Raw genomic sequence first — 144,179 nt, forward strand, 5'->3', positions numbered from 1 at the left:
GAATACGCAGCAGCTTGATCCGATGACCCTACAAGCTCCGCCCCTATCAGCCAGGATGACGTCAAGGACAAGACGATTTTGAAGCACAACAATCCGCATAGCAGACTGCTCTTCTGTTAAATTGCCTAAGGCGGAAATAGTTTCATTCACTACCGCTTCAAGGGTTCTAGTTAATCTACGTATCAGCTTACTATTAGTAACAGTACCTATATAGGGAAAGATGCCTTTATTGAAATCTGTGTATTTTTCCCATGCTGTTTCAGTGTAATCGACAATTGGGAGATCTCTCCGCTCTCTGTTGTGTACTAAATGAATATTTCTATAATAATCAGGAGGAGCTAGGAAAACAGGTGGCAAAAGGAATGCAATGTAGCAGGTACCATCCCAATCTAGAGGTAGACGCATATATGCAGTCTGACCACATATAAAGTAGGAGTGGCGATAAGCTCTAAATGAAGATTTGCCTTGATCACTGAATTCTACTATAGTAGTGCATTTACTATGGCCCATATGTATGGAACCAACCTTTCTTACACATAATTCACCCTTTACTGGGAATACTGACATGGTGGGCAAAATTAGTTCAACTTCGGATTCGACATTCAGAATCATGAGATTAGGTGTAAAATTACCCAATCCATATACTTCATTTTCTAGATCAGTTCCTGTTCTTTTGGGGCGACCCTCCTTGTCAGGGTAGCAGACCTTGAGTAAAACTAGGTTCAGATTTCCCCACACCCACTGGTCTTGGTAAACGGCTGTATCTGAGTCTATGGAATTGATTAAACTAAACCATGCTCCACAGGAGCCATTATGTGTAAACGGATGTGGAAAGAAAGGCAGGACTCCTTCATAATTCTGATAGGGAGGGAGTCGGCCACACACCCAACAATTAGTTGCATTACTAGTCTGATGGGAATGATGTAACATACTAATGAAAGTGTTATTGCGCAGCGCAAGTCTATAAGACAATTCATGTGGCGGTAGGTCACTAAAAGAATGTTCAGCAGTAATATTGTAAACATTTCTGGCAATAGGGTAATATATGTGCAACAATATACTTGCAGTAATTATTAAAAGACTTAAGAAAAACAAGATTAATAATGTCACTATGCAATGGCTACGCAGTGATTTACAATACGCCTGTCGTTTCAACATTTTCCGGGTGCTTTCTCTACTCAGGTCCAAGGGATACATGTCAGAGACAATTCAACCGCTTCACCTTGGAGAGGACTTAAACAATCAAATTGCTCGACTGGTTGGGCCTAAGCTTTAGTTTATAGTGTTCAGAGTTGCTCTGTTCAACAAAAGGAAGTTTTGAGTCAATGGGTGAAGACACACGAGGTGGGCTGTTTACATCTGCAGGAAGTCCATGAAATTTCTTGATATGACTTGAATGAATCCAGCCTTTCCTGCCTTCAATCTTCACGGCTGTTCTTGTGGTCAGCAGGACCAACTTGGGTGACTTCCACCTGGGCTCCAGCTGAGTCTTTCGGTCGAAATTCCTCACAAGTACGAGGTCCCCCGGAACTACGTCATGGGGTTTCACCTCAGTGTTGTCGGGAAAGGCTGCAGCTACCTGTGAACGACAAGATTGTAGTGCAGACATCAAGGAAGCCAGGTAATCTGTCAGCATATTACAGTCAATATCAGTTATTTTGCGTGGTATGGGCGTCCCCCACATATTTGGTGGTCTGCCGAAGATCACCTCATACGGGGATAGCCCTGTTCGAGAGTGTGCTACCATTCTTGTGAAAAAGAGTGCAACTGGTAGTGCTACTACCCAGTCGACACCTTTCTCCCTGCATATTTTGGACAATCTAATTTTCAGGGTCTGATTATGTCTTTCTACGAGACCTGCTGCCTCAGGGTGTCGGACACAGTGGAATTTCCACTGATAACCTAACAAAAGTGAAACATGTTTCATTAATTCGGATGAGAACGGCTGGCCGTTATCTGAGTGAACAACACGTGGTAAACCGTATCGTGGGAAGAATTCTCGAACTAACTGTTTGGCAGTAGTCGGGGCAGTGTAATCTGAAACTGGGTATGCCTCCGTCCAGCGGGACAGAGCGCAGACAACTACGAGAACATATTTGAATCCTCGACATCGTTCCATCTGGATATAATCCATCTGGAGGACTTCAAAAGGGTGATTAGGAGGATGAAATCCACCTTGTTCTACGGGAACACTTTTTCCTGGGTTGAACTGGCAACAGATCATACAGGTACGGACCTTTTGTTTGGCTGCTGCTCGTAAATGTTTATTGAACCAAATGTGTTGAATGCTATCTAGCATAGCTTTTTCTCCTAGATGTGCTGGACTATGTATAGTGTTAATTATAACTTGGACCATTGAATCAGGAAGGAACCATACAGACTTTTCCTTCATCATCCATCCTTGGTCCGTTTGGATCCCTCCTAATTCAGTCCATTTCTTTATTTCGTCTGGTGTAGCATGTGTCTGGATGTCAATTACGTCAAGGGTAGGATCTTTAACTGTCATACAATGTGTCGGCATCGGGACTATTGTCTTTGTCATGTCGGATGTTTGGGTTTGAGCAGTCTGTTTAGCTGTTCTGTCGGCTAGATCATTGCCTTGAGAAATGATATCAGTAACCTTCGTATGAGCCTTACATTTCATAATTGATATTGCAGTAGGTAGATGTATTGCATCTAATAAGGCATGAATGAGGGGTCCGTGCTGAATGTGGGCACCGTGGGAAGTTAAATAACCTCTCTCTCGCCACAGCACGCCGAAGTCATGTACAACTCCGAATGCATAACGTGAATCAGTGTATATGTTGACTTTTTTATTTGTGGCTTGAATACAGGCTTGTGTCAGAGCAATAAGCTCTGCGGCTTGAGCTGACAAAGTATTTATACGATTAGTTTCAATGACTTCAGTATCTGTTGTGACTGCGTAAGCAGCCACCAACTCTCCTGTATTTGTTCTCATACATGAACCATCTACATACAATGTCAGGTCTGGGTCTGACAATGGGACATCGGTTAAGTCTTGTCTGGGTTTCGTCGTTATTGTAATAACTTCAATACAGTCATGGGCTAGTGGGTCTGTTCCGGTTGCTGGCAAAAGTGTGGCAGGATTCAATGTGTTACAGCGTCTGATTTCTATGTGTGGCTGAAACAATGTAAGTTCGTACCCTGTAAGTCGCGCTATAGTCAGGTGTTGTGTTTGCGTTCTATTTACAAGAACCTCTACTGCGTGTGGTACTTGAACTGTCAATGGATGTCCTAACACTATGGCATCGCTTTGTCTGATTGCTAAAGCTGTCGCTGCCACTGATTTTAGGCATGCAGGCAAAGCCTGAGCTACAGGATCTAATGTACTAGAAAAATAAGCACATGGTTTGTGTGCTCCTGCTTGTTCCTGTGTGAGTACTGACAAGGCAGTACCTTCGCGTTCTGTAACAAAAAGTGTAAACTGTTTTCTGTAACATGGCGTTGCTAAAACAGGTGCTTGACATAAAGCTTTCTTTAGGCTTTCAAAAGCTTGTGTATGTTCCTGAGTCCAAGGGAGAACAGTCGATGTGGCTGCCTCCTGTGTTATCAACTGAATGAGTGGTTTTGCTAGAAATGCATACTGAGGGATCCACTGCCTACAATATGAAGTGAGGCCTATGAAAGCCCGCACCTCCTTTTGCGTCTTGGGTATTGGCATGTTAGCTATTAACTGAATGCGGTCGGGTGTAAGCTGCCTTCCCTCCTTGGACAGCGAGTGTCCAAGATAAATAACTCGCTGGACACAGAATTGCAGCTTAGAAGGGGACACCTTGTGCCCCTTTTCGGCTAGAAATTGTAAAACTGTCAGTGATGCTTTTTCACATTCCGGTTCGCTTCTCGCGGTGATCAGCAGATCATCGACATATTGAAGCAGAGCAGTGTTAACTGGCATGTGGATACTGTCTAGTTCTCGTTTCAGTGCTTGGCTATAGATGCTGGGGCTTTCTGTAAATCCTTGAGGTGCGCGTGAGAATTTAAAGCTACGTCCATTTAAACTAAATCCGAACAAATATTGGCTTTCCGGATCTATTGGGACGCTGAAAAAGGCATTCTTGAGATCGATTACAGTAAAGAATGTCGCTTCGGAATCAATAGCTGTCAGTAATGACGAGATATCTGGGACCACAGGAAATTGTGGCACAATGCATTTGTTTAATTCGCGCAGATCAATAACCAATCGATATACTGGCGGGGCCTTTGGATCTGTTCGTTTAAGAATCGGAATTATCGGTGAATTACATACATTGGAATCTGTTTCTACAACTACTCCTTGGGCAATGAGCTCGTCAATGATTTGTAGTAAAGCCACTACAGCATCTGGTGGTAACTTGTATTGTCGCATTCGTGGTAGCACCACTCCTGCCTTTAATGTGACTCGATATGGTGTAATATTCATGCATCCAACATCAGTAGGGCCTTGTGCCCATAGATGTGTAGGTAAAGTCTGCAGTCGGGGATCCATGTCTCTAGACACATAATGACCTTTAAAATCACGTAAAAACAACCTTACTCCTTCCGGAGAACAACATATTATAGCTCCTAGAGCTTTCAGTGTTTTTATTCCTAACAGATTTTCTGGACATGATTTAGTAAGCAATAAATCTGTAGTTCGGGTCAGAGGTCCTATCGTAAGTGGAAGTGGCTGTGATACTTCATTAACAATAGGTTTTCCTGAAAAACCAAGGGAAATATTCTGTGAGCCTGAGAGGGGTGCCCCTGGAACTTCACTACGTTTTATGGTCGTTCGACTTGCCCCTGTATCGAGTAAAAATTTTCTGTCTTGGCCTAATAATTCACTATGTACATAAGGTCCTTCTTGATCTACAGGGATCTCGATAAGGGGTAAGTCAACTTCCCTCTCTAGGCTGGTTCATGCGTATCATTGATAATCAGGATAGTCGTACTGTGCGGTCTGGTACAGTTGTCGTGTCGTGGTTTGTGTGGCAGCAACAGGCAGCGCTGGTGCAGCTGGCACAAACTGTATAGACTGTTGTGCGGCTGGCATGGCCTGTGCATGCTGCGGAGCTCCTTGTTCATTCTGATCTTGTCTAAGTGGCCGTGGTCTTTCTTGTGTTTTACCTATGGTGATATTATGTTTCAAAACTGGACAATCGTGTACGTAATGACCTGGCTTTTTACAATAATTGCATGTCCCTTTTACAGGTCCGGCTGAGTCACCGGAATGTGTCATACCCTTTTTATGTCCTTCAGCTGGAACTGTCTGAGAAACTAACATTTTCATTTTTGTGTCTTTCATGCGTCTGTGTTCATGTTCTTGTTCCTCTCTAATTCTATTGTGATGGTACTGTAACATTTGTAACATTTGTGATGGAGTGTTACCTTGCCAGGTACTCTCGAATTTTAATACTCTATTCTTTACTTGGGGCAGAGCATTTTCTACTAATTTTGTTACAAACAGGTGTGGGTATGATTCGCTACTTGCTTTTATGCCACTATTTATACCAAAACATTTTTCAAATCGGGCATAGTAATCACTAGTGTCTTCATCTTGCTTCTGTTTACAGGCTGAAATTGTACCCCAATCTTCCTTTTTCGTAGTTAATAAACGTGGCAGTACCTGTACTAATAAACCTGGTAGTGCTTTAGTTTTATCCCCAAGTCCTGCTCCTGCAGTTCGGGCCTTTTCTTCTGCTTCTAATACTGACCATTCTATCTTTTGGTCTCCTACCTCCCACTCTTTTTCCCTGAGTTTCTCATAAATGCCAGCAGGCATCAATACCTTTAATATTGTCATAATGTCGGGATAGGTATACTCTCCCATGAGTAACATGTCTTTAATTTCTCGGTGAAAACCCGCTGGATCTTTGTCATGACTGGGTACCACTTTCTTCATTTCTAACAATTCTATTTTTGATATGGGCGTATATACAAATACGCGCTTAAACTCATTGTCCTCGCCTTTTATTGGGTGCACTTCTCGTAAAGGATTCTGTCTATCCATGTAATACGTGGTTCTTTCCTTGATGGGCAATGAGACACGGTCTGAACATACAAAAAGAATATACTGCTTTCTTGATTCTAGAATTTCTTTAATTAATTTAGTACCTGAACCTTTCCATCTATTCATAAGCAATTCAGTCAATATATCGGGTAAGGGACCAGGGTCCGAATGCTGACTCTGATATAGTATAATGAGTTGTTGAATCATATAAATCCCAGCTAACCGCTGTTCATCTGGGGTGAGATTCAAGAATGCGCGTGCTACTGTATCATCACTATATTTTCCGGGACTGTCAACCCAATGGACAGCTGCCCTAGCTAAATCTTGTTCATCCATAGAATCGAGGAAATGATAACCCCTTCGTTCTCGGAGTAGTTTGTCGGCGGCTTGGAACGAATGCTCGTTAGACCTGATGTTAATTATAGGTATTTGGAAATTCCTGTTATTATCTGGACATATCGGACGTATCGGGTCAATAGGACATCTATTACTATTACAAGATCTTCCTTTACCTACATAGGCTATGGTGTCTGACTGTCCTGCGGGCAGTCCTGACCTTTCCTCCTCGTTTTGTTCGAACTCGTCTACCGCTAATCTTTCTTCGTGTAGGCGTTCTATTTCTTTACGGATCTTTCGGCACATGGCTATTATACAATTTTGTTTATCATGTCTACCTTCTGATATATTCTGGCTCCATCGGGTAAGAATTTGCATTGCTTCCGGGTCTACCCCCGATCGGTCTTCATTTCTGATCACACAATTTATGAGGAAACGTAACAGTTCCCCCTGTATCTCCACTTTCTGGTATTCCATAGCTCTGTTAATACATTCTGGATCTCGCCCTGTTTGGACAAAATGGTATATTTTATCTAGATGCGCAGTCATTCCTGGTAATTTCCCTAAATACACTGCGGCTCGTCTGATACGTAATGATGCTAGGGTCATTTCGTCCTCTTTGCCGGGCACAGGGTCATATCTACAATCTACAAGAAGTTCCTTAAGCGTACGGGCATTTATGAGTTTGGGGGTACGTGAATGTGCTGACTCTTGAAAAGTAAGTTTATTTATTCTGGGTGGCGTAGAAAAAATGTTGCTAGCACCTCCCGCAGCCCCATCTGGGGTGTCGGGTGTGAAAGGATTCGTTGAACGTGACACAGCAACTATAGGTGTGGACACAGCTATAGAAGCAGCTGTAGGAACAGATGTAGAAACAGATGTGTTTGCCGGAACTTGTGACACGATCGGTTGCTGTAGGGATACGGGTACTGGGTCTTGGCGTTGAACCTCCCTGATAGGCGGTCTATGTGGGGCGGAATTAGCATACTCGGGAGCTGCGTCATCTAAATATGAGGAAAGGAAAACATCTTCTGCGGTTCTAGGATGCCCCTTAGGATGTACCTTTATTGGAAATAATGGGGGCGGCAAGTCTTTCGGTGTTTCTGGAGTAGCTTTAGGTAATCCTTCGGCCAGAAGGGGATACATACCATTCATAAGGGCATTCCTTTGTCTGTCTACTTGTTCTGATTTCACTCGGATACCTTCCTCAATTAATAGATTTTCTCGAACTTTATTGGAATTCTCTTTACTCTTCTCCTCCTGTCTACGTGCTTTTTCTGTACGTCTATGAGATTCTTTACGCCATAACTCAACGGCATCTTTCTGTGACTGTCTGACTTTCCTTTTCCATAACTCTTCCTCGACTTTCATGATGCACTCTGCATCCCAGGTCCCCGCTGCGGGCCACCTCTGACTTTCTGGTAATTCCTTGGTGTAGTCTACCCATAAATCAAGAAATAATATAGCGTCTAAGCCATGTTTATGATACATGAAGTACCCTGGAGTGTCCCTAGGAGGAATAGGAACGGCTTCTTCGAGTACCCCTTTTCTTGTAGTGATCTGTCTTAATTTCGAAAAGAGCGGCATATTGAGAACTGATCTGATACTTAATCTTGAACACACTTAGTACAAAAGCACAATAATGAACAACCATTCATACCACAATATGCAGGACGTTTAACACATTAAACATTAAACATTAAACATTTTTTTAACCTTTAAAATAACCAACAATGATGATCGTCTGTATAACTAATCACCAAGCATAATTCTTTGACAATAACTAGATACTTCGGAATACTTGATATACTGCTAAACAGTACATATACACTGCTAAAACAGTGCAGACCGGATTTGTGTACCCAAACCCGTCTTGACCGGCACAACCTATGTGCACGTCAGAAATGCCTCCCCAGTAATGGTACTCACCGGGTAGCTTCGGAAACGGAAGGCCTCGGAGACTGAACTTGGACCGGACTGGACTCGACTCGACTCGTCGGAAACTGGACTCGACTTCGAACTGGTGGGCCTCTGTATACCTCGGATCTTGCTCTCTCAGCTAGGCTCTGGTCGGGATACTTCGCACTTCTCACCGCCTCGTCTGGGTGTTGATCGCAGCCTCAGTCGCCCCCGCTTGACCGGAGGGAGATACAGGAAATCCTGCTGGTACGCGTTATTGTCCGTCCAGCTGTGGCAGGAGACCGGGCCTGCAACTCACCGCCGGCGCGTGAGATGAGAAAGTGTCCCTGTTCGGGCGCCATTCATGTGGTAAATAAAATTCCTTTACCGGGACTTAATTTGATACGGAAACATAATAAAACAGCTCAGTAAAAATGAGAGGCAGAATCCGTGATATTAGAGGTTCGGAATGGGCTTTATTCCAATGAACGATTATAATCGGTTGCTCCAAGTTCCATCACCACGGAGGTTCAGGAAGTGAAGTACATACTTTATTGACGAGAAATGACTTTTATAGTACATACATTACAATGAAGCGAATGCAGTAGGCGTAACAATTGATAAGGAAAATGACGATTCATATGCGTAACCGAAAATGGGTGTAATAAGGAGTAAAAAGGAACATAATTGGTTATGATGTCATATATAGGTGGATCTATAAGATAATACTTGGCATAGATGCGCGCGCAGCAGCATGACGTGTGATTGACGTGCAACTAGGGGGTGAAGGGGACTTGACATTTAGCTCTACATGTGGAGACGAAAAGTCTGGGGGGTCAAGTCAACCTAATCCCAAATCATATCTAACATCCTATGTTTAAAGAACTATGTTATCCACAAAAGAAGGACTCTCGGACAGAATCTATTCTATACTGACGGTGCGTGCGTGTACAAGCGTCTAAGTGTCTACACTAAATGCGAGGGGGTAGGAATATTCCATGGTAACAGGGCTATGAATTACTTGCATAAAGACAGAGAAGCCGGGCCTTTTGCTCGGTAGCTGGAAGAATGTTTACTTAAACTACTAGACAGGAATGCATCGGCTGAGGGGTGAAGCAGATAACTCGAAGGTGAAATACAGTTCTTGGCAGATGTCAGGCTTCGTGAGCCGCGCAGAGAATGGGACAAAGTTCATGGTCACGGTTGCAGGCTCAGACTGGAGTTTTCAGAGGCAGAAGGCAAGAAGAGTTTGATGACAGAATCAGGGCCTACTTGCCTGGACTGTAAAATGGCATAGGTAAACCATATAAAGCCGGTGGCTTTTCATACTTAGGAATGGAATATCCGGCCTATTCATGGCGGATCTGACAGAGGACATGTTGACGGTGGACACACATGTGTTTGCGTCTTCATAACTGGAACTGGAGGGAACATACATGTACTTGTAACATGCACATAGAACCGTTGGGGTCCAAGATAGGGGACATAACTGACCAGAAAAATCCATATTTCCACACTGTGAATACCGAAAGCCTTAAAATTAGGATTTTTCTCAGTTTAGTAGTAGTATAGTTAGGACTCCTAACTTTAGGACTCCTAAATGCCTTCTGTGAATACCGAAAGCCTTAAAATTAGGATTTTTCTCAGTTTAGTAGTAGTAAAGTTAGGAGTCCTAACTTTAGGACTCCAAAACTGAGAAAAATCCTAATTTTAAGACTTTCGGTATTCACAGAAGGCATTTAGGAGTCCTAAAGTTAGGACTCCTAACTTCTGTGAATACGGAAGTGAGTAAGTGTCTTCTGTGAATACCAAAATGAGTAAGTGCCTTCTGTGAATACGAAAATGGTAGTAAGTTTAGGATTTTGTCTTAAGTTAGTTCTGTGAATCGGGCCCATACTGTCAGAAGAGGTTTCCTACAAAAAAAGGATCTATGGGGTGTGAGTTTGGAATTCACTCATTCCTTCGCTAAAATAGCATTTTTTACTACCTCCCGACACAGTGGATGAATAAAAACCAAAGGGAGCAGAATGGAGCTGCACAGCATTTAAGTCACTAGATAAAATGCTTGTGTCGCACAAATTGCATGCACATATGTATCACTCTTTCAGCTTTATTTTTATTATTCTTTTCAAAATGCTTTATACCAAAAAATCAACAACTTGCACAGCCCACTGAAACCGATTTTAAAATTGATTTCATAAAAAAATGCAATTTGCCCTAAATCCAGTGCGTTGTAGCCATGCTTTGGTCTGACTGTGTTAAGGCTGCTCAGTTTGTTACAGCCCATAGGCTGGACAGCTAAACCTATTCAATATGCAGATTTGTGCACTTAGGGCTTGAAATGCTACCTTGCAGTATTTGGGTTGAGCAGATTGCAGTTTCAAATTCTTCCTGTATTGATATTTTCATTAAATAAAGCTCCTTCCCCGTGGCGCCTCTGACTGGGATCTGAAATAATGAGGTTGTTTTCATGGTTGATAATGACCTTGACGACTTTCTCCTGAGATGAGAAGATGACTGCAGCTCTGTCTGAGGACAGGAAGCTGTTAGAATATTCAGCAATAAGAAGCCGCCTAATGAAGGGTGAGCGGGAGCCATGTTGGAGTCAGTGAGAACTTGTAATTTACTCCCATAACATGGCTCATACATGCAGGGATTGATGCCTTCTAACAAACCTATTCGGCACGTGGCATCTTCGCAGATGAAATTCATGGGTGTGGGAAGGTTTCTCCACTCAGTATACAGGAGTGATATAAATACCTCATAAAAAAAGCATATTATTTATCCAAGTGGTGCTTGTGAAAATCGATGATCAATTGCCCGACTCGCTGGAAATAAAGGGGCATATCAGCAAGGGCTTTATCTCCGCTTTTTTGGCTTTAAAAGCCAGAAAAGCGGAGATAAAACCATCGCCCTATCAGCAAGAGGGTGCTAACATGCGAATATGCATGTTAGCACCCTTTTTCGCTACGCCTACCTTTGCATCTCTAATGAGATGCAAAGTGGGCGTTCCTGACATTCACTACATGTCAGAACATCCATAACGCAGCTTCGCGCTATCAGCAAGGATGCCCTAGCATTTTAGCAGACGTTAGTTTTTGGAGAAAACTGCTGTTTTCTCCAAAAACTAACGTCTGCTAAAATCCTGACTTAGCCACCCCTAACATAGGGGGTGGATTCTGCTGATACGACTACAGGGTCGTATCAGCAAGGTTATCGCCGTTTTGCAGGGAACATCGCTGTAGAACCAGCGATGTTCCCTGCAAAACTGCGATTTCCCCGCTATCGCAGGAATTTTTATCGCCTTGGAGATACGCGTTGCTAATAACGCAATATCTCCGCTATAAAGACCTGCGATAGCGGGCGTTAGGAAAAGGAGCGCTAAGCACGCTTTGCGATAGTTATCGCAAAGCGTTGCTAATATGCCCCAAAGTAAGTTAGATGGGTGCAGCAAGGGACTGCCACAATAACACAAGCATTGGAAACGCTAGTGCAGCTGGCCTTGGTAAGTCTGGGACTTTTTTAGCAAACAAGTGCAATTGGCATTACAAGCGTAAAAGAAATGAAAATGTACCATTTACCCAGCCGCCCACTAAATACCAGAGATCATGTACTATTTAGCTGCCAGCCATGCAAACAGCAAAGAAGCTTCACTATTTACCCAGCTACTGACTAGAAAGCAAAGATCATGTACTACTTTGCTGGCATTAATGCAAATTGCACATAAAATTCACTATTTTCCTAGTTGCTGACTATGTGGCAGAAATAATGTACTCTTTGGCCTGAGGCATGCAAATAACAAAGAAGCTTCATTATTTACCATCACACCAAGCAAAAAAGCAGAGAATAATTACCATTTGGTGTGGGAACCTTACAATTTATGCAGTCACTGATCAAACTGCAGACATTCTGAACTAGTCACCCTGTTGCTAGATAACAACTGTAGATTAGGTGCACTTGGTGACTGCGGTAGTAGTAAGTGGGGGGAGGAGAGATGTAGTGGAAGTGTTAGTGGACTGCCACGGGTAGGGTTCTTAACATGCTGGGGCATGATACACCTAGTTCACAGCCTTGGGTTCATTGTCCATGTTTGAATCTGTGCACTTCCTCTGCAGACCTCTGTCTGTCTCTGCTCAGACCAGCCTCTAGCCATCCCTGTACATCTTTGCAATGTCTCAATCTCTCTCTATGACCGTCTTTTGTTTCTGTTTCACCTACACTCCTTTGCCAATTAGTTACCACCACAAATTGAGGGTTATTAACTCATCAATGGTGTGCAACAGCAATTTCAGTAGTAAAGTATTTAAATAAATTCCTTTCCATATTGAAAAAGGTTGAGTGAGAAACCCTGCCTTTAACCCACCTATTTGTAAATCAGAAACATTCACAAAAGTCCTCCTATAAATCGAAAGAATTTTCCAAATCGTAAAAAGGTATTTTGTATATAATGATAATCACTTTTGTGGTCACAAACTCTGTGATTTTGCAACATGAGCCCTTAGTGCAAAAACTGGCTTAAATGTAAGCACTAATTTAAAGGTAGTCCAGAGTGAAATTGTAATTACTCCGGAGTAATTGCAGTAATTCACCATTACTCTTGTGGTGCCAAATTACTGAAAATTATGCAATTACACTGCTTACAAAATTACAAAAATCCTACATCAGGAGCACAAGAATGACTAACTTAACTAGCATGAGCTAATGCTGGCTGCTTCCATTCCTCTTCTGTTGCATTTAGCTCTATTTTATTAGCACAAAATGCATCCTATAGTCCATTTTAGATGCACAGATGCATTTTGTGCTTAGAAAATAGTGCTAAATGTTGGGTTATTCAGCATGTTTTTTCTGTAATTTCGATTAATTATGCTATAGAAAATTACACAAGCTTCACCCACCTTATTGGTCCAAAGGTCACAAATGTTTGAATGTTTCCATGTTATTTAGACAGGCATGGCATAGTAAATCACTTCATTGCAATATGGCCCAAGATACAATGTTTTGGGAAGCCCCTTATGAAGGTGTCTTGTGCTCCACTCATGCTCCTACTCCTTTAAATTTACCTTCAGAGGTGGCTAATGATAAAGATTATTAGAACCTTTGCAAGACTAGTTGAAGCTCTTTTTTTCTTACACATAAAACCATGGGAATGTACCAGGGCCAAATATAAGATTACAAAAAAGCTCCATTGTATCCTTTTCGGCAGCAAATCAGTGCATTTTGGAATTATTAATTCTGGTTCAGTTCAATTACACAAATCAGACTAAAATACCTGAAAACAATGATTTGGTAAAGCAAAGGCCAGAACAGGTAATGTTGTATCCTAGTGACATAGTGCCACCTGATTTTTAGGGTTATCTTATCAAAACAGAAACAATTGCATAGGGCCCCTTATGAAGTCACAAACACAAGATATTTGGGAGGCTTCATTATAATCTCATGGTGGAATGAAGAAAAATTATGGGCCTGTTTTAGAGCTTAGAGGAACTCCATCAGTTCATCGGGATGGTGCTGATACTTCAGCAAATACTAGTTCTATACATTGGCTAAAAAGGTGTAGGTTTCTGGAGGTTACCATCATAAGACACATGAATAAGAGAACCGTTTATAAAAGGTATATCCAAAGACATGTGGCATAGAACCACATAAGCGTCCTACTCCTCCCAGTCCTATTCCTCTACTTCAAGTCCTTCTGTGCCTTCTGGTGTTGGTCCTCCTCTTGGTTCTGTTCCAAGTCCTCCTTTTCAGGATTGTTTTGGTCCTCCTGATCCTCCTCCTGGCCCTGGTCCATCTAGTTTTGGTCACCCTTGTACTGGTTTCCTGAATCTGTTGCTTCTGGTTCCCATCTTTCCTGATCCTTGTCTTCTTAGCCCTGCTTCTGGCACTTACATGCATTAGACCTTCCTGAGCCTCCTTCTCATGGTACTACTGCTCTTCATGCTGATCTCGTTGGTATGCTGAGACCTTCCCCACCCAACCTTGTTGTCCTGGTTCTCCTAGATCTATCACTCCTAGTCTTCCTGGATTGACTCATCCTGAATCTCCTTGCCCTGGTCTCTCTTCGAGGTCCACCAGGTACTGCGTCCACAGGTCCTAGTCCTCCTTGTTAGGTCCTATTAGGTAGGGTGTGTTCATTTTGGTCCTGGTGTGCTGATCCTGGTCCTCCTGATCCTCACCAGCTTGGTACTGATACTCCAGTCCCTCGTCCTCCTGCTCCATTTTGTACTTCAGGTTCTGGTCCTCCTAGCCCATTTCCTGATCTTGCTTATTTTGATCCACCTAATCCTTTCCAATCTAGTCCCTGCTCTTAATGGCAAAAGTCCACCTGTTCCTTCCCTGACTAGTTCTGCCTGTCCTCTTCCAACATGTCATGATACTCTTGGCCATGGTCTTCCTGCATCTTGTAATCCTGATTCTGAACTAACGAGCCCACTTAGTCCTGATCTCCTTTGTTCAGGTCATTCTGTTCCAGCTCGTTCACCTTGGCCCCTGTCATCCTGGCTCTCCTCGTCGTGGTCCTCCTTTCCCCCTCTGGTTCTGAACCTCCTTGTAATAGCATGCCAGGTTCTGGTGCTCCTGGGTCCTCTGTGACTTGATCTTCATTTTTGCAGTGGCCGTGGTCCTCTAAGCTCTTGTCCTGCTGGCTTTGGTTGCTTGGCCATCTCCTGATTCTGTTCTCCTAGTTTTCATCACTCTCAGTCTGGTTTGCCTAGCACTGGTTTTCCTATTCCTGGTCCTCATAGTCTGTGTTCTCTTCCTGATCTTGTGGCCAATAGACTTGATTCTTTTGTTTCTGACTAACCTTCTTTGTTCTGGTTCTCCTGGCCAACCTGGTCATTCCAGGCTGCCTTCTCCTAGCTCTTCTTCCTTCCTCATCCTCTCGACCCTCATCTGCTTGACCTGGACCTGCTTATCTTTCCCACCCTGCTCATCTTATTCCTGGTACATCAGTTCTTGGTCCTGTTGGTCCCCTCGGTCCATCTGGCCTCTCATATCCTAGTTCTCTTAGGCCTTGCCCTATTAGTTCTTGTCTTCCTGGTTTGGATCATCTGCTCATCCTAGCCCTGTGCCTTGTACTCATGGTTCTACTGGTATTGCATCAAATGGCCTGGGCCCTCTTGGTCCTGGTTCTCTTTGTCTGGGTCCTGTTAAGTGTCATCCTGGTCCTCCTGGACTTCCAGGTCCATTTCTCTATGTTTTCTTAGCTCTTGCTTTTCAGGCCCTCTTGATATTCTGCATCCTGGTCCTGTTACCCCAAGGCCTTGGAATTTCTGCTCCATGGTCCTATGGTCATGGTCTCTCTGGCACTGCTAGGCCTTTTCCTGGTACTCCTAGTGCTGATCTGTATAATCATTCTTGCTCTTGCCCTGCTCCTCCTGGTTTTGGTACCTAGTTGTGGTCCTCTTGATATCCTTGGTGCAGGCCCCCATCAATATGTTTGACTTTACTAGTCTCCAGATCCTACTGTCCATTATCCTCATACTCCAAATCTTCCCAGTCTTACAGGATCTGAACTGATGCTCCTGGTTTTGGTCCTCATGCCTTTGCACTAACTGATCATGGTCCTCCTTGCTCTTGTCATCCTCGGTCTGGCCATAGTTTTCCTCATCTTCCTGGCCATTTGATTCCTAGCCCAGTGACCTGGACCTCTAGGGTGTGGTCATCCTGGTCCTGATGTCTCTGGCCCTGTTCCTCTTTTTGTAGCTGACCTTGGTGCACCTGGTTCTGGTACTCAAGGTCCTGATCCTCTTTGCCCTGTTCTTCCTGGTCCCCCTAGTCCTTACTTTTCTGGTCCTCGTAGAACTTCTCCATCTGGTTCTGGTTGCATATCCCCCTGGTCTCACCTACCTGGCACTCCTGATCAAGGTTGTGCTATTCTTGTTTTTCATAGTCCTTGTCCTTCTCAAGATTATATGCCTACTGGCCCTGATCCTCTTGGTCCTGTATCTTACAGTTAGGTTTCTCCTCAGTCTGTTTTCAAAGACCTGGTTCCCTACCCATCCTAGCCATGGCTCCTTAGTCCTAGTCGCCAGGAGGTCTTTCTTGCCCTTTTGTGCTTGTTATCGGGAACCTTGACTTTTGACCATCCTGACCCTTCTAGGTTCCCCCAGTCTTGGCCCACCTGGCTCTTTTCATTTCAGTTTTTTTTGGCCCTGCTCACCTTGTTCTGATTCCCCACACTCTAAACCTCCTATTCCTGATACTACAGGTCCTGTTGATCTGGCCTCTCATTTACTGGCCCTCTTAGCCTCTGTCCTCCTGATTTGGGTTGTCCTTGTCCTCCAGCCTGTTCCTTTTCATTATAGTCTTACAGGTACTGAAACTATTGATCGTGGCCCACTTCATCCAGGTTCTCTTTGTTTAGGTCCTCCTGAACCGGATCATTTTGGAGCCCTGGTCCCCTTTGTCCTGTTCTTCATAGCCCTCTTAGCTCTGTTTCCATTCCTCCTGGTTATGACCCTTTTAGTTCACCTAGTCCTCCTTGCTCTGGTCTTCTGGGTCCCCTTGCTACTGGTCCCCTTGCTCTTCCTAATCCCTGCCCTGCTTATCCTGGTTTCCTTGTGCTACTGACCATTGCCCACCAGGTTCTGATCTTCAAACTCCTCTTCAATCTGGTCCTGATTCACTGGCCCTAGTCTTCCTGCTTCTTGCCCTCTTGCCTCTGTAATTCCTGACCCACAAGAGATCATCTTAGCCTTTCCTATTTCTGATGTTCCTGGACCTCTGGTTCATTCAAGCGATAAAACTTTCTGGCACTCTACTTCCTGGTCCTTCTGATAGTTATTACAATGTACTTGTGCACCTAGTGCTTTGTATCGTGGATCTCCTGTTTCACAGCTCCTGGTCCTGTACCTCTTCATCCCCGCCCCCTAATTCTCAATGGCCATTCCTTCTGGCCCTGCTCCCCTTTATCTAGCCCCCTGGTATGTCTGTTCCTAATCATTCTACTCCTTGTTCCCCTGGCTCATGTAACCCTGGTCTTACTTCTGGTAACCCTTGGTTTCCTTCACCCACCTAGTTCCCAATTCCTTCTGCCCCATTCTAGTCTTACTAATTCTCCTTTTTTCCTGGTTTGCTTGATCCACCCTGTTTTGGTACCCTCTATCACAGTCCTTCCAGTAATGGCCCTCAAGGAACTGGTCTTGCTTATCCTTCTGTCACGGGTACACCTAGCTCCCATGCTGCAGATCACTATGGCTCATGTAGTCCTTTTCACTCTAGTTTACTATCTTCATGAGTCTGACGCTCATGAACCTCCTGATCCTGGTCCCACTGGGTCTAGACTTTGTGGTCCTTTATTTACCCTTGGTATTTCTAATCAAGGGTCTCCAGGTCCCACTAGCCCCGATCCTTTCTGGTTGTGGTCCTACCGGTCCTGGTCAGTTTAATTCTGGTCCCTTGGTCCTCCTTGATCTGATCTTTATGGTGTTGACTCTCTAGTCTCTGGTTCATCTTTCTATTGGTCTGTTAGTACTGGTCCTCTTTTGTGTGTTTACTTGGGCCTGCTACTCTGGGCCTGGTTGTTCACATCCCTGTTGTACTGGTTTATTGGCTAAAGCCCTCCTCGTTATTATAGTCCAAGGCCTTCTGTTTCTTCTACCCATGGTCCTTCTGTTCTTTCTTGCTCTTGCCCACTGGGGTTAGCTCCACCTGTGCCACATCCTCCTAGCCCTCCTTATCCTTCTCATCCTGGTCCCAGTATCCATAGTCCTGTTTTTCTGTGTCATGTTTCTCATCCTCTATTTGTTCCAGGTCCACTCTGGCGTTGATAACCCTACTCCTCATAAATTAGGTTTCCCTGGGACTGGTGCCTCTTGTCCTCTTGGCTTTCATCATCCAAGCCCTCCTGGTATTCCACCTTCTGGTTCTTATTCTCCTACTCATTATGATTCTCCTCCTACTTATCCTACTCTTTCCTTCCCCAGTCCCTGCCACAATGACTTTAGTCATGTTCAACGGTCAAGCCTGTCAGGCAGATTATTTTTTTTTCTTTGGCTTCTAGATTTGTTTTGCTGAGTGCACTTTCAAGGGCATGACAGAGGGCTCATTAGAGACAGGACCTTGGCACTTCAATGCAAATGCAAATCCAGTATTTGTAAAGCGCGAACAGCTGCCCAAAAGCATCCCGGCGCTGAGGGCCGCCAGGAAGTTTAAGCAAGCTATTACCCAGAGTCACATGGTGCTGGGATGACCTGACGCCGGTGTCGGGGATTGAACCGTGAGCCCCAGATTCCAGAGTCAGTCGCCCTGGCCACGGCGCCACACCTCTTCCCTGCTTAGCAAGTTAAAAGTCAAAACTACCATTCACAAAACGCATGGTACAGATGATTACAATGTTATTGTGTCTGAAGAGGACACTCATGAAATGGGATCTGCGAGCAGCTATGCCTGAAAGCCAGTCTGCTGGGTTAATATTATAAAGAAGTGTGTTTCATCACAGGCAGCAGCGTGAAATCGTCCTGTGAATTACCCAGATGCTTTACTGTGTCTTGCTCAGTCGACCTATTGCAAGTGTTCCAAAGCACTGTGACCCCAAGCACCAATTGCCCACTGTAAGTGTCATACCCTCTGGAGCTTAGATACCACCTATCTGGCTACATTCCCTTTTTGTTGCTGCTTGCCAGCAGCTGCTGTGTTGTTAGGTTTGAAATACTAAGCAAGCACAATCCCCCTTAAAAAGAAGCCTAACGACAGCACAAAAACTTTCATAAGAAGCCCAAAAAGAGCCCAGCTCTCAAAAATCATCAGAAGGAGCACCATAAACATTAAAAAAATACAATGCATTCTCACGAGTGAGTAAAATATTTATGTAACATGCTTTTAAAACCATGCTCATTATTCCTGCAGGCAACCAAATACTCCTCTACTACAGCGCAAAATATCTGTGTGCCATTATTATGAAGCTTCTGTGTGATTCCTAAATTTTTTAATAGAATAATTAAATAACATAAATGTTTTTATTTTAAATTAATTTTACTGTTCTGTAAGCACTTAGCTTAATTCATGTGCTTACCTTCCTACAAACTATTGTATATTTGTATATAAACTCATAGCTGCCACGTTTTCGGTTTGCTTATGGGCGACATAATGTATTGTTGTGCATAGCTGTCAAGTTTTCAGATGGCTTATGGGTGACATTTCCATGGTTTTAGTGTGCATATGAGTGACATTCTAAAGTCAAATGTGTGACACTTGAGGGACACTTTCTTGTGAGTAAATCAAAGCAAAAACCAGTATTTGAATGACTTTGAATTTTCAGATGCTGAATCTAGACATGTTACACAGCAATAAACATATTTCTAAAACTATCCAAACCGATTGGCTTTGCTCATGCTTGTTACGAGTATAGTATCAATGAGTAGGAACAGTAATTACAATTATCACGTTTAACAATAGGTCCATCGGTGACATATTTTCTAATTGTTCTCATTGGTGAATTGTTAAGTTCTGACTGAATGTTTGATATTGCGCTGGTTAACAATGTTTTTACTTCACTGCCCTTACATGATAGCTGTTTCATGTAACTTAGGCTTTGTGTCATGCTGCAAGATTATATAAATAAAAACTCCCTGCAAAAGAAGTGCAACAATATTTTAAAATCAAATAAATGATTAAAATGCCTACACTCGGTGTAACTCCATTAATAAATTGCTTACGTTGTAACAAAAGTGGTTATCACTCTTTTGACATGCTCATTTTATGTTACAAACATAAAAACAGGAATACCAAAGGGGATGATGGACGGAGCAAATCAAACACTCACCCCCAGTCAACTGATTTGGGTTTAATCCATCATCATTCTTTAGCTCACTCCACCACCCCAGTTCAGACATGGCCATATGCAAATCAGTCTGACCCTGTGCATCATGGGAACATTCCAGCCCGAACTGCAAAGCCATGTCTTCCCTGAACCAGAAACAAGCATCCTGGGACCGGTTTAAGTTCATAACCCACATCAGCCAAGCTATCTTGAATCCAGTGGCAAAGTGAGCAAGGGACCCACGTCTGGGCATACCCTGCCAACTTAGGGCGAACAAAGCGATACCAAAGGGGATGATGGACGGAGCGTTTGAGCAAATCAAACACTCACCCCCAATCAAATGATCTGGGTTTAATCCATCATCATTCTTTAGCTCACTCCACCACCCCAGTTCAGACATGGCCATATGCAAATCAGTCTGACCCTGTGCCTCATGGGAACAGTCCAACCGGAACTGCCAAGCAGTTCGGGCTGGACTGTTCCCATGAGGCACAGGGTCTAAACTGATTTGCATATGACTGGGTTCAAACTGGAATGGCGAGCAAAAAAACAATGGATTTAGGCCCAGATCTCTGTACTGGGGTGAATGTATGACAGTGTTCTGCATTCTGTCCATCAACTGTTGTTTTTACATTAGTCACCCCGAGTGGGACGGGTATGCTCACACGTGAGTCCCGTTCTCTCCATGCCACTGGAATCAAGCTATCCTGGCTGAAGAGAGGTGAAACACCGAAACCGGTCCTAGGATGCTTGGTTCCAGTCCAGGGAAGACCTGGCTTGGCGGTTCGGGCTGGACTGTTCCCATGAGGCACTGGGTCAAGACTGATTTGCATATGGCTGGGTTCAAACTGTAAAAGCATGGTGAGCAAAAAAACAATGGATTTAGGCCCAGATCTCTGTACTGGGGTGAATGTATGACATTGTTCTGCATTCTGTCCATCAACTGTTGTTTTTGCTTTCATAACATTAATGCATACAATAATTGAAATTAAAAATATTTTGTATAGCCTGTTATAAATAACAAAATGTGTATTATTTGAAATGATACATTTATTGATTCTTATTTAATTTAGCACATTTTATTTGATGACAATAATGTTTTACATTTTCTGTCAAACTATTTTTTTTAATAGCTAGATTTGTTCATTTAAATTTGTTGTTTAATTGATAGGAAATTAAGTTATTATTAGGTATTTCCATTATTTGTAAATACGTTTATTTATATGCTTTTTATGTTTTATAATCATATATTTTTTATTTTTGCTAAAATACTACGGAATAAACTGTATTTGTTGGTGATCTGTTTACAATTTAAACAATTATACAACTTTTTATTTAATACTTTAATTTACAGAAGTGAATATTGCTGCTTTATTTTCTAATATTGTTAATTGTATTTTGGTAGAATTCAATTAAATTCAGATATTAGATGCTTATTAAAGTCTGATGTGTTTACAAATGTGGTTTACATTGCAGTACCTAAGATTGGAGTGGGAATAGTAAATATAACCCATTTACCTTCCAACGCTTTGCTCAATGTAATTTACATTAGAGTGGGGATAGTAAATCTAACCCCTTTAATATCTACCACTTTCCACAATGTAGTTTAGATTGAGTGAGAATAGGAAATATATCCCCTATTATGCCTCACACCATCCTCAATGTAGTTTAGGTTGGATTGGAAATAGTCAATCTAACCTCTTCAATACCCAATTCCTTCTCCAATGTAGGGTTAATTGGTGTTAGAATAGGAATCTAACCCCTTTAATGTCTAACACCTTCCCCAATGTAGGTTAGATTGGAGTGGAAATTATAAATTTAACCCGTTTAATGTCCAACATCATCCTCCATGTAGGCTAGATTAGAGTTGGAATAGTAAATATAACTATTTCAATGTTGCACACTTTCTCCACTGTGGCTTAGATTGAAGTAGGAATAGTAAATCTATCCTCTTCAATATCCAACACCTTCTCAAATATAGTTGTAGGAATAGTCAATCTAACCTCTTTAACATCCAACACCTTCTCATATATAGGCTACATTGGAGTGAGAACAGTAAACCTAACCTCCTAAATGTCCAACACCTTCTCATATGTAGGCTACATTGGAGTAAGAGAAGTACAGCTGAACCCTTTAAATTAACATCTTACTCAATGTAGATTAGATTGGAGTTTGAATATTTAATGTGCAGCGCTTTCCCACAGTATTGCTTAGACTGGATTGGGATTAGTGAATATGACCCTTTTTGGTGCAACACTTTCCTCAATTTAGCTTGAGTCAGTGTTTGAATAGATATAGGAAGATATAACTCCTTTAATGTACAATGACTTCCCCATTGTAGCTTACATTTGAGTGAAACTAGTAATTATAACCCCTTTAATGTACAATACCTTGTCTTATGTAGCTTAGTTTGGAGTTAGAATAGTAAATCCAAACCCTTTAATGTCCAAAGCTTTTTCCAATGTACCTGAGATTGGAGTGGGGATAATAAATCTAACAATTTTATTCCCCTATATCTTTCTGAATGTAGCTTAGATTGGAGTGGGAAGAGTAGATCTAATCTCTTCAATATTCAACACCTTCTCAAACGTAGGTCATATTGGAGTGAGAATAATAAATCTAACCTCTTTAAGAGTCAACACCTTCTCATATGTAGGCTACATTGGAGGGAGACAAGTAAACTGAAACCCTTTAATTCACCATCTCACTCAATGTAAATTACGTTGGAGTTTGAATATTAAATACATGAACTTTAATGTGCAGGGCTTTCCCACAGAATTTGCATAGATTGAATTGGGAATAGTAAATATAACCCCTTAAATGTTCAACACCTTCCTTAATTTAGTTTGGGTCGGAGTTTGAATAGATATTGATAGATATAACTCCTTTATTATACAATGTCTTCCCCATTGTATCCTACATTGGAGTGCAACTAGTAAATATAACCACTTTACTGTCCAACACCTTCTCTAATGTAGCTTAGTTTGGAGTTAGAGTAGTAAACCTAAACCCTTTAAATGTCCAATGATTTCCCCAATGTAACTGAGATTGGAGTGGGAATAGTAAATCTATCAATTTAGTCCTCAATACCATTCCGAATGTATTTTAGATTGGAGTGGGATTATTACATCTAATCCCTTCAATGTCCAATGCCTTCTCCAATGTAGATTATATTGGAGTGAAAATAGTAAATCTAACCTTTTCAATGTCCAACGCCTTCTCCAATGTCAGTTACAATGGAGTAAGAATAGTGAGTCTAACCCCTTTAATCCAACACCTTCCTCAATCGAGGCTAGATTGGAGTTGGAACACTAAAGATAACCCCTTTAATGTGAAGTGGTTCCCGTAATATATCTTAGATTGGAGAGGGAATGATAAATGTAACCCCTTTAATGTGCAACTGCTCCTGTAATGTCGCTTTTGTTAGAATAGTACATTTAACCCCTTTAATGTCCAATATATTTCCCAGTGTAGCTTATTTTGGAGGGGGAATAGCATATGTAATCCCTTCAAAGTCAAACACCTTTCACAATGTAGCATAAATTAGAATGGGAATAATGAATTTAGGTTAGTTAAGATGATATGTAGAAATCTTTTCATGTTAGCTGGTTGCAAAATATTTCTCACTTCTATTTCTGTTGTGTTTAGTGATTAATTATACTCTCTAACATTATTCACTACATCATTTCTAATAGGAGGCCTTCCCTAATAAGCATCAGCATAGATGATCTGAACTTTGTTGCCCAGCCCTCACTACAACGCACGGAAGCACTTTATCCAGAGCCCCTGGAGGGGCTTGAAAGGCAGCTCGGCGGTCCCACGACGCGGGAGATCGTTTCTGTTAGAATCTGAACTTTGTTGCCCAGCCCTCAAGACAACGCATGGAAGCACTTTATCCAGAGCCCCTGGAGGGGCTTGAAAGGCAGTTCGGCGGTCCCGCGACGCGGGAGACCGTGTCTGTTAGAATCTGAACTTTGTTGCCCAGCCCTCACTACAACGCATGGAAGCACTTTATCCAGAGCCCCTGGAGGGGCTTGAAAGGCAGCTCGGCGGTCCCGCGACGCGGGACGCGCGCAGGCTCGGCACGGGTGAAGACCGGGCCAAGACGGGCCCGTCTTGGCCCGTCATGGACCGACAGAGGCCGAGCCGGGCCACAGCGCTGTCATCATCATTCTTGTAATAAGGTAATGTGACTTGGTGACATTCTTGCTTGTAATACAGCATATTGAAAAGAATATTGTAGTCATCTCCTACTGACTGCGAAGTAAGCAAGATTCATGCTCCGATGTTAATAATTTTTAAGGGAGCTTTCGTGGAACACTAAGTCACTCAAAAACGAACTGGCTACAGCTTTTCCTATCTTTCCTCTTTGCTTTTTGTAAACGTTTTTTTTTTGCTAATATATTCTATCATTGGTATTAGTGATTTGCCTGTGATACATTGAGCATGGGGAAGAGAAAAATAATGAGCACTCAGAATAAGAAGTTAGCTAAATCAGGGGAGCATTCCCGCCAGTCTCTACTTAACTATCTCACTGGGGCTGTAGGTGTCATAGAACGGCAGATTACCACAGTTGAAGAGGCTTTAAAACCCGGAGTGGATGAGAGCACCACAGTGATAGTTAGTTCTAATTTGCATGAGGTTCAGAGAAGCATTCTGGGTACAAATGGCTGTGTGGTGAATATTGCTGACCACTTGTCAGGTAGTGAGCAGGAGTACGATGCATCGCAGCAACCACCAAATAAGCGTGCTAGGAATCTGGATAATTGTCCTAGCCTCATCGAGCTCTCGGGCCCTTCAATTGAAAGGCTTTCTCCCAAGACCCGTAAAAGGGCCCCTAAAAGGGTAAAGTCCACTCCAGCCACTAAAGCTGAAAACTGGGAAAAATCAGTAATTAGCTCAAGTATGCATACTCAGAGTGAGGTAGGGAAGTTAAATGTAAAGATGGATGCTCTAGATACATTGATCAGAGAAAGTTTATGTAATCTGACAACTAGAATAGACACTATGGAGGCAAAATTAGTCAAATGTTTGGATATTCTTTATCCATCAGTACCCGATAGAATGTGTTTGCCTGGCCATGTTGTTAATGACGAGAACCCTAATATTAGCACCAAGTTAAATTATACTGGCTCTGTTATAGCTACACTTAACGCCCCTAATTATGTGCCCCCTGCCATTATTCAACAAACCCCTCTTGCCTAATACTGAGGTACACCTACCCGCTATTACACCAGCTGTGATCAAATCTACACTTATTCAACCTTTAGTAAACACTAATTGTGCGACCATGACTCAGGGGGCACAACATATTACATACCTAGATTTACCGCCAGCTGCTACACTGTATGTAGTGGTGTTAGTTAATGTACCCACATTAGCATATGAGACGGTAGAATCTTGGGAGAATCTAAGGAATAAGTCCTTACAGTGGCTTGGCACCCGGACAGGTCTAACCGAGAAGTTATTTGACGAGTTCAAGATGGCAAGGAGAGTGGGATGGTTGGGAAGAGGGCCAAAAAACTTCAAGGGGACTGTGTTGTGTTGTCATTTAAAACTCCAAAACTAGTGAGACTGATATTGAGTAGAATTGGAGCTAACTTTACGGGAGGCTCTCATATTAGTGTTGTTCCTCTAGGATATTTTTATCAATTGCCATTCAGGAATAATCCTAGGTCTAACTAGGAAAATCTCATCCCGCTCTATAGGAGACAGTTTAATATCCCTACCCAAAACCGTTTTGATAGACTCAACCACCTCGAAGAAGTAGATTGACTGAGTCTAGAGGACCCTATTCAAGGCGTAACAACTAGAGGCTTGGAGGATTGCTGCATTAAGGGCTCTTTAATAACGATTTCCAGTGTCACAAAAGTAGTACAACCAGTCCAGGTGACATTGGTAAATATAGAAGCAGCTGATGCTATTAATATAGAGGAGGTGGATGCCTTGGAATATACCCACAAGCCCCATAACAAATTTACATCATCGTTTGTTGAGGGAACTGGGGGAAAGATTGGTAGTAAAGGGAGGAACGTTCAATGTCAGAATATGTTTTGGAATGGGGCTGGTTTGAAATCAAAAGTGTCCAATAAAGTATGGGTGGATTATGTAAACACTTACGAGATATTTAGTTTGCAGGAAACCTGGGTGGAAGAGCCAAACCATATGTGTGGCTTTAAAACGTTTCATACTCCAGCAATTGGGTCTATTCATGGTAGAGCTAAAGGGGGACTCTGTACTTACATTTCCAACCACCTAAATATAAGGAAAGTTGAATTAGTTGTTAGTAATAGATACTATCAAATTATCAGCATGGATGTAGATCAGGCATCCTGTGTGATAATACTGAATTTTTATAACAACGCCTCCTCGGAAACGCGGGAGGAAACATTTAGATCTTTGAGTAGAGATGTGACTAACCTGCAAACACAGACAACTAGAGATGTTTTAGTTATTTGGGGAGGGGACTTTAACTGTCTCCTATGTCAAAATGGTGATAAGGGCATCTGTGGGATAACATAGGGTAAAGAGACTAGCCTATTGCATTTCTCCCACACAGTACATGGAGACCTCTTGAATGACATCGCATTCTCCTGTGATATGGGGTTTGCTAATAACTTATGTCTACCTGAGGTCCCATGTAGTCCAACTTTTAATGGACGAGGTGTCTTCTCAATAATAGATTATATTATGATATCTAGCAGACATTCCTCATGTGTTAAGAATTTTAGTACCCATGACATCGCTTTAAGCGACCATTTTCTGTTAAGTATTGATATTATGGTGTTTAATAAAGATTTTAATACAAAAGGCAGATCCACGCAGCTCTTGACGAATATTACTTTGAGCAGGCAAAATGGTATTGCACTGAAGTGGATGAAAGTGAACCCAGAGGAATTTATTACCAAGTTATTGAAGAGGTGTAAAAATATGTTTCATGCCTGTCTTGATGAAAACTCCTCTTATGCAGAAATTATAGAGAGTTTTTTGACTATATCAACCCAAATTAAAGAAATTCTCTGGGTAAACGCTAAAAAGAAGGATAACCATCGTGAAGGATGGTTTGACACCATTTGCACTAAGGCCTATACTAAACTTAAATATGCATTAAAGGCCAGAGTGAAGGATCAGGACCTTATCAGGGAAGCTAGAAGGAACTATTAGAGGGCATTAACTGTGAGGAAGAATCAGCTAACAGAGGAAGCTTGGAATGCCTTGCATGAGGCCTCGATTGACCGCGATTCTGCTGCATTTTGGAAGGCGGTTAACGCGCCTTTTTTGGCTAACAAACCCAAAGCCACCATAGAGATTGTGATCCCTGAGACAAAGTGGGTTTCCCATTATTCTAAGCTCTATACCAACCAAATATTGGATGATCAGGGAACTTTGGCGTATGAGGCCGCTCCGGAGTTTTCACCCATTTTCCAAGATTTTGGATTGGATTTTACTTTGAGCGAGGTCAATGTGGCCATAACAGCTAGTTTGGGTGGTAAGGCGCCGGGCCCGGATGGTGTTCCGGTTGACCTGTTTAAAAATAATATGGAATTATGGGGGCCAATCCTAACACAACTTTTCAATGCTTGTTGTTCCAGGGGGTTTCTATCGTCTTGGTATGAATCCATTATCGTTCCTATTTTTAAAAAGGGAGATAGGGCGAATCCAGCTTGCTACCGCCCAATCTCTTTATTGGATTCTACAGTCAAGATAATAGGGCGTGTGGTTTTGGATAGACTACAATTGTGGGCGGAGGATCACTCTATTTTAAGTGTTTTGCAATATGGCTTTCGTAAGGGTCTTGGGACAATTGATCAGGGTCTAAACTTACATATTATTTTAGATAAATATACCAAAGCTAAAAGGGAAAGGTTGTTTTTAACTTTTGTTGATTTAACATCAGCATTCGATTGTGTAGTTCATGAAAAGCTTTGGGCAATTCGGATGGGTTGGGGGTGGACAACTTTATAATTTCCTTCTTAAGCAGCTATATTCGGGGGCAAAGGCGAGGGTCCGCTTTAAACAGGGGGAGATTGCACTAAGCACTTTGGAGTTTCGAGAGGAGTGCGGCAAGGCTGTGTCCTTGCCCCATTTCTATTTTCGTTATACATAAATGATCTTGAAAGTACTTTAGTCAAGGAGTGCAGGGATCTGCCATTGGTAGCTACATGCCCCATCCCTGCACTTCTCTATGCAGATGATGCGGTCCTGATGGCCCGTACGCCCATTGGTCTCCAAAGGGTAGTAACTTCCTTTACAAAATTTATGACAAATTTGGGCCTTACAATTAACTGTTCAAAAACGTTCTCTATGAAATGTGGGACTGGGGCAAATAAAAAGAAAAACACCATTTTCATTAATACCAAGGCATTAGAGAAAACAAATATTTTTTCATACCTAGGGATCTTATTTCGATCAGTCAGGCTCTTGGTGTAGGGCTATCAAAGCGAGAAGGCTGTTATTCAGTAAATCACTGATGGCCTTAACAAATTTTAGCAGGAAATTGGGTAGACGCTCTCCAGGGGAACTGTTACGCATATATAGAGCAACATGTGTAGCGATTGCCACTTATGGAGCAGGTATCTGGGGATACGCTAATGTTAACTCACTCCAAGTGGCAGAAAACACTTTCCTCAGGTATCTTTTGGCAGTACCTGAGAGTACGTCAACATTCATCTGTCATACAGAACTTGGCTTGCCATACATTGGGGATGTGATTAGGATACAGCCTATTCTTCTGTGGCATAGGGTGTGGACTATTGAAGAGTTTGTTTTTAATCGCCATATTCTAAAGGACGTACTGGGAATTGACGGGGCAAAACATATAAGATGGCTAACATATGTCAAAACATTTTTTACTCAAATAGGCCATATTGAATATTATAATGACCCCTCTAATATGTGCAGGGTATCAAGAAAGGACCTTAAAAATATATGCATGTCTTACATGAGCGAATCCAGAATATCGAGTGAAATGGCCAAGACCACAGTGGTAGCACACCATCTTACTTTGATCTCTGTAAATATACAACCATATATTTTGCTAACCTCTAGGGATTATGATAGGTTTTTGTTAACGCGCCTCAGACTGGATATTTTGCATAGATCTTTGAGTTTTCCTGAGGTAAACGACTGGTCAAGAACACTCTGTAACTGCCCATGTGATGATGTGTCAGTCCAGTCATCCATACATATATTATTCTTTTGCACATTTTATTCCAAACCTAGGAAAAGATGGATTATTCCAGTGTTAAAAAGATTGGAACTGAGACAATGTCGCCCTGCATTCCTGGTGCTGCAGAATTTGGACAATGTATTCACTATTGCCTCTGTTACTGCGTTTTAAAAAAATGTTTTTAAATTCCGTAAATCAATTGTGATATGATCATTGAGTTTTTAGTTTTATCTATTGATTCTATTTTAAATTGTGGAACTTTATTGTGATGTATAAATTGTGCTTTTCTGGTTATTCTTTTTTTTAATAACCGAATAAAGTTCTTTGAATTGAATTGTGCTAACAAGCTTTTGCATAGTACTTCGTACATTCCAAGGTATATTTTTCATGCTTCTGCTCTCTTGATTGAAAGTTTTCCTTTTTTGGAGGTGATACAAGTGGCTCACTATGCCATTATACATGTACATTTTCGAGTTATATATTAATTAAATAGTTTTAAAAATATATTTGTATGTAATATATATGTAAACATGCATTATAACATTTTAACATGTTAAACTTGCATATTTGCTGTTCTCTTAGTTTCTACAATTCCTTCTTCATGGTTTCTTTTTTTGTCAAGGTGAGGTATAGGTGACTGATTTTAGCCTTTTAAAAATAAAATGTTTGTTTTAATTTAATTACAGCTTTAAAAACAGTTTTGTTCAGTTCAATATCTTTATTAAGCAAAAGCCATAAAAGAGGATCATAGTACACAATATATAAATACAATGAATATAAAAACCAACAGGAATAAAACTATCTTCAGAGGATAAAATCAGACATGTGCTAAACAGAAAGCAAGTCAGCATCACAAACTTAAATCTTCATGACATTTCCTAATGGACAATGCCACTTTTATATAATTTAAGATTGCACAGCAAATATCCACTGAGCATAGACGCTGTAAATACACAAGGACTTCTTTGTACTGTCTCAGATTTCTTTACGCAAGATGGGGACCAAAATGGAGGACTGAAACTGCATACAAAGGGCAACACAATATAAAGTGACACGTGCTCTGCTTGAAGGTGTTATCACACCATCAAGGAGGTAAATTGTGTTGCAACGAACCCTGAAGGGGAAACACAAACTTAAAATGCAACATGCATAGTCTAAAATGTGTAGGATAAAATTGGTGAGTGGAATTTCTTATCCAATCTAAGTAAGGCTCCAGCCTCCTTGAGGTTGATACCAAAGAGTATATAATGATTGTTTCCTTAAGCTGAGCCTTCTCCAGGTGTGAGTTCATGAAATAGATTAAATAACTCTGTTTAACTATATCTTGTGTTTGGACGTTATCTTTTGTGGATTACTAAACAAATCAGAAAGGCCTAAGGTTTCAAAGTGTTCTTCAAGTGGTCTTAGGCCACCATTTTTAAAGTAGTCTAACCCAAATTTGTTCCTTGCACAATTAGATCTCTTGTAAAAATTGAAGGTAACAATGAGGTGATTGTGGTCACTAGCACAATTAATGATTACCTTAAAATCCAAAAGTAGAGGGGCAGGCTTGGCTGATATTATAATGAGGTCAATTATACTTCGCGTCTGATTTACCGTGAAGGTGTGAATGGGAATATTCTTACTGCAAAACATATCACAGGAAAAATTAAGTAATACTTCAAAATAAGTGAGAATAGTTTTGTTAATATTAGAGCTAAATTTATTTTATTTTTATTTTTCACATTTTTAACATTTACGAGATTCACAGCTTCTTTTGTGCAAGTGACTGGATGGAAATATTGCTGGTTGTGCAGGATTTACCATCTGATAATGAGGTTCTTAGTGCTAGTCATCTTCCATGGGTGTGAGGATCTCTCTTATGTAGACCAAGGTTGTGTTCTACATGGAGGTAGGGATTATTGCAGACTATGGGGCATATTAGCAAGGGCAATATCGACGCTTTAGCGGGACCTTTTCCTGCTAATGCGGCGATAATTCTATCACCCTATCAACAAGCTGTTGCAAACAGCAGTTAGCGACAGCTTTCTGACGAAAGCGACCGGTTTGGGTGTCGCTTTGCATGTCAGCGATATTTATCGCTAATGACATGCAAAGTAGGTGTTCCCGACCAAGAGACCTGGAAAACAGCTGCTAACAGGCCTATCGCCTATTAGCAAGGAGGCCCTGGCCCTGGTTAGCGACGTGAAAAGTTGCACTTACCGGGGTCATCGCCGTTTTTTTAACACCTGCTATTTTCCTGACTTAACCATACCTAACATGGGGGGTGGATTATGCTGATACGACCACAGGGTCGTATCAGCAAGGTTTTGCCCCTTCCCCATGCAAAATCGCTGGTTTTGTCGCGATGTTGGCCCTTCCCTCCCGCTATTGCTGGAATATTTATCGCCAAAGCGCTAATTGTTGCTAATACAGCGTTAGCGTGGCGCTATATTCCAGCGATAGCTGGCGATAAGAAATTTTGCGCTAAGCGCGCTCAGCGATATTTATCGCAGTTTGTTGCTAATATGGCCCTATATCCCTGAGTTCTGTCTTTAGGCTATCAAAAAGCAACAAAAGGCTTGTCAATAAATATTGTGTTCTAATTGTTTCCATGTGGTTGCCATAGGGATTTACTGCAACAAACAACAAAGTGGTGGAAGCAGTTCTTCAATTAATCTCAGCCACTAGCGGTCCCTTGAGCTGTACTCCTATCGATTTTCATCCACCATGCAACTCTGGACAGAAATCACTTTGTAAATAATAATCCAATATGTTAAAGTAGGAAGGAGGTCCATAATAGTTCTGTCGAATTGAAATGATATTTTTTGGATTTATTGTCTTCCACAGGCAACAAGTTTCAAGGATAACGTGCTTTCTCAAGGCTGATAAAAGAGCAAATAAAAACATGCAGTGAATAATTGTCTAAACAAAAATAGATACTTAATGTAAAACCCAGTCTGTCTCTGCACTTCATCATAACACATTAAATGGATATATATTAAGATAAATTGAGGAACATTTGACACTAGGGGGCCGATTATCAGGGGCGGCTTATCTACGTGGGTGGAGGAGCATCGCCCCACTGCTTTCTCGCAGTACAAGAAGCAGAAACATAAAATGGTATTATAAATACCATTTTATGTTTCTGCTTCTCGCACTCCAAAAAGCAGAAGGTTTTGGTTGGGGGTGCGTGGGTGGGCAGGGGCGGAGTGGCTTGCCCACTCTGAGGGCGCTGACTGTTTGGTCAAACCAGTCATATGCACTCTGCCTTTTCTCCATGTAGGCTGCATAAATGGCCTCCCCATAGATGCCTGTGTGGTTGGCACCCCAACCAATCACAACGCTGCTATTGCATTGTGATTGGCTTATTGGAGGGGAGGGAGGCTGCCTGCTTCCTGTGAGGAGCAGAGAAGCAGAGACGACGCAGGAACGGGCCGATGAAGGTAAGTTAACTTAAAAAAAAATAATTAAACCTTACCCTGCACAACACTCTCCATGCGCGACCTCCTGCCCCCCCACCGCCGAGTCATGTCGGCAGCGACTGGCTGCAAGTATGTTGTGGACTTTCTCGGTGACCAGAAGTTTTTAGTCAATAAGACTCGCAGTCAGTCTCTCTCTCTCTCCTTCCTCTCTCATCTCTCTTCTCACTCTTTTTCCTCTCTCCTCTCTCTCACTTTTTCCTTTCTCATATCTCCTCTCTCCCCAATATGCCAGGTACCGAAAACAGCCCTAGACATCCTGCCCCTCCTGAAAATCACCAATCCCCACCCACTCCAGCAACAGAAAGGACATTGTCACCAAAACTCAGTCATTCCAGGGAAAATCTACCAATGCCTCATTGATTTAATCAGATCCTAGAGATGGAAATACATGTTTTGCAGATTTTCTTTCTCAACTAGTTTTTACCTTTTTGAGATTTATGTTTCTAAATCTTTATTTTGTTGAATTATTAATATAATATAGCCTCGGAGAGAACTGTGACCCTATTAAAAAATTTAAAAGCTAATCAAAAGTAGGAGAATATTAATGTATCTGATTTATTTTCTATAGATAATAGATAGATATTTTTTTCTTCTTTTTTCCTGTTGTTAAGTTAGTTTTAGAACTTACTAAAGGAGATTGTTGATTTTTAGGAAATAATTTAAATCGCTTTAGTTATTTTCTGGAAAATTAATCCGAATATTTGATTTAATAAACAATTCAAATTCTTAACATGGTTGAATCCTTTCCTTCCATCTTGTGTCTCGACAAGGAAAAATTCATTTAATGTTAAACATTTAAAATAGCTATGTAGTTTATTGTGATGCACTGTAGTTATGTTTATTTGTTTATTTGTGTGTGATGTGCTCCCTCCTACCCTCTTATTGAGAGAAGTAGGTGGCCTAGCTGAGAAACTGTGATTCAGGAAACAGAAAATAGGTCTTTTATATTATGTTATATTTCAAGTAAAATATGCCAAACTTGACAGTGCGTGGAGCGGCAGGCATAAATGGGTGGGAGCTAGTGCCTGCTTTTATTGGCAATTGCTTATTGCAGTTGTCAGTTTTTTAAGAAATGTTTATGTAGCACAGGGACAGACACCCGCATTGGCTGTGCTCAATTAGTAGACACATTTCAATGTGGTTTTCATTTAGGGATGTGCAGTTTAGGTTGACAGTGCCCATGATTCCTATATATTTATTTTCTTATCATATGTGGAGGGAAAATGGCTGAAGCATTCTATGTAGTAAAGCAGCTTGAGGTGAAAGATATAGGTAGTAAGCACTTGGGGTGTCTATTTACATGGGTGGGTAGGTTTCCTGGACACTTGTGCAGTAAAATGCCCATTTGGATTTTCCAAAATTTTCTTGGGTGGGTAGAATACCCTCCCCCATTTTCAGTTTGAGCTCGTTTGGTGCGCTCGCTTGTGCATCACCCTCAACTAATTTTTTTGACCGACCACTTTGATAATCCACCAGCCGTCACTGCCAATTATAATGTCGTGCAGAAACCATCCAACCAACAGTTGGATTCTCCTAGATCGAATCGGAACCCATCTGCCCGACTTCGTCGGAATTCCGGTTACGATGCTCACGGTCGTAAAGGAAACCTTTCGGTCATTCCAAATCAGTTCTGACCGGCACTCAGAGAATCCGAGTCGGTCGAAGCTGATTCATAAAGCTCTACGGACATCGTTTCCGACCGTGAGATTATGATGTCAGATTCTGACAGCCTTTCAGAGTCAGACTGTCTGACACAAAAAGGCAGTCGGAAACTGATTTTGGGGGCCCCAAGAAGGCTTCCCTCCATCCTGAGACTACTGGTTGGAGGCCGTGGGGGTACCCAAGGGACCCCCCTTTAAAACCATGCACTGTGTGCAAGGTTTTCCGCAGACACCCATTTTCGCCATAGGAGCCTGTGTTGGCGGTCGGAACACAGGCTCCCATAGAAGTTAATGGGAGTCCTTGCGAACGGTGTTCGGAGCCATCATAATCGATCGTGCGGAACCGCCAACCGCGATTAGGTCAGAACCAAATCCGACAAGGAGTTGAGTGGAAGGTTTCTGCACGACATCCTAACAGCCCCTAAATTGCTATCCCTAGCTGACATATTAATCCTCATATTACACATTTATAATATATTGTAAGTCTACATAAAATGTGATAATATATTGCAAACATCAAGCAATCACTATCACACTGAGTCCCCATAACACATTTATTCTTTCTTTTGAAATAATTCTTATTCGGTTTTTAATGTCAGTATATATTATGGAAATATGATACAACTTCCAGAAAAAGTTTACATGTCAGTTGTTACTTATCAGGACTGTGCAATGGTAGTTGAGATGATTGAGGATCTGAATCTCATGACAGTATATAGTGACAACTCAGTCAGAACCACATGTGATACCATGTTGACAGTAATTGCATCTTAATGGAGGTACAGTCTTGATATGTGATATAGAATGATAGTATCAGAACCCTGACTGGAACCTAAAGTAAACATGGAACAGGTACCATGAGGGGGAACTAGTGGGCTGGTGCATGAGGGATACTTTGAATACTAGAGGTGGGTCAAGGCTAGTCAACTGTGCATGGCCACATGGACCTCAAGACCAAAGTAATTGCAGAAGCATAGGTCATATGGGATTAGGGAAGCACCCCACATATTTGGGATCAGAAGGAGAATTGATAATTTGGGAGGACTAGATATCAGACTGTGGATTCAGAATGACGAGAGGGAGCTTAATTCATTCAAGGCGGTAAGGCATCGTCCATAGGGGATGTGTTCATTGGCATCCAGAGATTATCCCATTCCCTGCAATTGGGTGTTTACAAATGCCATGAACCTCTTCTCTCAGATGTGCTACACTCTCAGTTTTTGCCCAACATATGACATCTCGGTCCATTTATCAAGTGATGGAAGAAGCACCAACTTTCACTTGTTAGTGGAGGTGTGTTTGGCAAGAAGGAGTGTGAAATCTGCTAAACACAGTGCAACTTTGTCTTTCTTTCGCCATTTAAACATGCCTAGGCCTGCCAGGAATTGAGTCTCGGATTCCCGTTAATTCAGCTATATGTTGAAGGGCCTTTGACCAAAATGATGCCAACCCATGACAGCTCCACAGGGTGTGGCAGAAATCAGCCAATGCTGCCCTGCAAGGAGCACATTAAGCACTATCTGTGGGAAACAGAGAGTTAATCTTGGGCTTGTATAGATAAGCTCTATAGAAGATAAAGAATTGAATAAATGTAAAACAAGCATTGTAGGACACCTTATGGGGGAACTCAAGGGACCTAGCCCACTCTTTTTCATGCAACTCTTGAAGGAATTTGTGTTTCCATGTCTGCTGGTCAGCTGCATATTGCATGAAACAAATGTTTCATGCTCAGACAGGAAAAAAATGCGCAAAACGTGAATGTGAAATTTAAATGTAGGAATAGCAGACGTTATCTACCCACCTTTCACCCTCTAATTACTGCACTTAAACTTTAAAGAGGTTACAGTATTTCTTCAGCTTTGTTGAAACACCCACATCACAGACAAGCGGCAGATCCTGGATTGCAGTGCATGATGTTAATGTTCTTTAAGTGAATAGGAAGGTTAAGGTGCTTCCGTGCTCCTTTTAAACAATAACACTAGTTTTGAAATAAAAATCTTATCAATGAATTTGCAATACGGTGAAGTGGGTGTCACATTCTTTGTAACAGAAATATCATTTCAATGCTAAAATCTAAATAATCAAATACATGATCCATATAAGTAGTCATTACAAGTCAATATAACAAATATTAGACCGATGACAGTTTATTTCTTTTTAAAGCCTCTTTATTCATTGTTTAAGAGATATTCTTTCCTGCAAAGCCAATATATTTCCTACACAGTGATCTACTCAAAAGACCAGGACAGATTTGCATTCTACCACTAATTCTGCTGACCTGGGGCCAAATGTCTCAACACTTTGCACCATTGTCACCAAATGTCAACCGCCAAGTGTTGATTTGTTATTTACTGTCTTGTGCCAAACATTTTCTCTGGACAGTTGCATAAAAGTAATGTAAAGTAGCCTTGTGCGCTGCTCTGTAATACTTTGCTTCAATGGGGCACCCAGAGGAAAATTGAAGGAAAAGTACTACCCACTGACGCAGAGGACACATGCAGTGGGTGCACCGCTGGCAAGCCTGCCTGCACTCGTCCGTGCATGGACCGGGCTCAGGGCCAGTTCCCCTGGCTCTTTTAGGCGAGACCTACTGACTTACCCCAGAGACATCCTTATGCGGCTGGATCCGGAGGGTGGAAAGGTGAGCTGCCCAAGGTTCCTGCCTAGTATCAACCCGGAAGATCAGGCAGTCTCATTCACAAAATGCCTTCTGTCCCTCCTCCACATTATGGCCCTTTGTACTAATCATTTGCCTAATCAGACAGGTGATATAACCAAGCAAAGCGGCACTGTTCCCATTAAATGCCTACTTCGTAACGCCAGGTCGTTGATTAAGCATAGCATGGAATGTGCACTGACTATTGAGGAGCAAAATATCAAGATGGCTTTCATAACCGAGTCCTGGACTGATAACACCTCAGGACCCGATATTGTTAAAGCTTCTCCCCCAGATTTCCTCTGCCATACACTCGACAGACCACAAAAGAGGAGTGGAGGGCTGGCAGTTATTTATCATAATAGCCTAGAGCCCACATTCATCACAGCCTCCAATTTAGCTTGTGAAGCACTATCATTAAGTGTACGTATTTCCTCCCAGGACACATTTAAAGCTATTCTCATCTATCGTCCCCCCAGGCCGCAGAGGTGCGTTCCTTGATTCCATTGGTACACGCTTGGAGGAGGGGCTGTGAGCCAACTCTTTTACAATAATGCGGAATTTTAACTTTCATCTGGAGGATCCCTCGGACCCCGATAATTTGAGGCTGAAGCAAATTATGAACGGAGGGGACCTTGAGCAGCATGTAGAAGACCCTCCTCATTTAGCAGGGCATACTTTAGATGGAATTTTTTCCAACAATCCTAGCCTTTCCCTCATCGAGGTACTGCCACTCCCCTGGACAGATCATGACACCATCATATTTAAACTATCGCGGACCCCACATCATCAACAGAAACCAGAGCTCAAGGATACGATAGCAATACGGGCGTGGAAAAACATTAACAGCCTTGAGTTAGGGATCTTCTGAAAGCAACAGCCCGAGTCTTCCAGCCAGAGTGGAGGAGGCAACGGCTGCATACTCGCGATGGATTGAGGCCGCATGCAGTAAACTAGCTGTATACCCCCAAGCCAGCCCTTCCTTCAGCCCCCTGGTACTCTGAAAACTTACAAAAGCATAACACTGATTGTAAGCGGCTGGAACGGGCCTGGAGAAAAGGGTACAACACTATCAATAAAGAGGCTTATAAAGCAAGTCTCTCAAACTATAAAAAATTACTCTTCGAAATCAAAAAGGCATATTTTGTGGGAGCAGATCAACAGGGCCAAATCCTCCTCCAAAGAACTTTTCAAAACTATAACTAAACTTATGAACCCTGCCAGACCCAACACACACAGCAGCCCAGAACTCTGTGAATCGCTAGCCTCCTTCTTTCGGCAAAAGGTGGTAGTCATTTTCTCTTCCTTCATCCATCAGCAAAGAGAGGATGCTGAGGTTTTAGTTAGGCCAGCGCCCATTGTCATCAAATCATCACCTATATTAGAGGGTTTTACACCACTCGAGACTCAAGATGTAATTAATTTCATGACCGCGACTGGATCTGGATCTCCCCTGGAGCCTTGTCCAGTATCGGTGAATGACTGCATCCCTGATGTCATTGGTTCTATTCTTACCCCTTTGTTTAATATCATCTTCAAGTTAGGCCAGTTTCCTAAAATCTGGAAATCAGCTTCAATACTTCAGTTGATAAAAAAGCCAAACCTGGATCCTAAGGATCCAAACAACTACAGACCTATCTCATGCCTCCCATTGCCGGCAAAAATGATCGAGAGGGCTATGAACGTTCAACTTAGCACCTTCTTTCAGACCAACTGTTTGCTAGATCCCATGCAATGCAGCTTTTGTGCTGAACACAGCACTGAGCTAGCCCTGATTAAAGCTACGGAGGAGGTTCGAGAGGCTGTGGACCAGGGAGGCGCTGCAATCCTGATTATGCTGGATCTTTCAGCAGCCTTCGAAACGGTCCATCACGAAGTTCTGATGGACCGTTTATCGACTGCAGGTGTTCAGGGTAAGGCCTGTAATCTCCTACAATCTTTTCTGGCCGACAGAACAGTGGATTTGGGTAGGAATAGGTCTAACCCATTTTCCCTTCCTTGTGGGGTGCCACAGGGGTCGTCCCTTAGTCCCACACTTTTTAATATATACGTGTGCCCGCTGGCAGCCCTGATAAGATCATTCAGGCTCCAATTAACATCTTACGCAGTCCCTACAGCGAGGCAAAGAAGCAGAAACTGGATCAAGATGCCACGATTGCATGAAAGCCATTGCAGGCTGGATGTCTTCGAACTGCTTGAAACACAATGCAGGTAAAATGGAGATCATCATATTTGGCAATAGCCCTAACCTCTGGATGCCGGATTGGTGGCCTGAAGAAATGGGAACGCCTCCAGCCCCTACTATGAAAGCCAAGAACCTGGGGGTGATTATAAACAACAAAGTTACCTTTGGCGAGCATGTCAGCGGGGCTGTCTCTACCAGCTTCTTCCTCCTCAGAATGTTGAGGAAAATAAAATTCCTTCTCCCAGAGGACAGCTTTTGGACAGCAGTCACAGCGCTCATTTTGTCTCGGCTGGATTATTGCAACAGTCTGTACCTGAACATCCAAAAGAAACATCAGAACAGACTCCAACTCATGCAAAATGCTGCAGCTAGGCTGCTAACGGGCACACCAAGGCTCGTCTCAGGGACTTCAACATCTTCACTGGCTTCCAGTAAAACAACGTGCACAATTCAAAGTGTTCTGCACGGTCTTTAAGTCCTTGAAGGGCAGTGGCCCTGACTACCTGAGACAACGACTACAATGGTACGCCCCCGGAAGAATTCTGCCTTCATCGGAAGCAGAGCAAGTGACTGTCCCCCGAGTTAAAAAATCTAACTGGGGTGTCGGTAGTTTCATCTTTTGCGCTGCAAAAGCTTGGAACAACCTACCAGTGCATCTTAGAAAATCTACCGAGCTCCTTTCCTTTAGGAGGGGGCTGAAAACCAGTTTTCTTTCTGAATAGCCATCTCCTCTTTGGCAACCATTTAGGCAGTGCTCAGCGCCAGGACACCCTTGGGTAAAAGTGCGCTTTAAAAGCTCCATTAACATAACATAACATAACATAATGACATTGGTGGACAGGGCTTTGCACCAAAATATATGCCTCTTCGAAACATCTGCAAAGTAGCAGAAAATGTTTTTCTTACTGATCTTTTCAAACTTTGCATGTGTGCTGCATTGTACAGCACATTAACAAAGTAGGAAATGTTTAAATGTTTGTTTAGGCATACCTAGAAAGGATTAAAAATACTGAGCTCAAACAGAGCTCAAAGCAACATCCCAGGCTCACCTGCAGATCACCACTGAAACTGACCACCTGTGACAATGAAGACTGCTGGCAAACATTTTGGGTATTTTTCTGATGATAAATCAAGAGTTTCCAGGCAAACCTATTTCCAGGGTTTAAAAACTGGTTACACAAGATATTATTTGAAACACCTTGCAAGAACTCCCAGGAGAAGCGATGAATGTGGAATTAAAACATTGTAATATTGAGAGCTCCATTGAAGAGAACAGAGTTGCTGCATGCTTATGTCTGGTAAAAGCATGATGCTCCAACATTTAGAAGGTTGTCTTCATGTTTCTCCCTTTTAAATTTAGAATGTTCTACCCTTAGTGGGTGGAAAGTTCTAATAGCCTTATAGTCTTCTGCCTCTGGCTATACCCGTTGTTAAAGGCTCTCACCCTCGTTCTAGGCCATAACTTAGGTTCAGGGCCCGTAGCAACCATAATAGCCCTCTGCAGGGGGTTATAATGCTATATTTGGGTGAAAGGCAAAAATGTACTTATTTATATTTGCCTTTATTTCTACTGACTAGAGTCTAGGCACCCATCAGAGGCCACCGTTTTATGCATGCTTCTTTTTGCCAACAGATTTTTTATTGTTTAATATCACACCAAAAATGTCTATAGGTGCATTTGTTACAGTATGATCTGCAGTATCCATCAATTCAAAAAATGTAATAGCAGCTGTGCTTTGTTACTTATCAATGAGGTTGCCACTCATTTATGTTCCCACAGTCCTCGTAATTATTTAAGTACCCAGGGTTGTGAAAGAGAACTCAAAATTTAAGAGTTTTTCATAATTATAATCATGCTGCATAGAATCTAATCCAGTCAAAAAAAAAGTCTGTTCATTTCTCACTCTCTTTTGAGCTACCAGCTGCAGGGATCAGCCCTGCTGAGTCTAGTTTCTGGGGACTGAGAGGAGAATGTAGATTTTCCTAGTTTATGATCAGCGAATCTGGATTTCATTAAAGATACAGAGGCTAGCAGTATGCATACCATTTTATTCCCACTCCAAACTGCAGCACTTTAAAGCATATCACAAACCATACTTAAAATTCCAGAATTATAACTCAACTAAAGTCTAAATAAACAAAGCCCAGCAACCATCTTCCTCTTTTTAGCTGCTCCAATGGATCCTCCTTGAACTTGTGAACAAATTCACAATTATATTATCCTCCTTTCTGAGCTCTTCCTCTCTCCTCCCGCTCTCTACCTTTAAGTGTTTTCTAGAAAAAAACATAACTTAACACCGAATGAGCACTGTAATGTACGTCACTAAGAACCTCAAAAAGGTATATAACGTAAAATACAGAACCCCTAGTATCAAGAAAACCCTACCCCCCCTTTACTTTTTTTTTTCATACCAACCCCGGCAAGGGAGGGTGGGATAATGCTAGCCTCCGTGTCTTTAATGAAATACAGCTTCTCTGATCATAAACTAGGAGAATCTACATTTCATGTCAAGACTAGAGGCTAGCATTATGCATGTTCGAAATTGTGATAACACCACCGTTGACCCGTTCCGTAGGTTTTAAATAGAATCTTGCAAAAACACCAGCACTAGACCAATCTGCCACCCTCAGAATCTATTTAAGTCGACCTCCAGATGTAAACACCTTACTTGCTGTCACCCCCTCACTGAATGTGCACTAAACTTCAACATATCCACTCCTGCCTCAAACATACTCTATCTCACCCAACATGCAATAGTCGCAGCATTCACAGGATTGAAAGGCTTCACATATGAAATTGGTAATTGGTCCACTCCATCCTTCCTGAATTAATTTACCCTACTCTCATATTCCTTTATGCAATGCACAACACATCATTTTTGATGGTCATCAAACCATGGATAAAAATAGAAGATAACATAGTCTTAGTTCTTCTTGTAATGTTAAATATAATCCCATCTGGGCTAAAAAATCTGTTACTTACCTCCAATGCACGTAGTTCAGAAACTCTTCTGAAATAAATTATACATAAAAGAGTTGCAATCTTGCCACTCAACTGTTTTAATGATAAAAAAGAATTTGAAGGCCATCTTTATAACTGCGTTAAAACTAAATTCACATCCCACAAAAAATTATATCTAGATCTAGGAGGCCTCCGTAACTTAATCCCCTTCATCACTCTTCAAATCAAAGCATGTCTTCTTGTGGAAAAACCCTCAACTCGGGCATGACCAACAGCCACTGCTGACCTATAACAATTAATTGTCCTATACAAAAGACCTTTATCAAATAAACTTGACAAAAACATTAACAATTTTACGGAGGATGCTTCCACGGGAACCACATCTCTCTCCATGCACAAACCAACCCATTTCTTTCAAACTCCAACATACCTCTTGTCCCAGGTGCCCATGACTCCTTGAGCAACTCCTGCGCCTGTTCCGAAAGGCCTTCAAACCGCCTTCCTTCCCTGAAATCTTCGAAACAAGAATGTTCAAGTTTCATTCTACAACTAACAGATGAACCTCTCCTCCTGCTCCTAAAAACATTTCCTCCGACAAAGGAATCAAATAAGGTTCTTCTGCTGCCAACTCCAACAACCTTTGAAACCAAGGTTGTGACATCCAAAAAGGACTTATCAGAACAATCTGACATCTCTGTCTCCTCACCATTACCATCATCCTCTGAATCATGGAAAACGAAGGAAATGCATATCCCTGCATATCCTTCCAAACTGTTGAAAAGCATCCACTGCTTCCGTTTGGGGATCCGCTCTCCAACTGAAATACTGAGGCAACTGGAATGTCAAGCTTGAGGCAAACAGATCCACCCTAAGGGCCCCAAAACATCCTGAATTCTCCTGAATAGATGCACAATCAACTTCCAGTCGCTGTAATCCCGGAGATAAATTGGATTCCAATCTGCTGCTGCATTGAACAACCCTGGTAGATACTCTGCCTGCAGATCTATTTTCTGCTCTAGACAGTAACTCCATATCTCTTTTGCGACCTGAGTCAAATTCTTCGATTTGTTGCCACCCAAACGATACATTATCCATCTTTAATAAAACATTGAAATTCCTCAATTTTTTTCAAAACTTTGCAATGCAAAAAGTCTTGCTCTCATCTCCAAACCATTTATATGGCTCTGACTCTCCTTCCAAGGCCATCTGCCACCTGTCTGCTGCTGCCTGAAGAAGCTCCACAACTGAAAAGACTTGCATATGTTTATAGATCATATCCCAAATATTGCTCTGCCATTCCAAGCCTCTAAATTTTCTAACCACCTAACCAAATCCTCCTACGCCTCCGCAGAAATCTGTACCTGATCTCCATACCACAAACCACTCCTTAGTCCTTTTGCCTTCAACTTTAGCAAATCTCCGTAATGTAGTGGTCCCGGAAAAATTGCCTGAACGGAAGACAAAAGCAATCCTATTATCCTTGCTAAAGCCCTCAATGAAACAAACTTCTTTTTCAAAAGCTGTTTTACTTCTGTCTTTATTTTTACAACCTTTCTCTCTGGTAAGCTTAAAATAGTTTATGAAGTATTTACCTGAAACCCCAGAAACTCCAATTCCTGACAGTGTTCCAGAACGGACTTTTTTAAATTGATTAAAAACCCCTGGGATCTGAGTAACTCTTGGACCACGGACAATTGGCTCCTCAATTCCTCTTGATTTTGAGACATTAACAGGAAATCATCGAGATACATAATCATTAGGCCTGTGGGGTGAACTCCTCTCAGTTTGTGGAGTTTGCAGAGTTTTCTGAACTTGGTGCTCCGCAAAGTTCGCAGAGTGCAGAAACTCCGTCCCGTGTACTGCAGCAGAGTTTTTTCCTTGCTTGCTCTAGCCCACGGTAAGTGGGCGAGCACGAGTTGCCACTCAGGTAGAATTTCTACTTAAGCGGCAGGAAGATCAACCTGAACAGCAGTTTGCACTGCGCTCCGTCACTTGCGGAATTCCACTGAGTTTTTTTGTCACTTTGTGAAGTTCCGCATAACGGAACTCCACAAACTCCGCCCAGGCCTAATAGTCATATGAATTCCTCTCTCCCTGAGATACGTGGCCTCGATCTTAACACCTTCATAAAACACCAAGGTGCTGACGCCAGACCAAAAGGGAGGCAGGTAAACTGGTGAACAATTCCTATCTTCCAAATTGCAAATAACTGTGACTCTCTTCTGTTTTTGGAACGGTAAAATATGCATCTTTCAGATTCAATTTTACCAACCAATCTTCTTTCCCCAAAATATCTCTTAAAAGATGGATACCATCTTGAAATGCCTGTAAATTAAGTACCAATTCAAACCTCTCATATTTAAGACTGGGCACCAACCTTTGTCCTTTACCAAAAATAAAGTGCTCACATAGCCTATATGCTCTGCAGTGACCTCCTCTATTGCCCCCCTTTTCAAGCATATTCTGTACCTCCAAACTTACCAATTCTTGCCAATCCTTTTGAAAAACTACCTCTCTCGGTTCTATCTCTTTAACAGGCAATTCCCTAAACTATATTGAGTACCCCCGAACTGCCTTTAGAACCCATTGATCCTTTGTTAAATTTCTCCAGTTTTGAAGAAAAAATCTTAATCGTCCCCCTACCTTTTCGGGGAAAGAACCAGAAACCATCTTCAAACTTACCCTGATTTACTTGAGTGAAATGACCCCTTCCTCTGGTTTGAAGTTTTCTCATACGTCTTTCTCTTTGAGTGTAGAAACCAGTGGCTATCTGGAATCCTCTAACGGAAGTCCATCCAAAATGACTAAAACTGGGACCTCGAGTTAAACCGACCAGAGAAACATCTCCTTGTGCCATCCCTGTCAAAAACACGCCCCCCAAAAGCTTTTCTAAGGGAACTCTGAGCTTTATCCAGTTTGTGAAGGTGGAAACGTACTTCCCTATACCTTTCACTAGCCCTTCAACACATAACTATCACTTAGGATCCTCTTTAGGGTCCTTCTTCACAAACTCACCCAATTTTGGACTTATAAGCATCTCTGCCATTATGGCTGAGTTAGCATTTCTGAGGAAACATACTGATCTATGAGCCCAGGCTCTAAGTAGCTCTGTATCCACAGATACTGACTTCATTCGGGCCTCCTCTGCCATAGCCATGATTCTAGCTAGAGGTCCAATTTCATCTTGCAGATTATCCTGACACAGCTTTAGTGCCCTTTTTAATCCCTTTTTGGGATCACATCCCATCCTAAATAAAATACTAATTAGATCAGTCTCAAGATGTAGGGTCAAACAAGCTTTATTATGAAGTACTGGGCGTGAGCATTCTACCCGCATCACAGACCCAGGCTCCTTCTCTAACAGCTTTTTAATCCATAGGCTTATAAACTCTGCCACATGAGCGAGAGGCCATCGATCTGCACTCCTGGGGTGCCGTATCAAATCTGGGCTGAACATGTCCATTCCTTGTGGGTCCTTAACCGAACCTTTCTTTTTCCTATTTTTTTCCTCTTTATCATAGTCCAAATCCCAAACATCAGAATCACAATGAGCAAAAACAAACTCATCAAAATTCTCAACATCCTGTTTGTATGAATCATCATCATCTGGACCGTTCTGAATCTCATTTTTGCCTCTAAAGGCACCCTCTTTTGTGCCTTGTTGGACACCTGTGTGGTGCCAAGACCACCTTTTTGCCAGGCTACAACCCCTTTTTCCTCTTTTTTAAAATTGTTCTTCTTCATCTTCCTTTTTCCACTAATAGTTCTATCCTGCTCACTTTCTTCCTCTTCAAAAGACCAAAATTCTTCATCAGAAATATCTGTAGTCTTCCTTTTCTTCCTGAGAATGGATCCCAAAACTCCTTAACTGAGGATCTTCCCTCATCTTGTACCATTTTTTTTCATTAGATCACCATAATTCTCCATAACTATTGGCTCACCTTCCTCACACATACCACTGTATACTTAAAATAACCTCTTTAAATTCTACTCCTACAAACCTATATCTAATATTAATTATCATTTCTTTAATATCTCTTTCTTTTTTTAACTTTGTTTTCTCTTTCTACCTATTAGCTCAAATTCCTAAGTATTAAATCTCTTTATCTTTTTTTTTGTCACTGTCATCCGTAATTAATAGGTGCTCTGAAATATCGTTTGTCTCCTCCTTGTAACTGTCTCGTATTTGAAATGTAATTACGTACCGTTCAACTCCCCTCGTTTCACTAACGAAAATGAGGGATTCTTCCTTCCTATTTTTTAATTTTTTTCATAATTAAACCTAAAAACTGTACAGATAAGCGCAAAAACGTCAAATTGAACAAAAACACAAGACCCATTAAAAGAAAATAAATTGGGATCAAAACAAATGAAAGCAATCCTGAACTATAAGATTCTTAAAGAACATCTAGGCAAGAGCAATAAAGCTTTCCCTCTATAAAATAAACATCACATTAAAATCATTATAAATAAGTGCTAACAGATACTTAACTGACGTGGAGCAGGGAATGAAAGAGGAAGATGGCTGCTGGGCTTTGGATAATATACATTGTAGTTGAGTTAAAATTTTGGAATTTTAAGTATGGTTTGTGATATGCTTTAAAGTTCTGCAGTTTGGAGTGGCAGTAAATGGTTATGTAGAATGCTGACGTCCGGTCTTGACACGAAATTGCATTCCATACCCTTACCAAGTCCAGGCTTTCATGCTTCTTTATTAGTTTAGCACCCTCTTCTCGTTGACCTTTCTCCTAGCCTAACATCAGCACGACCTATAAGCAGGCAAAGGCATGAAGCAAATTTACAGGTAACATGATATGGGAGAAGCTTTCAGTCTCCCAAATGATAGAGGCTGGGACAAGATAGACCATTTATGACATACTCAAGGCAACTAGAAGTACAAAGTATATATATTATTAAGTTATTTATGTTTAAGATGTTCCTTTAGTGCTGCACACCACTTTTGGTGCTTCAAAGTGCTTCATGTAGTTGGGAGGGCATTAATCATATCCAAAATACTCTGATATGCTTGACTGAGTGACTAGCCTAACACTGCTTTAAGTAAGATCAAAAATTTAGGAATATGGAAATATTCGTTGTGGGGGACTAACAAGAGCAACAGCATCTAATCTAGGTCCAGATCCATGATAGGTTCCCAAGACAACCTCTGACAAAGTAACAAAATAATTTGTATTTATTTCCATTTTATGCAAATTCATCTTCTGTTGATATTTTGGAGTTAGGGCATTTACCTAGCTCTCCTAGACCTATGCTGTGCACCCCAGCAGAAGAGTCTCTTTAGGAGCCACCAGGTGTTGGCAAGCAGTGCTACCTGTACACTTCTTACTGGCAGGGGTTGGAGACAATTGACAGCTGGGCAGCAAAATGAGGGAAAGGTTCATTAGGGCCACTGGATCTCCTACGTAGGGAGACCAACCGTCCGTAAATTTCACAGACTGCCCGTAATCTAGGTCTTGTGAAGAATTCTTTTACAGACGCCTTTTGTCCATAATTTCAGACTTTAGAGCAAGCTGCCCCCTGCAAGCAGCCCGAGAGTCCTGTAACTCTCACTGCAGGGGCCAGCTCGCACTCCTGCTGTGATCAGTGGCCTGCAGCAGCCCCTCCCCGACCTGGCACAGGCTATCAGCTGATTATCATTCTGTATGTCTGCCTAATTTTCACATACGGAATGATAATGTGCCAGTGACAGCATTTGGTGGTCCTCCTCCTGCCAGAGCCCAGGGCATGGCAAACTGCTTTTGTTTATGGGCTCCTGTCACCTCACCAGGGGCCAAGCTCTGGGGGTGTGTGTGGAGGTTTCATTTTGGCGCATGTTACCCAGGTGCATCCAATATTCAAACGCAGGTATTTAATTTTTACTCAGGCACACAACAGATGTCGTTCAAGGTTCTTTCAACCTAATATAAACTTAAGAAAAACAAAATAGACGTTCCCGAGCAAAAACAAGGCAATTAAGCCACTTAAACAGTAAATCTCAATGTGAGTGACACGAATAATCCAGAGTCCAGTGAATCAAAGATAAGTGTATTCTTCTTTATTTTCCTTAGTCTTCTTTGCTCGTATTAACAGCACCAAGATAAGAACAGTAGCCAACACGTGTTTCGTCTCGGGTAAGTTGCCCGGCGACTTCCTCAGGGCATAACAATAATCACATCCAAAAAATATGTTCATTAATCCACCACATCAATAATGTATTATAAGTAGGTCCATACAATTTTGATTGTCTGTGTACAGTAAATATATATCTCTTAAAATACTTTCTCAATCCCGATCACAAAATTAGATGAAAGGGGTAGGACAATATATCCAAGGACCAACAAGACGGGGAAGGGAGAGTGCTCCGTTCGCCACCAGTATTCAAAGTAAGTCTTACTATTGACAGGATCTTGTATATGCGCGAGGGTGTAACCCTGCCATGGTTCTAAGTTTCATTCTAATATAAACTTATTTTGACTTGTTCTTGTGTTGGTTGTCTGTTTACTTATGTAATATTGTGCAACCTCCTCTGATGTGTCTGTAAATGGTACTTATTTTATTTATTTGTTCTGTGTTTTATATAGCGCGGACATGACCCTATTAGGGTATCAGAGCGCTTCACAATTCCATAACCAAGAACTTTCAATGGCCAGTTTGGCACAAACGTTTAAGCAAGCGTTAACAAACATAAAAAAATCAGATGCAAACATTAACAAACATAAATAATCAGATTGGGCCATTTGTTCTTACTATAACATATACACATGTCCTAACGATTACTAGAGATCTATCTGTGTTAACATAGTCTGTGTTCTAAAAGGTATAATAACAGTGTCTGGTCTTTTGTTATTTATGTACCTTTTGTCCCGAATTTTTATCCTGAATTCTGACCTTCTGGCCTGAATTTATGTCCTGAAATTTGACCCTTTGTCCTCAATTTTTACACTCACTGTCCTGAATTTGCACCCATGCCAGTTGGTCACCCTACTCCTACGTGTTTCACAGGGTGGAATAGGTGTGTTTTTCCCAGATGCTTGTGGGGTCATCAAACACTCCTGATCGGTTTTGTTTGAAGGGGTTGAGGAACATTTCACTGTACTACTAAGGAAATAAAGATATCGACCTGTAGATGATGGGCTCTATCCTCTAGGTGCCCATGACCTAGAGAATAAAATGGCGAATGGCAAGGAGTCTGCATCAGTTCTATTTGCGTTCCCTAGAGAAAGTGCATTAAAGGATGACATGATACGTTCCGCAACTGTATAGTACTTTAACTGGGACTGTAATCATTATTGATATAAAAAAAGAAAAAAAATCCGGAGGGATGTTTTCTGCTTAACCACTGCAGACAAGGGTCTGGAGTGGTCTAATGCCAGAGGTACATCCTAATGGCTGCTAATGGGCCGGATACTGAAAACGCATCCAAGCGTCTTCTTTCCATGACAGTCATCGTGTGGTCTTTTTTTCTTTGAACCGCAATTAGTATTTATGAAAGCAAAACGTGGCCACAAAAGTTAAGAAAAGCCGTTAAGTCGTTGCTTCCTATGACTTGGCTAAAAATATTTCCCAGTTCTAAAAAAAAAAATACAAAAAAAATTCCGGTCTCAGCAAGAAAAATCAGTACTGACATTATGTGTGACTGCACACGTGTCTTTCTCTTATTAATCCAAATGTGTCCAGCGGCTGCTTGGTAATTGTTGCATAATGAACCGGATAATATTTTCATAAGAAAGATCAAAAGGACATATTTTATTAAACAAATCGGGATCTTCGACTTTTTTCTGGACAATTTTCAAGGGAAAATCGTTAAAAATGGTTACATTGATTGCTGTATGGGCCAGGATCAGATGCGGGCAGCCTATATATAATCCACACAGTAAAGCCTCTGGAGCTGTACATTCTGTCTAATTGAGACGTCTGGAAACACACATACAGACACAAAGCATTTTCGCATAAACGAGGGATGGCATCGGAAGATGATTGGACTATAAATTTTGCTAATAGGAGGGCCCCCAAGCACCAAAAATGACAGGTCAATCCAAAATAATGTCACTAGTGACTGCCATAACACTGGCCTGATCAAAGGGCGGGCTAAGGAAGAGGCGGGGGTAATGACATGCAGGCGCCATTGAGAAAACACTTATATAAGAAGCAATTATTCTGTGCAGGGAGCACGAGCGCGGGAACGCAGCTCATGTATTTTAATGCGAGCCTGAAAAAGATGACGATCGTGCTCAGCAGGCAGCTTCCCACAGTCACGGAAAAGCTGAGCTGGGCGCGCGCGAGGGGCACGTGCTGCTGCATGCAACCTGTCGGCCTAATCACGCAAGCAACTGACAGGCGCACACAGTCTCACTAGCGCAGCTGCTGGTGGCGGGAGAGAGAGGTTTATCATTAGGCGGCCTTGGTCTCTGAATGTCAGCCGCAAGCAGGTAGTTATTAGCATGTCAAGTGTCATTGCTGCATCGCATACATCAGGGGCAGCAGAAAGGGATATATATATGTATTCACTGAAAAAAACATTTCCCTAAAAACATAGGTTTTAGGGAAAGTTATAGTTAGTTGGACATTTCACTCCTATAAAACCCATAGAAATTCCCCCGTTATAGTTAGTTCAGCTAACTATAACTCGCGCCCCCGCAATGCACTGCTGATGACGTCACATATTACTTCACTCATGACATGATCAGTGACATCACTGATGACATCTCAAATGACGTCACTGATGACATCACTGATGACATCATCCATGTGATAATTTGATGCATCTTCTCACACCCTAATATAACCTTGGATACACCCACTCTAAATTACAGACTGACAGTCTCAAAACCATAGACACTCCTACAGCAATAACTAAATACACACTCACTGATTCTTAGGTTTACACACACATCCACTCACTCACCCGTACAGTCACTCATACTTATGGTCACTCAGTACAGGACTATCATATGCACTCATACACCTATATAGAAACTCACACACCACCACTCATCCATAGAGGTACTCACACACCTAGTTAGCCATGCAAATAATTAATCACACTGCCATTTACTCACCTATACAGTTATACACACACCAGCTCATTTACTCATACAAATACTAGCACATACTTACGCTCTTATACAATCACTGATACAAGCACAGACTCATCCATACAGCCACTATCACAATCACACACTCTCACTTATAGCCATTTATATACTCCAACACACTTATATACTGCCTTTCACATATGTAGTTACCCACACATATACAACTGGGATATACATTCACTCACTAACACACCCATACACACACTCAGAGTCACACACACCCCACCCACACAAACACTCAGGCACCCATACATATACTCAGACAACCAATCAATAACCCATATAGACACTCATGTAGCTATTCGCAAACCCATGCAGCCACTTACACACCAACAGACAGATGGATACAGACATTCACACAGTTTACTTACTAACCCATGCATTCAGTAAGATAAGTTTAATCACTCACTTATAGAGTCAGTCATGCACCTACTAAATCATCCATTTAGACACTTTTACACCCACTCATTCTTCAATACTCGTTTCCCTATATATTTTAAACATATTTAAACTTTACAGAAACACACAGTCACTGGATGATGTCATCAGTGATGTCATTTGAGATGTCATCAGTGATGTCATCAGTGATGTCACTGACCATGTCATGAGTGATGTAATATGCAGTGCATTGCGGGGGCGTGAGTTATAGTTAGCTGAACTAACTATAACGGGGGAATTTCTATGGTTTTATACAAGTGAAATGTCCAACTAACTATAACTTTCCCTAAAACCTATGGTTTTTTCAGTGAATTTCTAAGGTTTTTTAAATGCTAATTTCTAACTATAATGTGCCTGAAACCTATGGTTTTTTCAGTGAATTTCAAAGGTTTTTTAAATGCTAATTTCTAACTATAACGTGCCTGAAACCTATGAATTTCAAAGGTATTTTAAATGCTAGTTTCTAACTATACCTACAGAGGTAGGAAATGTGAAGAAAGAAGAAAAAACGCACAGAAAGAATCAAAAGAAATGCAGAAAGAAGCAACTGAAGTCCGCGAAGACGAAGAACAGTGCAGGAAGAAGCAGGACTTGTGCAGAAAGAACCAACAGAGGAGCAGAAAGAGGCCTTGTTGCAAAATCATCCTGTGCCCACAACTTTTTCAGACGGGTACTGGTGGTAATGGACTCTGACTAACCAGGCCTAGAGCCAGTGCTATGCTAAAAGTTACTTAGAATACAGTGAAAACACGTATATACACTAGGGAACACTATGCGTTGGGGTACCCCTGTGATTAGCGTGACCTCCTCTGTAAGGCCCTAGTACATAATAGGGCAGGGGGATTAAACGTACCTCTTAAAATGCTCTACGGGGCGCGTTTGCACAGTGGTGAAGGGAGGGGGGCCTGAGGTGACATGTGTGCAAACATGCCCTGTGGCCGTTTTAAGTTGGGAGATTGAGTCCCCTTGAATTCTGATGGTCCCTGGGGTCCAACTAGCTAACCAGGTACCTCCAGTGAGCGCCACAGAGCTGCGTTGCAGAGAGGTATAAAAAGGGGCATACAATTATAATTACTGATGGCGGTCCCCGGGGCTTGGGGGGCCTTAAAGGCCCACCCGGGGTTAGGGTGTTTCTACCCTGCCCCCTTTTCTTGTTTTGCGCGTTTCTTTTTCTCTTTTCTTGTGCCTCGGTTCTTCCGAGGCACAAGATGCCTGCCAACACTTCCTGGTTTGAAGTGTTGACAGCCAATTAGAATGCAGCTCGTGATCGTCAGGGTGTGCGGATCCACTGTGCCTCTATATATCGCTATTTTTATTTTTTGATTTTCCCAGCAACTATTGAACGGATTTACACCATTTAAAAAAAGGTCTCTTTCTGTACCTTTTTGTCAACTTTGGTGTAATTCCGTTCAGCAGTTCCAGCTGTAACCGTATCTAGTTTCCTATGGGAAATTGATTTATTGACCTCTACTTTTTGAATTTCTCAGGAACTACTGAACGGATTTACACCATTGGAAAAAAAGGTCTCTTTCTGATCCAAGGGCTACATTTCTGCCAAATTTGACGTAATTCCGTTCAGCAGTTCGGGCTGTAGTTGTGTCGAAAGTTTCCTATGGGAAATAACATGGAGAAAACACGTTTTGGGACTCCCCTTTTTTCTTGGCCCCCGCTTGCCGAATCACCCCGAAACTTTCAAGATAGCAGCTGACCGGAGCGCCCCACGAGTTTTGAAAGCCAGCCAATTCGACCCAAGCACAGACAAGCTCCTGTTTTATACACCTGCAGTGCTTAAAGTGAATACATTGAGACCAATATTTCTCTGAGTCAGTGCTTTAGTTTAGACAGCACAGCTCAGAAAGAGGCAAATCTTGCTAATTGTTTCTGAGCTGTACTGTCTAAAATTAAAAGCACTAATAGGGGCTGTAATATGGAGACATTTTGTGCACTGCACTAGTGCAGAGGTGGCATCTTCAGGGCAAATGTGAGAGGCTGGCCTGGTATATGATGTCCACTAATGTAAGTGGGCACCTTGCACCAGTCCAGACAATCCTTATGGTGATTTAAGAGGTCTCAGACAACCTTAAAAAGCTATTCAAGTGGTAGCTGTGGAAAGAAGCCTTCAGGCTTAGTCTTGAAAGAGTGTAAAGCAGCTTGTTTTACCAGAATGCAATCTTATAGTATAGATTAAATGAAAAAGAACCACACAAAGTATTTATAAAAATATGTATTTATTATATAACATTATCTAGTACTTTATAGTATCTCCCACACAGAGATAGACACCAAGCACACACTACTTTAGCAAAGAAATCACAGTAAATAGCACTAATACACAACCAAACCATATACTAAGAAAGTGGTATAAGAACCACGTCTCGAGTAAAGAACAATATCGAGAGGACGTAGAATTGGTGGGGATCCACAGAACCACCCAAGGACCCCACAGAGAGTGTGTGCAGTGTGTGAACACGACTGCGTGCTCCGTACAAGTCTATGTGCAAGTCGTGGTTGGATTTTTAAAGATTAGGGACCCTTCCCAGTGGACCCTGAAGAAACCCAGTGGAAGACAGAAAGCTGGAGAGCCACCCCACCTGTGGATACTGCGGTACACAAGTTACCTATCCCAGGGAAGCCAAGTGCATAGGTATGAAGTGGCGTTGGAATCCGCAGTCGAACCCAATGGAGGACTTCAGGAAAGTGCCGCTGCTAAAAGAGGAGAAGATGTCCAGAGGTATCCAAATGTGGATTCTTGAAGAGGAGTACGTGAAAGCAGAGGGGACAGAGTCTATGTCTATGTCAATCGGGGGTGCCCAGGAGACTTGGAAGACGAATGCCCTCTGATGTCGGATGTTTCAGAGATGATGTTGATGACCTTGACTCTGCAGCTGTGGGGACCAGGCAATGCTGAGGACAACCAGGAGCTGGATACAATCTGCCACATGAAGGATGTTGAGTGCTGAGGGGTCAATATGGGGTGGGAGCACCAACAGGCCATGGCAAATGCACCCCACGCAGGAAGTCAAAAAGGTACAAAGTTGGGACCAGCAAGGTCCAGGAGACTCACCCAGAGCAGGGGAGTCATGGCAGGCCCCGAGCAATCAGGGAAGCCCAAAGGAAACAAATGTGACCCTCAAGTGGACCCACAGGTCGGAGGCACTAAGGTCGCGAGAGGACCTTAAACAGCTCACCAAAAGATACAGGCCACAATGCACACGGTGTGGTGGAGCTTAAGATTCTTGTCATCAGAGATGCTTGAGGTTGGGGCTACTTGGAGCCCAAAGATCTTCTTGCAAAGATGACAACAAGCCTTTGAATTTGCAAAGGGGATGCGGCACTCAGGGGTTCAGTTATTGCAACCCCATGAGGACTACTGGCCTCAAACTTGGTGTCTGTGACACCAAGTGAGAGGGTAGAGCAGGCCTCAGGAGCTGTGGAAAATTACCAGTTGTGATGTGGAGCCCATGGAGTGTGGAGGAGCTCAGGATCTGGAGACCGGTCAACTTAGTTGCAGTGCCTGGGAATGCAGGGGAGTGACTCCTTCACTCCAAGGGAGATTACTTTGGTAGTCCTTGATGCTTCACAGGCCTTGTAAGGTTCCTGTATGATGCACATGCACAGACGATGCAGCAGACTGGAAAGAGATGAAGTCAGGCCCAAACAAAGTCCACCGGAGTCCAGAGTGCCCAGACGGTAGAAGTGCAATGGTGTCTGATCTGAATCTTATCCCACAGCAAATCCAAAGGCCTACACCCAGGTAAGCTCTTTAGTACCCTAAGGAAAGGGTTGGGAAGATTCAGGGGACCCTCCCAGGGGAGGGTCTAGCCAGGGAGGAGGTTACTCCCATGTCCTTTGTCTAGTTTCACGCTAGAGCAGGAGCCAATGGCTCCCAGGACTGGTTTGAACTGGACTATGCACAGGGACACCAAATGTGCCCCTCATGCAGACTTTCTGCCACTGGCAAGCACACTCACCCAGCCCTAATACACTAAATCCAGTCTGGGAGGTGGTCACAACTCCCTGTGACAGGATGCCTATTGTTCTACCTTCCCCTGCTCGAGCTTGGCTCAGCAGCAGGATGGCAGAAATGTGTCTCTGGTCAGCGGCAACCATTTTGTGCTGTCCGGGACTAGAAGGCTGGTACCGGGAACACTGAGAGCCTAACGCATGGCTCTTCCAGTGCTTGGAATCATACCTCCCACACCCTTTATGGTATGGGGATATGATTCCAACATGTTTGATACCATACATGATAGGATTCGTAGCAGCCGTTTTCGAGATGATCATCGAGGGATTACTTGGTGCCCCTCCATAAAGTATATGGCTGCTTCACTGACAACCCGGGAGAATGGACTTCGTAGGCTGCAGGGGTGTCCTGCTCATGCAGGGGCACCCTCTCACTTAGAACCAAGCACCCTGCCTTCAGGATTGTAAAGGCCTGCTATAGGGGTGACTTATAGGTTTTAAGTGCAGTGACCCTTAGATATAGCAAACCTATATCTTTAGAAAGTGGTGCATGCACCAACTTACACAGGCTGCAATGGCAGGCCTGTAGTTCCATTTTGAATGGTCTATCAAGGGTGGCATAAAACATGCATCAGTTATGGTAGGCCTCTGGGGTACCTTTACCCTGGGTACATGGGGACAATATGCCACAGACTTATAAGGGTACCACAGTATCCAATCTGGGATGTACTTAAGTATTGAACACAAAAATTTAGGTAGAAAGCAGATAGGCTGGGGTCCTGATTGGCAGGATCCCAGTCAGACTAGTCATAAACAGCATAGCACCAGGCAAAAAGTGGGGGTAACCATGCAGAAGGATCCTACCTTCCTACAGCATACATTCACTAAAAATATTTCTGTGGGTTAATGCATGTTTTTCTGACACAAAGAAGAAGAGCACAGACCTTTTTTGCACTGACACAGCGGCAAAAAAAGCATCATGATATGGGACTGGGTTGAATTAATTCAGATTACACACTGCAAATACTTAAAAACCAGTGGCTGGCTGGCCCCGAATAATAATAATTTGTAAGTGAAAGTCGTAAGACTGGAATGAACCATGTCATGGTCAGGTGCACTGGCTCAGTGCAGAGCCGAGTGCCTGTTTTTTGTGTCCCAGGCGTCTAACGTTCAAACATACAATTGACAGCTGCGGCCTGTGCAGTTAAGAGCGGTGGGCTGGGTGGGGGGGATTTCCACAGACAACGACGAGGAAAAAATTATTTTTTATTTAATTTTCCCTCGTGGTCATCTGTCGAATCCCCCCCACCCCAATCCAGCCCCACCGCTGTTATGGGCACGGGCCGCAGCTGAATTTCGAATTTCTCTGAATTTGTTCATGAAAAGATAGAACAAGTTAAAACAGTGAACAGAGACTGCCTCTCCCTATCTCCAACTTGTTCTAAGTAAAGTTCATTAAGTCTGAGAAATTCTGAGTTGTATGTATGAACTATAGGCACATCAAATGTAAAAAAAATAATAGCTCAGCTCTATGCTCAGCCAGTGCAGCTCATCAAGGCAAGGCCCATTGTGTCTCAGTGCCGTGAAGAGTCTTGGGCAGTCATTCTCAAGCGTACTTGGCAAGCAAAATCAGACCCCCTTTTATTCTCATGGATGCCCACTGTAATTAATCAATAGTTCTGTTCTCCAAAAGAAAATTATATTCCCAGCTCTTCCATGCTGGCGAACTACACTGGGAATCAGTTTGCATCCACTAAGCAGATCCACCATCCTGGCAGTGATAAACCAGGCACCAAAACCGTATGGAGTCAGGTGCAGTGGTTGTGTAGCCCTCTGAGAATTTTCTCCTCCATTAAAATGTTAAGGAGCCTAATGGAAGATCCAGACTAATATATTCAGTTGTATGAAGCATATTTTTGATTAAAAATGTTTAATATTTATAGCAGTAGCATACCACAAAGTCCTTGATGTGGTTACAATTCAACTTTTTTCAATTTCTGCTCAATATTATGAAATCTCTATACGTTATGGTCAGTAGCCACTGTATTGTCTAATCCTAGAATATTCCTTAAAACTAAAAGATGTGCATTCCTCAATTGCTTGCCTCATCCGTGTGTTTTTAATTCAACAATTCTTGGATTTTCTTTAGATGTTAAATATAAATCAGGGTTCAGTGTGTCCACCGGGTCTCTTGGACATGATGCCTCTGTACCTGCTTCACTACTGTTATCTACACCATACTTTGCCTTTTATTGTTTGTGACATAAGATAACTATGAATTACTTACTAATCATGCCTCAAAAAATCTGAAATATAGGGAGTTCTGTGCAACTCATGTAATGTTTACAGCTCATAAGAAATGATTTATACAAAACTTATTTTCAAAAGTTCTTTTATTGCAAGTAAAAAAATCTTTCACTGGTATATCTCTAAATCTAACATCAATTTTTTAATCAAAAAGCCTCATCACCAACAGCCTTTTGAGATAGCTCAAAATGCAGAAAATGTAATTAACTAATTTTGAGATGTTACCCATTCCCAGACAAATAACAGAAGCCTTGCTCTCCTAAACAGTTAAAGATTCCATTGCACTTTGTTAGCACGGAGATTATGGAGAGTCGGAATGGAAACATTAATCTTGAAAACATAAATATGGACACTTATTTCCTGAAGTATATACTGTAAATTAATGACGAGCGCACGTTCTGGTATTTGATTTGTAGATAGCCCACTGTCATAAGATCCATGTGCTGAACTGTTTTGCGATGCACTATTTTCTCTGAAAAACGAAGTGGCAAATTTACAAGCCCCTATCGTCATCACAACATTACTTTCAATGACGTTGTGATGGCGATAGGGGCCTCGCCTTATTTACAAGGCAGCGTTAACCCACTTAATGTGGCTTAATGCTGTCTTGTAAGTAAGGCCCCCTTTCACGCTATGCTTAGCGGGAAAGGGGAGGGCAATGGGTGTTGCTATGGGCGTTCCACCGCAACACCCATTGATTCTGACGCAGCCTCCTATTTACAAGGGAGGCGTAAATAGGAGGCAGCGTCACAATTAAGACCAGGGAAGACCTGGTCTTACCCTGGCGCAACAAGGAGAAATGTTTAATTTCTCTTCGTTTTTGCTGTTTTTATGTGTGCTGCGTTGTGTAGCACACATGAAAACAGCAAAAAGCCAGTGATTGTTTACGTGCAGGTAGGTCCCCTTCCTGCACATAAACAATCATTTTTTGAAAATGCCGTTTTGCAACTTCTAGGTGTGCTGCATTAAGCAGCACACATAGAATTACCAAGCGGCATTTAAAGATTGTTTATGTGCAGAAAGGGGGACCTTCCTGCACATTACCAATCTTTCCCTGAATGTAGACACCCTTGCACTATGGTGCAAGGGTGCCGACGTTGGTGCTAGGCTGCTAAACTTAGCACCAGCGCAGGGGGAAATGCACAGCTGCAGCATATTCTTGTAAATATGGTGCAGCCCTGCGTTTCAGAAGTGGCGGAGCGTGTTGTTAAGCCAAGGAGGCTAACAACATGCTTCACCAGTGCTTTGTAAATATGCCCCTAAATTCCTTTAAATGGTTGAAGGTAGAAGTTGGTTAATCACTTGACAAAGCAGATAAAACTCGTCACAGGGAAACTTAATGAGGATACAAAACACAATTACCCCTTTTTATGTAACATTAGGCGCACAACACAAATCATATATGATGACTCAGAATAATAAATCACCCGAACCTTCTCAAGAAGGTGCAACTAAATTATTATGTTTTGTTGGAACGTTCAAATTTTAGGCAGCTTCCAAAAATATGTCCCTTAAGCTGGCCCTAACCGCAGCTCTTTGAGTGTTCATTTCGACTTCTGCGCGGCAGACGCACAGTTCAACACTTCTCAACCATAAGACAGAATCAGATCTGCAGAAGTGTAGTACCACAATTTAGATACTAAGCATGAAGCCTTTTCTTTTTGCAAATCAATAAGGAAAATTATGTTATGACCAGAAAGGAGATGTGGTCTAATGTTGTATAATGGCAACTTGGAGAATGGAATTCTACATCTGATTTCGGAACGTCTTAAAAATGAAGTTTTCTGGGGCACATAGTACTTTCTCTGTGTATCTCAAAATATACGTACAGTAATGTAAATATGGGTAATGTCTCCATTTTATATTTTCATCTTGTATTCAGAAGATTTCATGGTTTCTTTAATCTGGCTTACCTCAGCCACACTCCATATACTATATGGTTGACAGTGGTGGCTCGTATGCTAAGGCAGAGGAGTGTCGCCCCACTGCTTTTTTGCAGTGACACAAAGGGAATTTTTTTTTTTAATACCTTGCATTATTATCATATTATTTTCTCCTACTTCTGCCCGCTTTGCATTAGGGGGAGCGGGCAGGGGAGGAGTGGTAGCACCCTCCTAAAGTGCGCAGTGATTGCTTGGTCGGCCCTCTCGGGTCACCCAAAACAGTCTTGCGCACTTCGCATTACAGCCTACATGGAGAACATGTCCAGGCCCCCAGTCAGTGTCTGAGGAACACGGCGCTCAGACCAATCACAATGCTGCTAAGGCAATGTTGAGATTGGCTGACTGGTCACCTGGGTGTGCTTCCAGTACGGCTGAGAGAAGGAGGACTACAGAGCCGAGGAAGCAACCAAAAGGTACGTTTTTAAATGTTTTTTATTCCAGCGTCCCCTGCATCCTCTGACCCCCCTCACGTCCCCACCCCCTACCGCCAGCATCCTCCCTTCACCCCGCCACACCTCCGATCAGTGCCGGACACCGCTGATGGTTGAATGCACTGCCTTTCATGCTCCTGCTTTTGTTAAAATATTAGCAATCAACATTCCATTGCTACTTGGTGGTAAGTCTGTTCTCCACTGCATATATAGAGACAATGCCTACTTTCTCTTTAAACCTCACATACAGCAGGTACACTCTCATTCTGCATTTTCTTATTGAATCGACTGACATAGCGATTTAGTAGATAGATCCCATTCTGCTGCATTCCTTTTCAAAAGTCAAATGTGAACCCACCTATATCACTGGTGCACAGCTGCATTCCAGCTTCTAGCACCTCATTTTTTTTTACAAATGCAGGCAACATCACGACTCAAATGCCGGGGTTGCCAAATATCATTGCTATTCAGTCTGGATTTTAACTCATGCCTCTTTATTTTTAAGTTTAGAATGCTTTATTGAGATAATTGACAAAGAAGAACATCAGTACATAGTCATGTAGCAAGAGGATAAACATAATATGTATATGTGACTTTATAACAAACAAAAAAATCCTTGAAAGGTAAAATCTGTACAAAGAGTAAATGCATTTTAACGTTTTTAAGTATAAGGGAAAAGAGAGAAAAAAGAGGGGGAAAGGAAAGAGGGGGGAAAGGGAAAATAACAAAGGTTAAATCCAATAAGAGGAAAAAACAAAAATGATTAGCGATATGAATTATATAGAGATAAAAATTAGTATCATGTAAACAAGCAAAGTCAATTATCTAACCTGGAAAGAAAGGATGTTAGTGGTAATCACAACAAGTCTTTTTTGATCAACAGAGATGTAGAAGTGGCATAAGCACGGTCTAGTCTGTGATGGTGACAAAGCAAGTTCCACAAAGCTTGATATGACATTTTTGAAGTGTCCTTCCAATTAGTGGTGATAATCTGAAAGGAAATGGCTAAAAACAAATCAATAAATGTACCCTTGTTACTATGAGCGACCCAAACAGGAGAAGAGCTACCCAAGAAAACATGTAAGATATCAAAAGCAACATTAGTCAATAAAATTTCATTCAATTTCAACCATATACGAGTCCAAAAAGATGTAACCAAAGGGCAGTGGAAAAACATATGAAAAAAGTCACTAGTCTCGTGGGAACAAGAACAACACTTTCGGGAATCTAACAGTTTGAATCTATATAGGTCTGTAGGGGTAGAAAAAAGTCTATTATAAAAGTAATATAAAGTCTGCGTTGTACCAGTGGAGTATAAGGAAGTGTGAATTTTTGACCAGATGGAGTCCCATGTTTGAAAGGAGAGATCTAGGACCAAGTCCTTTTCCCATAGAAGCTCCAGATTGGATTTGATTCTAGCAGCAGCTTTACATTGAGTGGAAAAATCAAAAGAAGGAGAGGGAGTATGATCAGGTGTATTAAAAGAGCTTCCCAGGGAAAAGAGACGATTAAGGGAATCCTTAAGCAAAGAGTAATGAAAGGCGTGTGAGGAAGAAATACCGTAAGAGTTTTGAATCTCCGAGAAGTCCATAAAGGACCCATCCTTCATCAGGTGTTCAATTGCTACAATGCCTTTGTCAATCCATTCCTTCCAAAATAGAGCTCTATTGTTAATCTTTAAATGCTTATTATACTAAGCTGGAATATGTGAGGTTTGATCTGCAGAAGCGAGATGGGTATTAAGCAGAGAAATTGCGAGTGCTTTGGAATGAACAAAAATAGGTGAAGAGAAACGCTTTGGGGGTTGGGAAAGGCGGGTAGCTGAGATAAAGGAGAAAGGGGTGTATTGAGCCCATTCCAACGAGCTCCATGCTGTTATAGGTGAATCTGTGGGCTCGGATAAAAAAGTCCATATCTGCTTCAGGGTAAATGCGGAATGGTAACTTCTAAGGTTAGGAAAATTGACTCCTCCCAGTCCCTTGGATAGTTGGAGACGAGAAAGTGAAATCCTGGGCTTGCGATTGTTCCAAAGAAATTTGGACAAGGAACTATTAATGGTACTGAAAAAGGAATTTGGGAAAGAAACCGGAAGCATAGAAAGATAAAAATTGATGATTGGGAGAAGCATCAATTTAATTGTGGCTAATCTACCCCACCAAGAAAGAAAAAGTGGAGACCAGCTATCAGTGAGAGCGGAGAGTTTTTTAAGTATGTCAGCAAGGTTCATTTTAATAGTTTCCTTAATATTGTTAGCATAAAGAATGCCTAAACATTTGATGCTTCTGGAATTCCATTCCAAACCTGTATCTTGAAACATATAAGGAAGGCAGAAGTTATTTAAGGGCAATACTTCGGATTTGTCTCTATTCAATTTATAGCCGGAAACTATAGAATAATCTTTTAAAAGGGAAAAGAATGCCGGCAGGGAGGTAGACAGATTGGAGATATACAACAAAATATCATCTGCATATGCAGTAAATTTGATGTCAATTTTATTAAATGTAAAACCTGTATAGTGTGGTGAGGGGGGAAAGGGGACAATCCTGCCTAGCTCCCCTAAGGAGAGGGAAATATCTAGATTGACAACTATTCTCCGAAATGGAAGTAGTGGGGGCACAGTATAACAGCTGGATATATTTAATAATAGGAGGGCTAAAACCATGCCACTTTAATACACCAAAAATAAATTCCCAATTTACCCTATCAAACACTTTTCAGCATCCAATGTGATAGCGGCGATAGGTGAGTCAATTTTAGAAGCCAGATGGATGATATTAAGAAAAGTTCTCGAATTGTCTGTGATAGAACGTCCCTTGACGAAGCCTGATTGGTATATATTGACAAGATCAGGGATTACTTTATTGATACGGATGGTGAGTAGTTTAGTGAAGATTTTACAGTCAGTGTTAATCAAGAAAATGGCCCGTAATTTTTACAAAGAGAGGGGTCCTTATCTTTTTTAGGTATTAGACAAAGCATTGCCTAGGTGAAAGAACCTTGAGATTCGCAGATGGTGAGAAAATGATTGATCAATGAGAGTAACTAAGGAACCAGAAGTAGTTTAAAATGAAGAAAAAAATCGAACAGTAAAACCATCAGGGCCCGGTGTTTTGTCTTTGGGCAAAAGGGTGATAGAATCTATGATCTCCTGTTCCAAAATGGGAACATTCAAAGATGTGAGATCAGTGTGACTCTCAGGGGATTTGGGAATATTTTGGAAAAAGGAATCAATTTGATCGGGAGAAGGGAAGGACTCTGGGGTGTAAAGGGAAGTATAATAGTCAGTGAAACAATCAAGGATTTTAGCATCTGAAATATGCAGATCTCCAGAATTATCTGTAATAGCTACAATTTTTGATTTTTGTTTTTTGATTTTAAGATAGTTGGCTAAAGATCTGCCTGCCTTGTTCTGCCCACCGTACATCTTTGCATTGAATTTGAGGAGATTATTGCAAGCAGAATACAATTATTGTATTGCATTTACGCTTTGATAAGATTTGACAATGTATCAGTACAGTTGGTAGTGAAATATTTATGCTCTAAAGTTTTAATTTGCTTCAGGAGAGATGTTGAGTCCAAAAAAGCCTTCTTTCTTTTCCGGGACACAAAGTCGATTATGAAACCCCTGGCAGTAGCTTTAACTCCAGATAAAATGATATTAAAATTCCTGAGCAAAAAGCGTGAATTGCTCGACAAATTGAGAATCCAAATGAAGGTAATTGTTAAAACGCCAACGCCGGGATGTAAGGGCAGATGAAGGATAGTCCATATCTAAAATGACGGGGCATGATCCGAGTCAAGAATGGAGCCAATCTCTGCATTAGTCATGAACTGCAAGGCTGGTTGTGTGAGAAAAATGTCGTCTATGTGAGAGTGTGATCTATGAACAGGGGAGAAAAAGGAAAATTCTAAAACATCAGGATGAGAGGTTCTCCATGTATCTACCAGTCCTCTGGAAGTGATAACCTTATGAAAAATCTTTTGCATCTTGTTGGTGATATATTTCGTTTGAGATTCATAAGTTGGTTACAGTCACCACCCACAATCAAATTTCAGCGGCATGTGAAGAGAGAAGAGTAGAGAAATCATTCCAAAAAGATAAATCAATACCATTTTTTTTTAAAACAGATTTTATTCAGCAATTTTCAGGTACACAAATAAGACAATGGGATTAAGGCTTACAGCGATAAATAGAAATGTTAGGCGCATAGTTCCCGGTGCAGAGTTCACCCTGCGTGGGCCAAGGGGGAATTGTCAACAGAGTAGTGTGTTCGAGTTCTCAGGGAAGTTATGCGCTGCACCGTCAAGGTAGGAGAACAACATGCCAATAATTTGTCCCAGTCCGAGTTTATTGAAGTCACAACAAACAACAAGAATAACGTACCCCTCCCTCCCCTTCCCTTCCCCCAAGGTAAATCAATACCATTAGGGCCATAAACATTGCAAAAAGAGAATTGTGTGTTATTAACTTTAGTGTTTAAAAAAAGCCATCTACCATTGGTATCTTTAAATTCATTTTGTAGGAGAACATTCAATTATTTATGAAATAAAATAACAACACCATTCTTATTATTCACAGCTGGGGAGCAGAAAATATCTCCTACCCATTGTGTACGTAATGAAGTCAAATCTTGTAACTTAAGATACAATTCTTGTAAGAACGCTACATGACATTTTTAATTTAGCATGGTGAGACAAAACACGTTGTTTCTTGACAGAATTACGGATACCTTTAACATTCCATGAAATGATGCGAAGACCTTTCATCAATAAAACTTATGCAAAATAAAACAGGAAGAAAATATAACACTTAAAGAGAGAGTAGTAAAAGAGATGTGAAGGACCACCGGAAAGGAAGATAAACCATTGAGAGGGAGAAACAGATATAGATAAAGAAAAACCTATACCAGTAGGGAACAAATAAAAGGAAGTAACCAAAAGGAAGGAAAATAGAGAAGCTAGCTTGATGTAACCATAGAGATAAGCGAAGGAGAGAACAATAAAGTGCTGTAAAGGGAATGTGGAAACATTTAGGTCCAATAAATACAAAGGTGGGTTCGCAAGGGAAAGAGAAGGAGAGAGAAAAGATGAAAAAAGGAAGAGAACAGATGACAGAAAGCCAGATGGCTTTAGTCATAATGCTCAACAACAAGAAGAACATTAATGAGGGAGTGGGGCGAAAAACAGGACAGCCACTCCAGAAGAGGGACACCGAGGGGAAACAGGTTTACCATACTATGATAAGGTGGAGATGAGGGAAAGAATCCAAAGATAAAATAGTAAACAAATAAAACAAAAATTAAGGGAACTTACCAAACATTAGGGAAACAATGCAGCGGAGTGAATCATACATTACAGACATAAGGAGAACATGGGTATGAACGTCAGCGGCAAAACTGCACAAGGGAGACCTAAGAGACATGGGAGAGAACAAACAAGAAAACAGTTAAGGCTTTCACACTGCATAGTTAAAACCTAAGAAATAGGGAAGAGAGCAAACAAAACAACAATTAAGGTTTGCTCAGTTCCATAAGTTCTCCTTCATGACATGAATGAATTTCCGAAGGTCAGCTGGATCCTCAAAAGTAAAAGTTCTGTCCTTGTAAGTCACTTTGAAAAAGCAAGGATGGATAAGACCATAACGGGCATTCATGGATCTCAATGCAGGTCTGAGGTCAAGAAATTCCTTTCGCCGGTTGGCGGTTGGCTTGGAGACATCCTGACTAAAGAAAACTTTGTGGCCAGACCAAAGCATCGGTTTGTGTTGCTTGGCAGCGTTGAAGATTGCCATAAGGTCAGAGTACAGTAGAAAGTAGGCTATAATGCCTCTTGGTTTATTTGAGGAAGATGCATTCTGTGGTCCTAATCTATGCGCCCTTTGAATGTTGAAATCCATAGACTTCAGGAGACCAACAATCTGCAGGACTTGAGTTTTCAAGAAAGAAATCATGTCTGAACTTTCAGAACCTTCTGGAATTCTGTACATTCAGAGGTTGTTGCACCTATTGCAATTTTCTAAGTCCTCTGTAGTCTTCTTAAGTTGAGTAACTTCTTTAGTGAGGCTGTCAACTCCGGCAACAACGTTCTGTGCATCACTTGTTTTATGCTCAACATCTGAAAGTCTCGAATCCAGGCCGGACCATTTCTCTTCAATTCTCTGGAGAGTAGCAGTGGTATCCGTCATATGAAGGGTCGAATGAGATGCAGTTCATCCATGATGTCCTCTAACGTCAGAGGAAGAGGTGACTTTGATGGGGAGGACGGATCTTTCTTGGCGCGCTTGCTTATGCTAACAGCTAAATCTTTACGACCTCCAGAAGTGGCCCCAGCAGTCCCGTGGGCTTGTTTGAGTGTGGAGAATCCATGGTGAGATACCGTGTGAAGCGTAACAATAGAGAAAACTCCGAGGTCACAATTAGTACAGTCAGTGAGAGAGGAAGTCCGCAAACCTCGTGTAAAGCCTGACAAAAAATTGCTTGACTGAAAATTGCTGAATAGCCACAGTGCCACCGAACAGATGGTGTGATGAACTTGACCTCTAACCATAAGCAACACGACACAGTAGATCGAAAAATATAGGAGGGTTGATCAACCAACCAGTGTGTATCAGATGTAAAGAGCAGGTACCAGGCAAGGTCAGTTACTTGTAGGCATTACTCTGCAAGGTCAGAAACTATGTGCGTTTGTACAATGATGTGAAGGAAAACTTTAGCAGCAAAACGTGAAAAATGGTGGCCGCGCCATACAGGGCCACTGAGAAGGAGCAAATGCAAAGTGAGAAACACTGTGAAGGACCGACAGCAGGTCTATAAACATGCCTCAGTGTAGCCCATGACCAAAACACAAGGAGCAATGAATCAAAGAAGGGGGTCGCAGACGTGAGAATAATCCAGCAGCGCTCATAACGCTGTAACGAATTTGCCTTCAAGTGATGTGCATCAAAGTACAACAAGCCGTGAAAAAAAAAAAAGGAAAAACTGGTCCATCCAACGAGAATATAACGTTCGCTGATCTGCTCAGGTAGTCAACTTTAAGACTGGGTTATTTAATTACTAGCAAAATGCATGCGCGTTTCAACATTGGTGCGGACCGAAAAAGCACCGACAGCAAACGCTTAAAATGGCGGCCATAAAAACGGAGCCACTGAGACACTGCAAGTTCAGGGGAGAAAGCAGTGAAAAAGACAAAGAAAAGGTCCACAAACCTGACTCAGTGTGCCCCACAACTTCCCACACAAGAAGCTATGCTTAAAAAACGGGACCGCAGCCTTGAGAGGAGTCCTTCAGCGCCAACCGGAGCTCGGTGTCGCAGAGCTTCTCACCGAGCGGCCATCTTGAATCGCCGCGTGCCTCCATGCCTCTTTATTCTTAACTCTACACTTCCTATATAGCTATCTTTTGTGGAAGCTTTTTCACCGTTGCTTTCTCAATTTGTGACTGTTTTTATATATTTTTCTTTCTACTTCTTTCTTCCTTTTTGCCTTTCTCTCTCTTGTGCTGGGTCAAAGTCTTTAAATGAAATATAAGTCCAAGACACAAAAAAATAAGTGTTTCTAGCCAAGACCTGCAAGCACCACCACCAGTAAAGCAGGCCTGGACTGGCCTTTTCTTCCGTCGTGGATTTCCTCAGTGGGATGGACCCTTTGGACCCCAGTTTTGAAAGCACAGAGCTCTGCAAAAGCTTCTGTCCTCTCCCCAGATCCCTGAGGGTAACTGCAACAGGCACAGGGTGCTTCAAGAGATGAAAGAGAGAAAGTAAAAGAGGGAGGGAGTTGAAAGAGGCAGAAGAGTGACAGGCGAGAGAATGGATGGATGGAAAGAAAAAGAGCGAGGAAAGGAAGAGAGTGGGCTGGTTGGCAAATTATAGTTCCCAGTCTGACCTTGGAAAAAAGTACTACTTCTCATAATACTTGTCTCACCGTGAGTCCCACTGAGGTATGATTGTTTGTGAGCCGATGACTGCAGATTCCATCTTCCATGTGAGTTTCAAACTGGAATAATATTCTCGGTCCTGAAGCTCCCTGGTAACCACCTATCTAACCATAAAATCCCTTTCTTTGGGTCTGTTCTGAAGGCAGATGGCTTCTTTTCTGGTCGCCGAATCAAAAGAGAGTCACCGTTGTGCAACAGAAAAGGGATAGGATAGTACAAAATAAGAAAAACTAAAGGTACTCTTTCCTTACATATATACCTAAAACTGTGGGCACTTACTTTGAAAATGAACATTATAAACTGTAATGGACATATTCTGATCTCGACACGAGGGGGGAACACATATAAAAACAACAATTAAATTCCAAGTCCTTCAACTACAGAAATTGTGCAAAAATATGCTTATTTGGTTGTATTAAAAAATATTTTGTATTAGTCTAAATCCACCAAATATTCAGTCACAATTTGAAAATTCTAACATATGATGCTATCACTATGCATCTAAAAACAAATTCCTATACATAAGCCTACCCTTACATGTTATACATTACATTCATATCACAAATTAAAATTATATAAAATTGTCGACGTGGTGTTTAGGTGAACAATAAAGTATTATTTTCTTCTACATTCATCAGGACAAACACATAAAAAGATTTTTTTCTACAGGGACAAAGAAGGGCAAAAAGATAAATACTAATTGCACCGCCGTATAGGTAATCCTGCAGTTCTAAAGTTATAAAATTATACAGGAATTCATAATTTTATTCACATCCATTTTTTTTAAAAACTCCCCTTAATCAGGAATTATCCGATGCTGATGTCCCACATGGGAGTTGCACCACTATGGTGCCTCATGCCGTAACATAAAATGCCCATTTATTCTTTAAAACATTTTAAACATTTTTTTTATAACCAAGAAATAATAAACTAAAGTGTCCCACAGAATATTTGCACCCTGGAGTGCAAATTATTACATACTTGAATTAGAAACCTCATAAATTATTTACTCTGAATCTACCTTCCCTGCTCCTATATAGGAGTAACTAATAGATCTGTGTTAAATGTACCTGTAAAAAGAACACTCGCATAGGAGCACAGGCAGTGCACTCATTAATGACTCAAGTACGGGTCTAGAGTATGAATAGCAGCGACCATATCCTTATCCAGAGTGTTTTGGATGGACTGGATAAACATTTCAGGAAGAAACAAAGCAGTATACTATAAACTTGCATTAATGTGCTGATGGCGGCAGATGTGTGTTCAGCTTACCTAGGGTTGTTTGTGGGACTTTATTGGAGCAATGCATCTATAACGGGGTGGGCGCTATATTGTTTTTTGCAAATTGCAGATCATTTTGAAATTCCCAAAATGTGTTAATTGACCATGCAAATTAGGAATCATCTAATTTCATGTGCAAATTAATTCATTTTTGTGACACATTCTTTGCTTTTTCTGAGTAATAATTAAAAGTTTTGAAGAACAGATTTGTTTCTTAGAGAAACTGAGTCATTTTTTTAAGGCATATATTTTTCAAACAATTGCATTGTTTTGTAGCAATTATACTTTTTTTCTGCCAGTTAACCAGCCTAATTTCTGAAAAGAAATAGAGGTGAGCGAAACTGTCTTTCAAGACTGTGTTGGGCAAAATACCAACTAATTTCCTTTTGAGAGAAATGAAATTTCCCCAACTCTGTCTATAGTTATTTCTGATGTACAAGCATATATACAAATATGTCTAATCTCTGTTCAAAAAACAATATTGACACACAAAAATATCACACAAAAATTTCAACAACTAAAATAACCCAACCCTATATTTAAGCAAGAAAAACACATATATCAACATCAAAAATATTGTTGAAAAAAGATCTAAAATGAATCAACATCAAAAACAAGAACAAAGAAATACTAAATATTGTTTGTAAATAACACTAATTAAGCATAACAATAACGACAAAAACAAAAATATCAAACACCAGATACAAACATAAAGACCAACACTTGTGAAAATAATCTGCAGTCCTCTTTCCATTTGTATTTTCTGAGCACTTATAATGCTATTACACTGAAGTCTGTGAACATGAGCAAGGCTGTTTGCCAAAACGCATTCCTGATGATGTAGCACAATTAAAAAAAAAAAAAAAAAATATGAAACATTTACTAATTGAAGACACAAAGAGCTGAAAGTACACTTTGCACACGTTAGACGCGGTGACACATGAAAATGAGACAAGTGTAGTAGAAGCACCATGAAAGCAAGTTTGTGGGAGGGATGGGCAGAAACAGAATCGATGAGGCTTATTGTGCTTCTTAATCTTGCCATACATTATTGGGGGGTGGACAGATCTTGTCTGCACCACTTCTTCGATTCTCCACCCCCTACCCTCTCACCATGAACCTCACCCAAGACTCCCTTCAAGTTCAAGTCATGTACCGCAAATGCCACATGAGTCACACCTGAATGTAGGCACTACCTGTGGGCATCCACCACTCTTCACTCCAGTCCTGTGGAGCTTCAGCGTCAACGTCCTCCGCTTACCTCGACCAGGCTTCTCCTGACAGTGTCTCATCTCTGCTTGTCCACGCTTCCCTCGGTCCGCTGTCCTTCAGACACCCTCATGGGATGATGACATCCTTTTCTCCTCTGGTCGGACTCCCTGGTTGGTCCCTGGGTCGGGTGGGCCTTCCTTCTTCCCGTTTCAGAAGTCTTATCCCCTTGTTATTTTTCTCTCTAGGGAAGGTTTCGTCGGTGTTCTACTTTGTGGCAGAAGTGCTGGGATGAAAAAAGTAAGTCATCGGGCTCTGTTGGTAGCGTAATCTGTTCTTTCTTACAGTGTTTTAAAATAAGATGAAGAAAACATGCATACATATCAGTACTAATACATATAAACAAGTTGCACTAATAAGAGTTCTTGTAAAAATGTTGTATATTAACTTTTACCGATGCAATTAAAATGGCCTTGGGTTTTTAATGCTTTCTGTCGAGAATGCACCATTCAGAAAAGTCGGTGCCAAAATACGAAGGAAAATTGTATTATGATCTTGAAATTTTGCATAATAATTCTGGAACTTCTATAGTTTATGAAAAATACAAAACAAATTTTGTGATGCAAATTTAGAAAATTATACACATATATGAATTTTGAGAACATTTGTGGCAGTATGGTATTTCTAACGTTAGCTATTGTCATGTAATAATGATTCGTGACAGTTCTATATGTTCTTTATTTTGAATTGATTTAATTACATTATATTTGATGTTGGTCTAGAGCTCATTTCATTTAAAACGTGTGATGCTAACTTAAAGGCCTTTTCGAAATGCTTTTTTCTAGTGCTGACCTTTCCCCTGACTTAATACAATAGTTCATTTTCCACTAGTGAAATGTTGCTTTATTTGTTCTGTACATGTCTACACCCCAACCTTCCTGAATGTTTCTTCTGAATTCACAGTGAAGTAGTTCTGTGGGAACAAAATTTCAACTTTGGTATAACCGATTACTTTGTCTTTCTTTTTACCAATATTAGGCGTATATGGACGTTCCATCTTTCATTTCTCATGACTAGCATGGGAAATCATCTCATTGTTGCAAGTGTTATTGGTGACATTATGTGAAGCTGAAAATATGATAGTCTTCCGATGGTGTGTGATGCTACATCATTGAGACGTTGTTAGAACTTTATAAAAGAAAAAAACCCCAAACCATACCTTTCTTTTTCCCTGCGCAAGAGGATGCCATGCTGATCGATTCTTGTTGAACTATTCTCTTACTTTTGAACTGCCTTGCTGATGCTACAGTTCATAACTTATGGACTGATACCTTCTTTGCCGAACCATTTCCATTTTTTATTCCTTTTATTTTTTGCTTAGGCTATTGGATTCACCCTTATTGGACTTCAAATTTGTACCCTTACCCCATTTTCGTAGGACTTGTTAGACAACAAACTATCCTTCTGCCTTCTTGGTGGTGGAACTCTGCACCCTGTGCTTCTGATAATAATCATCCACAAAGCCTGCTTAAATGTTTGGTGCTGGTATACAAGCTGTGATATTCTTCTCAAGAAATTGCTCATGGCAATGAACTTTGAAGCCTTAATACAATAACCAAATTAATCAAATATCTGACTGAGTCTAATATCGAGTCCTATTGGTTCTTTCATTCAAACTGTGCTATTTACTAATGACGTATTGTGCTGTAGGGAGTATCAGCGAACTCTGACAGAACATCAGGTGTTATTTCTTTTGTGTTGTGCTGCTCTTGCAGAGCTTTTGTTCTGCATAATCTAAACTCAACTTAACTTCTTCAGGAGGTTGGGTCTTCCTGTTGCTAAATCTGGTCTCAAATCTGTGAGTTTGCTGTCAATTGATGGTCTTCATTGAACAGTTAATATGGTGTTTGGTTACCCTGATTTGCACCCCTTCTATTGGGGGAGAAAGAATCAGAGGATCAGTGCTTCTGTGGTAAATGTAAATGCTGTAGATTGTCTTATCATGAAGAGCCTAGTACGGTTAGCGTAGTAACAGAGAGTAATCGCATAACATTTTTTACCATGCTTACGCTGCAACAAATCTAGTAGCAGTGGATGGTTCTGCCTACTGAATTGAGATTTGAGGGTGCCAAAAATAGTTCTTCGCCCAAGTGCAAAGAATCCACAATTTTTGGTTCAGCAAAATGAAGGATTAATGGAGTGCTGATGGAGTATCGCTCTGTATGGAGTCAATGAGTAGAGGCAAAGGAGGGTGAGTATTAATAAGTTTGTTTAAGATTGTGGTTTTTGAGGAGGCTGTGTGTTGTTGAGCAAAGAGAAATGGCTAAAGTGCACGTGGTGTATGATTGTGATACTATGTACAAAGCTGAAGATGTAAACGGGTCTGTTGTGGCCTAAGATCTCGAGATATTTACCTACGGGCTATCTCAGTGTTAAAGACACTGAGTAAGGTGTCTGCTGTTTTCTGGTGTTGGTCGTGAGACATCGTCAACAACAGCTTGATAAGGGTTCTTTTTGTGTGTTAGTGGCAAACGAGTGGTATGGTTGATCTCAGGTGCAGAGGGAGTAACTATATCAATTAAGGGTGAAATCCCGATGGTCGAGGCTTCATTTGAAGTGAATGAGTATAGAAAGTTTAGTTACATTATGAGAATGAATATCCTTTAGTGGAGCAGACAGTTTTATTTGTTGCTTGCATTGTATTGTCATTTTGCTTAGAGAAAAATGTGCAGATTGTGAAGGAGGGGAAGCTGCTGGAAGGAACGACAGTGACGTCACAGTGTGCCGCACTGCGATTGGTCGGTTGGTGTAAAGCCGCACTGGGGTTGGTTTACTATGTCATAAGAGTTGCACTGTCATTAGTTGAGGCTGCCAAACAGGTGAATTGTGGGAGAGTAACATTTCCTGGATTTACAAAAATCATTTCTGAATACAGAATTGATTAAAAATGAAATAAAACATTTGCCTGTACCTACTGGAGTAAATTCAGTACATGGAAGTTCTTCAGACTTGCCAGCAAGTTCACTGCTACATACACCTATGATTCTGAATTGAACCAATAATGCTACAGCTATGAATGTTGTTCCAAACCAGACACAATTTGACCCAAAACAAAGAATGGTGCCCAGAACCAAGTGAACCACCTGTAATGAATTACCACACTTCTGACATGACTATGCCAATGGGTATTTCAGTTCCAAATGCCTCTGTACAAAATGTGTGACCTGGAATGAGTGCAAATTGAAAAAAGGTCCTGTGGTAGAGGAAAAAATATGTCATTTGAGTCTTTGGAGGCTTCTTAGGTGGTGTAGTGGGATTTGAAATGTGTCTGGATGTTAAATGATGTACATTTGTAATGCTATGTGTGTTTGGTATTTCACCTTTTTAACTTGTACATTTTTATTACTAATTTTTTTATTCTAATATTTAATAATTATGATTGTGCTTTTATGACTGTAATTGTCATGGTCGAATAAAGCTAAATTGATTGATTGAGTGCAAATTGAAATGATGGAAGTTTAAATTTTAAATAATACACAGGAGCAATCAGATTTTACTCTTCAAGAATTTGACAAATGGCTTAAAAGGATATAATACCCCAAATAATCAGATCTTAGTAATAGTTTCAGTTTCAGCTCCAGTTCAAGCTATGAAGTCCATCCCATTGCATATTTCAGTTTCTATCTCAGTACCTACCTCAGATTTGGTTACAGGTTCAAGTTCATTCCAAGATTCAGTTCAAGAAAATAGAGCACCTATGGATGTAAGTCAATTAAAAGTTGAATTAGAAGAAATGATACAGGGAACACTTAGCCCTTCAAGATAATAGATTTACCAAGTGGAGGAACTACTTTTTCTCTGGAAAAATGTCACACGAAGAGCAAACTTAACCTTTGAGAGATTGTTTGTATTGGCTCAGAAATATAGATATTGAAATTCAAAGATTTTACAGAACTCTTACAGAATGAACTTTACTGACAAAGACATTGAGAATATGAGAGCACCAGGAAAGAAATTGCTGATAATAGAACTAATGATATTAATCTGAAAATGAGAGGAAAGAGAAAAATGTGAAGGTAGATGGTCAAAAAAGAAGGAAACAAAGTGAGTTAATGTGCAGTCACCACCAGATGTGTTGAAGATGTACAAATGCTCCCTATGAGAGACGTACCTGGAGGAGATTATGTTCATATACCATGGACAAGACAAGACATTTTTTCATTTACAAATGATTTCCCTAAATTGGGTGAAAATCATGTGGGAGTGGCGCAGACAAGTTGAACAATTTGGGAAGATTTCAAAGTATTTGGGGATTGATTTAAATACTTTATTTGAAATTGTGGTTCCAGGAGACTTGTGAGCTGAATGTAAGGTTACTGTGGAATGGCCTGAGTCAGAACCAACATGGGATTCTAGAACAGGAGCATCATCTCTAGTAGTAATGAGGAAATACCAGCAGGTAATAAATCACCTGAAGACTAAAATTTCCCCATAAGATATTGATCGGATGTAGATTGACAGGACGACTCAAAAACTGAAAGAATCTGGACATGCCTTTTTATGAGATATTACTATAGGTTTTCAAACAGTATAGTTGAGCAGACACTATTGCAGAAAAGGATGTGGGGCATTTTGTTTAAAGGTTTGTGTTTGGCTTGCGACCTGAGATTTGGGAAAGCTAATTTTTTCTCGTAAACTTTTTTTGTAGCTGAAATACCTCTATGATGCTCATGTGCCAAATCAATGACACGTCTTTGTAGACTTAAAGAAACAATTAATTTATTTCCTCTTAAAAGTATTCCAGATGAAGCCACAGACAGTTCAGATTGTACATGATGTTTTGAACGCCAAAACATCATGTTTTCTTATGTTGGCTGGAAATCGAGTTGCACTATTTATTAACCTCCAAACTCCTGAGTGTGCTTGTGGATTTCTGATGGAAAGATCGAGATTGTGTGTATACTTATTGGGTGCCACAACCTACACAACTTGACACCCCATAAGGGCCAGGCAGCCAAAGTGGATCTCTTAAATGTGTACATGTGAGTGTGTGTGTGTGTGTGTGGGTGGGTGTGCATGTGTGTGTGGATTAAAAAAATTGAAACTAATCTCCAAAAAACACATTCAAAGTAAACTTTAAACAGCAAGTAGAAACGTTTTCCAATTCCAGATGTAACCATATTAATGTAAGTAATGTTCCTTGGGAGGAAGATTCACTATTTCACCCTGAATTTATTCACATAATCACATAATAAAACATTAGTTAATCAGTTGAAAAATGTATCGTTTTTTTCAAATTAACAAAATGAATAGAAACAAAAGAAAATAAATTGCAAAAAGTAAAATATACTTCTATGTAAACAGAATGTTAATGATTATTTTATATTTAAACCAATAATAACATTTTCTATACACTGTTAGTAAACTATGAATAATATGGCATATATTACTACCAAAAACAAAAAATAAACAAAAAATAAACTTATATAAACATTCAACTGAAACAAAACAAAATCATACAACCCATTACTTAAAATGAAACAAAAACATAACATGAACATCTTACATAACATATTTAAATATCATAAACTAAAATAAAAAAGAACTTTTAAAATAAATGTAATTGTAAAAAAAGATTTAATTTTTTCAAACATTGCTAAAACACTTACAAAAAATTACAAATAATAGTAAAAAAAATAAAATAAATATTAATATTAATAGATTTCTCCTCAACCTCTTCCCTTACAAACCCAACATCCAAAACTTATAATAAAAAAATAATAAATTAAAAAATTAAAAAAATAAAACAACACTAAAATTTGAAGCAATGATATACATTACAAAGATAAGAAATGCAATAGTTTCAACAAATATATGAAAAAAACCTTAAAAATATATTCTTGCTCGTGATACTCTCTCTCATGATATTCTTTGCATCGTAATATTTTTGACTCAATATTAATGTCCCAGGATATTTTTTAATCAATATTATGGTTGAACATCGCTGAAAGTTGTAAAACTTGAAACCTCAGCAAGTACTTGTATGATTTTATTGGTGAATCTGACCCTATGTTTGATTGTCCGTGCAGCAATAGGCAGCACCGACTGATACCAATTTTGAAACAGCAAGCACTGAGGCATTCTAATTCTGCCTGGATGGTCTTACATAAGAAGAGAAATTTTAAAGTATTATATTCTGGATCCAACTCTGTTTGGAAATCTTAGTTTGTGCACTCAATATTCATACTGCCATTGTCTTTCTTGCAGTTTTACTTAAGAGAGATATTTATTTTGGCTAATGTAGCTAGAAGGTTTAATCTTTTTCCGGAATGTACTGCTTTGAGCGGAAATCCGAATGATGACATAGTTTTATGTGTTTTGCAAATTGCTGATGTTTTATTCTGTTGTGTGGAATGTTTTTATGTAATTGTATTGAAAAGTTTGAAACACACCAAATATAACTGTATTTAAGTATGACTGTTGCTTTATGTGTTATGTCTGTCGATGTGTGCCTACATGTATGTGATTTTCTGTGTGAGCGCCAATATGTCGAAGGGTGTTTTTCTGTATGTGTGTGTGTGTTTGAATGCCTAAATATCTGGTTATGTCTTTGGTGTGCTGCTGCTCTTGTGTGGTTATCTGAAACTGTTTCACTCTTGGACTGTGTGTAGGTATGCTTGATGTGTCTTCTTAGATGTCCGCATTTGGTTGTATTTGGTGTGTCTGTGTGCAGTCAATTAAAAAAAACAAGCTCAATGGTTTTGTCAATGTTGGTTCAAGTGTTCTAGGACTGCTATCTGCATTTCTTGATTTTTTGATGTAAAATATCATTTTGGTTGTCATTTAGTATTAGTTAAAGAAAAACACAATTAGGTGAGCTGTTCATGTATTAAGATTTTGACTTGTGGCACTTCTAATCCTTGTTGCTATAACAATGGTAAAACTTCATTGTTTTAATCAAAAACCTTACTTTAGCCCCTTATTGTACACTGAGGAATTGCAGAGTCATGACATACATGAAATCCAAATTGTGACATTATTTGTCTTCTATATGTAAAATTATGAGAGAATTGAATTTGACACTTGGCAGTCTCCATGAGCTTGGATATAATTTACTTCTTCCTCCCCTTCTTCTTTTTTGTCACTGACATGGGATATGAGTCTTGTGATCCTATCAATCAATCAGTAGGGATTTGTAGAGCTCGGCTAATCTCCCGTGAGGGTATCCAGGCGCTATGATTCTGTTGCAGTCAGTTGAAGAGTCAGGTCTTGAGACCTTTCCTGAATTCCGTGAAAAAAGGTGCCATTTGAAGGTGGAGGCTGTTCCAGAACTTGCAGCGAGGTAGAAGAATGAGTGTCCTCCGCTGTGGCTTCAGCGGATGCTGGGAGTGTGAGCAAGGGTGAAGAAGGAGGAACGCAGATGCCTGGAGGGTTGGTGGTTGTTCAGGCGGTGTTTGATGTATGCTGGTCCTTGGTCGTAGAGGGCCTTGTAGGTATGTGTCAGCATCTTGAGTCTTTTCTGGATGGGGAGCGAATGGAGGTTCCTGAGGTAGGGAGTGATGCGGGTCTGTTTGGGGAGGTTGAGGATGAGTCTGGCAGCTGAGTCTGAATCTTTTGGAGTCTCTGTAGAAGCTGGGTGGTGATTCCTGCTTAGATTGCATTGTTGTAGTCGAGTCAACTGGTGACCAGGTCCTGGATAACAATTTTCCTGGTGTCAACGGGGAGCCACCTGAAGATCTTTCTGAGCTTGTGCAGGGTGTGGAAGCAGGTGGAGGAGACTGCGTTGAATTGGCATTTCATGGTGAGTTTGCTGTCCAGGATGTTGCTGAGGTTACAGGTGTGGTCTGTCGGTGTGGGTTCGAGTTCAGCAGATCACCAGGTGTCCCTCCACGGGGGAGGTGTTTTTCCCAAAGATCAGCACTTCTGTCTTTTCCGTGATGAGCATCAGACAGTTGGTTTTCAACCACTAAGCAAAGCTTGTCATGCAGTTGAGGAAGTTGGTGCTGTTGGTAGCAGTATTCTGAGAGTGAGAGGATGAGCTGGGTGTTGTCTGCGTAGGAGATGATGTTGAGGCCATGGGTTCTGATGATGTCAGCCAGGGGCATCATATAGATGTTGGACAGAGTAGGACTGATTGCTGAACCTTTCAGGATTTTGCAGATGATGCTTTTGGGTTCCGACGTGAAGGGATGTAGGAAAGTAGGATCTGCACTTATGTTGCCCCCACTTTTTTTCTGGCTCTAGTCTGGCTGGGGTCCCTGCTAATCAGGTCCCCAGTCTCTCTGTTCTCTCTAAACAACTTGGAGTGCATATTAGATGCACTAGTGATTGGATACTGTGGTACCTTATGAGCCCCCAGTATATGGTACCTTAGGTACCAAGGGCATAGGTACTTCACAGGCCTACCAGGGGCTGAAGCATGTATTATGCCACCCCTGGGAAGCAGACTAAATCTGACACCACAGGCCTGCTACTGCAGCCTGGGTGAGGTAGTGTTAGCACTCATCACTGAGGTATAGGTTCCTATATCTCACCTTACACACACATATAAACCTATCCGTCACCCCTAAGGCAGGCCCTATCAATCCTGAGGGCAGGGTGCTTGGTTTACAATGTGAGGGGGTGCCTGTGCATGAGCAGGGCCCCTCTGCAGCTGGCAGAGTCTATTCTCTGTGGCTGTTTGTGGATGCGGTTAAACCATATACTCTTAAGTGCATTATAACCTAGCGGTAAATGCTAACTTTGGAATGACTGCATCAAAACATGTCGTGTTTGGTGTCAAACAACTTGGAATCATACCCCCACACCAGTAACTGATGTGGGAGTATGATCCCACCCTTCTAGAGGGGAAGACATGTACCTACTGTGGAAACACAGTAGAAATCTGAAAGAGCCCTGGCATCACAAAATAGATGCCACCAGAACAGACACTGGGCTGCCCTCCTGCTGCTGACTGAAACTCGCAGTGGAGGAGGCCCAACAATAAGTATCCTGTCACAGGGAGGTGTCACCACCTTCCAAATAGGATTTAGTGTATTGGGGCTGGGTGGCTGCACTCTTAGAGTGCTTTGAAGTCCTGCACTGGGGGAGCAGTAGGCTCCTCTGTGCATATGCCAGCTCAAACTGGTTCAGGGTCTACCTGCCCCTGCTCTGGCACGAAACTGGACAAAGGGAAGTGGGTGTAACCACCCACTCCCCTGACCCTCCCAGAGGAGTAGTCATAAAGCTAGTCCCTCCCTTTCCTTTAGTATAAGATAGGGAAACCTTGCCATTGCAAATCATATATCCCTGGACGACGCTCTGCAAGAAGAATCCTGGCCCTTCGACGTTCCACTACCTTTGGAAGACAGAAGAATCTCCCTTGGAGTCAAGGAGTGACTCCCGTGCTTGGCAGGCACCAAAAACTTGATGCAACAGTCGCAAACTTTCCCGCTCCCGCCGGAGTCCGAAGTCCCTGCAGCCCCAGAAGTGGATTTCCCTCCTTCTCGACAGCCATTATAAGTCCCCAGCAGAGCTGAGGTGAGTGGACCCCACGAGTGATGAGAGACAGCAATACCCGAGTACCATGCACTATTGTCGAGTGCAACCCCTTCACGACATTCTACGAACTTGTGCATTGGACCACGTGTGGTCCAAGCCTCCATCAGGATTTACCTTGAAAATCAGAGGCCTACCTCGTCCCAAGTGACTGTGGGCTCCTGTGAAGCGAATCCTCATGAGGCATCTTTGCAATCCCTTGCTGGCTGGCTTGTGGGTCCCCTGAAGACTTTCTCATCAAACAAAGGGCTACCCTGATTGCTCCAGGCCTGCCCTGACTTACCCTTGCTGGGTGAGTCCCTCAGACCTTGCTGGTCTGCACCTCTGACTTTCTTTATTTCCACAAGACTTGCTGTTGCCAAGGCTTGTTGGCTCCAATCCAGTTAACGACACATCAGTAAGCTGCAGAATTCATGGGACACTCTGAATCCAGCTCCTGGTTTGTCATCAACACCTCCTGGACCTCGTGGCTGAAGAGTCAAAACACCCTTGATCACCTGAAATCACCCGACTTCCGTGGGCATCCATCTTCCTGGCCCCGGGTCACTGGCAAGTGACTGTGAACACTGTCCCTTCTTCTTTCAGGTCTTCTTCATCTTGAATCCAGCCTTGGATTCCACCGGACACTTCTCCAGTCTCCACAAGCAGCAAAACTTATTTGGCTTCCATTGAAAACGACGACGCAACCCGACACCAAAAGGCACCTATGCACCCGGCTTCCCTGAGTGAGGTAACTCGTGCACTCTGGTGCTCCTGTGGGTGTTGACCCTCGAACTACTTACCTTGTAAGTGGCTTGCTTGTAGACTCTCTAGAAGTACCCTAAAACTTTAAAAATCCAACCGCGACTTGCTCCATTGAAATCAATAGGCAACCCGAGGCTGTGTTTTCACACTGCACGTGTCTCCTGTGGGTCCTTTACTTACCTGCCTTGGGTGGATTAGTGAGGCCCCAGCAATTCTACAGGCCCTAGGCCTTGTACCCTTGCAAGACGACTTTCCTAAACGTCTTTTTTAGTATATGGTCTGGTACGCCCCTAGGGCCCCAGCCATATTTGTGCTTAACTTATTGTGAAACGTTGATATTTGCATATGTTCCTGACTTCTAATCTCATAAAGAGATTAGTAGAGTGTGTGTAGTAATAAATACATATATATTTGATATATATACCTGTGTGGTGTCCTTTCATTTGGTAATTCAAGAGATTATAAGGTAAAACAAGCTGCTTTACATTCCTCTGAGACTTAGCCTGAAGGCTGCTCTCCACAGCTACCACTAGGATAGCTTTCTTTAAAAGGTTGTCTTAAACCTATCTACCATAAGAGTCGAATTGGACTGGTGCAAGGTGGGCACTATAACTAGTGACCAGCATATGCCAGGCCAACTTCTCACAAGGGAGGTAGGCAGATTCCCTTTGTTTATCCTGTGAGAAGGGATGTGATCCAGTGAGGGCGTCTCCCTGGATCCCAATGTGGTGGATCTCTTGATGAGTGTACGGTGACATTTAGTGTTGAATGCTGCTGAGAGGTTGAGGAGAATCAAATCAGCTGTTTCTCCTTGATTGAGGAGGGTTCTGATGTCGCACGTGGCTATAATCAGGGTGGTCTCAGTGCTGTGTTTGGCACGGAAGTGAGTCTGGGAGGTATCTAGCAGGTTGTTGTTCTCCAGGTGTTCGGTGAGCTGTCAGTTGATGGCCTTCTTGAGGAAGTTGATAGGGAAAGGGAGCAGCGAGATGGGGCGGTAGTTCTTGAGTTTGCCGGGATTAGCAGTGGGTTTCTTGAGGAGGGGGTCTGACTTCTGCATGTTTCTTATTGGTCAGGGAAGATGGTCGAGGTGATGTGTGTATTGAGGATGGAGGTGAGTTCACTGATGATTTCCGTGTACCTGTGGTTGAAAAAGTGATGGGGGCATTAGTCCGTAGGTGCTCCAGAGTGGATGGAGTTCATGATGGCTGTGGTTCTCTCTGTGGTAAGTTGTTTCCAAACGGTGAGCAGAGGATTGTGGGCTGTAGAGGATGGTGGGTTGGGGCTTGAAGCTCCTGTAGATGGTGAATATCTTGTTGAGGAAATAGTCCATCAGGGTGTTGCAGAGTTTCTGGGATGGGTAAATTGTGTTCTCGGTGGATGATGGGAAGGACAACAGCCTGACGATGTTGAAGAGTTTCTTGCTGTGGTTGGGGCAAGCTTCAAATCAATCTGCTAGGGCACGTTTTTTCATTTCTTTTAGGACTTGGTGGTAGTTGTTGCAGGCTGATTTGAAAATGGCTCAGTCTGTGGTGTCTCTGCTGGTGCGCCATCATCTCTCAACTTGGTGGACCTGCTGATCTTGGAGGAGTTGATGGGGGCTACTCTGTTGGCGCATTTGGTGATCCAGGCAGAGAAGTTGTTGACAGCCTGCTTGAGGGTGGGGGGTTGGGCTGGGTGGTGTTGAGGGTCCCATCTATTGGGTCTCTGTCACATTGTTCCAGCTGTGGTGGGAGGTGCTGAGGGTCTTGCTGGTGGTGCAAGGCGCTTTTGCGAAAGTAAAGTTGACAATGGCATGGGCAGTCTAGGTAAGTTCAGTGACATGGCTGTAGTTGACTCTGTCTCTGGCCAGATTGTTTGGGTTGTGTGTGTCCTGTGCTGTGTGTGTGGGGTCGGCAACCAGTTGAGTAAGGAGGGTGTAGCTCGCATTTTCCAGGAGGTTGGTGGGAAGGTGGTAGGTGAAAGGTCCTACCGTTGATCGGGGAGGTGCAAGGCTGTTGTAGTGTCTGGGGGCCAAGGCTCAGAGCTCCTCAGTGGAGTATCTGCGGGAGGCAGGAAGACCAGGGATCCTGGTGCTGGGCACGGTCCATGTGTGGACTGACATAGGCGGGCTTGCCTTTGATGTGCCAGTGGTGCATCCTCCATTAAGTAGGTCCTGGGTGGGGCGCTTGGCAGCCGGTGCTGGGAATGGGCGGGAAGGAGCGGGTGGAGCGTCTCCAAAAACGGCATGGTACAAGAAAGAAAAGTGTGACAAAACTGCACAATATGTTTAAAAAATACTTTTTATCGACTGACTAAGTCACTGAAGGCGAATAAACGGCACATTACAGAAAAAGGAGAAGGTTATACAAAACAGTGCAGTAAGGCTACAAATACACTGGTTAACTCGCTGAGGAGAATGAGGGGTGTGGTAAAGGAAAGGGAAAAGATTAGGAAAAACTGCATAATAATGCTAAGAATACACTGGCTAACTTACTGAGGGGGAAAGCGGCACAGTACAGGAAAAGAAAAGGTTAGAACAAACTGCACAGATACACCTGGTGAACTCACTGAACCACAGAAGGCCGCACGAGTCACAAGCAGAACGTTGGCAGCAGCGCATGTGGCTGAGTTCTAGGAGACCTGCATTGCTGGCGGTGCAGATCAGAGATCTGCTTAATGGAGTCTCACTGCCGCCTCCATTAAGTAGGTCCTGGGAGGGGTGGTGGCTCTGAGTGATGGGAGCGGTGAACGGGCATAAAGGAACGAGTGGCGTGGCTCCAAAAACAGCACGCACTTCTTCTTTGTTTCTGCCATTGGCTATGAGTCTTGTGATCCTAGCCAGGCTGATCCCCTTCCAAAGGAACTTATAAAACATTTTTTTCTGCTTCTCTGGGAGACTAATGGGGCTTCTATCAATTTTGTCATCTGCACTTCTTTTATTTCAGTATTTAAGTACTGTGTATTCTAGACTAACCCTTTTCTTCGTGGCATCCTTACTCAGACATTCCCTCACCAACTCCAAACCAATTTTCCTCACCACCAAAAAAGGGTTCAGTTTCCCGACCCATCTACATTGGGTTTTAAAATGCCCTAATACACACCAGACTGGAGCTTCACTAAATAAACTCATGAATAAATTCCCAATAAATGGCATGTTCCATAAAGACCTTCTGACTGTTTGTTTTCAGCAAATCAAAATAGTTCACCTATGAAGGAACACGTATTAACGTAATAGACAACTGAAAAAGAGTAGTGCTAGTGACACATTTGCTGTTGGAATACATAGAGACAAGTTTGGAAAAGTATCATTCTTTCACATTCTGGAAATGCCACGTGATATTCAGAATTTGAACATTATAGATGAGTACTAACAAATGTATAATACATTAAACTGCATCTTATTGTAACATTAGAGTATTTGCTAAACCCGGATGAACCATTAATTGTGAAAATCAGTCAAATATGTGGCCATATCAAATATCCAAATCACACAAAGTAGAAGTTTAGTGGTTTGAAATGAACTTTATTAAAATTAAACAATATATTAAGATGCTATATTAAGGGAAATACTGCAGATGCAAGTTATTTCATAATAATATAACGGGGAAAAGAAACGTCAAAATAGAGCATGCTCTGATTCAGGTCTTAGCACCTTTTATCAGTATTTGTTTTTAGCGCATAACAGAAATCCTTATGGAGCAGAGTAACTTTGGCTCCACCCTTTTTTACATTATGAATATGATATATATATGTGTGTGTGTGTGTGCATGTAGTACCATATATTTGTGTACTTTAATATCATTAACGTAAAGTGGTGCTCTTGACCGAAATACTGAAGGTGCAGTAGCTGTATATGAGTGTGCATACTAAAGTTTTTCTATAGTGATGCCAAATTGCAGTTTTCATATATATCTGCATTTTTGTAGTGTGAGTAATTTTATTGACATTACATATATAATCATGTACTCCTATTTAATAGTATCCTGCTTTTATGTTATAACTATATGTGTATCTATAACCATGCATTTAAAGGTGTGTTGAACTGATTTACTATGTTGAGTTGACCAAAGGCCTTAAGCATTTACATTCTTATGTTTAGCCTTCATCGTGAAAGTTAGTTGTGTATTAGAGATAGTGAGGTTTGGGACAACAGCTTTTGGCAATGACAAGACGCACTAACGAACAAAGGGTGGATCCTGATGTATGTGAATATCTGGAGACGGAAGGAATCCAAGGAAGTTCTGATTTTCAGACCAAGAGATAGGAGTATCGAATGAAACAGCCAAGTTTTACAGTGAGAAGGTAGAAAAGTACTGAGACACATTATGTGGGATTCTTGAATGTTCTGTGAAGGTTTACTTAGTGGTCACTCTTTAGTTTTAGTTCGATTCCTTTGAGACTTAGAGGGGTATAGACCTCTGTGCTATATTTCTGTGGTGTGGCTTTAAGTTATGTAATATTCCTGATTTTGCATAACTTCTACAGAAGTCTCTACAATGCTGACACCTTCCTGCTTTACTGTATCTAAATAGGGATTTCCCCAATTAGTGCTACTTATTTTAGGCTTAGTAAAGCTAATTTAGATATACCCATGTATCGGCAGGAGGGCCAGAAATCATATACTCATCATCAGATCTTATTCCTTACTTTCTGTATTGCTATTTCTGAATTCCTTGTATGCTTCATGTTATTTAGACTAAACTTTGTCAGATGATTTGGTTTGTCAGTATTGATTCTGTATTTTTACAATATTTTCTCGAGGCTTGTATACATCAGTCTGGCTTGAAATTTGTAATAAACCTACATTTAATCACATTTATCGACTTTTGGGTCCTCACTGTGCAGCGAAATGGGTTACACTGTAATTTGACCTTTTGGAAGTTGTTAACTCCTATTTATTTCTCAGGCACCTAAAAAGGTATGTTGCAGGGAAAGATGGGTATTCGGCTCGGTGCTCTTGCACTTACAAGAGGCAAGAAGAAACAGTTTCTAAGTAAGCTGTTTTATACCAATACTCCAGCCCATTTTTGGGAATCATTACATAGAAAAAGCTCAAAAAAGACAGCTTTTTCATGCATGCTCCTTTAATTTCAAATAGCCTTCCTAGCACAGTACAGAAAACCCACACTTCACAATCTTACTCTTGACCGAACTGGTAGTGCATGTTAATTTGGCGCCTCATTTGGGCTGCCTGCTGTATCCAGCAATGTAAATATTTAATCAGAAATATTGTTAGTCGAGGAATAATGTCCTTTTCGTGCGAATTAAAAAACGAGTTCTGTAAAGCTGTTGTTCAGCTCTTGTCAGAGAGCGGCAGACTGATTCCCGCCCTCCCGAGTACCGACCGAGATGATTCCCAAGGGGCAGGCACCAATGAGCTATGAATCATTCAAAGAGGGAGGCTGCAGAAGGCTGGCACGAAACACCTTACTTCCTAAAATAAGAAGGCTTCGCCTTGAAGCCATGGCAAACTAAATTGTATTAATGCTGTTAGGAAATAATTGTAATTTTGTATTGCCCAATCTGGTCGCATTTACGTATTTTTCATGTTTCTTTAAAACTGAAACTAGAAATTCAAGTTAATAAAGCAAAACAGAGCGATATGCATGATTATTAAGAAGGAAATATATTGGAAAGGAGAATCGGCTGCACTTATAGTGGGATAGCAACATGGGGACGTGAAGGGCTGCCTTTTGGGTGTACTTATTTTACCATTTGCCTCAGAGTAGGGACAACAGTGATTAACACAAATCACGAAGCTATAAAGGAACCACTGTCATACGTAAGAATTTAAGAGACACAGCTAAGGAGAAATTGCGGATTGAACCACAAAATGACAATACTGCAGCAATGCATTCAAGCATCTTTCAAGAATTGTCTTAGTATATGAATGAATGAATAACTACAGCAAACAAAGGGGTGGATTGCATGAAATGTCTCACCTCAAAGAAGCTGTATCCTAGTTTCCAATGTGAAATCAAGGTAGTGTTTTTGAAACTGTTTGCATTGTATGGAACTTTGGTCACTTGCCATATTTTAATAGGATTAGGGCTTAAAATGTTGCATCTTTACGAAGAAGGTATTTCTATGCAAGTTCAAATGCCAACCATGCCTACAAGTAGGTCCTGGCCACTTTGAATGGATCCCTGCAGTCAACAATGAGCGAATGCATACCTGCATGCTAGAGGGGGCTACAAGAGCAGGTGGGTTGACTCAGCCTTATGCCCCTGGTCTATCGCACCTTTTTATCACACTGCTTGCTTTGCTATGAAAGTACTTGCATGTCCCAGGGAAACTTAAAAACTAACTGTATAATCACACAATGAGGCACACTGTGATGCCATCCTGTGACCTTGTTCAGAGTGCATCTTTTTAATTTCTGGTCCCCTGATCCTGAAAGACCTAGAGCTTTTCACGGACACCCTCAGTGTGTGCTAAGATTAGGGAGACCTTCTTCAGCTATTTCCACACTTAGGTTGGAGTGATTAGCTCTGCTATGGGCCTCCCTGCAATGTTCTTGACTGGTGCCAGCAGTCTCAGGTTTTGGAGAACAGATCCGCACCCAGGTCTGATTCCTGCCGGCCTCTCCATGCAATTTAGGTTTGTGTTTTTTGTCTGACGGAAAATGTTTGCTAACATTATATTAATTGGGTTTGCAATAATCAAAGAGAACAGCAGATTAGGGGTGTGATGGAGATAGATGTGATCACTAGCTTGCACCGGTCATTAGGGTTACCCTCAGCTAATCATAAGTGTATTTATATTTATCATGCACAAGTGCCTTATGTCCTGGTTGATGGAAATGCCAGAAATCTCAATGGTAATAGTGCTTGGTTATCCCTTTGACTGCAAATATCAGGGAACATTGCTGGAAGAATCCATGTAGCATTGTACAATTTTAGTAGTCACCTTGAATTTAATTAATAGGTGCTTTTGCCACTCAAAGCTGTCTTTTGCACAAAAACAATACAAAAATATCAAAAATATTATACAAAATGATATCAAAAGTATTTCCAAATGAACATTGCAATCATAGTCCTTCGTAGGTTATTCCTCAATCTCTCTATACATTGATTTTATGTGGATCTCACATAATTATTTTCTCCCTTACATTGGTTTTGCGGCATTTTTCTCTGCCTTCCCAGCTTTTCACAAGAAATCTTCCCATTCGCATATTCAGCAGAAAAATGGTGCGGCCCTTGCTGCTGCCCAGTTTATCCCTGTTTGGCAATCTTGTGAACGTGGAGCCTCTGACCCTGGTGTAGAAAGGACCGTTCAATTGGAAGTGGGTCAGGTTTTCAATTTTCCTACATAAACAGGTGTCAAAACTTACTTGCTTCCTCTTCTTTACCATCATATTAAAAGGGTATCCTTCCCCTGTTAATTGACAGGTTTGTTAACAGAGCCGGAATGAGAACACAAAGCAGCCCTGGCACCATCCCCTCCTCCCCCCTGAGGGGGGAGGAGGGGATGGTGAGGGTGCGAGTGTGAAGCACTGCTGCTTAACTAAACCGGCCCCCAGCACTGAGGCTTTTGTTGCTGGAGGCCGATATTGCAGCACTGCTACAAAACTGGCCCCAGTAACAAAAAAGCCTCCCACCACTCTGAAACCGGCCCCCACCCGTCCAGCCCCTGGGGAAACACCTGATGCCCCCTATGGCCAGTCTGGCCCTGTTTGTTAAATTAGACTGAAAAATCTGAGATAGATTGAAGAGTCCTGCTTGTTCTATTGACCAAAAGGGTTCCAGAGCTTTCAGTTTCCTTTCTATTTCATATGTGCTGATTTTTTTGTTATTGTCTTACTTATCTGTTTTGTTGGCATTATTTGTAGAGCTGGATTTGCGGATTACATATCTAAACCAAATGTTTAGGTTGAGCTAACTTGTTGTAAAGTTTGACTTTGTTACTGAGTTTAAAATGTTCTCTCCTGGCTTTGTCAACTACGTTTTTTTCCTGAAACTTTTAGCCTCTTCAAAGCATATTGTTTTGGGACAGTTTCACATCTTCTCTGAATTGAGGAGAAACTGACATCTGTTTCCAGGGCTGCTGTGGGAGAATCTGATAGTAACATTAACAAAGACTTCTAAAAACGTTCTTTTGTGGTGATAAACCCAGCTTCCTTGGCACCAGGGCACTCAGGGGTTACTACGCTCCAATCGCATCAACTGGAGTGTTCCCCACTGGGGTCCTGGGGCCTCAGAACTACTGGACCCAAAACGGGATAACCAAGTACTCGTCTCCAGCACTTGACTCTCTCAGGGTAGTGAAACAGAGTAGTCCAAGGCTTTACTCATGGAGGTGAGGTAAGGTTAGGCATTCAGAATACAGTGCACACGTACTACCATATGATAAAATCAATGTCCAGTCAGTGCTTTACTTTTTATAAAAGAAAAGTACTTTAATACGCAAAAGAGTATTATACTACACATAAAACTAGGATAAACAGTGAAAACCAAATGTCTCTACAACCCTCTGGGCCAGAGTTCTGACCCCAAACAGTAATATAGTGCCTCGACACAAAGCACTATACCAACACCATTAACATGTAGACACCCAATTAGCATTGCATCTTACAGACCATGTTGCACAGGATTGCTCTCATTTACTAGATCCATGATACCAATCTTTGTATTGAAAGGATATAGTTTCAGCATTTGGTGTGAAGTCAAAGGTTTTTGATCAGTCCCATAACCCACACCCAAAGCAACATAAGTCCCCTCCCGTCCTGAGTGAGGGCACTGCTCCAGTGGCGTCAGGGATCTGATTACAAGTGCCTGATGACTTGGCACAGTTTACTGGAGTCCCACTAGTCTAGTAGCCACTGGCTAGCTGTAGGAGGTTATTGGCTGGACTGAGTGCTGGTTTACTCTGATACCCCAGGATATATCATAAAACGAAAGGTGGGGTGGCCTGTTCCATTGGACTCTATTCCTCAGCTACTGCTTGTAACTGTAAGTACCACACAGGCTCCCACAGTGCAGGGGAGGGATCTAGGCAAAGCGATCTCACCTTCAAAGACTGGGATCAAGCGTCCCCTTCTCTGTCTCCATCCCCCTTGACATGCTGCAAGCTTCTTTTCCTTATCTTGAGCAGCTGTCTGCAATTTCCTTGTTCCAAGCTCCAACTCCAAAAGCCTTACGGAAACAGCTGGTTCTCTGCCCAATGCTGTTGATGCTCTTGCTCCTCATCAAACTGGCACATTCCTTTGCAGCAGAATCCATCAGTCATATAGAAAAAGTCCTCAAGTTCCAGACACAGTGTGCAAGCTGCTTATCTTGCCTTCACACTGCGGGTTGCAGCTTGCTTCTATGGGGTGGACTTGGTGTGAGCCGCCTCTTCAGAATCATAGACAAGTCTTGAACAACAACCTGCAGCTAAGGCCAGACTTTTATCACCTCTGATTGATAGGCTTATCCAATCAGAGGGTCAGCTGCTGCTGAATCCTGGTTACTCCTTCATTTACAAGGCATATTTAAGGGCATTCATTACATGACCAAAGCATGCAAAAGATGGCCTACTGTCTTCCCTTGTGCCAGCCAGTGGTATTCCCTAAAGAGGAATTTTAATTAACTCCAGACCAGGGGGCACTGACCAGGGGGGAGAGTCCTCTTAGCAGAGTTAATACAGCTAAACCCAGATAAGAGCTGAGTGTCCACCCCAGCCCATCAGGCCGTTCCAAGGAATTGGAAGGGGCACGGGGGAGCTGGGATGTTCAGCAGAACAGCTCACATTACACACAATGGCTCAACTCACCATCCTTCCCCAGTGCACCCACTGGCTCTCGAACACACGTCAGGAAGACAAAGGCAATAGGACCCCAGGCAAGGGGGAGACTGCACAGACTTGATCAGAAGGGTGGCTAGTAACCCACCCCTCCTGAATATAGATGTATTGCTGCCACCACTGGCAGTCTACCACAGCCTGGATAGAGAGGGCAGTAGCCACTCTCTGGAAAATAGGGGCGCCCTAGCAATGGCCCCTCGACCTTAGGGCCAAGCTCTAGGGTCTTAATCCATGTAAACAGGTAGACCCTCAGTGGACATTCATGATTGTCAGGTTCACTGAGGTAGGAATCTAGAAAACATATAGAAACATTTAAATGGCTGGCCAGGAGATCAGCTTAAGGCAGGGGAAGCACTCTCTCCAGAGACATGGAGAAGACTTCCCGTCCCAACATGTGGGTTCCTATTTTTGATGTGAATTTGTCCAGACTACATCATCCTGCACCATCTGCTGGCTGGCTTCCTACCATTGCATGGACAACCCGATCGATGATTTGTGAGAAGTAATTTTGATGAATGCGTCACTTTTTTCAGATGGCATTTAAAGTTGGTATTGATTTTTCTTTGACTGTCTGAATATGTGTAGTCTACTTGAGGTTGTTGGAAATTGACAGTCCTAGGCATGTGCATGTTTTTACTTCTTCCAGACTTATGCTCTAGATTTTGAAGACATTGCGAGAATTTCTGTTATTCTAAAGACCATTATTTGGGGGGTTTTCTGCGCGTATTCTTAATCTATTTTTTTGACAGTACTTCTCTATTGCCAAGTGCTGCGCTTGGAGACCCTTTGGTGCCTGGCAATTAAAATGGAGTATTTGGTGCATAAGAGTGCAGGGACTTGAAAGCCTTCAATTGCTGTGACATCTATGTTTGCCTTCAAGACTTCGCTGCACAGATCATTTGTGTATAGCGAGAAAAATAAGGTTGCAAGCAATCATCCTTGTTTCACTCCGCTTACGGTACCAAATCTTTTGCTAAGATCAGCTTTTTGGTTGAGCCTGACCTGTGTGGTTGTATATGAAGACAGCATTTCTATTAAGGATAGTAGTGCCTGGTCTACCTCCCATTAATTCTGCTTTATCAATGGTCTATGCCGAGGTATTAGGTCAAAGGCTGCTGTGAAGTCCAGGGGCTTTATTATGTATAGGGCCCATTTCCCCTGTTTGCGCCCTGGCGCACCTTAAAACAGGTGCGACGGGCGCAAACAAAGAAAGTTCGCCCTATTACATAGAATGCGCTGCCCTGATGGCAGCCGCAAACTCATGCTACCTTGGGGGCAATGCTTTCAAGTGAAATACGAAGCGGCTTTGAAGCAGCCGCTCTGTGTTTCTTTGTGCAGGTAACAACCCACCTGCACATTTAAAGAGCATTAGAGATCCCCTTGCAGACAAATGCAGCGAGTGACTGCACCCGCCTGCAAGGGGATGTCTGAGGGGTCCATGGGACCCCATTTCCCCCTTCAGAGGGCTGCTCTCAAGTTGCGCACGGGTGGCGCACTGTCAGTGCGCCTCATGAGAGCTTCTTTGCCTCTGTGCCCGCGTCTTTAATACAGCGCAGAGGCAAAGAGATTTCCTCATTTGCCTGCGGTACGCCTCCATGTAAATGAGGGAGGGCTCTCTGAAGATAGCGCTGGCACTTTAGGTGCGCCAGCTCTATTGGTATTACGTCTCTGGCCCCTTATGTAATAGCAAAGTTCCCTAGGGGTGCGCAAAGTGGGCTCTAACGCCCAATGCGCCCCGGGGCACTTAGTATAATACAGCCGGGTACATAAATTGGATTTTCTTTGCTGTGCTGTATTTGTGGATAATGTGTAGAAAAGTGAACATTTTATCCATTGAGGGCAGACCTCTGAAACCCGTCCCCCTTGAATTGGGGTTCTCATTTTATCATTTTGAACCCGGTGGTCTAGAGCCTTAAGTATAGATTTGCAAAAGAGCTTGCAGGTGATGCAAATTAAGCTAAATGGACAATAAGATTTTGAGGCCTTTTTTGTACAAAGTTACAATAATGCCATTTTGCCAGAATTCCAGATGTGTATCAGTTGTGGCAATTTCAATGAACGTTTCCTTTAGAATTGGTTACCACCAATCTTTGTGTTGCTTGAAGGACTCTACTGGTATCATGTTTCACCCTGGCACCTTTCCTATTGCCACTTCATTTACTGTTAATGTTATATATTCCTGCGTGAAGATCTTTTCAACCAGTTTTATTCTCTCTGTCTTATCTATTTCTCTGGCTACTTCCTTAGGGGAGGGGTGATTCTGGGATTTATTGTGAATGACTTCAGTGTGTTAAAATATTGAAGAGAGGAGCTGTATCCAAATATCTTCTGTGATATTGGCTCAAAGCAAATTCCTTTTTATTTTGAGGTTTTCCCCAATTTTTCAGCAGAATTTTGGCAGATCTTTTTAAAGTGTTGATTTTTTTAAAGATAGCTATTTACTCCTCAAAAGAAGGGTTCTTCTTTTTTTAGTTTGATCAGCAATTTGTACGCCATTCTTGCATATTAATTTTATCCTGTACTCCTTTTGTTTGTAAGAGGGTTTTTAGTCCTTCCCACACTGTCTTACATTCTTTGTTGAACCAGCCAATATTTGTTTTTCCTTTCTGCTTTGTATTTTTAGAGAATCTCTGAGACACTACGGGTAGTAGAGACATCATGACCACGCATCCCTTGTTCCTTGCATGTTTATTTTGTACTTCAATTTGGTGAGCAGTTTGTTTGTCTATGGACTGTTTTGCAGCTCAATGATGTTTGATTCCATGTCCTTGTTCCATCTTTTCTTAACTTTATATTACACTTGAATTTCCAGTCACTGTTTCGATCGTGGCTCTCATTGGTTTTGTCAGAGATATTTCCTCTGACATACAATGATAATGCACTGTGGTGACTTTCCACTTTCTATATGGTCCTTGTGTTTTCAAATCTAGTCCTGTCCTTGTATTGTCTTTAGTCTTTTACCATTTGCGTCAATTTTGGGAACTCATGATTGTTAGATCTAGCCCCTTTTGCAGGTTTATCCCCAAACTTTTTGCCTCCTATTTTTCTGACCCTGTTTTTGTTGGCTATAGGATTCTGGGCACTTTACTGCTGCTGATCAGTGCTAAAGTGCATATGCTCTCTGTGTATATTGTGAATATGATTGGTTATCCATGATTGGCATATGTGATTTACTGGTAAGTCCTCAGTAAAGTGCATGGTGTGTGCCAGGGCCTGTAAATCAAATGCTACTGGTGGGCTTGCAGCATTGGTTGTGCCACCCACATGAGTAGCCCTGTAAATGTGTCTCATACCTGTGCATGCGCAGCTGTTAACTGCCATGTTCACCTGGCAAGTGCACCTACTTGCTAGGCCCGAACCTTCCCTTACATGTAAGGCATCCTTAAGGTAGGCCCAAAGTACCCCCATGGGCAGGGTGCCATGTATGTGAAAGGTAGGGTAGGGAATGGTGCGTGTGTGAAATGTCCTGATGGTGAAATACTATGTATTTTTATTTTCACTGTTGTAAGGCTGTCTGTGCCATAGGCGATCACTGAAGCTGCACTGTAACATTTTACATGTGTAACTTTCAATTGGGACAAATTAGGAAAACTGAGTTTAGGCTCTCTGAACTCAGAATTAAATAACTCACCTTTTAGTAAAGGTGTTTTTTTAATTGTGTGTTTGAAAATGCCACTTTTAGAAAGTAAAAGACACACAATTGATGGACGGAATGCAGAACAAATCAAAAATTCTCCCCCAGTCAAGAGATCTGGGTTAAATCCATCATTCTTTTGCCCACCATGCCACCCCAGTTTAGACCTGGCCATATGCAAGTCAGTCTTGACCCTGTGCCTCATGGGAACAGTCCAGCCTGAACTGCCGAGCCAGGTCCTCCCTGGACCGGAAACAAGCATCCTAAGACAGGTTTCGGGTTTTCACCCCTCTTCAGCCAGGATAGCTTGATTCCAGTGGCACAGTGAGCCTAGGACCTACGTCTAGGCATACCCGGCGCACTTAGGGCAAGAAAGCAAAAGACACACAATTGATGGACGGAATGCAGAACAAATCAAAACATTCTCCCCCAGTCAAGAGATCTGGGTTAAATCCATCATTCTTTTGCTCACCATGCCACCCCAGTTTAGACCTGGGCATATGCAAATCAGTCTTGACCCTGTGCCTCATGGGAACAGTCCAGCCCAAACTGCCAAGCCAGGTCCTCCCTGTACCGGAAACAAGCCTCCTAGGACCGGTTTTGGGGTTTCACCCCTCTTCAGCCAGGATAGCTTGATTCCAGTGGCACAGTGAGCCCGGGACCTACGTCTAGGCATACCCGGCGCACTTAGGGCGAGAAAGCAAAAGACACACAATTGATGGACGGAATGCAGAACAAATCAAAACATTCTCCCCCATTCAAGAGATCTGGGTTAAATCCATCATTCTTTTGCTCACCATGCCACCCCAGTTTAGACCTGGCCATATACAAATCAGTCTTGACCCTGTGCCTCATGAGAACAGTCCAGCCCGAACTGCCAAGCCAGGTCCTCCCTGGACCGGAAACAAGCATCCTAGGACAAGTTTCGGGGTTTCACCCCTCTTCAGCCAGGATAGCTTGATTCCAGTGGCACAGTGAGCCCAGGACCTACGTCTAGGCATACCCGGCGCACTTAGGGCGAGAAAGCAAAAGACACACAATTGATGGACGGAATGCAGAACAAATCAAAAATTCTCCCCCTGTCAAGAGATCTGGGTTAAATCCATCATTCTTTTGCTCACCATGCCACCCCAGTTTAGACCTGGGCATATGCAAATCAGTCTTGACCCTGTGCCTCATGGGAACAGTCCAGCCCGAACTGCCAAGCCAGGTCCTCCCTGGACCGGAAACAAGCATCCTAGGACCGGTTTCGGGGCTTCACCCCTCTTCAGCCAGGATAGCTTGATTCCAGTGGCACAGTGAGCCCAGGACCTACGTCTAGGCATACCCGGCGCACTTAGGGCGAGAAAGCAAAAGACACACAATTGATGGACGGAATGCAGAACAAATCAAAACATTCTCCCCCAGTCAAGAGATCCCGGTTAAATCCATCATTCTGTTGCTCACCATGCCACCCCAGTTTAGACCTGGCCATATACAAATCAGTCTTGACCCTGTGCCTCATGAGAACAGTCCAGCCCGAACTGCCAAGCCAGGTCCTCCCTGGACCGGAAACAAGCATCCTAGGACAAGTTTCGGGGTTTCACCCCTCTTCAGCCAGGATAGCTTGATTCCAGTGGCACAGTGAGCCCAGGACCTACGTCTAGGCATACCCAGCGCACTTAGGGCGAGAAAGCAAAAGACACACAATTGATGGACGGAATGCAGAACAAATCAAAAATTCTCCCCCAGTCAAGAGATCTGGGTTAAATCCATCATTCTTTTGCTCACCATGCCACCCCAGTTTAGACCTGGGCATATGCAAATCAGTCTTGACCCTGTGCCTCATGGGAACAGTCCAGCCCGAACTGCCAAGCCAGGTCCTCCCTGGACCGGAAACAAGCATCCTAGGACCGGTTTCGGGGCTTCACCCCTCTTCAGCCAGGATAGCTTGATTCCAGTGGCACAGTGAGCCCAGGACCTACGTCTAGGCATACCCGGCGCACTTAGGGCGAGAAGGCAAAAGACACACAATTGATGGACGGAATGCAGAACAAATCAAAACATAATCCCCCAGTGAAGAGATCTGGGTTAAATCCATCATTCTTTTGCTCACCATGCCACCCCAGTTTAGACCTGGGCATATGCAAATCAGTCTTGACCCTGTGCCTCATGGGAACAGTCCAGCCCGAACTGCCAAGCCAGGTCCTCCCTGTACCGGAAACAAGCATCCTAGGACCGGTTTCGGGGTTTCACCCCTCTTCAGCCAGGATAGCTTGATTCCAGTGGCACAGTGAGCCCGGGACCTACGTCTAGGCATACCCGGCGCACTTAGGGCAAGAAAGCAAAAGACACACAATTGATGGACGGAATGCAGAACAAATCAAAACATTCTCCCCCAGTCAAGAGATCTGGGTTAAATCCATCATTCTGTTGCTCACCATGCCACCCCAGTTTAGACCTGGCCATATACAAATCAGTCTTGACCCTGTGCCTCATGAGAACAGTCCAGCCTGAACTGCCAAGCCAGGTCCTCCCTGGACCGGAAACAAGCATCCTAGGACAAGTTTCGGGGTTTCACCCCTCTTCAGCCAGGATAGCTTGATTCCAGTGGCACAGTGAGCCCAGGACCTACGTCTAGGTATACCCGGCACACTTAGGGCGAGAAAGCAAAAGACACACAATTGATGGACGGAATGCAGAACAAATCAAAACATTCTCCCCCAGTCAAGAGATCTGGGTTAAATCCATCATTCTTTTGCTCACCATGCCACCCCAGTTTAGACCTGGCCATATGCAAATCAGTCTTGACCCTGTGCCTCATGGGAACAGTCCAGCCCGAACTGCCAAGCCAGGTCCTCCCTGGACCGGAAACAAGCATCCTAGGACGGGTTTTGGGGTTTCACCCCTCTTCAGCCAGGATAGCTTGATTCTAGTGGCACAGTGAGCCCAGGACCTACGTCTAGGCATACCAGGCGCACTTAGGGCGAGAAAGCAAAAGACACACAATTGATGGACGGAATGCAGAACAAATCCAAACATTCTCCCCCAGTCAATAGATCTGGGTTAAATCCATCATTCTTTTGCTCACCATACCACCCCAGTTTAGACCTGGCCATATGCAAATCAGTCTTGACCCTGTGCCTCATGGGAATAGTCCAGCCCGAACTGCCAAGCCAGGTCCTCCCTGGACCGGAAACAAGCATCCTAGGACCGGTTTCGGGGTTTCACCCCTCTTCAGCCAGGATAGCTTGATTCCAGTGGCACAGTGAGCCAGGGACCTTCGTCTAGGCATACCCGGCGCACTTAGGGCGAGAAAGCAAAAGACAAACAATTGATGGACGGAATGCAGAACAAATCAAAACATTCTCCCCCAGTATAGAGATCTGGGTTAAATCCATCATTATTTTGCTCACCATGCCACCCCAGTTTAGACCTGGCCATATGCAGATCAGTCTTGACCCTGTGTCTCATGGGAACAGTCCAGCCCGAACTGCCAAGCCAGGTCCTCCCTGGACGGGAAACAAGCATCCCAGGACCGGTTTCGGGGTTTCACCCCTCTTCAGCCAGGATGGCTTGATTCCAGTGGCACAGTGAGCCCGGGACCTACGTCTAGGCATACCCGGCGCACTTAGGGCGAGAAAGCAAAAGACACACAATTGATGGACGGAATGCAGAACAAATTAAAACATTCTCCCCCAGTCAAGAGATCTGGGTTAAATCCATCATTCTTTTGCTCACCATGCCACCCCAGTTTATACCTGGCCATATGCAAATCAGTCTTGACCCTGTGCCTCATGGGAACAGTCCAGCCCGAACTGCAAAGCCAGGTCCTCCCTGGACAGGAAACAAGCAGCCTAGGACCGGTTTCGGGGTTTCACCCCTCTTCAGCCAGGATATTTTGATTCCAGTGGCACAGTGAGCCCGGGACCTACGTCTAGGCATGCCCGGAGCACTTGGGGTGAGAAGGCAAAAGACATACAATTGATGGACGGAATGCAGAACAAATCAAAAAATTCTCCCAAAGTCAAGAGATCTGGGTTAAATCCATCATTCTTTTGCTCACCATGCCACCCCAGTTTAGACCTGGCCATATGCAAATCAGTCTTGACCCTGTGCCTCATGGGAACAGGCCAGCCCGAACTGCCAAGCCAGATCCTCCCTGGACCGGAAACAAGCATCCTAGGACCTGTTTCCTGGCTGATGAGGGCTGAAAGCCCGAAACCGGTCCAAGGAATCTTGTTTCCAGTCCAGGGAGGACCTTGCCTGGCAGTTCGGGCTGGACTGTTCCCATTGGGCGCAGGGTCAAGGCTGATTTGCATATGGCTGGATCCTAACTGGAATGGAATGGTGAGCAAAAAAACGATGGATTTAGGCCCAGATCTCTGTACTGGGGTGAAGGTATGACATTGTTCTGCATTCTGTCCATCAGTTGTTCTTTTTGCACTTTTAGAAAGTAGGCATTTTTATGCTTTACCAATCTGTGTGTCTCTGTTTGTGTATTCAGGGTCTTGTTTTGTAGAGACAGGAGCTGGGATGTGCATTCACTCTAGACATTCACAAGGGGGGGTGAGGTCTGTTCTGCCTTAGTGTTGAGCTGAAGAGACCTGGTCTGTATTTAAAGTGGTGGGAGGAGTTTTGCTAGCACCTGAATAGGCTGTGTCTCCTTTGCAGAATGCTGCGTCCACCCCTTGTGGTCATGCTGGATCAGGGAAGACAGAACTGGTGTGGACTGAGCTCAGAGACAGAACAAATAGAACAATGACAAAATGGGAAATAAGTATGAGACCTTAAACCCCAGGACTTTAGATTACATTAAGAAACAAGAGGAATCTGCCAAGAAGAAGAGCAGAAGGACTGTGTGGGGAGCGCTGCCTTTTCAGTGTGAGGGGTGGGTTGGCCTGAAGTTGCTGCTTCTATCTGTGGTGGAGGAAAAGGACTGACTCTTTTTGTCCTGCTTTGGTGTCCTGCTTGTGAAGAAAATTTCCAAGGGCTTGTGTTTGCTGGCCTCCTGTTGTGGAAGACTCAGTGGCCTCCTGTTGTGGAAGACTCAGGGACATCAAAGTCTTCCTTCTGAGTGCTTTACTTTCATGTGGGAAAGTTCTGGTGTTTGCATGTTGTTTTTTAAGGGTCTAGTTCTTGCACTCAGGTTTTCAACATCCTGGTGGTTTCACACTGCTGTTGGAAAGCTGTGCTGGCCTTCCTGTGACACAGGATCTGTTGTGCTTCCCCTGCCTGACTAACGCGGGCAGCTACTGAGGTGCCACTTGCCTTGCAGAGCCGTGAGGTCTCTGACCTCAGAGAAGGGAAGTGCCATTGCTCTGCAACTCCGGTACAAAAGGGGGTGCTGATGGACAGAGCATCAGAACCAATCAAACACTCACACCCAGTCAACAGATCTGGGTTTGATCCATCACCGTTCTTTAGCCCACTCTGCCACCCCAGTTCAGACATGGCCATATGCAAATCAATCTGACCCTGTGCCACATGGGAACAGTCCAGCCCGAACTGCCAAGCCATGCCTTCCCTGGACCGGAAACAAGCTTCCTAGGACCGGTTTCTGGCATTTCAGCCGTCTTCAGCCAGGCTTGCTTGAATCCAGTGGCAAAGTGAGCAAGGGACTCACGTCTGAGCATACCCTGCCAACTTATGGCGACTAAAGCGGTACAAGTGTGCCTGCCCTGGCTGGTCACTCGGAGTGAGGGCTTGTTTATGGCTGCACCGCTTGAACGTGGGCAGCAGCCCTGATCCCTGGATTGCAGGGGGAAGGACCGGGTGTGGTGTCCCCCGCATTTGGCCAATATACTTGGTGTTCTCCCTGTTGCCTGCTGGAAGGGGCCTGGGGAGGAGCTCCCGTGGTTTGGGGGCATCTGTTCATTGTCGTCATCGCAGAATGGGGTAAACCCTCGACGGAGGGCCCGATCCTGCTAATTTTACAAAAACTCTACCATGACTCTGATAAAGGGCACGCAAGAGTTCCAGTGCCCAATGTGCTCATATGGTGTTACCGTATGAACTGCTGTAGGAGTGCAGGGAAGCTGCACCCTACTTGTTCATTATAGGGATTTGATGATTTGTGCACAATAAGATATGGTGGTTTATATGAACATATAACATCAGAATTTCATGGCACAATAGTATGATTGATGGCATTTACACCTGGCAATGACAGAATGACAAGCATCCTTCTCAGAAACTGCATACTATGTATAGTGATGGTGTAGGGTGTTGTTCATATGATGTTTTCCTGATGACATGTGCAACTTATGAGTATTTACTTCAGTGCACTACATGTGATATTATGACAATTGCCTGGTTGGGAAAGTCATTTATGATCTACGTATTGTCATGACAAATTGCCTAGTGGGAAAGTCACATATGTGATTGTAGTTTATGTGTTTTATATATAATACTGGTAATATTTTTATATAACCTTGTGTAGAGTCTCTTTTGTGGTGTTCGTTGTGTGCCACTGGTGTTTGTGTGTGTTGCGCAAACGCTTTACACATTGCCTCTGGGACAAGCCTGACTGCTCTGCCAACCTACCGAGAGGGTGAGCAGGGGTTATCTTAGGTGTTTAACTCACCCTAACTAGAGTGGTGGGTTATGCCTGGCTTATGTGTATTCCCTAGCCAACCAGAACCCCATTTCTAACAATGTTGAGTCAATTGAATACCAAATGCTGACTTTATTTCCATTATTTTTCCTAGTCACTCCCCCCAATCACCCATTTTGCAGTTGAAATCTCCACATATGGCAATGATTGTTTTTGACTTAGCCGGTCTTAATGATGCCTCGCTGATACAAGTGAGAACGCTCATAAAGTCTTTCAATTCCTGTTGTCTCATGTTTGAATTTTGCGCAATTATCACTCGACAAAGTATAGGGAGGCCTCCCCTGTGTCTTGTGCCTTGTAGACGCTTTGCCCATTTTGTATGGCTTATGTAGCCCAGAATTAACCATTCTGAGACTAGCCAAGTTTATTTAAAGCTAGGATTTCACAGCTTGTTAGGAATCTTTTCATGTCACTGTCCCCTAGGTTTTGAGGGATGCCAGTAACGCTCCTTGATAAAAGTGTGGTCTTTGCCCTCCATTCCCACAGCTTACTTCCAGTTTAGTCAATCTTGATTTGGTATCATGGGTACTAAGCAGGAATGTTGTTTTGATGTAAATACTGCTTCACTGTTATCTATTGAACTTGAGCTATGTAGACTTCCGGGAACTGCTGCTATAATAATCGCTTTTGTTGTTCTTTTTTTTGTCTGTTTTCATTTCTGATTGTGTTATATATTCCTGAATGAAGATCTTTTCAAACAGATTTTTTCTCTCTGTCTTATCTATTTCTCTGGCTGTTTCATTGGGGGAAGGGGCAGATTCTGTGATTTATTGTGAATGACTTCAGTGTGTTGCAATATCGAACAGACATGCTGTATTCAAATATCTTCTGTGATATTGGCCTCAAGCAAATTACTTTTTTTCCGAGGCTGTCCCCATTTTTTCAGCAGAATGTTGGCAGATCATTTTCAAGTGTGGCTTTTTTTGAAGGGAAGCTATTTATTCCTAAAAAAAGGCTTCTTCATTTTTTAGTTTGATCAGCAATTTGTACGATGTCTTGCATATTAATTTTATCATGTTCTCCTTTTGTTTCCAAGAGGTTTTTTTTAGTCCTTCCTTCACTGTCTTACATTCTTCGTGGTACCAGAAATTATTTGTTTTCCCTTTCAGCTTTGTGTGTTTTAAAGAACCCCCTTGGCACTAGTGATAGTAGGGACGTCATGAACACGCTTCCCTTGTTGCTTGTGTGTTTATTTTGTACTTGACGATTAGCTCGTTTGTGTATGACCTGTTTTGCCACTCCATGATGTTTAGTTCCATGTTTTCGTTCCAACTTCTCCCTATATGACATCGAATTCCCATTCACTGCTTGGATCGTGGCTCTCCTTAGTTTCATCAGAGGTATTCCCTTTGACATACAATGATAATGCATTGTGGTGACTTTCAACTTTCCATATGGTTCTTGGGTTTTGAAATATGGCCCAGTGCTTGTAAGGATGTAATCAATTATTGTTTGGGCCCATCTTGCATAGTATGTTGGGATCCCAACGTCTGTATTTCTGTAAGATTTTCTGGCCGAGGTAAGGCCTTGCCTGCAAATTCTTTTCAGTCTTTTACCTTTTGCATCAATTTTAGGGAATTAATGTTGAGTAGATGGAATACCAAAGGATGACTTTATTTCCACAATTTTTCATAAGTCACTCCCCCCAATCACCCACATACGCCAATGATTGATTTTGACTTAGCGGGTCTTAATGATGCTCAGCTGATACAAGTGGGAACTTTTGTAAAGTCTTCTAATTTCTGTTGCTGTATGTAAACGTTTCTTGGATGCAGTATGGGCTTATCTTATATCGTGATGTCACACATCTGTATGTTTCCGTGCAGATTCTCTCATGGTTGAATTCTGCACAATGATATTGGGAGGCCTCCACTGTTTCTTGTGGCTTGCAGATGCTTTGCCCATTTTGTATGGCTTATGTAGCCCAGAATTACCCATTCTGTGATTAGCCAAGATTTTGTAAAGCTAGGATTTCATAACATGCTAAGAATTTTATCATGTCAGTGTTCCATAGTTTTTGAAGGTTGCCAGCAACATTCCTTGATAAAAGCGTGGCATTTTTCCCCTATTCCCGCAGCTTATGTCCAGTTGTACAGGGTCCAGTTTCATTCAATCCTGATTTGGTAAATTTGGTTTCATGGGCACTAAGCAAAAATGTTGTTTTGATGTAAATATCTACTTCTTATTCTCTTCACTGTTAATCATTGAACTTGAGCTGTGAGATTTCTGGGAGCTGCTGCTTCAATAGTCTCTATTGCTATTCTTTATTTATCGATTTTCATTTCATGATTTTCCATGGCGATTTTTCCTGTATCTTCAGAGCGTTTTCTCTCCTTATCCAACATCCCATCTTCATGTATTATTGGTTCATCATTCATGGGCCCTTCTGCATTCACACGTGTGCTTATGTGGCCTATTCCAATTTTTATCCTAATCTCCGTTATTCACTTAGGGGCATATTATCAAGACAGGCGATAAAATTATCGCCGCTTTAGCGGCAGAAAAGTGCCGCTAAAACGGCGATAATGGGCTTGATACTATGCTCTATGGAATTCTAATTGAAGCCCATGTTAGATGTCCTTCTTTCCTTTACTAAACATTTCGGTATGTTTCTTATGGTGAAGGTGTGTGTGGTCCTTCCAGTCACTTGATAATTGTGGCATAATCTTTTTCTGTCTTAATGACAAAGTAGAACTTTAAGCTTTCTATTTCATTGCTTTTGTTGTTTTCTGACCATTGTGGTAGATCCACTGAATCACTAACATGGATTGCAGCCTTGTGTTTCTTTCTTGGTTTTTCACCCCCTCATCTAAGCCCCCCCCCTAATCTTGCCAATTTTCTGATCAACATATAGTTCACCTAATTAGAATGATTCCTTTTTTTGTGAGTCCTTGTTGAATTGATTTCTTTTTTCCCCATATCTCTGCTTTTTTCAGAGTTGTAATTTGTTTGTATGATATGTTTGACATGCAATTTATTTTCTCAGTGCCTGACCTTTCCGGCCATGCTTCCACCCAGGCCTGCCTCATTTTGGATTGTACTCTTAGATTTAACTCAAATGTAACATTCCTTAAATTCCTTCCTTATTCGCTAAGGTTTATCAACGTTGGGATTAATTCTCAGTGTGTACAGCAGGTTACTCATTATAATGGTTCTGTTTGTTCATTATTTTCTAAATTGAGTTTTCAAGCTCACCCTTTGTTGTTCTGAGTTGCATGCTGTTCCTATGTTTTTGTCCTAAAGATTACGATTTGCTTGTACTTTATTGCAAATTGTTTCACCAGCGCAGACCACATTTTTCTGTTGCTTGGTTTTTATCTTGAAACTGTTCCTGGAAACTTTTTTTTTGTTCTGGATCTTTTCCCTTTGCATCTCGATTTAAAAAAGAAAAATTGTGTTTAGTTTTTCTTACTTGCGATACTCGATTCCTTTTATTCCAGTTATTACCCCCTGTTGTATATCAATCACATTTACCTTCCCTCTTTGGGCTAACTCCTTGGAGTTTTTTTATGTTATTTGCGGGATGAACCCCTTTTTTTCCATTTATTATACCCCATCTCATTGCTTCTGTACTGGGGAGGTGGCCATGGCTTGCAGGGCTTTGCGCTGTGATGTGTCAGCACTGAGGACGAGATGCATCGCACTGGACTGGTGTCAGTGGTGAGCTGCCTCGCTCTGAATCAAGATGCGGGGAATTGCATGGACGTTGATAAAGCCTACTATGTCCCTGTGAACAGGGGGCAAGCTGACTGATCCTTGGGGATTTCCTGGGGTTCTGGGTCCACATAGGCAGGCTGGCTTTAGCATGGCAGCTCATAGCAGCAGAAGAGTCCTGGTGCAGGAACAGCAAGCCTTGAACAGCAAAGCAGTCCTTAGTCAGCAAAACAGATTTTGGGCAGCAGGACAGGCGTCACAGCTGGGCAGTCCTTCTCCATGACAGAGTCCACAGGTCCAGAACTGATCTGAAGAGTTGGGTCTGAGGTTCCACTATTTCTGGTGTCCACTTTGAAGTGGGAAACATTTCTAGAGTCCTCTCCCTGCACAGGTGTATGGAATTTCCTGGCTCCCTGCTCTGGCCCCAGCTCGTCTGTTGGCACAAACGACTGGTGCAAAGCCTTTTGTGAGTGTGCTGAGGCAGAGCCTTTTTGATGTGCTAGTGTGGTAGGTGACCGCTCATCTCCCTCATTCTTACAGGGATGGCCCATCCTGACAACACCTATTCCGCCTTCGTCTCACTGTCTAGAAGTAATACTCAAAAACCTCTTGCCAGCGTCACCTAGTCATGTGACCTAGAATACAGGCTGCAGGCACCAAATGGTTTGGACAAGAAAAGGCAACATTTCTAAAAGTGGCATTTTCAGAATTGTGACTTAAAATCCAACATTACCATTAAAGAGGATTGTAAATTACAATTCTTTGGAGAACAAACTGGTCTTTCCTAACTCCTCCCAACTAAATGTTATTATTTATTATATGTAATAAGGTAATCCAGTGTTATCCTATGGAAGAAGCAGGCCTTGCTTTAGTGAAAAACAATTCGATCTTTTGATGAGACAAAGCAAGAGTTTGCTGAAGAGAAGGCAGAAGAGTAGGATACAGTAAAAACTCTAAACAATAGTCTAACTGACTCATTTCCTGGAACCTAAACACTGCTAGTATTGATAATATGTTTTCACTACCAAGACATGCAAAAAGTTAAAAATACATTCAAATTTTTTATTTGAAAAATATTTTAAAAAGGAAGGTTTGGGACTTGCAAAAGGTTTATTTTTCCAGGTTGAAATGTCCGTTTACAGCTGCACACGAAGCCTGCAATGGCAGACATGAGATATGTTTAAAGGGCCACTTAAGTGGATGGCACAATAAGTGGTACATGCCCACTAGTAGCATTTAATTTGCAGGCCCTCAATACATATAGTACCACTTTACAAGGGACTTATAAGTACATGTAATGTGCCAATGGGGTGTAAGCCAATTTCACTATGTTGAAAGGAGAGAGCACAAGCAATTTAGCACTGACTAGCAGTGGTAATGTACACAGAGTCTCCGAAGGTGAACAAAAACGAGTTGCGTAAAAACAGGAGGAGTGAGGCAAGACCTTTGGGGTAAGACCACCCTAAGGTTGACAGATCTGATTGTATGAAAAATCATCGACTTACGAAAACACAGATGTTGGTGCTGCCTATACATAAAACTGTGTGTGTTCATTATATTTTTTACCACGGGTCTAATAGCAACCCTGCATCCTCAACCTAGGGATAATTAGTGGTAGCTTTAGTAACCGATCATACCAAAATCACAGGACAACCTCCCACGGCCAACTATTAGCTCCCACTTAATTATGGTTACATTTGTAGAAATGTCTCTCTCACATATTATGCTACTTCTCTATGTTTTTTGTGCACATTTACATGGAAAAATGCACATAGTTGCAAGAAAGACAGAATAACATCAGCTATGTATTGTGAGCTCAGGAATGAGTCTAACTAACACATTTTCATAAACCTTATACACAAACACAGTTCAGTTCCTTTTTTTAATTTTATTTTTTAATACAAACTTTATTGAGCCAACAGTCAGAGGACATTGCATGATAACAGGTTTTCATGGCAGTTTTCATTTTTGGGTAGCATTGACTCTCCATACTTCCTGAGTAACTATACATGCTTCAATCTTTGTATCCAACAGTTACACCGCGTAATAATTACAATGCAGTAAATACCATATTTAGAACTCCCCTATAGTAATCAGTAATGTCTGTAAGGGTCCATAACATTTGTGTATACTTTTATTCCCCAAACTAATTAAAGTAACTACCCCCACCCTCCCCCTCCCTCTTCCTGGTCTGTTCGTGTGTAGCCGCCTAAATTGCCCCATATCCTTGAGGAAATTGTGTAATCCATCCTATACCTCTGGTGTGCTAGGGACCTTTTCCCTATATTTACCCTAATTGTCACTAACCGTGTGTTTAATGGTATAGTACATCAGGCTAGTGGATCCAGGTTTGTAATTGGGATGTCCAATTGCGTGAGGTCTTCCAGCATAATGTCCCATTCTATGGAGATGGGACGTTTTCTCAGCCCTCTCTCCTCTTGACGTCTAAGTGCTGCACTTTCCGCGCTGCCCCATCTGAGTACCTCTTCTCTCCATGCAAGCACTGGGGGGCTCCTCGGGGATTTCCATCTCATAGTGATTGCTCTGATCGCCAGTATAAGCGCAAGATCTAGAAAACGCTAGGCAGACCTTCTGGGCTTTAGTGCATTTACGTAGGCCTAAAAGACCCTCTAATATGTTGCCTGTCATTGTGAGGTGTGTGATTTCTCCCAACACGCTTCAGATATGACCCCAATAATCCTGGAGGTGCGGGCAAGCCCACAGCATGTGAACGAAACCTGCCTCTTCTTCCCTGCATCTCGGGCAATAATTTTGGGCCTCCGGGAACATGCAGTGTATCCGCTTTGGGGTTAGGTATGCTCGGTGAAGTACCATATACTGTATAAACTTAAGTTTGGCACTCCGGGAAACCCGTCTGGGGTGTCCTAAAATGCTCTCCCAAGCCTTATCTGTGATTACCATGTTTGTGGTCTCCGCCCACTTCCCCCGGAGGTCCCCAAGACCACAGTTCAGTTCCTGGACTGCTAGATTCACATTTGTTGTTGGGCATGCCACAAGCATGTGGCATGTTATGCAAGTTTTCACTTGCAATAATACAAATCTGAATAGGCCACCAACAGGTCGGTGGTTCTACATTCCTCATGGTACAGTATACGCTTTCAAATTGTATTTTAGGATAGCCTATATACCCTATACTTATATCTGATACATATAAATGCTTATCAAAGGGCACAGGCCTATGAATGTGCATCCATTTGTCTGTCATCTATAATGAAGACGCATAAATGGTTCATTTTCCTTACCATTATGTGAACATCTTACAGACTTACATTTTTAATTTTGCACTACATGTTCTTTGTTCAAAGTTGCATACACATGAACATTTGAGGGTTGCTGAAAATGTGCTTCCCTTTATGAAAAGACCAATAAAGGGCTCTATTAATTCAATTCTTAATTCAAGACTTGGATCTAAGAAGAGGACCACGAGATAATTGTAACAATATTTTAGAACAGAAAAATGATTTTTAGAACAAATTACCAAAATATTAGAAAATCTATACAACATTGACACAACATTTCATTAACTGAAGAAGATATCAAATGGCGAGATTCATCTTCAATATGTATATTATATTTTACAAACAAAGGCCTCAGTGAAATACGATGCTGAAAGTGCAAAGCAGTGCAAACATATAGTACATAATTGATATCCTGAGCACCATTATTATAGAGATTACATCTATCCTTTACGTACGTCCTTGGCCAGTAACATTTAAGCATTTCAGACAGAGTATGTTTATTTGTAACAGCATAACGAGATGACGAATCCCACGATCAAGTGATACATGATGGAATTATTACAATCAGTTACCATTTTTTATACAGAAATTTGAATCCAAAATTATACTTGAAATACCTGAAGACTGCTTTAAAAAGCTTTTTAACTGATAAACTGATCATGAAGCAATAGTTTCCTGATTTAATTTAAACTGATTTAGAGAATAGTTGAAATTCCAAATAAAACACACACTTTTCTTGCTGCATTTAAAATATTTCTGTATGCATAAAACACCTTAATAAGTTATCTTCACTCCTCAACATCAGGTGTCCCCCTATCATACCACCAACGCCAGACTTTGCGCAAAAGAATGAATCTACCCACATTCTAACCTAATCACTTGTAGTGCAGAAAGAGTGTACAAATTACGTAATCTCTGTAGAATTTGACCTTTAGTTTTGTTTAAAAAATCCTATTTGAGAATATCAATGGTTTCAACAGCATACAGCAGAGTCGGAGGAACTTTTGCCCGATCTCCAAATATTAGGTATACAATGTGTCTGCGTCCAACAGTGTTACAGAAAGCTCTTAGCCCATTGGCATGAGATGAAGCCTACTAGAGCTATGTGATGTGTGCTGATTATCATTCATGTTATGAGAAAAACAAAATCCCTAGATAAGGGTATGACTTCACTACTTCCAGTTTCTCTTTACCAAGGTGCCAAGGATAACTACAGTGTTTACCAAATCTATTCCCTTAAAATTAAAACTTTACATTTGGAAACATAATTTTTCATAAATGAGAATCAACAAACTAATGGAGAAAAGACAAGCTGTTGTTGAGGCCCTTGGGAGTTAAATCAAAGATAACAATGTCATCTGCGGACAGTAAACACGGCAGGTGGTGACTTCCTATTCTCGGTGTATCTCCCTTACTGTCAATATGAAGCTGAGGCAGGTCAGAGCTATATAAGGAAAACAAATATAGGGGCCAGAAGACATTCCTGTTTCAGTCTGTTACTGGTGGAAATTATGGAAGATAAGCCCCGGTCCCCTTCTAGAAGAACTTGGCACTAGGTCGAGGAGTGTAAGGCAATAATTTATCACAACAAGTTACCTGGAATGCCTAGCCCATGTAATTTATTCATGCAATGGGCAATGCACTTAATCGAATGTCGAGGAAAAATTTATGAATGCTGCATAGACCGTTAACCTCAAATGCTGACATATTTTTCAATAATCGTTTGAAGCATTGCAATACTATTGAAAATACAATAATTTCTTCCTGAAGCCGGCTTGTTCGGTTGGGATTATCTTTTCCTCTTTTACCCTAGTATGGAGATGTTCCAAAATACTTTTTGTGAAAATAATTCAAACCAAAATTAAAGGGGCTATTTGCTTATACTTATTAGGCTGAATATATAATCCCTTTTGGCTAGAAGAAGTATAACACTCCTAGTCCAGGACAAAAGCATAGTACAATGGTGGTAACAGCAGTCAAATACAGGGGCTAAAACGATCGAGCACAGCATGGTTTCCCTTTTTTTTTTAATGAATGAAAAGTTTAGTGTTTGATTAATTAAAACCTTACAATATGTATGCAGTAATTCTTAATGATAAAATCCTATTATAAAATCTGTTATAAAAACATTTGAGCATCGAGTTCATTATACTATTTACATATTATGTACATCCTACATTACAATCTTTTAGTTTTTGGTGTTCTAACTTAATTCTCAGGCGCATTAAGAACTTTCCAAAAGCTGAAGTTAAAATGATATCGTCAGTATGGAGACATCTTATCAGAGCTTGTCTGCAACTCCTTATTCCACGTACATTAAAATGTCCCTTAAGAATGGGCATTCTTTCAACTTTCAGTTCTGGACAAACACAATGGAGGTGCGTAATGTTCTCTTCACCAAGTTTACATAAGTTACAAGTCGTTGGTCCCGCTGTACTCAACCATGGCATTAGATGACATTTGCCGGAAATACTCCGAAGCGAGCTTCTCTAAATATTTGCTTGTTCTTCACAGACCAAGGAATTTCGATATACAGTTGCACTTTTACCTTGGTATAGCCATTCATTAGAGGTCAAGCATGTTTTCTTTTTGAGAAGGTATCTTTATCCAATAGTAGTGATAAGTGTTTTGTTGTACTGTTAATAACTTTTTTAAATGAGTTCAAGGTAAATGGCATTTCCCAGACCGAGTTTACTGAATATTCCTCTAATGATGTAGATAAATATTTCCATGCCTGGGCTTTCCAGTTTAAGTTTACTTCCTGCCACAATATTTTGGACAATTGATTTACAGTATCAGTTTTTATCCTTTTCCACACCTTAATAAATTGGCCTTTTCGCGCAAGTGCCTGATTTGTCATCCCAAATTCCATTCTTATCTGCGCGGGTGATGCATTATGTGGAATTAAGAAGAGGGCTTTATACATTTTCGTGACTGCATTGTTGATTATGCCTGAATCTTTTCAACACAATGCTTCACTTCCATATGTCAGAGTTGGCAAAAGTTTTGCATATATTACTTTTAACAACGGTCCATAACTCAGCCGGCCTATGGATTTCTGTATAATTCTCAATGCCGTTAGCAATATTTTTGATCTCCGTTGTATATCAATCTTGTGTGGTTGAAACGATCCTCGGTCATCAAATAGTACTCCTAAGTATCTATATGTACTCACTTGTTCTAGTTGTGAGTTATCCAAAAACCATTTATACCTATATTTTGACCTTGAGTATTTGTTAACCACAATAATTTTTGTCTTTGTTTCGTTGATCACCATTTTATTTTCTTTAGAGTAGGTAGCTATTCTATTTAACAGGCTTTGTAGTCCAACCATTGTTTGACTAAGTAGGATAACATCATCTACATATAGCAGGTTTGATATCGGAGTATTGGCTAATTTAGGTGGACAAGCATTCACCTCATCCAAGGCTTGCGTTAGATCATGTTCTTTTTTATTTCTTTCATCCCACAATAACTTCTGCAGGTTGCGATTGACCTTTTTTAATTTTAAGCACAAATCCATATCTTTAGGATTTTTTCTTATCAGTCTCCTCAATTACGTGATCTTTTCATAATCCTCGTTGCTAAGGTTAATGTAAATTTGTTCCCAGTTTCTGCTTGTACCTTTTGATTTTTGAGAGTTTTTTGCTTGAAGGTATTAACAAGTTTTTGTATAAAGTCCGCCCATTGTTCAATCACAGTTAAGGTGTTATCTTCTAAACATGTTCTTACCAATTTAAGGGCCATCTTGTTAGTGTCTTCTTTGCTGTGCTCCTTCCAAATTAATTTCTTATAGTTTACTGAACCCGTCTGAACTGGCAATGTTTCATATTCAGTATGCTTATTAGCGGTCAAATTGGTAATTAGTATTTGTTGCTTGTGATCACTCTCAGATGCTTTTACAATTGAAAAAGAGCTTTCATTAATAAAGATATTCAAAGATACCATTGTGTATTAATTTTGATTTATGATCCTGCGATTGAAATGTCCAAGCCGGTGGGGAGTAATGGGGTAACCTCCCGTTTAGGATTCTTAAGCCTAGCGCTTCTAAATCTTTAACAAAAGTTGCGCCTAATTGGCTTCGGAAGGCATTAGGAACAGTTGGAAGTGTTTGTTGCAGAATTGCCCAGAGATAATCTTGTTCCTGGATTAACTCATCTCTCATATTGGGTACAAGCAAATTTAAATGAAAAACCTCTGAGATAATGTACTCTGTAAAAGGGTCATCCATCATTAGCTTAGATAGTACTGTAATCAGGGTAATAGTCATATTGTTTCTCGCGCCTGCTGTAGGATGTATATATACATTTATTATGAGCAGGTTTTTTCAGAGACTTTTTTCCATATAGCGCAACTTTACTATCATAAATTTGAGTTATTTGTATTAATTTGCTTGTGATCCACTCTTAATTCTAGAGTGACAAATGTGGCGAAACCCCCGCTTGGGCGCCCCCATTTACTTTGTTTAATTACAGGCTTAAAATATCCTTTGTATCCCTCAAGCATTACAGGGTTGACAGACCAGGTTTCCTGGAGAAGTATAACATGATAATAACTAGACATTGGGGTTAAATAGACATTGTTTATTTTTTTCATAGGCCATTAATATTCCATCAGCATAATTTTAATGTTTCACTTTATATATTTATTTTAGCTCCTGACTTTAGTTTTTTATTCTGTCATTGTAATTTACTGCTATGGAGAGCCATACCAATCCATTGTTCATTTACTCCAATTGGTTTTTCTATTTATACTTGATCTGACGGTAGATCAAGCAATGAATCTGTTTTTCCAATTGCATTTTTTAGGACTGAATGAACCTGTAAATGTACTTTGTTTATTTGTTGATGATTGAGGGATAGAGGTATAGTAAATGGTTTCGGATACACAGTTGGCTGTGGCCTATTGATTTTCATTCCCCAGCTAAAAAACCCTTCCTTTACATTTATAATTAGTTTGGCTACAAGTGTAGTGTCCCAAGTAATCAGTGTCATTTCCTGGCTACTATCAGGGTTTGTAGGAAATTCGATGGTTTCAATGTTTTCACTTGATACTTTTTATAGTGAGCGAATAGATTTAAAGAGGTGGAGGATATTTCCTCTATTTAGGATATCGTGGGTGCCTCTTGAACAATTTTCAGGAATAAAAATCAATTGCAGCTTGTCATGTATTGTTGTCTTTAGACTTCCCAAATCTATAGTGGGTAGAAGATCGTAATTTGAGTTCTGCCGAGCCTCTTTGTCATGATCCCTTGTACCTTCGTGAGTCATATTTTTTTGCCTTTGGAGATCCTGAGGACTGTTAGGATTTATGCTATATTGGCTCTGAGTTGGTCTTAGCATTATGCTGGTTGATTGACCATCCATGTCTTTATTCCTCATGACATTGTTTTTTTCGATTGTAAGTAACTTCTTAGCAGTTTCCAGCTTTTCACATACACTGTGTGATAAATTATATTGAGCCTGAATTGTTCTTTGAAATATAGGTGGTATTTGATTTTCATCCTCATTTTCTCTTCCTTTCTTGATCCTCTCATTTATGGTTGAATTTGTTGTACTATCCTTCTTTTCCACCTGTACCTGTATTGTTCTTTGTATTGTTTGCCGGGGGGTGTCTTTCTACTTTCGCACTCTGCTCCTCCTTTGATTTTACATTGCTAGTGGTGATCTTTGGTTTTGCTACTTTTTCCTTTCCAATTTGATCCATTGGAATCTTCTCCGGTACACCATAAGATCTTAATAAACATCTCTCTTTCCCATTTCTTTCTGGATCATAAGACTTTATTTCACTAGTTGATAGTAAGCTAGCTGTTAGACCTGTCAGCCCTTTGGGTGGTCCCTCCTCATCATTATTTATTTTGTCCCACTTTTGCCTCAAACCCTGTTTGAATTTTTCCTTTTTGGGAACCACCAGACTTTTTCGTGTTGCTGCAGATTCAGGGAGCCATTTTAGCTACCCCTGAAACTTCTGTCTGAGGGCCTGGAGCACAAGATGGTGGCCACCTGTGACATCACCAGCACCTTCCAGAACATTCCAGGAGATTCCAGAACTCTGTGACAGTTGGAGACCGTTTAGAATGTTGGGAGGATAAGAGAGGCAGTTGGCAGTTGGAGCTGGCAGTTGGCACCTGACTGGTGAAGAGAGAGGAGCACAACAGTGAAGGAGGAAGGAGTGAAGCAGCAGGGGTGGAAACTTGTGCCTGGAGTGGGGTCCATAAACCCACCCTTGATACTTGTCCCTACTGATGGATCCCAGCCTATAGCCCTGTGTGGGAAGAGGACAGAAAAACTCATCCTAAGGACCTGAACAGCAGGAACAGGCCTTAGAAGCAGAAAGCAGCAAGATCCTGACCTGGAAACTGGTTTCCCTGGAGTCCGGCGTCGAGTAGCCTGAGACCTGGAGCCCGAGGTGGAGAAGCGGCGCTGACTGAAGTAGCAGACGTCGTACCCGGAGCCGCCTGAGGTCGTGAGAGGGCGCCGACGGAGGTCGTGAGGAATACCAGAGGTCGAGGAGGAAGTGAACCGAGGTCGAGCGAGCGGCGTCATCGGAGGAGTGAAGTCCGCCCTCCGGAGTCGTCGGAGACCGAGGTAGAGGAGCACCGGAGGTCGGGAGTGAGGATCGCACTCCGGAGACGCCCGGAACCTGTGTGGAGGAGCACCGGAGGTCGGGGGTGAGGATCGCACCCCGGAGTCGCCGGAAGTCGACATCGAGGCCAGGCCGGCCGACGTCATCGGAGCCGAGAGCGCCATCGGACCGGAGCCGCCCGAAGTCGACATCGTGAAGAGACTGCCCGACGCCGTCGAATCGGAGGTCGAGATCGAACCGAGGCCACCGACATCGGACCGGAACCGCCTGCCGGCGTCGTCAAAGAACTGACATTGTGCCGAGGCCGCCGAGACCGAACCGGAACCGCCTCACGGCGTCGGCACGACTCCAGCGGCGTCGGAACATCAGAAAAAGGGCAGTAAGTGGAGTAGAGGGCGCCTAAGGCCCTGTGGAGACCTGAGAGACTGCTCTAAGGGGCTAGGGAGGTGCTGAAACCAACCTGACTGTGCCTGGGGTGAACTGGGACTAACCTAGAGAGGTTGTGTGGAGAGAGAAAGCCAGGGCACTGGTATTCCCCCCTTTGATCTACCTCAGCTTAGGCCTCAGCCTTGTCCCAGCCAGGGAGTAGCCCCCCTCAAGCCTTCCACAACCCTACAAGCTGTGCCTGGGCCAAATCAGCCCTTAAGAATTGAAGTGTCATCTGATTACATGAGTGTTGCTGTATACTTTTAATTATTTATTGGGGGTACTGTATTTATTGAATTTTTACCTATTTATTGCTGCACTATATTTATAGGTCCACAGGACTTGATGGTGTACAATATTTATTGGTACAGTATTTATTGCCTCAAAGTATTTAATTGTCTGTATATATTGCACTTGTATTTATGCCCTGTTATTTATGATCACCCCTATTTATTTCATCAAACAGCCAATATTTATTTGACCTGCACTAATTGAAACTTGTATATTGTGATTGACCTATTTATTTTTCCAATCAGCAACTAAGAGAAAAAGATAAAGAAAGAATATTTTCATAATTTTTACGGTGTAGAGTCGTTTTTGGAACGGATGCACGCATGGTTATTGTATGGGTATATTGTATGCTTAGCACTGTGCCTGTTTCCTGACCACTCGAGCCAAGCTACCACAGTGTGTCCGGAAGACCACCACCACCCTGCGGAGTGGGAGGTGGGCATTTCCAACATAAATTGGTGTTCAGTGGTGGGATAGAGCTGTGCCTACATATACTCAACAATAACTGTGGGTAGTCCATAGGCCTACACCGGGAGTTTTCTCACAGCGGCCTTCCTAATTGTGGGTTTTTGTTTTTTCCAAATTTACTCTGGTGGTGGGAGGAGGTATTACTAAAGGTACCACCCTACATTGTTACTGCACAAAACCTGTCCTCTAACCTGAGTGGGCAAGATGGAGTTTGTACTGGAAGATTTAGAAACGTACACTGTGGCCCAACTCAGGGAGTTTTGCCAGCGGGAGGGGGTGTACTGTCCCCCAGGAGCAAAGAAGGGTGCACTCCAAACCAGCTTAAGGGCTTGGGGGGAGGCACGCCGGGAAAGCAAGGCTGAGGAGGAAGACAGGGATGGAGAGCCTGACCCCGAGGGGGCTGAGATGTACCAACCTGAGGTGGGGAACCTGTCAGCAGGGCCCAGGACACTTTCTAGGAAGGGCAGCACTGTCTCTAGCGGGGGCTTATCCAGCGTGGAGTTAGCAGATCGGAGAGAGAAAAGACAGCTCACATGGGATTTAGCAAAGCTGGAGAAGGAGAAGGAGGAACAGAGGTTGGCTCATGAGACGGAGAAAGAGAGGATGGCTCATGAGATAAGACTGAAAGAGATAGAGCTTCAGATCCTAAGAATTGGAGCACCAACTGTTCCTAATGGTGGCAGCCAAATCCAAGAGTCCACCAGGGAACCCAAACCTTACCTGCCAAAGGACATAGTAGCTAGCTATGGGGCGGGTGACGACATCGCCAAGTGGCTAGCAGCCTATGAGGTCTCGTTGAGGGCCCATGGGGTTCCAGTGAAGTATTGGGGAGGAGGATTGTATAGGTACATGCCTCCAGCTGGTAGGGATGCTTTATTGGCCCTCGAAGAGGATGAGCAGACCCACTACCCCACCATGAAACTGGCGCTCATCAGAAAGTTTGGACTAACACCTGAAAAGTACAGACAGAAGTTCAGGGGTAGTCACAAACTGGGCACACAGAATTGGGTGGACTTCCTGGACTATGCAAAGAAGGCACTGGAAGGTTGGATTCAGGGCAGTGAAGTAAGGAACTACGAGGAGCTGTTTGACCTAGTACTGAAGGAACACCTACTCGAGAAATGTTTCCCTGAACTGCGGCAACACCTGGTGGATAGCAAGCTGACCAGTCCCCGGAAGCTTGCTGAGGAGGCGGACATTTGGGCTAGTACCCGGGTGTCCACAAGGGGGACTGGAGGGGATACTCAAAAGGCCGGACAGGGCGCCCCCCAGAAGAAAGAGGGAGGGGAAAAGAAAAAGGAGTTCTCCAAAGGCCCCCAAAATAACTTCCAAGGGAAGGGAACAGGATTCACCTCTAAGGCTAACCCACCCAGAAACCCTAATCCTGGCCAGAGTCAGCAGCCAAGGGTTGTCCATTGCTACGAGTGCGGTGGCGTTGGACACTATAAAGGAGATCCGAAGTGTCAGAAACGATCACCCCCTCCCACTGGAGGAAAGCCCCCCGGAGTAGCTGGTGTAGTGCTCGGGGAGGAGATGCCCTTAACTAAGGGAAGGGAGTGGGCGGGTGTCACTCTAGTGTCCCTGGGAGAACGGGAGATGGTTCCTAAGATCCAGGTGCCCGCAAATACCGCAAAGTATGGGCAGTGGATCACCATCAACGGCCAAAGAGGGGAGGCTCTGAGAGACACAGGAGCCAGTATGACTATGGTGCGTAGCCAGCTGGTGTCTCCAGAGCAGGTAATTCCCGATGTACTCCACCCAGCTGCGATGGCTGACGGCAGAACAGGCCACTATCCCGTGGCCGAGGTTCCCTTTGAATGGGGGGGGGTTGCAGGTTCACTTCGAGTTGCCGTAAGCCCTGCCGTGCCAGTCGATTGTCTGCTGGGCAATGACATGGAGCACAACGCTTGGAAGGAGGTGGAATACCGGACTCACACCGAGATGCTGGGTACACCTGACTGGGCCTGTGTTAGCACAAGGTCCGAGACTACCCGAAGAGGGAGTTCATTCCGGCTGGAGCCTGGAACAAAGGCCCAGCCAGCTGCCAGTCAAGGGAAGAACCGAGGACAGGAGGAGCCTGCCTCGGCGTCTCCACCCCGTAGGACGGATAGGCCACCGGAGGTGGTGGGCCAGGAGTCTGCGGAGGGGGACGTTACCAACCTGGAGGATTTACCCATCCCGGCCGAGTGGCACGTGGAGGGAGGCCCGTCCAGGGAGGAATTCTGCCAGGGCCAGAGGGAGTGCCCTACCCTTGAGGGGCTGAGGCGACAGGCCGAAGCCCAGGCAGCAGGGAACGTTGAAGGGAACTACAGTGTTTACTGGGAGGATGGCCTCCTCTACAGTGAACCCAAGGCACCCCTACATGGATCGTCACGAGCCTTGGTAGTTCCTCAACGTTATCGAGCCTTCCTTTTAGAGTTGGCTCACGAGATACCATTGGCAGGACACCTGGGGCAAGACAAGACCTTCGCCCGTCTTGTCCCACACTTTTATTGGCCTCAGATGAAAGTGTCGTCCGATACCTACTGCCGGACATGTGTGTCTTGCCAAGCCAGTGGGAAAACAGGGGTGAAGCTGAAAGCTCCCCTGGAACCACTTCCTGTCGTTAGCACCCCCTTTGAAAGGGTGGGCATCGACATTGTGGGTCCATTAGATCCACCAACTACAGCTGGTCACAGGTTTATCCTGGTTCTGGTGGATCATGCCACACGGTACCCAGAGGCAATACCTCTGAGGACCATAACAGCACCTGTTGTGGCTAGGGCCCTGATGGGAATCTTTACCCGAGTGGGTTTTCCCAAGGAAGTTGTGTCCGACAGGGGGACCAACTTCATGTCAGCATATATGCGGGCAATGTGGAAGGAGTGTGGAGTGACCTACCGGTTCACAACTCCTTACCACCCCCAGACCAATGGTCTGGTGGAGAGGTTTAATAAAACCTTGAAAGGCATGATCAGAAGTCTGCCTGAAAGCCTGCGGAGGAAATGGGACGTCCTCCTACCCTGTTTACTTTTTTCCTACAGGGAAGTGCCACAGAAGGGAGTGGGCTTCAGCCCCTTCGAGCTTCTGTATGGGCACCCTGTACGTGGACCTCTTAACCTGGTGAGAGACGGATGGGAAAGAACTCCCAGAAAGCTCCCCCAGGATGTGGTGAGCTACATGCTGGCCTTCCGGAGCCAAATGGCTAAGTTGTGGAAGCAAGCTTCTGACAACTTGGAAGCCAGCCAAGCAGTGATGAAGGCGTGGTATGACCACAACGCTCACCCGGTGGAGTTGGAGCCTGGCCAGAAGGTGTGGGTGATCGAACCAGGAGAGCTTAGTGCCCTCCAGGATCGCTGGTCAGGACCCTTTGAGGTGTTGGAGAAGAAGGGTAAGGCTACCTACTTGGTGGACCTGAAGACCCCTCGTCAGCCCCTGCGGGTGCTGCATGCCAACCGCCTCAAACCCCACCACGAGAGGCCCGAAGTCATCTTGATGATGGTGACTGACGGAGGAGAGGACGTGGAAAGCGAGCCTCTCCCTGATCTGTTTGCGTCTCAAGAAAAGGATGGGTCGGTGGAGGGAGTGATACTCTCCCCATCTCTAACTCCTGAACAGCAGGAGGACTGTCGCCAGGTCCTGGGGCAGTACTCTTCGTTGTTCTCCCTTGTCCCGGGTAGGACTCACCTGTGCGTCCATGACGTGGACACAGGAGACAGCCCACCTGTGAAGTCCAAGATCTACCGGATGTCAGACAAGGTGAAGGCCAGCATTCATAGTGAGGTCACTAAGATGCTGGAGCTAGGAGTGATTGAACCTTCTAGCAGCCCCTGGTCCAGTCCGGTGGTGTTAGTACCAAAAGCTGCACCACCGGGTGCCCAACCAGAACTGAGGTTCTGTGTGGACTACCGGGGACTGAATTCAGTGACAAGAACTGATGCTCATCCGATCCCTAGGGCGGATGAATTAATTGACCGGCTGGGAGCTGCCCAATATCTAAGTACCTTTGACCTTACCTCTGGGTACTGGCAGATCTCTTTGACTGATGGAGCAAGGGAAAGGTCAGCCTTCTCCACGCCCAATGGCCACTACCAGTTCTGTGTGATGCCCTTTGGGCTCAAGAACGCACCTGCCACGTTTCAGCGCCTGGTAAACCAGATCCTCACCGGAATGGAGAGTTTCTCTGCTGCTTATCTGGATGACATAGCCGTCTTCAGTAACAGCTGGGAGGATCACTTGCGTCACCTGCAAGCTGTTCTCCAGGCCCTGAGACAAGCTGGATTGACGATCAAGGCCAGCAAGTGCCAGATCGGGCAGGGGTCGGTAGTGTACCTTGGACACTTGGTGGGTAGGGGAACGGTGCAACCCCTCCAGGCGAAGATCGAGGCCATCATGGCCTGGGAACCCCCCAAGACACAGACTGAGGTCCGAGCATTTTTGGGCCTCACGGGATATTACCGCCGCTTCGTGAAGGGGTACGGTACCATCGTAGCCCCCCTCACGGAGCTCACGTCCAAGAAACAACCTCGACGGGTAGTCTGGACGGAGGCTTGTCAGCAAGCCTTTGAGAAATTGAAGAAAGCCATGTGCGAGGCCCCGGTCTTAAGGGCCCCAGACTTTTCCAAGAAGTTCATTGTCCAGACAGATGCATCAGAACATGGCATTGGGGCAGTGTTATCGCAACTCAACGAAGAGGGTCTGGATCAACCCGTGGTCTTCCTATCCAGGAGACTACTTCCCAGGGAACAGAAGTGGAGTGCAATAGAGCGTGAAGCCTTTGCAGTGGTATGGGCTCTGAAGAAGTTGCGGCCATACCTGTTTGGCTCGCACTTCCTGGTTCAGACCGACCACAGACCCCTTCGCTGGCTGATGCAGATGAAGGGGGAGAATCCCAAGTTGTTGAGGTGGTCTATTTCCCTACAGGGGATGGACTTTCAGGTGGAACATCGGCCTGGAGTGGACCACGCCAATGCAGACGGTCTCTCAAGGTATTTCCGCCTTAGTGATGAGAACTCCCAAGGGGTTGGGTAGCTCTCCCTACTTTCAGCTGGGGGGGACGCGTGTTAGACCTGTCAGCCCTTTGGGTGGTCCCTCCTCATCATTATTTATTTTGTCCCACTTTTGCCTCAAACCCTGTTTGAATTTTTCCTTTTTGGGAACCACCAGACTTTTTCGTGTTGCTGCAGATTCAGGGAGCCATTTTAGCTACCCCTGAAACTTCTGTCTGAGGGCCTGGAGCACAAGATGGTGGCCACCTGTGACATCACCAGCACCTTCCAGAACATTCCAGGAGATTCCAGAACTCTGTGACAGTTGGAGACCGTTTAGAATGTTGGGAGGATAAGAGAGGCAGTTGGCAGTTGGAGCTGGCAGTTGGCACCTGACTGGTGAAGAGAGAGGAGCACAACAGTGAAGGAGGAAGGAGTGAAGCAGCAGGGGTGGAAACTTGTGCCTGGAGTGGGGTCCATAAACCCACCCTTGATACTTGTCCCTACTGATGGATCCCAGCCTATAGCCCTGTGTGGGAAGAGGACAGAAAAACTCATCCTAAGGACCTGAACAGCAGGAACAGGCCTTAGAAGCAGAAAGCAGCAAGATCCTGACCTGGAAACTGGTTTCCCTGGAGTCCGGCGTCGAGTAGCCTGAGACCTGGAGCCCGAGGTGGAGAAGCGGCGCTGACTGAAGTAGCAGACGTCGTACCCGGAGCCGCCTGAGGTCGTGAGAGGGCGCCGACGGAGGTCGTGAGGAATACCAGAGGTCGAGGAGGAAGTGAACCGAGGTCGAGCGAGCGGCGTCATCGGAGGAGTGAAGTCCGCCCTCCGGAGTCGTCGGAGACCGAGGTAGAGGAGCACCGGAGGTCGGGAGTGAGGATCGCACTCCGGAGACGCCCGGAACCTGTGTGGAGGAGCACCGGAGGTCGGGGGTGAGGATCGCACCCCGGAGTCGCCGGAAGTCGACATCGAGGCCAGGCCGGCCGACGTCATCGGAGCCGAGAGCGCCATCGGACCGGAGCCGCCCGAAGTCGACATCGTGAAGAGACTGCCCGACGCCGTCGAATCGGAGGTCGAGATCGAACCGAGGCCACCGACATCGGACCGGAACCGCCTGCCGGCGTCGTCAAAGAACTGACATTGTGCCGAGGCCGCCGAGACCGAACCGGAACCGCCTCACGGCGTCGGCACGACTCCAGCGGCGTCGGAACATCAGAAAAAGGGCAGTAAGTGGAGTAGAGGGCGCCTAAGGCCCTGTGGAGACCTGAGAGACTGCTCTAAGGGGCTAGGGAGGTGCTGAAACCAACCTGACTGTGCCTGGGGTGAACTGGGACTAACCTAGAGAGGTTGTGTGGAGAGAGAAAGCCAGGGCACTGGTATTCCCCCCTTTGATCTACCTCAGCTTAGGCCTCAGCCTTGTCCCAGCCAGGGAGTAGCCCCCCTCAAGCCTTCCACAACCCTACAAGCTGTGCCTGGGCCAAATCAGCCCTTAAGAATTGAAGTGTCATCTGATTACATGAGTGTTGCTGTATACTTTTAATTATTTATTGGGGGTACTGTATTTATTGAATTTTTACCTATTTATTGCTGCACTATATTTATAGGTCCACAGGACTTGATGGTGTACAATATTTATTGGTACAGTATTTATTGCCTCAAAGTATTTAATTGTCTGTATATATTGCACTTGTATTTATGCCCTGTTATTTATGATCACCCCTATTTATTTCATCAAACAGCCAATATTTATTTGACCTGCACTAATTGAAACTTGTATATTGTGATTGACCTATTTATTTTTCCAATCAGCAACTAAGAGAAAAAGATAAAGAAAGAATATTTTCATAATTTTTACGGTGTAGAGTCGTTTTTGGAACGGATGCACGCATGGTTATTGTATGGGTATATTGTATGCTTAGCACTGTGCCTGTTTCCTGACCACTCGAGCCAAGCTACCACAGTGTGTCCGGAAGACCACCACCACCCTGCGGAGTGGGAGGTGGGCATTTCCAACACTAGCTATGCCTTTTTGCTTTTCTCTATCATTTCTGTCTTCCTTAGGATAATATTCCATGGTGCCTTTATTAAATATGGCAAAGTAATTCCTCCTATTCTGTTAGTTAGAGAGCTCTTATCCACCTGAGATTCTTTATCATGTTTTCTCTCAAAGCCTTCAATTTGGTTAGGATCGTCATCTCTCAAAGCAATAGACTTGCTTTCTGGTATTTTTGTTATTACCAAGCTGGATTTGGCCTTCTTCCTTGCTTTACGCAGTTTTTTCTTATGCTTTTTCGATAAATAATACTTTGGAGATGGCTCTTCCCTGACCTCCTCATTACTAGGGGCTTCTTCATCATTTAATCTTGCAGAATTTTTTATATCCTGTTGTTGACTCAGATCTGCTTCCATTCTTTTGTTATCCGTTGTTGCCAATATTGGGCCACATTTGATCTTTTTTACTGTTGTACCAGGTTTTTTCTTAGTTGGCTTCATCTCACTAGGTGGTTGGGGTTCAAGTTTATTTATTGTTGGTTCTTACTTACTTGTCACTGGTTATGTCCTATTAGCATTGTTGAACTACCTGTGTAGGGCATTTCCCTGGGTAAGATACATTGGTCAGAGTCACATTGTTGGATTGCCTCATTTTTTAGATTGATGTCATTAGTTTTCCAATTTTCTCCTTCTTCTTTATGTCTCCCACTTTGCAGACTTATTCTTACATCTTCAAGAATTGTAGTCATTGCCTCTGGTAATGTTAATAATTTGCTTATTATTGGGGCACATGTACAATCAATGATTGTAGTAGAGGCCTGTGTTTGTGCTCTTTTTATCAGGCTAGTTTCTGATCTATGCCCACTACCGAGCATGCCATCACGTTAAGTAGATCAACTCGAATCTCCATTTTATTTGATTGAAATATCAGAGCTTCTAATGTCATAGTGGATGTATGATAGAAAATGTCCCAGATTGACCCTAGTTCCTGGTTACTTGTATCTGATGTTGTGGGATTATGGTATTGTTGGTTACTCAGATTTTTTTAAATATTATAATCAAATTGAGTTACATTCTCGTTCTCCCCTTCATTGTGTAATTGCTTTCCCTGTATTTATTTTGTATTACAATGGGATTTTTTGTTACTAAAAGTAGATATATCACTTGGTGTACTACATAACTGTATTTCCTCTTAACTTTTTCCATATTCTCCTTTATTTGCTTTATATCCATCCAGCTCATCCATATTAAGGTAATACGTTGTATTATTATACTTGTCAGATCTTTTGTTAGGATCATTTTCCCCATCAATTTCTACAGTCATCGCTGCTAGCTGTGCATGGTGATGTACCGGCTCTAATTGATTCTTAAGTCTCTTCTTTTGCTATTGGTAATATTGTGTTAGTCTCTGTGCTGGTTTCCCATTTAATTTTCTCAATTATTACATTTAACTCCAAAGGTGGCAGGTTACTGACAGTCAACATATCCAATGATCTTTCAGATGCATCCTGATCATTCTTTACTTTTTGAGTTGCTGGTACTACACTTAACATTTCAAGATCAGTGACAAGACCCTTTGTTGTGTTTACTTTTACCACTTTTTCCGTTTCTAAAGGATACATACACTTAATCAGTGTTTGTACGTCTGAAACTTGACCGAGATTTTGAACACTTTTATTATCTGGTTTAATCGGTGTTTGAAGATTGTTTGCATCGACTGCTGCTTGCATTGACATATTAGCCTCCAGTGGGTCCTTCATAAAATCAAATTTGTATGGGGTTTTTGAAGACTTTTCAAACATTCGTGCAATAGGAGAAATTATGGAATGATTCCCTCCTACTGCATTAGCTTTTGTTTTTGGTGCTTTTAATGCTTGTATTTTCTTGTTCTTCTTGTACTAATACCAGAAGCTCTTTCTCTGCCTGAGCGCATATTGAAGCCACTACACCCCATATCTTTACCAGTATCTATACTATCTTGTGCTCCAATGATTCAATGGTCGAACATGAGCAGGGCCTCAGGGTAAACGCAGGCTGAACCCAGATCAACTGTGCCGCCTCCGCGTGCTCCGGGTACACTCCCTACAGCTACCGCCATACGTCTGCTGTATCTCGCAGCGGCACTCGAGAATGGCATGCCTTTTAGTCTGTTTCTCAGCTTCCTTTTAATTCCACAGTACCACAGTATCCACGTCTGTAGCACTGCAGTGTCCGGAAGCAGTTATGGTGGTGTTAGAGGGCAATGAGGAAATGAGGCACAATGTGGAGCTCTCGCTCCGATAAGATCACAACCTCTCCTCCTCCTCCTCTGACCCCGTTCCAGCTTGTGGTCCTCGTGTTATTGACATTAATTTTTGCTGTTAACTATGTTAACTTTGCCCAAATCTAATGGAACTATTAGTAATAATAATAGTTTTGTGGTGCAAAAGCGATAACCCTGAAGCACAGCAGCTCCTGCTCCAACTCCAACTCCAACTCCAGACCAGCCCAGCTCAGCCCAGCTCTCCTCCCAGCTCTGGCTCCAGCCGCACTCACAGTTGTTTTGTCCCAAAGATTTAGGGACTGGCTGTTGGCAGGTTTTAGGGGAGTGGGAGAAATGCGGGAAACGGAACCGCAATCAGCTGCGGCAGTCCAGCACCCGCAACACCGCTACATCTGCCGGACCCGCAGGAATCCATGAACTCCCGCCGTGAGACTGGGCACCGGCTGCAGGAGCAGGAACGTTGCAGAAAGCCGCCAAGAAACACCAAGGCAGATGCGGGAGCCAGCCACAGCAATCTGGGGATTTAAGCACTCCTCTCCCCTCTCCGCTCTGCTTTCCTCTCAAGCTTCCCAGCCCACGCTCACTTGCAATCACTCGAAACCGGAAATGATGCCAGAATGAATGAATGAATGAATGGATTTTCTAAAACTCGTGGCTAGTTTCCCTTTTAATTACTGATTTGGGGATTTCATTTGGTCCCATCGCACCAGAAGCTCTCATATCCTGGATTCAACTTTCTATTTTGTTGTTGTAGAGGGGGGGGCATATTTTAATTGTAAGTCTGGAGTTGAGACAATATGCCAACAAGATATTTCTTCATCATAGCTTAATTTACCCATTGTCTATCCTTGATTGGTATTGGATCAATGTAATTCTACTCCCACAACACTCAGAAATAATCACCCAAAATGTTCTGGTGTTTTTAGGATTAACAGCTAACCCATAAAGAAATATTACAAAATAGTAAAGTTTGAGATGTAGTTTGCTATGCAAATTGTGGACAACTGGACACTCTTATCTTTTATGGCTAATGATTACAATATGATATCAAGTGACAGCTTCTAAATATTGTATCACACTTTGTGTTGTCACACTGATTTACCTCCCTTGTCATAATTGGAGACATTTATTGCTGTATTTGTTGGGACAATGGGCCACAATACTTGTAAACTCAAAGTGATTGACCATGTATTGCTCATTTGCATGTGGCTGTCAGAGTAGTAGTCCAATGCTTACTTAAGGAGTTGGTATACTCTGAACACAATTCACTTAGCTATACCAGTCAATATTTCTACCACTCCAGTCACTGATTTACTTTAGAAAAGAAAAGTACTTTAATAGATAAAAGTATAGTAAACTTTATATAAAATGATGGTATGTAAAGAATACAATTTTTAGTACTTTCCTGGCAAAGGGGATCGATGGCCAATATTAACAAGTGTAAGGTAGTCATCAAGCTGAATTCCCAACTTTGCAATGTTGTTGTGTTCAAATTCATGAAATGGACACATGGGTATACTTCACCCTATAAGATAGTACCAAATGCTGGTTTTGCATTTCATGTAATTTAGCCTGTAATTATGCAAGAGTAAACTTCTCAAAGTTTTAGTTTAGGTACGAAACATGAAACGCTTCCAAACTCATTGAAATGTCTAAGGTCCCCATTCAAAACAACAACATTTCTAGCCAAGCCTTAGAAGGAAAATCTGTCTCTTCTGTGGCGCAGAAACAACATCCTGTGTCCACTTTTCTGGTAAGGGGCCGTGTCAATTTAATTAAGTCTAGCCCTGGGTCTACTTCATGGGCAACATTGGTTAGTTAAAGTGCCAGTACATCTTAGTACCCACTGAGATGGCACAAAAAAATTGGGGGTGGCCTATATCTCTGAGCTCACCAGTTGCAATTAAGACGTTTTGGTGGTGAGGCACTCACAAGACCAGGGTGAACCATGAATGTTAATAATAAGCACAATGATGAAGCTGGAGAGTATGCATCTCTTCGGGTAGATGTTGTAAGAATTTTAGTGCATATGAAAGAAACTTTATAAACAAATTAAGGCAGATGCTGCATACAATGCTATTGACAGTGGAGAAGAAAATGAATGCGGAAACCCAAGAAATTGCTTTCGTTTGTTCCTGAAGGATATAAGAGCATATTGTGGAATAGTGAAAGTGAGTAAAGTGGGTGTATTTTAGGATGGATTCCAGGTCCCAATTAAAATTGCAGTGTGATGAGTATTTTGATAAAGAATTTAAAAAATGAAGGTAAAGGAGGTGACCACTTGACTTGGAGTGTATATTTGATTGTCTATAAACATCTGTGGATTCTTTGAGTCTAAACTATGCTTTAGAGTGCATGTGTGTAAAAAGGGGTAAAAAGAGTTAAGGTGGCAACACTAGACAAAAATACAGATTAAACTGGAAACAAATAATACACCTTGTGGGGTTCAATATTATGCTTTGGAAAGCAGTGTGGCAGTTTAAATAATTTGCTAATATATTCAAAGCAGAGCTATGGCATATGAAGACATTTGTTTAATCAGGGTGAAGGATGGAATAGTTACTACTTCAAAGAAAGTTAGAAGTGCTTGTATTTTTCAGAGGAGAGGCGATGAAGTGTGTGTTACAAACATTATGCAGGCAGGGTATAATAGACAAGTGGAAGCAGGTGAATGGGTCTGCATAGAGGTATTTGCAGAAAAATGACAAGAGTGATCTCAGAAGTCTCTTTTTTCAAGATGAAATGCTGATTGCAGGTCATGGATACTCAGTAGAGAAGGTTTTTGGCGATTCAGGAAAAATAGAAATTGACTGTAAAAAACAAGAAACACCTAGTGCTTAGCCATCTAGTGACATTGTTTCTGAGTATGGAGGAGTATTACTCCACATTGGTTGGGAGCTTGACAGATAGCGTTGTACATATGAGGAGCACTGTGGAGAATGGGCAGATGAATGTGATTATGAGTTTGGATAATGAAATATGAAGTTAAGCAAAGCTCCTGTCCAAGAAATGTTGGACAATGTGAGTAAATGTGTCATCTCCGCTGAAGTGATTCAGTTTTGATTAGGAGCTAATTGATAAAGAAAGTAATGTAAACAGGATATTGATTGCATTTGCTTATGGAGCACTGAAGTGAATTGAGCTAAGAAATACTGTTCTTGAGAAGGAAGCTTTGGATATTTATTGGGCTAATAAGAAGTTAGAATGTTATGTTATGTTATGTTAGCTAGTATTCTAACGTGCACAGCTACTCCAAGGAGTGTCCCGGGCCAGCGCAAGCATAGGGAATCAGAAAGCATAAACAGAAACTCAGACAAAAAGATGAGTATTTAACAATTTTTTGAAAACTGCTGGATCTTCCACACTGCGAAGCATCAGCGGTAGCGCATTCCAAGCCCGGGCCGCAAGAATGGCCAGGGAAGCACCCCCTAGTCGGTGTCGATGGAAACATGGAACCTTTGCCAGCCTGAGTGCCGAGGAGCGCAGTAGCCTCCCTGGAACGTAAAAGGAGAACCGTTTCTGCAGATAAAGTGAAAAATAGTAAAATAGAGAAAACAATTGTAATTCTGACAGACCACTGAAAGAAGTGTTTGAAGAGAATGATTGAATACAGTTTATTGAAAATTTGTAGAAAGACATCCAAAGAAAAAGGCCATATGTTTATTGTGGAGTAGATTACAAATGTTAATAATAAAGTTTTACATTAGTTCTCCTGCTTGTCATTTGAAAAATGGCTAAACATTCTAATGGGGAGTTTGACTAGAATGAGAGCATCTTTGGTGACAGTTTTGTTGGGAATTAGGCAAATTAAAGCAGTTTAAAAATTGGAATAGAAAGTAACATACAAGATGTGAGACTGAGTGAAATGGTTTAGTTGGTCAAATAGGGATGCCATCTAGAAGAGAACAGAAGGAATTTGGGTTGTGGATGGTGAAGCATCAATTGTGGGTAGAAACAGTATGCACTGTTCAAGGTGAAAAGGAAAGAAAGAGTAAGTTAACTGAAGAAGTACAAGTTGTACATTTGAAAATGATAAACACAAAGCAATTCATTATTGGAGACTGTTGGTGTACTCGTATGCACAAGAGGTTTGAGAGGGCTAAGAGAGGGTGTGCTCTATATGTTGCACTTGGTTATTCAGTGAAAATAACCAACACCTCAGATAATCATGCATCATTTTATGAAGGGTAAATAGGAAAAAAGTTAGCGTAAACAATTTGGGACCAATAAAGAACAGAAGGGGGCCTCCTCAATATGTATTGTTTCTACAAGTTAATGTTTCAAAATAGCCAGAGCATAATGCCATGGGCGATATTTCTACAGGCAGTGGTAGGAGGTTACTGGTGGAAGGGTTTGAGAGAGAGACATTTGGTAGAGTTTTTGAGGTTCAATAGGATTAAGTAAATGTTTACAGATTTACACCATCCACAATCAGGGGGATAAAAGAAAGACTGAACTGCATATTGAAAAGACAGAGTACCATTGAGGTGAAGGAAAGTTGAGCTTGGAGGAAGTGCTGACACCACATTCTAAAAATAAGTTGGTGGCACTTGAGTTTTTGTAGCAAAAGTACTGTAATTTTGAATGTGAGGACATAAATTGAACATCAGAGTGTGAATTTGGGAGATTGGATGAGGATACAAATGCCAAACAGGATGAACAAAAGAAAGCTATATTCTCAGATACCAACCAAATGATGAAGAAGTTATTTGATGCTGCGAAGAGTGAGTAATTCTCAGGAGATTGTGGTGGCAAAAGTGAAGGATGTGAGCGTGCAGAGAGGAGAAGATGAGAGAAAAATAAATGTGTGAAGAGCTTGAAAGTTGGAAATATGTTATTGTATTGCATAATACATTGAAGATTGTGTTATTATTTGTAACTTGTTCCACATTTTGGCTATTTGTCTAAACAAATATTTGCAATATTCATTTCAGAATTACATCCATATCGCCAAGGTAAGTACATGTAGGTAAGTGTAGATTTAATATCCTGAACTTCATGTTTGTCTACCTTGAGATTACCTATATCTTCAAAGTAAATAGTTAAGAATAGTACATTTTGACTTACCTATACACAATTACCTTAACGATAAAGCAGTAGCTGATATTCTTGATATTTTTGCAGGTCGAAATAAAATCCTCAATACTGTGGTAGAACACCATTGTTTTCTGTATTTGAGGGTGTTTAAATGTGTCAAGTACTGAGAATTCTGCTTCTGAAAATTATTTCAGTTCTGGCTCTACTAACATTTGGGCCTTGCTTCTGATGAAGTAGATGTCTTTGTGGGGCTTTCTTATGGGCTGTACTTAAAAAATGTCTGTAGTGAAAAACCTGTGGCAGAGCATCATGGATTAGCAGCACGGTACAGTGTAGCTTTTAGATCACCCATCTGACCACCCTTATAAATCGAGCCTCCTTAATCATGGCCGTAGCTGCAGTGGGTCCCAGAAAGAGTGGGTCTGTTAGTATTTTCTTGTCATCTCCTCCCTCTAAAATTCACTGGCTTCCTCAACTTTGGAATTGTTTTCCCCACTATCCTTTTAACAATCACAGTTGCCTGACTCTATGTCCACATGCTCGAGCAGGCTGGTCTCAAAATGAACTAGCACACATGATGAGATCAGGGTCCTGTTATGTGTCAGCTGGTGGCAGAGTCTTGGGCACACATGGGCTTGATTTCTCCTTCAGCTTCTGAAATCTGCCTGTGCTGTGAAAATGCAAATGGCAAGGGAGGGGTGGGGGGGTGAAGGGGGGTAGGGGGTGAGAGGCTGATCGGGTTTAAGAGACCAGATGCACAACTGTTTAACTCTGAATTGGAAAACAAGTCACCAGTTATGAGATATGGCTTCTGTCTGGGAATGTGCAGTGTTGAGGAGTCTATTACTTACAACAGCTGCTCTTTTTGACAGACGTCAGGCAACAATTTCTATTTGTACTGAGCAAAACAGTAGGGGGCTTATTTATGAGCCCTTGTGACACTTTTACGCCGCCGGTGGGCCCTAGTTACAAAGTGATGCATCTAGGCAGATGCATCACTTTGTAAACCCCTGCGCCACATTATACCTGCGCCAGATATAATGTATGCAGGGTGGGCGTTCCTCCGCATAAAAGCCTGATAGAGGTGGCGCATATAAGATTTCTAGGACACCCATTGCGTCAAAACCTTACGCCTGCCTCGTGGCAGGAGCAAGGCTGATGCAGTGCAATAAGGAAAGGCCTACCCCACGCATTGCCGGAGTTGTGTCATGCTTGCGACACAACTTCAGCAATGCGTGTTTTTTGCACAGACATACATGTGAGGATTCCTGACGTATCTCTCTTTCCTGTACATTAAATACAAGGGGGCGCAGTGAAAACTGCTGCATCGCTGTTTTATGGCAGCAATGCAACACTTTTCATAAATGAGGCCCTGTGTTGGACGGTGGTGCAGCTGCTGTGCCCAGCCCATCAAGTTGCAGCTCAAGTTGCTGTATGCCTGTGCCTCCCACAATCTCTGATGCAGAGACAGTTCCAGTAATCTCTCGTCTGTTTCAAGGCCACTGGAAAGCCCACTTTGAAGGAACCACTGCTTTCCTACCACCCACCACTGTTCAGGATTAGTGTGATTTCTTGCCATCTGATAGTCACCTTTTTTGGCATGTGATTAGCTGAGTCTAGAGACAGTGTGCCCTAATCTGCTGTAACTGCAAGATCAGACCCTGACCCTGAACCATCAATACACGCGGAGGGTGTGTCAGTAAGTGTGATATACCATGTCCTGCTGACAGTGACAGTGGCCGTTGCCTGAACTAGGGACTATTTGAAACATGAAAGACCTCCCCCAGTGCACCTTGGTGTAGTATGACAGACTTTCTGCCTATGTATTAAACAATTACAAACTGTTCTTCTCTTCATCTTCACAGACATTAAGCTCAGGATTGGTAGCCAAAGAGAGGTCTTTGTGCATAGATGTTATAAAGCAGTTTGAGATGTCTTGTTCCCACAAAGGGAACCAGTGTAATTCTCTTCCGCTTTACAGGTCCACAGATACCATAGATGTTGCATGCATGATAGTAAGCAACATTACTTTATGGCCTTCACAATATGTAATTTTTTGCCAAAGATTGGTAATTGCTGTTTCTTTGAATTCAGGCATCATTTATGTATTATACAAGAAGGAAGAAATAAAGGGAGGGTACATATTCCCTGCTCTGGAACATATGCTGTTAAAGCATTGTGGTCCGTGGTGTCACTTGGCCCAAAGGGACATTGTCGTCTGCACACGTTACTACACGTCTTTATTTTTTGCAATAATTTCAAAGACTGCTTTCACATGAGAACTCATCGGTGTGTTCACTCCCTGCATGTTCCTGGGATTTTGACTAAACATTATGTGCAAGATCGAACAACAATGCCCCTTGTTATTTTGTTCTGGCCAGTCCTTAGCCCTTAGCCAAAACATACAGATGCAGATGTTGTCTGGACAGCGTACTTGGGTTTTTAGTGGGGTGCACAAATAGGTGACACACATCTGGAGAGGGACCTTTCCAGGGACAAGAGCGAGAAAGCATCTACGATGTAGATCTACCATCTATAGGCTGAGGTATGGGGTCTGCTGACAAAGCCTAGAGATCTTCTATTGTATAATAATACTTCTTCTTAGCAAGGGGAGTGAAGTTAAGCAATATAGTCCTTTCTCCATTGTCTTTCTATGATGATAGCTCCCTTCATGATTTATGGACTAGCTGCTATGCTTACAATATTTGTACTATGCATTTTCCTGCTTGTTGTGTCACGTATACTGCATGTTAGGGCGCGTTAGTTAAAATAAATATTTTAAACAGGTTCATGTCTCTGTCAGATCTTATTGTGTACTAGTACAAGAAAGTGAGCAGAAGGGTGTGTCTTGTTACCTCGATTCCCGAGAGATCTGGGAGTGTTGTGTTCTGGGGTGTCTTATCATTTGTTTCTCTGGGAGTGAGTAGGAGAGCAAGTGAGACAATATAATTAGTCGGTCCTGGGTTTGTGGGTCCTAAGGTGGTAGGAAGACTCAATCTCTATACACCAAGGTCCAATTTCCTGCGCATAGTTCTGTATTTGTGCATAATCCCTGCAACAGTGGAGTGTCAAGATGCCTTGCTCAGGTTTGGTAATTTGGGTGCCTTATCTTGTCACTAGGGTTGTGCGAAATTCTACATTTGTTCGATTACCTTTTTTCAGTGAGAGTATACTTCAAGTAAAAAGTAATGAGAGATACAAGCAGAAGACTAGTACGAGCAGAAAATATCTCTATGCAAGATGTTTTCTATGCAAAGCAGTCTCTGCCAAAATTGTGCGTAGTTTAATGCTAAATTTTGAAAGGTTTTGTGAATTTCTCATCAATTGAATTTAGCAATTTCGTGTATTTCACTTGCAAAATTTTCATGTTGCTCGGGCCTTGTTATCAGACACTGCTAAGCATTCATCATCTTTTTCTGAAATCGCAAATTTATAGCCACTTGCCCTGTATTTGTTTTTTTTAGGTGTTACTGTTTTCTATTTATTAAGGCAGTCCTTGCTCCTTTTTTTATCAGGCAAACCATATTATTAAATAGCCAATCTACTTGATGCAGCCAGTCTCTCTCCTCAATTTCCCTTTCCGCAGAGAGGTATTTTGACCGTAGGTTAGTAGGAAGCTGGAAGCAGGACGGAAAATAGGGTGCAGGAGAGGTAATGAGCAGGAAAGGAAGACAGACTGCAAGATGAAGGACCAAGAAAGGCTACAACATATGAGTGAAATGCGGGCAAGTAGTGTGAGCAACTAGTGCCTCACAGTGGGTTGGGAATAATAGGACTAGAGAGGCCGAGTCTAAGTAGGCAGAGACAGGTCTACTAAACAACACATGGAGGTTGACACAGACAGATGCCAAACATAAGAGCAGTCATACAGTACCACAATAGCCAGATAAAGTCAGATGGCACACAGGTATCCAAACAAAGGGGGTAGGGGCGAGAGGTGAATGGACATTGTAGGAAAGTAGTATCTGCTTCTTATGGTTACCCCCACTTTTTGCTGATGTCACACTGTTTTTGGCTTAATCTGACTGGGATCCTGCTATCCAGGACCACAGTCTATCTGCTTTCTCCCTTAAATTGCAATGCATGTACTTTAGGTACATTCCATATTGGATTCTGGGGTGCTCTTATCAGTCCCTAGTATATGGTGCACCATGTACCCATGGCATATGTACCCCAGAGGCCTCCCATGGGCTGAAGCATGTATTATGCCACCCCTGAGAGGCCATCCACATTGACACGACAGGCCTGTTACTGCAGAATGTGTAAGATGGTGCTTGCACCACTTAATGAGATATAGGTGCAGTATATCTATCTAAATCACTACATTTAAATACCTATCAGTCACCCCTATGGCAGGCCTTATCAACCCTGAAGGTAGTGTGCTGGGTTTTTCATGAGAGGGTGCCCCTGCATGAGCAGAGCCCCTCTGCAGCCTTTGGAGACCATTCTCTAGGGTTGTCAGTGATGCAACCAGACATATATGTTTAAGTGCATTATAACCTCGCGGTAAATGCTAACTTTAAAACGGCTGCTTAGAAACATGTCGTGTTTGCTGTCAAACACCTTGGAATCATACCTCCACACCAGTAACTGGTGTGGGAGGTATGATTCCACCGTTCTAGAGGGACATATGTGGGTCACCGATCTACCCGGTACCAGCTTTCTCGACCTGGGCAGCACAAAATGGATGCTGCCAGCCACAGACAAGGGTCTGCCGTCCTGCTGCTGAGCCAAGCTCGTGCGGAGGAAGGCATGACAATAGGCATCCTGTCACAGGGAGGTGTCACCACCTCCCAGACAGAATTTAGTGTATTGGGGCTGGGGGGGTACACTACACTTTCTGAGTGCCAGAAAGTCTGCACTGGGGGCACATTTGGTGTCCCTGAGCATAGTCCAGCTCAAACCAGTTCTGGGAGCCATTGGCTCCCGCTCTGGTGTGAAACTGGATAAAGGACATGGGTGTAGCCACCCCTCTGTCCTGCTCCTCCCCTAGGAGGGCCCACAGAATCTTTCCAACCCCTTCCCATGGGTATAAAGTGGGTTACCTGATCACAGGACTTTAGATTTTACCTGGACAAGATTCTGCTAAGAAGAAACCAAGTACTTTGTCTGCCTGCCCGACGCTGGATGACTCAAGAATCTCCCTTGGAGTAAAGGAGCTACTCCACTGCAAAAGCAAGCACCTAAACGCAACTACCCGGTTTGCTTCTCCCAAATTCCTGAGGACTCCGAAGATTTTAGCAACACAGGAGTTGAGTTCCCGAAGGTCCCTGTGGTTTATCTGCCCTCTCAGCAATTCTGAGACCAGTATCCCTTGTGAGGACCGTGCCACCCAAACCCCTGTGCACCGCGTACTTTTGCAGTTGCATATGCTTAGTGACAATTCCTGAGCCTGTGCTTTGGACTCTGTGTAGTCCCAACCCGAGCAGTATTTGCACCGAAGATTTCCAGCCTCCACTCTCCGAGTGTCTGAGATTACCTGGTTGCTCCAAATGTGCCCTGACTCTCCATTGCTTGGAGAGTCCCCTGGACCTTGCTGGTCCACACCGTAACCTGTTTTCTCTGACTGCTTGGGTTGCAGTTGCAATGGCTTGTTGGTGCTCCAGGCGGACATCGACCCCTCAGCTCTCGACATCTTTTGTCGTACAGCTCACCTTCAGATTCTGGTCATCCTAGACATCTCCTGGTCCCCGTGGCTGCAGAGTCAAACAATCCTTCTTCTCACCTGAAGCAGCCGACATCGGTGGGCATTCGATTACCGAGCCCCTGGTCACCTGACGTGACTCGACTCAGTCCCTTCTGCTTTCAGGTTCCTTTCACCTTGAATCCAGGCTTGGATTCCACCGGACACTCTTTGCCTTCCTGGCAGCAGTACTTCTTTGCAGCTCTCCATTGAAAAAAAGAAAGGTTTCCGACACCACTTGACACCTATTCACCCGGCTCCTCTGGGATAGGTAACACTGGTACCTCGGTACTCACTGGTGGGTTGGCCTTAGAACCTCCTAAGTTCCAAAGGGATCGCTCGAAGTCCTCTTAGAAGTGTCCTTAACTTGTATTTTCCAAACACGACTTTCCCATAGAGTTGTACGGAGCACGCGTCCGTGTTTCCTCACTGCACCCGTTCTCTGTGGGCTCCCTGTGTCACTCCTCTGGGTGGTTTCTTGGGGTCCCAGCGATACTACATGCTCTAGGCACTGTGTCTAGTCAAGTTGTTGTAATACCATTGTTTTAGTATATGGTTCGGTCTCCCCTGGAGCCCGCTGTGTATTGTGCTATTTACAAATGTTCTATTGATTCAGTATTGTGTGCTTTGTGCCCTAGTCTCATATAGAGACTAGTAGAGAGTGTTATAATAATATCATACATATTTTTATATAAACACTTTGGGGTTCTCCTTTAATTTAGTCATTTAGGAGGTGATATTCTGGTAAAACAAGCTGCTTTACATTCCTTCAAAATTAAGACTGAAGGCTGCTCTCCATAGCTACCACTAGGATAGCTTTCAATAAAGGTTATCTTTGACCTCATACATCTAAGGGTCGTGTGGACTGGTACAAGGTGCCCACTTTAATTAGTGGACAGCATATACCAACCCACCTTTTCACAGACATATAGAAGGAGCAGTGGATACATGATTCATTCCCACGTAATCTTCAGACATATTACTGGCAAAATCAGCATTGCCCTTTTGTGAATGGTTACCTGTCATAACGATGTCAACGAAGGCCTGATTATCAAAACAAAATTGAAAATCTCCATTTATAGGTTATCAATTATATGTGAATGCTGAGCGTAGATTTTTTAATTTCTGGGATTCCCAGATATGTGAAGGAGAACTTATAGAAAGGTACAACAGATGTAGCATTCCAGGAATACTCCTGGAAAAACATTTGTAGATTCCCATTTAAAATAATTTAAACCTATTTCATCATGCATAATTTTACAGAAGTTATAAGGCCTTTGGGTTAGTGAGAGTTTTGAGGCAGGTACAGCACTATGAATGTTTGATCAGTTTGGAGCTTCCACAGAGGGGCCGATTACAATCTCAGTCAGAAAACCTCCGACCTTAGGTCGAAGGCTTACCGACCGAGATCGTCGGTTTCACTTCCAAGTGGAAGTGAAACTGGCCGGTCATTCCAGTTGGATTCCAACGGGCTCAAGGAGCCTGTCGGCCAGTGGGAGACTGGCCCGTAATCCATATGGATGGTGTTTTATGCCATCCAGATTATGATACTCGGTTTCCGGCAGACTTTCCATGCCGTGCTTTCCAATACGGAATGTCTGTCAGAAAGCGAGTTTGTGTGCCCCTGGCAGGCTCCCCTTCTGTTTGCAGCCTCCAGTTGGGAGCTGAGGGGGCACCTACAGTGCCGCTTTGTTGATCCCTGCACTGTGTGGCAGGCACCCTACCACGCGGTGCAGGGATGAACACAACCTCCCATTTCCGTATGGAAGCTTGTGCTATGGCCGGTTTACGGTTTAGGGAAATGTGAGCATGCAACTGCAACATGTGCGGTCAAATCGTAATTAGGCTGTAGGGACCGCCAACCATAGTTTGGTCGGTCCCGTTTGTCTGCCCGACATTGCAATAAGCCCCAGAGGTTTTGGTGGCCATTAATTATTGCTTCATTTTTGGAATCACAATACAAAACTTGCACTAATCTGTCCCATAATTGTCAATCCCAATAAAGCCTTCTACAGGATTGGTTTTGAATCCCACAGATTTTTCCCAGGACAGCCTCCACCACCACCATTATCGTTGTCAAACCTGGTAAATTTTCAGCGCTTCTGCTTGACACTATTTTTCTCAAATGTTAATTGGAGATTCAGTCTCAAATTTGCAGTTATATTTGCGTCCTATCCCAGTACTGATTAGCTCTTTGGCTGCTCTGACGTATCTATATGCATTATATTATTATTATAACCAGGAGCACAACTCGCATTTTTGTTAACATTTCTTTTGTACCCCATAAACAGGGGAAAATGCTTTTTAATTGTTGGGGGAGCTGGCTGGAAGTTTGCAAGTACCTGATACCTTTTGAGCACTTGCAGGGACCCAAACGTGGTGGCCTTTTGGTCACTTCTGCGCTGCATCATAAATATGCGTGGATATCATTAGTAACATCATACACACCAACACATATGGGAGAGACCTCGGTCAGATTTCATAGACCCATCCAAGTTCATCTAAGGGTTTAGCTAGTAGGAGGGAAAATGGCAGATGTCATTAATCCCATAGCTAATCCTATCCTCAATTTATCCCTGAGTCAGGGTTTTCTGCCCCAGGCCTGGAAGCAAGCCATGGTCATCCCCCTGATCAAGAAGCCCAATCTTGATCCAGAGGCGCCTTCTAATTATAGGCCAATCTCGCTCCTTCCAGCACTGACCAAGATCCTGGAGAAACACGTGCACAGCGTGCTTTCTAACTTCCTGGAGTCTAATGAGTTACTTCATGAATCCCAATCGGGCTTTCGTTCCAACTTAAGCACCGAGACGGCGCTCCTGGAAGTCTCGGAGATCGTGAAGGAGGTGCTGGACACAGGAGGCAGGGTGATGTTAGTCATGTTAGACCTGTCGGCGGCGTTTGACACCGTCCCCCACGAGGATCTCCTCACTAGACTTCATAACATCGGTCTAGGGGGGACGGTGCTCAACTGGTTTCGTTCCTTTCTGGCCAACCGCCGGCAGACGGTCTGGGTCCCACCCGGGTCCGCCGAGATGCCGCCATTGGGAGTCGGAGTGCCTCAGGGCTCTGTACTGAGCCCCACTCTATTTAACATCCTTATGACCCCTCTGGCGACACTGGCGGAGTCCTACGGGGCCCGGATCGTCTCTTATGCTGACGACACCCAGCTTCTATTCACCTGTCGTAAGAGCGAAGAGTTCGATGGAGAAAGGATCTGCGAGTGCCTTGGGGCTGTCTTTAGCTGGTTTTCACACAACAGCCTCAAATGCAACTCGGACAAATCTGAAATACTATTCTTCGGATGCCCATCAGAACCAGATTGGCAGGGATGGTGGCCTGCTGACATGTTCCCTCCCACTCAGTCCTCTAAGTGGGCTAAGAACCTGGGGGTTAAAATTGACAACGAGCTCTCGCTCAAATCCCAGGTTTCCACTCTTACGGGAACATGCTTTGGGATACTCAGAATGTTGCGCAAGTTCTTTCCCCTTCTCTCGGAGGAACATCGGAGGATCACTGTTCAGGCACTCATAGGGTCCAGATTGGACTATGCAAATGTCCTATATCTGGGTCTGCCTGAATACCTCCTCCAGCGTTTGCAGGTTACCCAGAACGCTGCTGCTCGTGCAATTTTTGGCCTGCACCGCCGCACCAGTGCCTCCAATCTCCTCGTATCCCTTCACTGGCTTCCGGTGCGGAAGAGGATACTTTTCAAGGCCATGACTCTCGCCAATAAGGCCTTGCATGGCAATGGTGCCAAATATCTTCAGAGGAGGCTGGACTTCTATCGACCTGTACGATCCCTCAGGTCAGAAGCTTTGGCTTTGGCTCGGGTGCCACGCATCAAAAGGGCTCGGCTAGGCGGCCGGTCCTTTAGCTTTCTTGCTCCGCAGCTATGGAATTCCTTACCGGTGTCCTTGCGAAACACCGCTAACCTGCTTGCCTTCAGAAAAGACTTAAAAACCTGGCTGTTCACTGGATAATCTGCCCCCTCTTTAGGCCCCTGCTCTTTTTACTATTATGTTTTCCAGCTCTTTCTTTGGTCTGGAGCACAAAAGCGCCGGGACACTCCTTTGGAGTAGCCGATGCGCTATAAAAGTCCCATTTAACATAACATAACATAACAGGGACTACTGGAGGGGCTAAAACAGCTATTACTTCCCCCTGTACTACCTCATCATACCCACCCACTCAATACACTTTTTTTGTTGGTTGAAGGGTAGGAGGTGAAATGGAGGACAGAAGAAGCTGTTGCTCTCCTCCCACCCTTTTCTTTGGGTAAGAAAGCATCCAAACTGCTTCTGTCTCATTTGTGGGGGCACAGTCACACAGTTCTGTGTCTTTGCCTCAGCATGGAGCCATAAGCATCTTGGATTGTGTGTAGGCTAACACAAAATCCAAGGTGCATATGGCTCTTTTCTGGGAATACAGACACACATCTCTGCCCACAGCATGAAGCCAGATGCATTTTGCAGTGCATTTTTTTAGTCAAAAGAAAAAAATACAAGAATCATCTGACTCCTTGCTAAAGGCAAAGACACACAGTTGTTTGACCTAGCAAGCAACAAGATACAGTTTATATTTTCTCTGTGCCTAAGAAAGAATCCCAACTTTTTCTGTCTCCTTCCTGTGGCACAGACACACTGTTGTGAGCTCTAGCAAGGAGCAGGACACATTTTTAATTTTTTCTCAGGTCAAGAACAATTTCAAACTGTGTCTATCTCTTTTCTGGGACTAAGGCACACAGCGCCTTACTCTCATATTGCTTCTCTGTTAATGTGAAACTTTGTGAGAGGATGTTTGGATTTGTTTTCAAGCCAAAACTAATTCCTTGCTGAGGCACAGCCACACAGTTCTGTTCTCCGGCAGGGTGCTAGATGCAGTTTGGTTTGTTTGTTAGCTTAATAAAAAGTCCAACCAGCCAATGGCTCCTTGCTGGGCAACGCATTGTGCATGGGCATACTTGTGTCGTAACACATGGTGCCCATATTTAATTTACCACTCGAACATGGTAGACAACCACTTTAGAACAGTTCAGTAAAATGTCGGAAAAAGACAAAAATCAGTGCACCCGAAGTGCAAATAAGGAAATGAGCAGCTGAATAACACTTTTCAGCTGCCGGGCCTACATCAATAGATACAAATTAAAAAGAAATTGACACAGGAAGCTGGATGGGGAGTGAGACAGGGATGAAAGAAGAGTGTGGGGTGAAGAAGGATTAAGGGGGAAAAGAGGGCAGATCAAGGAAACATACACCCCCCTACGGAGTGCTTTTTGCACAGAAGGAAAATCAACAAACATTATATACGGTTATGTCCACCACACACTTCCAGTCACAGAGATTTGCAATGTTTGCAGTTAGTTCAAAAGACCACAATATTCTGATTCAATATTTTTAATCTGTGTACAAACCATGTCTCACTTAAAAATAAATGCAATGAATAAAATTTGTGGGTAAATGAAAGCGAGTTATTTTTTAAATGTAGCCGTGAATTTGAATTTAGGTACACGTATCGTGTGTAACACTCTGAATGCTGGATTACCCAAAATGCCTGAGGATTATGAGGACATTTTTTCAAAAGATTTTTTTTATTGCCATCAACTTATAATGCAAAACTAAACATATTGAGAAAGCAACTTGGTTTGTTTGTTTTCCAGGGGCAAGATGGCGGCCGTCACCTTGGCCGAGTAAGCCGGTATCAGTACCCTCTCTGGATGAACCGCTAGGACTTACTGTGATGCAGTGTGGTTACATCTTCTTGGAACGAACAGCAGCGGGAGTCTGAGATGATTCGGTGGCTGTTTTCCAATATTGTACTGCAACGCACATTTTCGGCTCGAGGCTTTCCGGGGCACAGTTTATCAGTGCTAGATCGCAGCACCAAATCCCTTCAACGGCTCTTATGTTTCCAGCATTATAAACTCGTTACCAGTTTGGGGTGCTGCAACGTTAGGATGCCGCCGAAAAGTAAAAATCCCCCAAAAGTTGCAAGAGCCACAGCACTACCATCATCTGCACCTCACGCATTAAAGCAAACTTCTCCGCTTTCAAAGCGTAAGCGCTCGGACGGTGCAGTTGCCAGGCCTCTGAATGCAGGCTTACCTCCGGTTCCTGCGATGTTCAAGCCGCGACAAGCCGTCTCTCGTGAAACGCAGCGGAGCCCTGCTGATGTGGAGACTCCATCGGCGGACGCTGCCGCAACGGGACAATCCGGTAAGGATCAGACCGCTCCTGCTGTTACTCCTTCAACGGGCGAATCTTTGTCTCCTAAGGGGGGCAGCAATAAGGGGAGTCCTACAGACTTGTTGCCTCAGATAAATACAGGGAATAATTTTGAGAATGCAGGTGGGATCCTCGCAAGTGTTCAAACTTTGTCTGGATTAACTTTACAGACCAGTAGCATGCTGAGAGATGTAGTCTCTACAGATTCATCTGCAACCGCACTTTTAATGGCTCTGCATCCGCTCCCTATAGTCCAACAGAGGGACACTATATCTTCTAAGCTCTCAAACAAGGAGGCTGACATGGATGATGATAATTTCTATTCATTATCCGACCATACAGGATCCTCAGTGGCTGATGATGCAGTGGACAAAGATTGGACCGATGATGAGGATAGTGTATCAGGAGACTGGCGTCTCAATGAAGTCCTGAATCCTGCTGATGTTATAAGGGTCCCTTCCACAGTACGCAAGGTACCGCAAGAGTTCGGCAGTAATACAGGCTCTCTGGCATGGGATTACTCATTTTCAGGACAGTCTACGGATCAATCTAATGCCCAAGATCTTGCTATTCAGGGCCCGGGCTCTAATTCTGATTCTAATTTACACCCTCCACCCGGTGAGATGACTCTGTCAATAATTTACCAAACGATTATGGCACACCGTAAGGAGACCAGACAAGAGAGCGCAAGGGCACAAGGGGCATGTCGCAGGGTCCAAAACTCGCTACGAAGAGTGATCAAATCATGCGCAGATATTGCTGCTAGGGTCACCGAGGCTGAGACTCGGATTTCGTCAATTGAAGATGACTTAGTAACCCAAAAATCTACCCTAGATGCAATCCAATCTCAACGGGACCCTATCCAATGGAAGTTGATTGATATCGAAAATCGCGCCCGAAGAAACAACTTAAGAGTTTTGGGGGTCCCCGAGGGTAAAGAGGGCATGGACACTCGTCAATTTGTGATTGAACTATTCACCGAGGCATTCCCGGAGGTTAAAGAGTGGGACTGGCGCGTAGAGATTCAACGCGCTCATCGTTTCCCTTTTAAGCCGAAGAAAAGTTCGGGCCAAACACCAGACAGACCTCGTGCCATTTTGATATGTCTGCACAATTTTTTAGCTAGAGAGAGGATTTTTGACCTAGCTAGGCCTGATAGACAAAGATCAGCGAAGGGGTGTCAGTTTTTTGTACGTCCTGACTTTTGTCCAGCCACAGTAGAACGGAGGTGGCAGCTCCGTCAGCTTATTGCTCCTTTTCAAGTGAAAGGAGCACAGGTCTTTCTGCTCTTTCCCGCCAAACTCAAGGTCATTTATCAAGCTCAGACAAAATATTTTGAATCAGAAGTGTTGGCCAGAACTTTCTTAGATTCAATCTAGTAAGTAATTATAATTAGATTATAAAGTTACTAGATGTGACATACCTGTAGGTGCTGGATGCTTATGATCGGAGGCAATGCACCATATTGGGCGTAATGATGCAGTATTTAAGTTTGTCTGTTTTGCTTTTTTTGCACTGCCTCTTTAATCATGTAGTAGTTAGCGGCATCATCTGGAGGGGGGGGCCTCACGGCCTATACCGGCTTCTCCATCACTTGGACCGAGGTCCTATTGCCCAGTATGGGGGGTTCAACGGGTGTTGGGAGGGTGTTTGGCAGGGGGGTTGGGGAGGTAGGGTCGAGGGTTGGGGCGGCACTGGGGGTGGGCGAGGGGGGGTGGGAGGCACATAAAAAAAAAGAAGCTTGGAAAAAAAAAATTGGGGGGGTTTTCAGTATGTTAATCTCTATACTATTATAGTCATGATTTTGGTCTATATAGCTATTTGTCAAAATGGTGTTGGCTAGAATACGAATACGAATAGCATCCTGGAATATCTGTGGCCTCAATAATGGCAAGAAAAGAGCTTTATTCTCAAATATTGTCCATCAATTGCACCTAGAAGTAATATGTTTACAGGAAACCCATGTGCCCTGGAACAGTCGCGACTGTTTAAAAATTCCTGGTTTTGACTTGATTGGGTGCTCTCGACAGTCCTCGATGATAAGAGGCGTGGCAATTTTATTGAAGCGAGGGGTGGGATCCTGTGTTAGAACATCACAAGATAATGGGGGGCGCTGGGTTATTGCCGAGCTTCTAATTAGTGGTACCTTATTTACTATCTGCTCAGTTTATAGTTCTAATTTTGATGACCCGGAAGTCTTAGACTTTTTAAATGTTGAGTTAGCATTGTGGCCACATACCCTATGCCTCTGTGGTGACTTCAATACAAATCTTGCAGCTGATTTTAATATTTGTGACAGCCAGGGAAGCTATTTAGGTAAGAAACCGAGAGTATTTAGGTCATTACAAGCATTAGTCCAGGAACATTCTTTGACTGACCTTTGGCA

Source organism: Triturus cristatus, chromosome 1_2 (assembly GCF_964204655.1).
Source record: "Triturus cristatus chromosome 1_2, aTriCri1.1, whole genome shotgun sequence".
Lineage (NCBI taxonomy): Eukaryota > Metazoa > Chordata > Amphibia > Caudata > Salamandridae > Triturus > Triturus cristatus.